This window comes from Globicephala melas, chromosome X (genome assembly GCF_963455315.2).
Source record: "Globicephala melas chromosome X, mGloMel1.2, whole genome shotgun sequence".
In the NCBI taxonomy this organism is placed as follows: Eukaryota; Metazoa; Chordata; class Mammalia; order Artiodactyla; family Delphinidae; genus Globicephala; species Globicephala melas.
Genome location: NC_083335.1, coordinates 73,224,606 through 73,368,784, shown reverse-complemented (window position 1 = coordinate 73,368,784; position 144,179 = coordinate 73,224,606).

The following is a 144,179-nucleotide window of genomic DNA, read 5'->3' as shown; positions in this document are numbered from 1 at the left end:
TGTGTGCACATGAGTTTGTATATGTGGGTGGTGGTGGCTGAAAGAAGGAGGTCTATGTACAGGGAAAAATAGAGAAGAGGAACGCTGAAGTAAGATTACATGTAGCTCAACACCAAAAAGGCAGTTAATGCTCAGGAGGTAAGCAGGGGACAATGAATTTAAAAAAAGAAAGGGGGCAGGACAGGAATAAAGACGCACATGTAGAGAATGGACTTGAGGACATGGGGAGGGGGAAGGGTAAGCTGAAAAGAAGTGAGAGAGTGGCATGGACATATATACACTACCAAATGTAAAATAGATAGCTAGTGGGAAGCAGCCGCATAGCACAGGGAGATCAGCTCGGTGCTTTGTGACCACCTAGAGGGGTAGGATAGGGAGGCTGGGAGGGAGACCGAAGAGGGAGGAAATATGGGGATATATTTATATGTATAGTGATTCACTTTGTTATACAGCAGAAACTAACACACCATTGTAAAGCAATTATACTCCAATAAAGATTTTTAAAAAAAAGGAAACAAAAAAAAAGCATACAAAACAGAAAACAAAAGGGAAAGAACCTAAAGAGTAGACCAAAGCACCAGAAATGAGGAGACCTTGATTACTGAGGAAATGACAAGGTTCAGCCCAGGAGATTGTGAACCTCTGGTTAAGTCAGTAACTAAAACCCAAGCTTTAGTAGCCAGGAGCAAACATGTATGGAAATGTGAGCACCTGAGTAAAATGTTGAAAGGAGAGATAAGTAGTTATTTATGGCATATCTGGGGCATGTGTGACAGCAGTGGTGCAAAATGAGGAGATGAAGCTGGAAAAATTCAAGAAATGTGTGACAGGGTATTTAGGGTCTGAATTGAAGTGAGTTGAGTTGAAGAGGATGTGAGAAAAAGGTAAAAATATTAGAAATATTATAGACAAATTAGAGTGGAGCTATATACATTTAATATAGAGATAACTGGGGTGGAAACAGAATTAGCACAGGAAGAAAATTAGCACAGAAGAGCACAGGAGTTTGGGTTACAGATTAATAGAATTGTCATAGGGAAGTACGCAATATCATGAAAAGTAAAGCCAAGAGAAGAGAAAGTGAATCACCAGCAGTAAAGAAACCCTGATTCCTGGGGTAAGAATTTGCCACAATCTGAGAGCTTCCAAGACTTCATTTTAAGGCCTGAAATCATATCCAGGCTCAGTTAGCACGGAAATTACAGTTGGAAATAAGTGCAAAGAATAGGCAGCAGGATAACAAGAGAGGCCACAAGAGGCTTGTACCTGTGTGAATATAAGTGTGTATGAGTGTGCGTGCATACATGCACCTGATTGTGTCAAAGTTCCCATTTAGGATGCAACAAATTACAGTCGATAGGGAGTGGTTAGGGTTGGGAGGCTGATTTAATTTTCATGCAAGTATTGAGAGAAAAGTGTTACTGTGAGTCACTACAACAGACAACTGGGATCAGGGATTTCAGATGGGAAAAAATCAATATAATTCACGAGCAAAAAGATGTGCAAGTATACACACTAGTAAAATACAATTGCCAGTGTGTTCCTCCAGGTGAGAGAACCCATAGTCTGGATAATAAGGTGGGAAATGTGAAACCTAGGAAATAATTCAGCAACCAGAAGAACTGCAAAAACTTTAAGATGGGGGTAATAGAAGTCCAGGGCCATTCACAAGTAGGTCTTTCTCCTTGAGATGACCTTTTGCTTTTTGAGATGACCAGGCTAGGTTGACGCAGAAAGCAAATACATGAGAGTACCAAGCTGGTGCTCAGGGGTACAGTGAAGAAAAAGAAGGTGTTCTTGGGCTTCCCTGGTGGTGCAGTGGTTGAGAGTCCGCCTGCCGATGCAGGTGATATGGGTTCGAGCCCCGGTCCAGGAAGATCCCACATGCCGTGGAGCGGCTGGGCCCATGAGCCATGGCCGCTGAGCCTGCGCGTCCGGAGCGTGTGCTCTGCAACGGGAGAGGCCACAACAGCGAGAGGCCCGCGTACCACAAAAAATAAAAAATTAAAAAAAATAAAAATTAATAAAAATTAAAAAAAAAAAGAGAAGGTGTTCCTATTGGGGAGGAGGAGCTGTTAAAGTCTTCCCTGTGATGCTTCACTCATGCCCTCCCTCACCCACTGTTCTTCCACCTTACTAATAAAAACTATTAATGGTAATCACAGATCAAAACTGGAGTCACGGGCTTCCCTGGTGGCACAGTGGTTGAGAGTCTGCCAGCCATGGCCGCTGAGCCTGCGCATCCGGAGCCTGTGCTCTGCAACGGGAGAGGCCACAACAGTGAGAGGCCCGCGTACCGCAAAAACAACAACAACAACAACAACAACAACAAAAAACTGGAGTCACAGTAGGTCTCAATCAGGGAATCCAGTTCTCACCCCTCCTATTTCTGAAGCAAGGTAGGTGAGAGTCGACAGACTCCTGCAGGACATCTCATGGTGCCAGTTGCTCCATCAGATATAGTGTGATCACCTCTCAGGTTCCAGGACTCAGAGCCATCAACCAGAGAGGGGACTGGGGCTGTACCTGCTGGGATGTCCATGATTGGAGAACATTGGCTTAAGGGCTATACCATCTGGCTGATTTGTTGTTATCATGCTGAGTATGAACATCTAACCTGTGCCAAGGAGGTAGGCCAAATTTCCTTGGGAGGAGAATGGAATGGTCATGGTCTGAGCCATGGAGATGTGGAGGGAGTTGAATTGGCTGACATGACACATGATTCTGCCAAATATCCACTGCCTGCTCAGGAATTGGGCCTGGGGCAGGGGAGCAAAGGGGCGGTTGGCTTGTCACTCAAATAATCCCTTCAGGCCTTGCAGGAAGGCAAGTTTAAGAATGGGGGATTGAGGTGGGTTTATATCCCATCTTCCTCCTAGTCCCATCACCCATCCCTGGACTGGAGCAGCATTTACCCTATGTGCTAGAACCAACCTTATATAGTCACTCACCAGGGCAAATGGACTGTTGAGCAGAATTATCAAAATGTTAGATATTGCCAGATTAAAGATAAGAAGGTCTGCTGATTTGTTGATTTTCTTGTGCTTGATGAAAACTTGGCAAACGAGGGAGTTGCTGAAGAGAGATATTATGATGATGACTGAATATGTCAAGGACAACACTATTTTCGCTGTGGTGTGGGGTTTGCTACCCAGCCATTACCTGGTTATTTCTGTCAGCCCTTTCCATTCTGGACTGTGGATACTGTTTCCATTTAGACTTGTGAGGTTCCAGCTGTGAACCTCAATTGGTGGAACTCAAGTGAAATTTTGGAGGAGCCGATCAATAGTATGTTCCACTTGTAATAGAAAAGGGAATACTCCATTAATGTAAGAGTTCATTTTTTTGGACTGACAAATTAAGCAGGCCTGAAGGGGCTACAGAAGAGATAGATATGGGAGCTCTTCTCCACAGTCTTAACAAACAGAAACTCCTGAATCTGCCTTAGATGTGAAGAATCACGACTTAACTGCTTCACAGAAGAGTGGATCAGCTTTTCAAAGCTTGTTATAAAGTGGGATCCTGAGGAGCCAAAAACCAAATCTTTACCTCTCCTGTAGGAGAAGGGAAGCCAGGGGTCCTGCTGATTAGCTCACTTTTACTGGGATGATGGAATCCTATGGGGCCAATTAGAGCAACCATTTACCCATGGGACTGAATCATCCTTCCCCTTTCCTCATCTCCTTCAATAAGTATGAACTTCTTTCCAATCATTTGCAGGCAAAAGCTATCAAGCATATTTGAAGTATATTTAATTCATTCCCAATTATCACTGTGGGAGGGAGCAAATGATACCCTTAGTACATTATACCAAACCTCTCTCAAATAGGTTTAAAGGAACTAAAGAATAAGTCTTTCATACTGTCATTAGGGGTTCAAATCTGACTGAGAGTGAAGTCACTTTGTCGTCCTTTAGTCAGAAAAGAGCTATAGTCCAGGTTCAGGGCCAGAGACCCTGCACTCTCCCTAGGTCCCCTAATTCAGTCTCCATATCAGGGCTGTAGAGTGGGAGAGGAGTGGTGTACCCTGTTAAATTCAACACACTGGTAGATTAAGATTCTGGCTGCACTTCACATTTATTAATTTGAATACTATTTAATTCCATTTTCATCTTTGAGATATATTTTATCTTCATTTCTGACTAATCTCCAATTAGCAGTGACTAGGGAATTGCTAAAGGAACCCTTTAGTGAATTATTTTTATAAGCAAATAATCACCTGTCTAATTTAATTGGTCTGTTTTTTCTTTCCTATATTTTTAACGAGATTTTTAAAGAAAGGTACACCTATATAAAATATTTAAAAATTTTCCTTGCTCCAGGTAGAGCCAGGGATGATCCTTCATTAGTAAATGTGAATGATGCCCAGACAAACACCATGTTAACAACCAGTCTGAACATATAGTCTCAATGAATATTGCCACTAAGTTTAATCTTGTGAGAGGGAGGAAGCGCACATTAATTCATTTCCAAGGCTCTTGGGTTAAAACCATTTTAGTTCACACCTCCCCCTTCTACTAGAGACTTAGTTCCAAACAGCAGGTTGTGATTTTGAAATACTTTGCATTAGACATCATAAGTACCATCCACTATGTGTTACTTCCTGGCCTTGGGTTAAAACTATTTTAGTTCACACCTCCCCCTTCTACTAGAGACTTAGTTCCAGACAGCAGGTTGTGATTTTGAAATACTTTGCATTAGACATCATAAGTACCATCCACTATGTGTTACTTCCTGGCCAGGTGATACCTAGCAAATGCATTCAGGTAATTCCTACATACTGCCTCTTTTCTGACTAACTTAATAGTTTTGAGGTATTACTCATCTCATTCCATTAAGATTTATCTGTACAGGTTTACAATCAATCAATCCATCAGCAATATTTACCAAAAACCTCTGAAACTCAGTAGGCCAGCTACCTTTAAGGATGACCAAAGAAGTTGCTCACTGACAAGCCTAACAAACACAAATAATTAGAGAATGATTCAAGTTGGAAAACTAATATAGTGCAAAATGCAGATGATGTAAGTGTCTAGGTGTTGAGGAAAGAAAGCTTTTGATGAGAGCTGAAATAGAGGAGGTTTGAGAGAGGGTAGATAGAATCAGATCTAGATTTTGATGTACACTTACAGACAGACACACAAGCCTGGATTCTCACCATCATATTGTTCATCAAACCATGCCCCAGGGCTGCCCTAGAGGTACCACTGCCTTCTAATGCATATTGCATTAATTAATTAGTTAATTAGTAAATAAATGAACCCCTAATAAGAGCTGGTATCAAGGCCTATCAGGCTAGATACCTCTGGTTTCTGGCCTTGGAGCCATCCTGGGTGCTCCAGGGTGGGATGAGGGGATTGGGGTCTTTCTACATTATCTTAATAAAGTAAAGGCCAGTTCTGGGTTGCGCTTCCTTGTGCTAGGTGACATAAATAAAAAGATCAAGCCAGAAGAATAGGGTCTCTGAATAGCTGACTAGTCTCTAATCCTAGGGGATGACAGCTAGTTAATAAAGTGGAGTAAGTAATGTGTATGCATGTGGTAGGGTGGAGTGATGTCAGAGTATTGTAGGCTTAAGGCCTTTGGTTTCCATTCCTATTCCACGCTCCTGTTCTGTCACCAACTCGCAGTATGACTTCAGGCAAATCAATTTTCTGTACCTTGTTTTCCTCAACTATCAGATGGAGATGATATATACCTCACAAAGTGGTGCTGAAGATTAAATGAGATCATGATGGGGTGTGCATGAAAATGTATGCTATTCAAAAGAAAGGCTTTATCATAATTTTATTGATTATTTTTCTTTCTTGACATCCCCACCTTACCTCCTTCACTGTGATAAACATCTTTATTGTGGAAAATCCTTCAGTCCTTCTCTAAGACTACCTACTTTTTTTGTTTTTAAACCAATGAGCTCAGGTTGAAAGGGAGCAAAGGTGGGAATATGTGTGGGTATGTATATATGGATTGTGTATGTGGTGGGTATGAGTTTCTGGTGCATACTTTGTGTGTGATGTGTGTTTGAGAGGTGTGTATTTTTTGTTGTATGTATCTGTGTGGAGGATGCTTGTTGTGTTTGCATGGTGTAAGTTTGTGTGGTGTATATTTGTCTCCTAAACAGCAGATGTATGATGTATGTTTGTGTGTGATATGTTTCCATGGCATGTGTTTATGTGTAGGTTTGTGTACTGTACATTTGCATGGTACATGCTTATGTGGCATGTGTTTATGTTGCATATGTTGGGCAGAGTTGCGGACTTTCCTCATTTCCTTTTTATTCTCCATCTCTTCCTCCCAGTTCTACCTACCCCCCCCCCACACACACCTCAGAAATAAATTTGCCAAGGGGCAAACAAGAATGGTCAGATCCTGGGCTAAGATCCAGGATCCCTAAGGGCCAATGAAGTCACCATTTTTCCTAGCTTTTCATATCCCCCTGTCTCGGGTGACTCCTCTTATGTTGCAAAATGCCATCATTTTTGATTGAAACACCTCACAGTAGCTGCCCATGCTACAGGAGAGTATGTGTGATTGGGAGAGGGTGGGGTTGCTGTCTAGTCCCAGGAATTGACCTTGATTCTTTGTTTGGTCCAGGGGAGGCTATGTTGTTTCCTCATCTAATCTGGATGGGGGAGGATTTGGAGGCTCACCCCAATGATCCAGTTACAGATCTGGCCTCAGTGTTCCCCAGCTGGAGCACTGGAAAGATCCCTTCACTGCCTGCAGAGGAGTGGGCAGATAAAGGAATGCAAACCAAATTTCCAGCTAATACACCTTCCCAAATGTCCAAGTCCGGGTGAGGCTGGGGGTAACGTTAGAATTTGAGACTCCTTCACTAGTATGCTGGGGCAGAATAGTAATATACAGTGTGGAGGGGTACATCCTCTTTTCCTGATCTTACCCTTGTCCCAATTCCCCTGTCCCAGGCTGGGGGCGGAGTGGGGGGTGGTTCCTTTGAGAGAGGACCACCTACCCTCAGAGGGGAGGCGGGACACAAGAGGGCGGTGAAGGTATGAGCCTCCGCCCCTCCCCCTATTGCTACGTGGTTTGCTAAGGAGAAGCGGCACAGTGCCGTTTCTGGTGTTTCCGTAGAGCTGGAGATGGGGAAGGGGCTCGAGAACTTAAGTTTAGCCAGTTTGTAAAAACCCGCTCCTCATCAATAGGACTTCGGTTCCAGCCAAACAGGCAGTAGGGAGCAGTAAGCTCCTTCCCCCAAATTTCGGGAGGGTGAGGCTTTAAAGAAGCAAAGTCACGGTAAGACCTCCTAGCATCGCGCAGGCGAGGGTTGCAGCGTCTTGTGCCCGTACCCCAACCTCCAGCTATGCTTGGGAGCTGGGCACGATAGGAGGAAGCTCTAATTGCCGAGATTCGCTTTTTTACACTTCGCGGCCAAGAGCCTCTCCCCCAATTCCTGAGTTGATGATTCCGGTGGCGGCGGCTCCCTTGAAAGAAACCTTACCTTGGATAAGTGCCCTTTTCTACCCGGCGTGACTGAAGACAGAGTTGGGGAGAAGACTGAGAAGACTCGGGCATGGAAGGAGGTAAGGAAAGGGTGTGGAGGCGGCAGCTCCAGAGCTGGCTGCAGGCTTTCCAAGACCAGGGGGTGGGGTCAATCTAATAGTTTGTGTGTACTTTGATGAAAAACAAGCAAACAAGCAAACCAGAAAAACAGTTTTCGAGCTTGGAAACATCTAGGGAAGGGGAAGGGGGCCAAAGCAGCCGACGCTGGTAGGATACAGGTAATGGGATAGTGGGCTTTCCGGGGGCCTTTGGGACATTCTAAATTTTCAGGAGTGCCACCATCGATATGGACCATGAGTGGACAAAAACAGGAAGGAACTCACCTTGGAGTGCTTTAGCCCACGCACGATCAGGAAGCCAGGCACCTTTAGCCCCAGTTTGTCAGTTGGGGAAAAAAAGGGAGGTGAAGACTCGCTATCCTCTTCCTCTCTGGGCACCGCCCTTCAACGGTGAGGGCCGGGCACCGGGCGGGCGGGCTGGCCCGCAGAGCTTGGCAGAAGACTTGGGCTTCTGCCTCTGCGAGGAGGTGCTGTTGTGTGGATCTGCAACTCAGGGGGACACAGATGGCTCATGCGGGAGGGAGGGCGAGCCGATTTTCCAGACGCCATCTGGAGTTCCTTTCACCCCTATCAAAGGCGCAGGCATTTGCGGGCCAAATCAGAGTATTTGAATGGGGGAGGGGGAGTGTTTGTCGCCAGCAGGGCGCATTCTTCACTTTTTAACCTCTTTCATCTAAATGTAACCCATTCAGTTTAACAATCAGCAGGCAATTAACATGTATCCCCCGCGGATCCCTTTTATCCTGGATCTCCAACTCCCTCTTCCCAGGCATCTGGCTTCCAGATTTGTTTTTCTAAGACAGCAGCCCCTCGGGCGCCCTGCCTGCTCTTTGGAGCCTCTGGGTGGCCGGAGCTTGGAGAGGAGAGATTGGGAGTGCCACGTGGAGGGAAAGAGGCAGTTTGTGAAAGAGGCTTTTTTGAAAAGCTGCAAACGACCAACTTTCCAATGATGCAAAACAGCTGATGTGGAATCACAAGAGCATGGGTCAACTTTTGCAAAAACAATGAGGTCAGTACTTAATCTTTGTAAGAAAGTTGGGGTGGGGGGGCAACCTAACAAAACATGAGGAAGGAAGAGAGGAAAGAAAAAACCAGGAAAGCAGGCGATTTCCTACTTTAAAAGGCACAGCAAAGAGTTTTATTTCTTGAAACTCCTGAGGTTTGGTTATTTTATTACTTTTTTTCCTTTTTTAGTCCCCCCCCCCCCCGGTGCGTGTGAGTGTGTGAGTGTATGTGTCCTTCTGGAGAAAATAATCTCCCAATGTGTCTTTTATTTTCTAGAAAGATTTCCTTATTTTCCCTACACCCCAATTCTTCTCAAAAGGAAACATAAACACTCCAAAAACTCCTATGCGCACTAACTCACTAATTTCCGCCGGGGCAGTGTGGGGCACCGTCAGTCTTTGTTGGCACATCTAATTTTCCCCAATAATAGGAGAGCATTGTGGATATCTTCCATAAATCCCCTTCCATAAACTTCCCCTGCACAGTGTGAGAACCTGATTTTCCACTTGTACCCCACATCTCTCACCAGAGTGTGTGTTAACACCTCACCTCTGCCACAGTAACCAGATTTCCCCCTCCCCCGTCCCCGTTGAAGGACAACTGATTTATTTCCCATACACCCTGTATTTCCTTTGGAGAGTGCAGGGTCCTGCACCCCAGATTGTTCTGGGTTTGTGATAGTTCCCACGTTATCTCCTGCGTACCTCAAAATTATTTCTATTTGGAGTGAGAATACCATAACTTTACCTAACTTCAACGTTTTTTCTGGACCATTTGGAAATATTTTAAAATCTCCATTGGGACTTACCTGGTCTTCCAGTTGTTAAGACTCCGCGCTTCCAATGCAGGGGGCGGAGGTTCCATCCCTGATTGGGGAACTAAGATCCCACATGCCCCGCGGCGCAGCCAAAACAAATTAAATAAATAAAATAAACATGTAAAAAAAACTCTATTGAACATGAAATTTTGCGGCATCACCATGTATTTACCTCAGTGTAAGTTAGAGCATGCAAATCTTTTCAGCACCCGGTGTCCCCGTCTACTCTCCCTCCCGCCGCACCCCGCAAAGGAGCAACATTGCGCTGTCTGCCAGACACATTAAATTTACCACAGACAGGGCCGGGGGAATGCTGTGTCTTCCACGGGCATCAAAATTTTCTCGACAGCCAGAGGACATCCCGTATCTCTCCTACACCAAAATTTACTCGCAGGCATATTTCCCCCTTTCCCCTTTCTACCACGTTCCTTAACCCCCAATCTCTCTCTTTTTTTTTTTTTTTTGCGGTACGCGGGCCTCTCACTGTTGTGGCCTCTCCCGTTGCGGAGCACAGGCTCCGGACACGCAGGCCCAGCGGCCATGGCTCATGGGCCCAGCCGCTCCGCGGCATGTGGGATCCTCCCGGACCGGGGCACGAACCCATGTCCCCTGCATCGGCAGGCGGACTCTCAACCACTGCGCCACCAGGGAAGCCCCCCCACAATCTCCTCTTTAAAAGAGCCCAGAGAGTCTGCTCCACACCCAAAGGGTGGCCAAGAGATCTGGAGACATTGTCAATTGTCTCTCCATTTTGCTAGATCCCAATATCACCTCCTCTGCCAGACCTGACAGCCATTGTCAGATGCTCACAGGCACACAGCTCCTCTGGTAGTCAGCGAGTTCCCCAACAGACAATGCAAAATCCTTGCTCTGTCAACAGAAGTGCATCAGCTGACCCTCAGCAGCTTAACACATCTGCAGAATGAAATGTTATGATATATTACGAGTGTCAGGGGGCAAAAAAAATTCCAGTTCCATACCTGAGAATGCAGAGTTTTGGATAAGCACAGCGAACAGCACAATAACCTAGAAGCAAGTGCCTTCATGCAGTCTTCCCTGAGTTCCCGAAGTTCATCTCAATCTAGCCAGTGTGCCACCAGTAAGACCTTTCCCTCCTCTCTCACCCGCTCACCTTTACCCCCCACCCCCCCGCCGCCCTCCCTAATCTAAGGGCGATCTGTTCTGGCTCTGGGACTAGACTATCTGTAGCACTTGGAATTCTTCCAAAGTCGCCTTCTCTCCCCAGAGTCACAGTCCCTGGAGAGTTAGCCCAGGCCAGGCAATCGGGGCCAGGCAAGGTAGCAGCAGCTTTTGACCAAAGGTCAAAGCCTCCTGATAGCCAATTTATAGGATTCCACAGTAAGGGAGGGACAGGGTGGCACTGTAGCTGAATTGGTGTAGAGGGCAGCGAGAGTTCTGGGCTGTGGGTTCTGTATCCCCTCGTCCTTGAGCTGTCACTTAGGTTTCCAATCCATTTTTTCCCAAAGTATAGCTTCTAAGCATGTCAAAGTTTCTGTGTCCCTGCAACCAACCCCAGCCTATTGAAAGAGATATAAAGTGGTTGTCTTGGTCGCCCAGGAGGGCACTCTAACCACCTAATCTCATGATGATTGAGACCTAAAGGAAAATTCAGCTGGTGACCATGATAAGAAAAAAAGGGAATGAGAAGGATGTGTGTATGTATAGACTTGTTTTTTCATGGTGAAGACGTTCCTTTGAATAAACTCCCTCCCTCCCTCCCTGCCTCCCTCCCTCCTTCCTTTTCTTTATCTTTGAGTCCTACAACACCAGTTTGAATTCGTTTTTAGATGGTCAGGTATTTTCTTTTTCAGGTGGGAAAACAGAGGCAAGTCACTTGTTTGAGATAGAAATATTAGTGTCAGAGCCAGGTCTTCATTCCAATCTTCTGACTCCAGGTATTTCCATGGTGCCTCAACATAACTTCTCAGACATGAGACTGTGCAGTTAGGTGTGCTCATTTTGTTTTTGTGCTGTTATGCTAATCACACAGAGCTGTGAATTTGGAGACTCGGATGCAATGTGTTCAAGACAATTTTGTAAGTTGTGTTTTGGTCAAGAAATAAATAATATATAGGTTACTGAAGAGATAATATGGCAAGTTGACATCTCTGATGATCTCTTTTTGGTCATTGTCCAATAGCTTTGGTCTTGTTGTTGCCTTATCAATCACCCTGTCAGTTTTTTCCTCCACAAATGTCTCTTCCTTTGTATTTATGATAGCACCTTCTCAAACTCTTCAGACTGTTATTTTAAGTGCCTCCTAACTCACCTCTCTGACGACCCCTCCCTGTGTCCCCAGATGTCCATGACTCTGGTTTACCCAGGGCATATTAATCTAAATGAAAGTTTTATCATGTTATGATCACTAATAAGAAGCTGAAATGATTGCCTAGATCACAAACTCCTCTATCTATTGAGAATCTGCTGAAATTTGCCCCCACACCTCCCCAACCAGTTTCCTCATCCTCTTGCCAAATTATACCTATTTTCAATTTCCAGCTCTAATTCCACTTCCCATTAAAGTGTTCTTTGACTTCTTTTTTAACAACTTGTTGAGCTATAGTTCATAGATCATACAATTTATTTATTTAAACTGTACAATTCAGTGGTTGTATACTATTCACAGAATTGTGCACCCATCACTGGTTGCACAATTTTAAAACATTTTTATCACTATGAAAAGAAATTTTGTATATCAAACTTTCAGTAGTAAGACCAAGTTCTGGAGATCTAATGTACAGCATGGTGATTATAGTTAATAATGCCGTATTATATGTCTGAACATTGCTAACAGTAAATTTTAAATGTTCTCACCACACACACACACACACACACACACACACAAATGGTAAGTATGTGACATGATGGAGGTATTAGCTAATGCTATGGTGATAATCATTTTGTAACATGTAGGTATATCAAATCAATATGTTGTGCACTTTAAACTTACACAGTGTTATATGTTAATTATATCTCAATAAATCTGGAAAAAAAAACTGTACTCATTTGCAGTTTTTCCCATTTCTCCCCCAAGTACTCTGTTCCCCCATATCCCTTTCCCCAGCCCTAGGAAGCCACTAATGCACCTCTGTATCTATGGATTTTTCTATTCTGGTAATTTTTTATAAATGGAAACATACATATATAGTTTTTGTGACTGGCTTCTTTCATGTAGTATAATATTTTCAGGTAGATCCATATTGCACTGTGTATATGCTTCATTCCTTTCTATTCCAAATATTGCATATATGTATACAGATAAACCACATATTGTTCATCCATTTATCAGTTTATGGAAATCTGGATTGTTTCCACATTTTGGCTATCATGGGTGATGCTGCTATAAACATTCATGTATATTTTTTGTATGGAATATGTTTTAATTTATTTTAGGTAATTCAACTGAGAGTTGAATTAGTGGGTACAATTGTAATTCTATGTTAAACTTTTGCGAGGAACTGCCAAAGTGTTTTCCAAAGTTGTTATACCATTTCACCCTTCTTCACATGCTCGTTAACAACTGTTATTCATGTATAGCCATCCTAGTGGGTGTGAAGTGATATCTAGTTGTGGTTTTGATCTGCATTTCCCTACTAAATAATGGTGTTGAGCATCTGTTCATGTCCTTATTTGGCTGTTTGTATATCTCCTTTGGAGAAGTGTCTATTCAATGATATTGCCCATTTTAATTGATTAGTTTGAATTTTTTATTATTCAGTAGTTACAAATGTTATTTATATATGCTGAGTACCAGTTCCTCATTGGATATGAGATTAAAGAATATTTTATCACATTCTTTGGAATGGCTTTTCACTTTTTTTCTTTTAATTTAACTATAGTTGATTTATAATATTGTGCTAGTTTCAGGTGTACAGCTTCAGATTCTTTTTCATTATAGGTTATTACAAGATATTGAATATATTTCCCTGTGCTATACAGTAAATTATTGTTTATCTATTTTATATATAGTGGTGTGTATCTGTTAATCCCATATTCCTAATTTATCTCTCCCCCTTCCCTTTCCCCTTTGGGAAGCATAAGTTTGTTTTCTGTATCTGTGAGTCTGTTTCTGTTTTGTAATTAAGTTGAGTTGTATTTTCTTTAGATTCCACAAATAAGTGGTATCATATAATGTGTCTTTCTCTGCCTGACTTACTTTACTTAGTATGATAATCTCTAGGTCCATCCATGTTGCTACAAATGACATTTTTTCTTTCATTTCTATGGCTCAGTAATATTCCATTGTATATATACCACATCTTCTTTGCCCATTCATCTGTTGATGGAAATTTAGGTTGCTTCCATGTCTTGGCTATTATGAATAGTGATGCTATGAACATTGGTGTGCATGTATCATTTTGAATTAGAGTTTTCCCTTTTTTTTTGGATATATGCCCAGGAGTGGGATCATATGGTAACTCTAGTTTTAGTTTTTTAAGGAACCTCCATACTGTTCTTCATAGTGGCTGCACCAATGTACAGTCCCACCAACAATGTAGGAGGGTTCCCTTTTTCTCCACACCTTTTCCAGCATTTATTATTTGTAGACATTTGGTGATGGACATTCTTACTGGTGTGAGGTGATACCTCATTGTAGTTTTTATTTGCATTTCTCTAATAATTAGTGATGTTGAGCATCTTTTCATGTACCTGTTGGCCATCTGTATATCTTCTTAGGAAAAATGTCTGTTTAGGTTTTCTGCCCATTTTTTTGATTTTTTTTTCATATTGAGTTGTATGAACTGTCTGTATGTTTTTGAAATTAAGCCCTTGTTGGTCGCATTGTTTGCAAATATTTTCTCCCATTCTTTAGGTTGTCTTTTCATTTTGTTTATGGTTTCCTTTGCAGTGCAAAAGCTTTTAAGTTTGATTAGGTCCCATTTGTTTATTTTCACATTTATTTCTTTTGTCTTGGCCGACTGAATCTAAGAAAATATTACTAAGATTTGTATCAGAGAATGTTTTACCTATGTTCTCTTCTAGGAATTTTATGGTATCTGGTATTATATTTAGGTCTTTAATGAATTTTGAGTTTATTTTTGTGTATGGTGTGAACAAGTGTTCTAACTTCATTGATTTACATGTGGCTGTCCAGCTTTCCCAACACTACTTGATGAAGAGACTGTCTTCTCTCCATTGTATATTCTTGCCTCCTTTGTGGAAGATTAATTGACCATAGGTGCATAGGTTTATTTCTGGGCTCTATTCTGTTCCATTGCTCCAAATGTCTGTTTCTGTGCCAACACCATGCTGTTTTGATTACCATAGCTTTGTAGTATTGTCTGAAATCTGGGAGGGTTATGCTTCCAGCTTTGTTCTTTTTCCTCAGAATTGCTTTAGCAATTCTGGGTTTTTTGTGATTCCATATAAATTTTAGGAGTATTTTTTCTAGCTCTGTGAAAAATATCATGGATAATTTGATAGAGATCACATTAAATCTGTAGATTGCTTTGGGTGGTAGTGCCATTTTTTTACAGTATTAATTATTCCAATCCAAGAGTATGGGACAACTTTCCATTTCTTTGTATCATCATGAATTTCCTTTATCAATGTTTTATAGTTCTCAGTGTATAGGTCTTTCACCTCCTTGGTTAGATTTATTATTAGTTTTTTTTTTCTGATTTTAAAGGGGATTTTTTTTTTACTTTCTCTTTCTGATATTTCATTGTTAGTGTAAAGGAATGCAACAGATTTCTGTATATTGATCTTGTATCCTATCCTGCTAGCTTTTTTAGTTCTAATATTTTTTGTGGAGTCTTTAGGATTTTTCTATAATCATCTGCATACAATGACAATTTTACCTCTTCCCTTCCAATTTGGATATCTTTTATTTCTTTTTCTTGTCTGATTGCTGTGGCTAGGACTTCTGATATTATGTTGAATAGAAGTGGCAAGAGTGGGCATCCTTATCATGTTCCAGAATTTATCGGGAAGGTGTTTAGCTTTTCACCATAGTGTATGATGTTGGTTGTAGGTTCATCATAAAAGGCTTTTATTATGTTGAGATATGTTCCTTTTATACCCTCTTTGGTGAGAGCTTTTATCATGAATGAATGTTAAATTTTATTAAATGCTTTTTCTGCATCTATTGAGGGATATGCGGTTTTTGTCTTTTCCTTTGTTGATATGGTGTATCACATTGATTGATTTGCATATGTTGAACCATCTTTGTGACCCTGGAATGAATCCAACTCGATCATGGTGTATGATCTTTTTATGTGTTGTATTCTGTATGCTAATAATTTGTTGAAGAGTTTTACATTTATATTCATCAAAGATATTGGCCTGCACTTTTCTTTTTTTTGTATAGTAAGTCCCCTACATACGAACCTTCAAGTTGAGAACTTTGGAAGATGTGAATGTGCATTTGCACATCCAGTCACATAAGTTAGTTCATGTGTCTGGCATACATTGTCACGTGGGTGCATTCTCTACAAGTGGTTGTGCTTTTGTGTATTTTACAGTACAGTACTGTATAGAGTACAGTAGCACAGTATTGTTATTTGAAGCCCAGGATGTCCAGAAGGAAGCATAAAAGCAGAGGTGATGTAGCTGGTACTGCTAAGAAGTGCCAACTCTTGTGCTGTACTACTGTACTTTTCAAGGTACTGTACTGTAACATTAAAATGTTTACTTTTTGTGTTTGTTTTTTATGTATTATTTGTGTGAAAAATGTTATGAACCTAATACAGTACAGTACTATATAGCCAATTGTGTTAGTTGGGTATTTAGGCTAAATTTGTTGGACTTACGAACAAATTGGACTTACGAATGCACTCTCATAATGGAACTCATTCGCATGTAGGGGACTTACTGTAGTGTCCTTTTTTGTTTTTGGTATAAGGGTGATGGTGGCTTCATAGAATGACTTTGGGAGTGTTCCCTCCTCCTCAATCTTTTGGAATAGTTTATGAAAAATAGGTATGAGTTTTTCTTTGTATGTTTGGTAGAATTCCCCAGTGAAGCCATCTGGTCCTGGACTTTGGTTTGCAGGGAGTTTTTTTTTTTTTTTTTTGATTACAGATTCTATTTCACTACTAGTGATTGGTCTGTTCCAATTATCTGTTTCTTCTTGATTTAGTTTTGGCAGGGTGTATGTTTCTAGAAACTTGTCCATATATTCAAGGTTGTCCATTTGGTTCGCATACAACTTTTCATAGTATTTCTTATGATTTTTTTGTATTTTTGCAGTATTGGTTGTTATTTCCCCTCTTTCATTTCTTATTTTCTTTATTGGGGTCCTCTCTCTTTTCTTGCTGAGCCTGGCCAGAGGTTTGTTGATTTTGTTTATCCTGTCAAAAAACAACTCTTGGTTTTATTGATTTTTTTTCTATATATTTTTTGAAATCTCTATTTCCTCTCTGATCTTTATTATTTCCTTCTTTCTCCTGACTTTAAGCTTTGTTTGTTCTTTTCTAATTATTTTAGGTGGTAGTTTAGGTTGCTTATTTGAGATTTTTCTTGCTTTTGGAGGAAGGAATGTATAACGATGAACTTCCCTCTCAGGATTGCTTTGGCTGCATCCCATAGATTTTGTATGGTTATGTTTTCGTTATCATTTGTCTCAAGGTATTTTTTGATTTCCTCTTTGATTTAATTATTCACCCATTGGTTTTTTAGTAGCATGGTTTTTAGTCTCCATATAGTTGTTTTCTTCTCATTTTTCTTTCCGTGATTGATTTCTAGTTTTATGCTGTTGTGGTCAGAGAAGATGCTTAAAATAATTTCTATCCTCCTCAATTTACTGAGGCATTTTTTATGTCCTAGTATGTGGTCTACTGTAGAGAATGTTCCCTGTGTATTTGAAAAGAATGTATATTCTGGGTTTTTTTTGTTGTTGTTGTTGTTTGTTTGTTTTGTTTTTGGATGTAGTGTCCTATAGATGTCAGTTAAGTCTTAACTTTTTTATTATGTCATTTAGTGTCTCTGTTGCTTTATTGATTTTCTGTCTGGAAGATCTGTCCATCGATGTCAGTGAGGTGTTAAAATTCTCCTACTATTATTCTATTCCTATCAATTTCTCCTTTTATATCTATTAGTATTTGTTTTATGTATTTAGGTGCTCCTATTTGGGGTGCATATATGTTAACGAGTGTAATATCCTCTTGTAATGATTCCTTTATCACTATATAGTGTCTTTCTTTGTACTTCTTAATGGCCTTTGTTTTAAAGTCTATTTTGTTTGGTATGAGTATTGCTACCCTGGCTTTCTTGTTATTTCCATTTGCATGAAATATCTTTTTCCATCCCCTAACTTTCAATCTATGTGTGTCTTTTGCCCTAAAGTGAATCTCTTGTAGACAGCATATTGTAGGTTCTTCTTTTATTATACAACCTGTCACTCACTCTGTCTTTTGATCAAAGCATTTAATCCATTGACATTTAAAGTAATTATTGTTAAGCATGTATTTATTGCCATTTTAAACCTTGTTTTCAAGTTGATTTGTATTTCTTTGTTGTTCCTTTCTTTTTGTTTTTCCTTTTGTGGTTTGGTGGTTTTCTTTTGTGTTATGCTTGAGTTCCTTTCTTTCTGGTTTTTGTGAGTCTTTTGTATGTTTTTTGATTTGTAGTTATCCTGGTTTTCAAGTATGTTAACCCATAACTATATCTACTTGCTTTAGACTGATAGTCATATAAGCACAAACACATTCTAAAAGATCTACATTTTCTTCTTCCCCTCCCCCACATTTTGATGATTTTGATATCCTATTTTACATCTTTATCTCTATGTTTATCCTTTTGCTGTTCTTTGTAGTTATAATTGTTTTCACAATTTTTTAATCTATGTGCTGCCTTATTTAAATGATTTTCAATTCTTTTATATATCTGCCTTTCCTATTGTGATTTTCCCTTTCCTATAGATTCTTGCTTCTATAGAATCAAGAAGACGTTAGAGAAGGCCTTAGAGAAGACCTTTCACTATTTCTTTTAGTATAGATTTAGTATTGCTGTATTCTTTTAGTTTTTGCTAGTCTAAGAAATTATTTACTTCTTCTATTTTTAAATGATAATCCTGTTGGGTTAGAGTATCCTAGGTTATAGGTTTTTACCTTTCAGGATGTTGAATATATCTCGCCACTCCCTTTTTTCTTGCAAAGTTTCTGTAGAGAAAACAGCTTATAGCCTTATTGGGTTCCTTTGTAGCTGACTTTTGTTTTTCCTTTTTTTCCCTTTCCTTTTGTTTTTCTTTTGCTGCCTTTAGAATTCTCAGTTTATTTTTAACTCTTACCATTTTAATCATGATATGTCTTGGTGTGGGTCTGTTTGTGTTCATCTTGTTTGGAACCCTCTGTGCTGCCTGTACCTGGGTATATATTTCCTTCTTTTGCTTTGGGAAGTCTTCTGCCATAATTTCTTCAAATACATTTTTGACACCCTTTCTTTCTCTTCTCCTTTTGGAATCCCTATTATGCATAGGTTGGCACACTTTATATTATCCCATAGATCTCATATTTTGCTTTCATTTTTTTCACTTGTCTCTTTGTCTGCTGCTCTGATTGGGTCATTTCTATTATACTATCTTCCAGATCACTTATTTGTTCTGCATTATTTAGTCTGCTACTTATTTCCTTTAGCTCAGTTTTTATCTTGGCAGTTCAGTTGTCTAATTTTGATTGACTCCTCTTTATGGTTTCTAGTTCCTTGTTGCAGTGATCTGGATTTCTATTAATAGTCTTTCTTAGTTCCTTTAACATTTTTATTCCCTCTTTTTTGAACTCAGGGTCTAGTAGAATGGTGTGGTTTGTTTCATTGTTCCTTTAGGGGTTTTCTTTTGTTCTTTTATTTGGGAGTAGTTCCCCTGCTTTTTTATTTTAATTATATTTCTCTGACTATGAATTCAGGAGAAACAGTTATCTACTGCAGTCTGGAAGGGCTGTTTTTAATGTGGGAGCATCCCTGTGTAGACTGTGTAAGTCCAACATTTTTGTTGCAAGGGCTGTATTTGTTACGGTTGCCTCCTTGGTCTTTCTTCAGAGTGTGTTGGCTATTGTCCCCTTGATAAGGGATGTGTTTGGTGTTGTAGTGACCAGAGCCTCCACTGGATGTTGGGTGCGGGCTTCTCTTTGCTCTGTGGTTGTCACAGCCTTGTCAGGGGCAGAGTCTGCTCCCCAATTGTTGGAGTAGAAGGCTCCAGATCTGGTTCTAAGGTGAGGTGTGAGGTAGGTGGAGCTGGAGTGCTCCCTCTGTGAAAGGAGCCACTGCATGTTCCTCCCCAGGAGATGTCAGCCAGGATGTATGACACTGTGACACCATCCACCACCCATTGTGTGCTCCCAAAAAATCCACTGCTGCTGGTACTACCCCTGGACCTGCCTCCACTGCAGGAGTGCTGATAATCAGGTCAGTCGTCATCCTGCCTTCAGCATGTGTGCTCTCACAAAGCACAAGCTCCCAAAGCCTGCTGAATCCATGCCCTGGTGTGGGAGTGCTGATAATCACTCAGACTTCAGTGTTAATTTCCATGTGTGTTTGCTCACAAAGCACAAGCTCTCAAATCCCACTGAAGTCATGCTCCACTGTGGGAGGGCCAATAATCGGCTTGGACTTCAGTCCCTGTGCATGTGTTCTCCCAAATTCTTCCATGGCCAGAGCTGTACCCTGCTGTGAGCATGCTGGCAATGAGGCTTCTATGTCAGACCCACACCCCACCATCAGGGCATTGATAATGGGACTTCTATGGCAGACCCACACTCCGTTCTGCATACACTCCCAATTGCAGCCTGGACCACATTCCAGGACATATGGGCTGTTTCCGTGCAGCCAAACCAAGCCTTCTCCCCGAGTCTGTCCACTGAACCCTGAGTTTCAGCACCCAGACACTGTGCACATCTGCAGGTATGTGTCTCAGCCTAGGAAGTGTGGCAACATGGCAGCCATCAGTGCTGGTCCCTCTCTGTCCTGCTTGGCAGCAGGCCAGCAGGGGAACATTCCTCTCAGGAAAGTGTGTTTGAAGTTGTCAAATATATTTTCTGCATCTGTTGAGATAATCACATGATATTTGCCTTTTATTCTACCAGTGTGGTGTATTACATTAATTAATATTCAGATGCTAAACCAACCTTGCATTTCGGGAATGAATCACATTTGGTTGTGGTGTTTAGTCCTTTACATCTGTTTCTGGACTCTGACATAATTTGGTTCAGATTTTTCCATGTGTATTCCAATAGCATATTGTTCTATAGTTTTCTTGTGATGTCATTTTCTGGTTTTAGTATCAGGATAATAATGACTTCAGAGTGATTTGAGAAGTTTTCCCTCTTTACCTAGTTTTTGGAAGAATTTGTGAACAGTTGAAATTAATTATTATATAATTGGTAGAATTCAAAAGTGAAGCTATATGGGCCTCATGTTTTTCTTTGTTGGAAGAAAACATAAATTAAATCTATTTACTTATGTAAATTAGTAATGTTATGTTATGTATCTGTTCAGATTTTCTATTCTTCTTGAGTCATTGTTCATAATTTGTGTCTTTTAAAGAATATTCCCATTTCATCTAAGTTACATAGTTTGTTGCATACAGTTGTCCATAGTATTTTCTTATAGTCTTTTTACTTAGGAAATGTCAGTAGTCACGACCCCTCTTTCATTACTGATTTTAGTACTTTGGGTTATTTTCTTAATGATTGTTCTAAGCTTTGCAATATACATCTTAACTTATAAAAATATTCTTAAGATTTATACTAACTTATTTCCAGTGAGATATAGAAATGTTTACTTCTATATAGCTCTATTTCCTCTTTCTCTTTTATGTGTTGTTGTTTTTCATATTACATCTTATATGTTACAGACCTAAGATTACATTGTCATAGTTATCAATTTATAGAATTATATGTCTTTTAAGGAAGCTGAGTGAAAAAAGGAAAGCAAGTATATTTTATAGAGTTGGTTATATTAATCTTCTTAATTACCATTTCTGGTTCTCTTTATTTGTTCTCAAGACTTTGATTCACCACCTACTGTCATTTCCTTACTCTTATGGCTTTTTTCTCCCCACCTCCTTCTATTGTAAAATATGTTACATTAGTATATGTTAGGGGACCAAAATAAAGTCACACTCACACACACATACACAATTGGCTTTTAAATTGGATAACAGAAGAAAGGAGAAGAAAGACACAATTATATTTTCTTTTTTACATAATCACTTTTATATGTGTTCTTTGTTTTTTAATGTGTATTTGAATTACTGCCTTGGGTCACTTGCTTTCAACCTAAATAACTTCCTTTACTATCTCTTGTAAAATGGGTCTGCTAGCAATGAATCCTCTCAATTTTTGTTTATATGGGAATGTCTTTATTTCACCTTTAGTTTTGAAATATTGTTTTTCTGTATGTAAGATTCTTGGTTGGCAAGTTTTAGCACTTTAAATATATTTGCCTTCAGTCTTCTGGCTTCCATTTTTTCTGATGAACTATCAACTGTTAATCTCTTTGGGGGCCCCCTTGTACATAGAGAACAGTTTTTCTCTTGCAGCTTTCAAGATATTCTCTTTTTCTTTGGCTCTCAACATTTTGACTATGATGTGTTTGGGTATGGATCTCTTTAAGTTTATTTTACTTTGAATTTATCAATGGTGTCTCACATTTCTATAAAACTCTTTTTATTTTTCTTCATTTTTTCCCCTCTCTTCTTCAGATTGCATAATCTCTATCAATCTGTCTTCATGTATATTTATTCTTCTGCTAGTTCAAATTTACTGTTGATCCCCTCTAGTGAAAATTTCATTTCCCTGGGGAGGGAAAGATGGACTATATGTCTAATGTACAAACTTTATAAGGGGATACCCAAAGGAATGGCTTCTGTATTACCAGCATATTCTAGCTACCTGGGGTTCAATGGAAACAAAGATAGTGGTATAATATAGCACACAACTAGTTGCCACAGCCCCTCCCTCTCAGCTCAGTAAAGAGTAAACAGGTGAAAAATCCAGGATACCAGGTTCTCACTGGGGAGTGAAAGAGTTAGAGCATCCAATGATCTAACTTTTCTGTAGGTTGTCCAAGGAACTGACTTTATTTAGTCTTTATTGCCTTGGAACAGTGATGTGACTGTCATTCTGTAGATGCATGAGGACTGCTACAAACAAATAAGATTAGATTAGCACAAAGGTTGAGAGGCCCGAGAATTTCTCTCCAGGCTGATTGGTGAATATTTTTGTCTGTACAAGGCCAGTTAATAAAGACTGGGAGAAATGAGTTTTGTCTAATGCACAGACACCAGAGAGGCACAGAAAATGAAGAGACACAGAAATATGTTCCAAAGAGAGGAACAAGACAAATCTGTAGAAATTGATTCTAATAAAACCAAGATATATATTTTACCTGAGAGAGAATTTAAAATGAGCATCATAGAGATGTTTACTGAGGCCAGGAGAAGAATGCATAGAGAAACTGAGAATTTCAACAAACAGAAAATATTAAAAAGTTCCAAACAAATCATGGGGGATAAAAAATAAAATAACTGAACAGAAAAATAAATAAATAAAAGTAAAACACTAGAGGCATTCAACAACAGACAAGTTAAAGCAGAAGATAGGATCAGTGAACCTGAAGATAGATCATTGGAAATGTTTCAGTAAGAGAAGGATACTGAATAAGAATCTAAAAAATGAATAAAGGACAACTGTCAGTCGAGTGAGTGGGACACATTGGGCATGCTGCATGCTAAGGACTCATTGCTGAACTCGATCCTCCTGGTGAGCATTTCTCTGTTTGGGGCCACAGACAATGAACAGGGGACCAGGGACCAGAGACCAGGGACTGGGGACCAGTGACCTGGTAACATTTTTCTTGAATGTCCCTGGGGAAGGTACAACTGTTGGTAAGGAGACAAATTCCTCCCTCCCCATGCTGGGCTGGTTTCAGGCACTGGAATTCACTTCCAAGGTCCACTGCAGGCCAGCCTCAGTTGGTGCAAGCATGTTGAGAAATTTTCACCATCATCTTTGGTCAACATCACAACCTATGTGTATGCATGAAGAAAGTTTATTTTTTCCTTTTTTTCCACTCACTGCTGCCACAATGAAGGAACATTCATAAACATAACAAAAAACAATATGGTAATACTTAAAATAATAAAAAAGCAAAGTAAAAAGTGAATAAAGCTTAAGTAACTAATGCAACACTATCAGGTAGAACAATATACACATCATGAGAGCCTCAAAAGAAAAGGGAAAGAAAGGATCAGAAAGTTAATTAAAAGAAACAATAGCTAAACCCTTCACAAATCTGGGGAAGAAAATGAATATCCAGATCCTGAAAGCTCCAAGCTTGCCAGTTAAAATAAATGAAAAAAGAAGTCCACACTGAAATAAATTATAAAAAAATTGTTAAAAGACCAGGCAAGAATTTTGAAAGTAACAAAAGAAAAGTGACTTGTGATGTACAAGAGGATCTCTATAAGACTGTCAATGGATATTTTAGCAGAAACATTGCTGGCTAGAAGGTACTGGGATGGCGTATTCAAAGTTCTGAAAGAAAAGCAAAACTGCCAATCCAACAATATTATATCTGACAAAACTATCCTTCTAATATGAAGGAGAGATAAAAGATAAGAAGTTCTGACAAAATCAGAGAAAAGGGGAAGAGTTTTAGAGTAAAGGGGAAGTTTGGCAAGGTAATTAGTATGTGGGAATTGAGGGTAAAGAGGAGGTGTATTCACTGGAGAAAAGAAGGAGGAAGATAGTGCTGGAGGCAGTCTGATAACAAAAATGCTGAAGGAGAGAGATAAGATGGTGCTGGAGGCAGAGCTTGAGAAGCAGAAGTCAAGTAGGAAGAGCCTGAGGCTTTGGTATCCTATCTTTTTTTTTTAACATCTTTATTGGAGTATAATTGCTTTACAATGGTGTGTTAGTTTCTGATGTATAACACAGTGAATCACTATACATATAGATACATCCTCATATTTCCTCCTCCTACTGTCTCCCTCCCAGCCTCCCTATCCCACCCGTCTAGGATGTGACAAAGCACCAAGCTGATCTCCCTGTGCTATGCAGCTGCTTTCCACTAGCTATATGTTTTACATTAGGTAGTATATCTAAGTCCATGCCACTCTCTCACTTTGTCCCAGGTTACCGTTCCCCCTCCCCATGTCCTCAAGTCCATTCTCTACATCTGCGTCTTTATTCCTGTCCTGCCCCTAGGTTCTTCAGAACAATTTTTTTGATTCCATATATATGTGTTAGCATAACGTATTTGTTTTTCTCTTTCTGACTTACTTCACTCGGTATGACAGACTCTGTGTCCAACCACCTCACTACAAATAAATCAGTTTTGTTTCTTTTTATGGCTGAGTAATATTCCATTGTATATATGTGCCACATCTTCTTTATCCATTCATCTGTTGATGGACATTTAGGTAGCTTCCATGTCCTGGCTATTGTAAATAGAGCTGCAGTGAACATTGTGGTCCATGATTCTTTTTGAATTATGGTTTTCTCAGGGTATATACCCAGTACTGGGATTGCTGGGTTGTATGGTAGTTTTATTTTTAGTTTTTTTAAGGAACCTCCATTCTGTTATCCATAGTGGCTGTATCAATTTATATTCTCACCAATAGTGCAAGAGGGTTCCCTTTTCTCCACACCCTCTCCAGCATTTATTGTTTGTAGATTTTTAATGATGTCCATTCTGACTGGTGTGAGATGATACCTCACTGTAGATTTGATTTGCATTTCTCTAAGAATTAGTGATACTTTTGCATTTCTCTAAGAATTAGTGATACTTTTGCATTTCTCTAAGAATTAGTGATACTTTTGTGTATGGTGTTAAGGAGTGCTCTAATTTCATTCTTTTACATGTAGCTGTCCACTTTTCCCAGCACCATTTATTGAAGAGGCTGTCTTTTCTCCATTGTGTATTCTTGACTCCTTTATCAAAAATAAGGTGACCATATGTGTGCGATTTTATCTCTGGTCTTTCTAACCTGTTCCATTGATCTATATTTCTGTTTTTGTGCCAGTACCATACTGTCTTGATGACTGTAGCTTTGTAGTATAGTCTGAAGTCAGGGAGCCTGATTCCTCCAGCTCCATTTTTCGTTCTCAAGATTGCTTTGGCTATTCGGGGTCTTTGTGTTTCCATACAAATTGTGTAATTTTTTGTTCTAGTTCTGTGAAAAATGCCATTGGTAGTTTGATAGGGATTGCATTGAATCTGTAGATTGCTTTGGCTAATATAGTCATTTTCACAATGTTGATGCTTCCAATCCAAGAATATGGTATAACTCTCCATCTGTTTGTATCCTCTTTAGTTTCTTTTACCAGTGTCTTATAGTTTTCTGCATACAGGCCTTTTGCCTCCTTAGGTACGTTTATTCCTAGGTATTTTATTCTTTTTGTTGCAATGGTAAATGGGAGTGTTCCTTAATTTCTCTTTCAGATATTTCATCATTAGTGTAGAGGAAAGCAAGAGATTTCTGTGCATTAATTGTGTATCCTACTACTTTAACAGATTCATTGATTAGCTCTACTAGTTTTCAGGTAGCATCTTTAGGATTCTCTATGTATATTGTCAAGTCATCTGCAAACAGTGACACCTTTACGTCTTCTTTTCCAACATGGATTTCTTTTCTTTTTCGTCTCCGATTGCTGTCACTAAAACTTCTCAAACTATGTTGAATAATAGTGCTTAGAATGGACATCCTTGTCTTTTTCCTGACCTTAGAGGAAATAGTTTCAATTTTTCACCATTGAGAACATTGTTGGCTAAGGTTTGTCATATATGGCCTTTATTATGTTGAGGTAAGTTCCCTCTATGCCTAATTTGGTGGGATTTTATCATAAATTGGTGTTGAATTTTGTCGAAAGTTTTTTCTGCATCTATTGAGATGGTCATGTGTTTTTTTTCCTGCAGTTTATTAATATGGTGTATCACAATGATTTACATTTATTGAAGGATGCTTTCATGCCTGGGATAAATCCCACTTGATCATGGTGTATGATGCTTATAATGTGTTTTTGGATCCAGGTTGCCAGTGTCTGGTTGAGGATTTTTGTGTCTATGTTCATCAGCACTATGGGCCTACAATTTCCTTTTTTTGTGATATTTTGTCTGGTTTTGGTATCAGGCTGATGATGGACTCATAAAATGAGTTTGGGAGTGCTCCTCTCTCTGCAGTTCTTTGGAAGAGTTTGAGAAGGATAGGTGTTAACTCTTCTTTAAATATTTAATAGAATTCCCCTGTAAAGCCATCTGGTCATGTACTTTTTTTTTTAGGAACATTTTGAATCATATTTTCAACTTCATTACTTGTGATTGGTCAGTTTATGTTTTCTATTTCTTCCTGGCTGAGTCTTGGAAGGTTGTGCTTTCCTAAGAATTTCTCCATTTCTTCCAGGTTGTCCATTTTATTGGCATAGAGTTGCTTGTAGTAACCTCTCACCATCCTTTGTATTTCTGCAGTGTCAGTTGTTACTTCTCCTTTTTCATTTATAATTCTATAGATTTGAGTATTCTCCCTGTTTTTCTTGATGAGTATGAGTAATGGTTTATCAATTTTGTTTATTTTCTCAAATAACCAACTTTTAGTTTTACTGATCTTTAGTATTGTTTCCTTCATTTCCTTTTTATTTATTTCTGATCTGATCTCTATCATTTCTTTCCTTCTGCTAACTTTTTTTTTCTTTTATCTCTAATTGCTTTAGCTGTAAGTTTAGGTTATTTATTTGAGATGCTTCTTGTTTCTTTAGGTAAGATTGCATTGCTATAAACTTCCCTCTTAGAACTGTTTTTGTTGCATTCCATAGGTTTTGGGTCATCGTGTTTTCATTGTCATTTGTTTCTAGGTATTTTTTTGATTTCCTCTTTTATTTCTTCAGATATATCTTGGTTATTAAGTAGTGTACTGTTTAGCTTCCATGTGTTTGTATTTTGTACAGATTTTTTCCTTTAATTGATATCTAGTCCCATAGTGTTGTGGTCAGAAAAGATACTTGATACGACATCAACTTTCTTAAATGTACCAAGGTTTGATTTGTGGCACAAGATATGGTCTATCCTGGAGAATGTTCCATGAGCACTGGAGAAGAAAGTGTATTCTGTTGTTTTTGGATAGAATGTCCTATAAATATCAATGAAGTTCATCTTTTTAATGTATCATTTAAAGCTTATGTTTCCTTGTTTATTTTCATTTTGGATGATCTGTCCATTGGTGAAAGTGGGGTGTTAAATTCCCCTACTATGATTGTGTTACTGTTGATTACCCCTTTTATGCCTGTTAACATTTGCCTTATGTATGGAGGTGCTCCTATGTTGGGTGCGTAAATATTTACCAATGCTCTATCTTCTTCTTGGATTGATCCCTTGATCATTATGTAGTGTCCTTCTTTGTCTCTCGTTATACTCTTTATTTTAAAGTCTATTTTGTCTGATATGAGAATTGCTACTCCAGCTTTCTTTTGATTTCCATTTGCATGGAATATCTTTTTCCATCAACTCACTTTCCATCTTTATGTGTCCCTAGGTCTCAAGTGCGTCTCTTGTACACAGCTTATATATGGGTCTCATTTTTGTATCCATTCAGCCAGTCTATGTCTTTTGGTGGGATCATTTAATCCATTTACATTTAAGGTTATTATCAATATGTATGTTCGTATTACCATTTTCTTAATTGTTTTGGGTTTGTTATTGTAGGTCTTTTCCTTCTCTTGTGTTTCCTGTCTAGAGAAGTTCCTTTAGCTTTTGCTGTAAATCTGGTTTGGTGATGCTGAATTCTCTTAGCCTTTGCTTGTCTGTAAAAGTTTTAAATTCTCTGTTGAATCTGAATGAGATGCTTGCTGGGTCAAGTAATTTTGGTTGTAGGTTTTACCCTTTCATCACTTTAAATATGTCTTGTCACTCCCTTCTAGCTTGCAGAGTTTCTGCTGAAAGATCAGCTGTTAACATTATCGGGATTCCCTTGTATGTTATTTGCTGTTTTTCCCTTGCTGCTTCTAATATTTTTTCTTTGTATTTAATTTTTGACAGTTTGATTAATATGCGTCTTGGCGTATTTCTCCTTGGATTTATCCTGTATGGAAGTCTCTGCGCTTCCTGGACTTGATTGACTATTTCCTTTCCTATATTAGGGAAGTTTTGAACTATAATCTCTTCAAATACTTTCTCAGTCCCTTTCTTTTTCTCTTCTTCTTCTGGGACCCTTATAATTTGAATGTTGGTGCGTTTAATGTCCCAGAGGGCTTTATGACTGTCCTCAATTCGTTTTATTCTTTTTTCTTTATTCTGCTCTGTAATAGTTATTTCTAATATTTTATCTTCCAGGTCACTTATCCATTCTTCTGCTTCAGTTATTCTGCTCTTGATTCCTTCTAGAGAATTTTTAATTTCACTTATTGTGTTGATCATAGTTGTCTGTTTGCTCTTTAGTTCTTCTAGGTCCTTGTTAAACATTTCTTGTAGTTTATCCATTCTATTTCCAAGATTTTGGATCATCTTTACTATCATTTCTGTGAATTCTTTCTCAGGTAGACTGCCTATTTCCTCTTCATTTGTTACGTCTGGTGGGTTTCTATGTTGCTCCTTCATCTGCTGTGTGTTTTTCTGTCTTCTCATTCTGCTTAACTCTGTGTTTGGGTCTCCTTTTCACAGGCTGCAGTTTCATAGTTCCTTTTGTTTTTGGTGTAAGCCCCCAGTGGCTAAGGTTGGCTTAGTGGGTTGTGTAGGCTTCCTGGTGGAGGGGACTAGTGCCCATGTTCTGGTGGATAAGGCTGGATCTTGTCTTTCTGGTGGGCAAGTACCATGGCTGGTGGTGTGTTTTGGGGTTTCTGTGACCTTATTATGATTTTAGGCAGCCTCTCTGCTAATGTGTTTGGTTGTGTTCCTGTCTTGCTAGTTGTTTAGCATAGGGTGTCCTGCACTGTAGCTTGCTGGTCATTGAGTGGAGCTGGATATTAGCATTGAGATGGAGATTTCTGGGAGGTTTTCACTGTTTGATATTACGTGTAGCCAGGCAGTCTCTGGTGGACCAAATTCATGAAATTGGCTCTCCCACTTCAGAGGCACAGGCCTGACATGCGGTCAGAGCACCAAGACCAGGTCAGCCACCTGACTCAGAAGGAAAGAGAGATAAAAGAAATAAAAAAGAAAAAAATATATAACAAGAAATAAAGTTATTTAAGTAAAAAAATATTAAAGAAGAAATTAAAGGTAATACAAAAAAAAAAAAAAGAAAGAAAGAAGAGAGCAACCACACCAAAAAACAAATCCACCAATGATAAAAAGGAGTAAAAACTATATTAAAAAAAAATGGAGAGACAGAACCCTAGGACAAATGGTACAAGCAAAGCTATACAGACAAAATCACACAAAGTAGCAAACTCACTCACAAAAAGAAAAAAAGGAAAAGTGTATATACCTATATATATCTAAAAAAAAGGAAGAGAGCAATGAAATAAATAAAAAATCTACCAGTGATAATTAACTCTAATCACTAAAGTATGATAAAAATAAAACCCGAAACTGGTCAGTCACATACAGCAAACCCCACGTCTACAGTTGCTTCCAATGTCTACCCCATCAATTTTGGGATGATTTGTTGGCTATTCAGGTAGTACACCAATGCAGGGTACATCAACTTGATTATGGAGATTTAATCTACTGCTCCTGAGGCTCCTGGGAGAAATTTCCCTTTCTCTTCTTTGTTCACACAGCTCCTGGGATTCAGCTTTGGATTTGGCCCCACCTCTGCATGTAGGTCACCTAAGGGCATCTGTTCCTACCTAGGCAGAACAGGGTTAAAGAGTAGCTGATTAGGGAGCTCTGGCTTACTTAGACCAAGTAGAGGGAGGGGTATGGAATGTGGGGCGAGTTTGTGGCTGATTAGGCCGGTGTGACATTGCAACAGACTGAGGCGTGCCATGTGTTCTCCCAAGGATGTTGTCCCTGGATCACGGGACCCTGTCATTGGCGGACTGCACAGTCTCCTGTGAGGAAATGTGTGGATTGTGACCTGTGCTTTCACATAGACTTCTTCGTGGCTGCGGAAGCAGCCTCAGAATTTCATGCCTGTCTCTGATGTCTGGCTGATAGCCGCAGCCTGCACCCATCTCTGGAGCTTGTTTAGGCAGTGCTCTGTATCCCCTCACCTCGCACGCCCCGAAACAGTGGTCTCTTGCCTCTTTGGCAGGTCCATACTTTTTCCTGGACTCCTTCCTTGCTAGCTGTGGTGCACTAGCTGCCTTCAGGCTGTGTTCATGCGGCCAACGCCAGTCCCCTCCCTGGGATCTGACCTCCAAAGCGCAAGCCTCCACTCTTATCCCCCACCCGCCCCAGTGGGTGAGCAGACAAGCCTCTCAGGCTGGTGAATCCTGGTAGGTACTGATCCTCAGTGTGGGAATCTGTCTGCTTTGCCCTCTGCACCCCTGTTGCTGCACTCTCCTCCATGGCTCCAAAGCTTCCCCCTCCCCCCTGCCACCACCCCCCATCTCTGCCAGTGAGGCTGCTTCCTAGTGTGTGGAAACTCTTCTTCCTTCACAGCTCCGTCCTCTAGTGGCCAGTCCTGTCCATATTCTTTTGTCTCTGTTTTTTCTTTTGTCCTACCCAGTTACATGTGGAGTTTCTTGCCTTTTGGGAAGTCTGAGGTCTTCTGCCAGCATTCAGTAGGTTTTCTTTAGGAGTTGTTCCACATGTAGATGTATTTCTTTTTTTTTCTTTCTTTCTTTTTTTTTGCGGTACACGGGCCTCTCTGTTCCAGTTGGGCTCTGCTATCATTGCAGGGCATGAAAGCTCCTCTCTCTGGTGTCCCAGTTTTATTTAATTGATGTTTCTTTTTGTTAATTTTATAAAATCAATACAATAGAATTGAGTGTTCGTAAATAGACCCTCACATTTATGTCAGTTGATTTATACCAGAGTACTGTGAAAGAATAGTCTTTTTGAGCAACATGGATGAGCAAAAAGCTACCTTTGTCTCCCCCCTTCAATCTACAACCTATAAAACAGCCATAGTACAAAAAAGAAGCCTGTGCCTAGCACACAAGGACACTGGAGAATTCCCCATATCTATACATCTAAAGGTGGTTTGACTGGAACATGTAGAAAGTGCAGAACCTGAGGACCAGTGGAAGTAGTGTTGACAATCTGAGATTTCTGGCCAAGACTGCTGAGTTCACAGCCCCAGAGATCCCGGTAGTAGCAGGCAAGCAGTGCACAGGACTCCAGCATCCTGGCTATAGCAGTGCCTAAGGCCACAGGTAAGTGGGCAACAGTGGCAGTAGGACCTGAGACACCATCTCTCTAGCTGCTGAGGTGCCATAACTCTGGCTCCTGTTCCCCCTTGCACAGCAGCAGAACCCATGAATGTTACAACACTGGGCAAGGTAGGGGTGCCTGCACCACCAGGGCTCCCACTCTTCCCCAGCCCCTCCCCTTGCAGCAGCAGAGTTTGAAACTCAGGGATCCCAGATGTGGCAGAAGAGCCCAACATTCCAGTGCACAAGGCATCACTGCCGGCAACACTGGCAGACAAAGGCACCAATGATTTGAAGGCACAAGAAGCAATAACAAGGGCATAGAGCCACAACTATGAGAGAGACTGTGGGGGGTGAAAATTGAAGACTCTCCAGTGTAACCAGAGGCAGATCAGGTAAGAAAATCTGAAAACTTATGCTATAGCTCTATCTAGGAAAACAAAAGAAAGACCTTTAATTTCTAACTTGTTGATACTTCAGATGCAATGACAGAGTAACAACTTAATAAGTAGCATGAAGAACCTCAGTAACACTGTACCACAAAAGGAAAATGATAATTCTCCAGAAACCAAACTTAAATTCACAGATGATTGTGATCTATCTGATAAAGAATTTAAAATAGCTGTCATAAAGGAACACATTGAAATACAAGAAAACCCAGAAAGGTAATTCAATGAACTCAGGAATAAAATTAACAGAAGGAATACTATCAAAGAGATTTGAACTCTAAAAAATATCCAAACAGAAATTCTGGAGCTGAAGAAAACAATAAATGAGATGAAGAATGCATTAGAAAACATTGGAAATAGAACATATCACATGGAGGAGAGAATTAGTGAGCTTGAGATAGAAATCTATAAATGATACAAGTAGAAGATGATAGAGAAATAAGGTATAAAATAATAAGGAAATACTATGAGACCTATCTGACTCTTTTAGGAAGATCAATGTTAGGGGAATTGGTATTCCAGAAGGAGAAGAGAGGGAGAAGGGAGCTGAAAGTTTATTTAAAGAAATAATAGCTTAGACCTTCCCAAACCTGGAGAAGGAACTGGATATAGAAGTCCACGAAGCTAAGAGAACACTTAGATTTGCATTACAAGAAATGTTGAATGGAGCTCTTCTACCAGAATATATACTACAAAATGTAAAATAGATAGCTAGTGGGAAGCAGCCACATAGCACAGGGAGATCAGCTCGGTGCTTTGTGACCACCTAGAGGGATGGGATAGGGAGGGTGGGAGGGAGAGGCAAGAGGTAGGAGATATGGGGATGTGTGTATATGTATAGCTGATTCACTTTGTTATAAAGGAGAAACTGACACACCATTGTAGAGCAATTATACTCCAATAAAGATGTTAAAAAAGGAGAAATTACACAAAAGTTTGAGTAACATGATATATAGACAGAATAAGAAAATTGCAGCTATTAATCAGAATAGATTTTAAAACACTTTATTAGGACTTCCCTGGTGGCACAGTGGTTAAGAATCTGCCTGCCAATGCAGGGGACACCGGTTCGATCCCTGGACTGGGAAGATCCCACATGCCATGGAGCAACTAAGCCCATGTGCCACAACTACTTAGCCTGCACTCCAGAGCCCATGAGCCACAACTACTGAGGCTGTGTGCCACAACTACTGAAGCCTGTGCGCTTAGAGCCTGTGCTCTGCAACGAGAAGCTACCACAATAATAAGCCTGCACTCTACAACGAAGAGTAGCCCCAACTCACTGCAACTAGAGAAAGCCTGCATGCAGCAACAAAGACCCAACACAACCAAAACTAAATAAATTATTTAATTTTTAAAAATAATAAAATAACTATTATAGCATGAATGTTAAATGGGATAGAAGTAGATGAAAAACAGCTATATGTACTTAACTTGGTAACAAATTCAAAACATAAAAAAGGTATAATTTGAAACAAGACAAACAAGAGGAAGAAGAAAAGGATGGTACCCATATAAGTAAATGAAGATAAGAGATGATCAGAAAAAGGACTATGTTATCTATGAAACATTTCATACAAACCCCATGGTAAACACAAAATATAAATCTAGAGCAGAGATATGAAACAATAAAAAGAGGAAACTCAGAAAACCAGCATAGAAAGTTACTAAACCACAATGGCAGGCCGAAACATAAAGAGAAAAAAGATATACAAAGCAACCAGAAAACAGAGGATAAAATGGCAATACTAAGTCCTCATCTATCAGTAATGAATATCAGTGTGGATTGATTCAATTCACCAATCAAAAGACACACAGTGGATGGTTGGATTAAAAATAAGGTCCAATTATATGGTGCCTCAAAGAGACTAACCTCATTTCTAAAGACAAACATAGGCTAAAAATTCAGGGAGGGAAATGATAGAAAAAAAAAAAGGCAGCCCAAAGAAAGAGGGTGTAGCCATACTCATATAGGACAAAATAGACTTTAAGCCAAAAATGGTAACAAAAGAAAAAAATGGAGTGTATATAATGATGAAGGGGACAATTCATCAAAAAATTAAGTTATTAATATATATGCACCTAACATAGGAGCAAAGTAAGTATAAAAAATTACTAACAAACCTAAACAGTAAAATTTCATACTGTTTTGAAACAGTATGAAATGTCATAATAGCAGGAGACTTGAACACTCCAAATACATCAGTGGATAGATCATCCAGAGAGAAAGTCAACAAGCAAACAGTTGTTTGGAATCAAATGAAACATTAGATAACATGGATTTGATAGATTTGTGCTGACCATTCCATCCACATGTAGCAGAATACACATTCCTCTCAAGTTCATTTGGAATTTTCTCAAGGATTGACCATATATTGAGAGACAAAAGATGTCTCAATAAATTTATGGAGATAGAAAACATATCAAATAACTTTTCTGATCACAGTGTTGTGAAACTAGAAATTGATTACTGAAGCTGGAATAGTCACATATATGTGGAGACTAAACAACATGCTGCTGAACAACTATTGGGAGATGAAACCAAAGGAGATGAAACCAAAGGAGAAATCAAAAATGACATGAAGACATGTGAAAATAAATATATGACATACCAAAATCTATGGATGCAGCAAAAGTGATATCGAGGGAAATTTATAACAATATATGTCTATATCAAAAAACAATAAAAATCTCAAATAAGAAATCTATCCTTACACCTAAAGAAACTAAAAGAGAAAAACAAACAAAGCTCAAAATTAAAGGAAGGAAGGTTGTACCTTTGTAAGAATTTGTCCATTTCTTCTAGGTTGTCCATTTCTTTGGCATATAGTTGCTTGTAGTAGTCTCTTATGAGCCTTTGTATTTCTGTGTTGTCCATTGTAACTTCTCCTTTTTCATTTCTAATTTTATCGATTTGAGCTCTCTCCTTTTTTTTCTTGATGAGTGTGGTTAAAGTTTTATCAATTTTGTTTATCTTCTCAAAGAACCAGATTTATTGATAGTTTCATTTATCTTTGCTATTGTTTTCTTTGTCTCTATTTCATTTATTTCTGCTCTGATCTTTATGATTTCTTTCTCTCTACTAACTTTGGGTTTTGTTTGTTCTTGTTTCTCTAGTTGCTTTAGGTGTAAAGTTAGGTTGTTTATTTGAGATTTTTCTTGTTTCCTGAGGTAAGATTGTATTGCTATAAACTTCCCTTGTACAACAGCTTTTGCTGCATCCCATAGGTTTTGGATCATCGTGTTTTTGTTGTCATTTGTCTCTAGGTATTTTTCGATTTCTTCTGTTCATTGAAGCACTATTTACAGTAGCCAGGACATGGAAGCAACCTAAATATCCATCGACAGAGGAATGGATAAAGTAGATATAGGACCTATGTACAATGAAATATTACTGAGCCATAAGTAAAAATGAAATAATGCCATTTTCAGAAACGTGGATGGACCTAGAGATTGTCATACTGAGTGAAGAAAGTCAGAGAAAGACAAATATATGATATTGCTTATATGTGGAATCTATTAAAATGATGCAAATGAACTTATTTAGAAAACAGAGGGTCACAGATGTTAAAAACAAACTAATGGTTAAAAGGGGGAAGGGGGAATGGATAAATTAGGAGATTGGGATTGACATATACACTATTATATATAAAACAGATAACTAATAAGGACCTACTGTATAGCACAGGGAACTCTACCTATATGGGAAAATAATCTAAAAAAGAGTATATGTGTGTGTGTGTGTGTGTGTGTGTGTGTATATAACTGATTCACTTTGCTGTACAGCAGAAACTAACACAACATTGTAAATCAAGTATACTCGGATAATTTTTTTTAAAAAAATAGAAAATAAAAAAATAAAGGAAGGAAATAATAAAGACAAGATCTGAAATGAATAAAATAGACACTACAAAAACAATAGAAAATGTCAGTGAAACTAAGAGCTGACTTGTAAAAGATAAACAAAACTAAGAAACTGTTAGCTGGACTCACTAAGAAAAAAAGGGAGAAGTCTCTGATTAAATGCAATCAGAAACAAAGGAGAAGAAATAGCCATGGTTGTCACATAAATACAAAAGAGTGTAAGAGAATATTATGAACAGCTCTATGTAAACAAATTGGCCAATCTAGAAAAGATGGGCAAATTCTAAGAATCATACAACCTTCCAAGACTGAATCGTGAAGAAATAGAAAATCTGAATAGACCAATAGCTAGGACAGAGATTGATAGAGTAATCACAATGCTCCCAATAAAAAATTCCAGTACCAGATGGCTTCACATGTAATTTCTCCCAAACATTCAAAGTGGATTTAATACCTATTCTTCTCAAACTTTTCCAAAAATCTGAAGGGGATGGAACACATCCTAACTCATTTTGCAAGGCCAACATCACACTAGTATCAAACCCAGACAAAAACAACACAGACACACACACACATACACCGAAAATTACAGGCCAATAATTCTGATGAATGTAGACCTCCAAATCACCAACAACACATTAGTTAACCAAATACAACAACGCAGCAAAAAGGTCATACACCATGATAAAGTGCAGTTATTCTAGGGATGCAAGAATAGTTCCCACAAATCAAGCAACATGATATACCATACTAACAAAATGAAGGATAAAAACGATTTGATTATCTCAGTAGGTCCAGAAATAGAATTTTACAAATTTCAACATCCATTTATGACAAAAAACGCTCAATAAAGTGGGAGTAGTAAGAGAGTATCTAAAGATAATAAAAGCCATATATGAAAAACCCACAGCTAACATCATACTCAGCAGTGAAATGTGAAAGCTATCCCTCTAAAATCAGGAACAAAGCAAGGATGACCACCTTTCTACTCTTGTTCACCATAATATTGGAAGTTGTAGTTGGAGGAACTAGACAAGAAAAGAAAGAAAAAGTATCCAAATAAGAAAGCAAGAAATATAAATATATAGAGAAAACACTAAAGATGCCACCAAGAAAACTGTTAGATACAATAAATGATACATTAAAATTTGCAAGGTATAAAATCAATATATAAAGATCTGCTGGGTTTTTATATCCTAACCGTGAGTTAGCAGAAAGAAAAGTTAAGAAAACAATGCTATTTTTAATCTCAACAAGAAGATTAAATACCTAAGGATAAATTTAACGAAAGAGTTGAAAGACCTGATCTCTGAAAATTATAAGACATTATTAAAAGAACTTGAAGAAGACACAAACAGATGCAAAATATTCCATGCTCATGGTTTAGAAGAATTAGAATTGTTAAAATATCCATATTACCTACAGAAATCTACAGAATCAGTGAAATCCCTAACAAATACCCAAGGTTAATTTTCAGAGAAATAGAACAAAAAATGCTAAAATTTATGTGGAACCACAAAAGAACACAAATAAAGTAATCCTGACCAAAAAACAAACAAACAAACAAAAAACCTGGAGGTATCACACCTGGATTTCAAACTATATTACAAAGCCATGGTAATCAAAACAGCATGGTCCTCTCAGAAAAACAAATACATAGATAAATGGATTAGAATTGAGACCCCAGATAAAAACCACAGATGTATGGACAACTATTTGTCACAAGAGCAAAGAACATACAATGGAGAAAGGATAGCCTCTTCAATCAATGGTGTTGGAAAAATTGTACAGCCACATGAAAAACAAAAGCACAAAAAATAAGTAACATTTTACCACTATCTCACACCATACACAAAAATAAACTCAAAAATGATTAAAGACAAATTTAAGTTTCATTAGGCTCCAGTTGTTTATTTGTGTTATTTCCATTTATCTAGGAGGTGGGTCAAAAAGATCTTGCTGTGATTTATGTCATAGAGTGTTCTGCCTATGTTTTCCTCTAAGAGTTGTATAGTGTCTGGCCTTACATTTTGGTCTTTAATCCATTTTGAGTTTATTTTTGTGTATGGTTTTTGTCAGGGAGTGTTCTAATTTCATTCTCTTACATGTAGCTATCCAGTTTTTCCAGCACCACATATTGAAGAGGCTGTCTTTTCTCCATTGTATACTCTTGCCTCATTTATCAAAGACAAGGTGACCATATGTGCATGGTTTTAACTCTTGGCTTTCTATCCTGTTCCATTGATCTATATTTCTGTTTTTGTGCCAGTGCCATACTGTCTTGATGAAACTTAAAAGCTTTTGCACAGCAACGGAAACAATAAACAAAATGAAAAGACAACACTCAGAATGGGAGAAAATATTTGCAAATGAAGCAACTGACAAAGGATTAACCTCCAAAATATACAAGCAGCTCATGCAGCTGAATATCAAAAAAACAAATAACCCAATCCAGAAATGGGCAGAAAACCTAAATAGACATTTCTCCAAAGATGATATACAGATTTCTAACAAACAGATGCAAGGATCCTCAACATCACTAATCATTACAGGAATGCAAATCAAAAACTACACTGAGGTATCATCTCACACCAGTCAGAATGGCCATCATCAAAAAATCTAGAAACAATAAATGTTGGAGAGGGGTTGGAGAAAAGGGAAGCATCTTGCACTGTTCGTGGGAATGTAAATTGATACAGCCACTATGGAGAACAGTATGGAGGTTCCTTAAAAACTAAAAATAGAACTACCATATGACCAAGCAATCCCACTACTGGGCATATACCCTGAGAAAACCGTGATTCAAAAAGAGTCATGCACCACAATGTTCATTGCAGCTTTATTTACAATAGCCAGGATGTGGAATCAACCTAAGTGTCCATTGACAAATGAATGGATAAAGAAGATGTGGCACATATATACAATGGAATATTACTCAGCCATAAAAAGAAACAAAAATGAGTTATTTGCAGTGAGGTGGATGGACTTAGAATCTGCCATGCCAAGTGAAGTAGCTCAGAAAGAGAGAAACAAATACTGCTTGCTAACACATATATATGGAATCTAAAAAAAAAAACAGGTTCTGTAAAACCTAGGGGCAGGACAGGAATAAAGATGCAGACATAGAGAATAGACATAAGGACACGGGGAGGGAAAAGTTAAGTTGGGACGAAGTGAGAGTGTGGCCTTGACTTATATACACTACCTAATGTAAAATAGATAGCTAGTGGGAAGCAGCCATATAGCACAGGGAGATCAGCTCAGTGCTTTGTGACCACCTAGAGGGGTAGGATATGGAGGGTGGGAGGGAGATGCAAGAGGGGGAGGATGTAGTGGCATAAGTATACATATAGCTGATTCACCTTGTTATACAGCAGAAACTAACACAACAATGTAAAGCAATTATACTGCAATAAAGGTGTTAAAAAAAGTCTTGAATGTAAAGCCTATAACCATAAAACTGCTAGAAGAAAATATAGGCTGTTTACTCTTTGGCATGAATGTTAGCAATAGTTTTCTGGATATGCCTCCTCAGGCAAGGACAACAGAAGCCAAATAAAACAAATGGGACTGCAGTGAAATTAAAACCTTTTTTTTCAGTGAATGAAACCTACAAAAAAATTAAAATACAAGCTACAGAATGGGTGAAGGTAATTGCAAATGATATATCCAGCAAAAGGTTGATATCCGAAGTATATAAAGAACTCATAAAACTCAATATCAAAACTACAAACAACCCAATTAAAAATAGGCAGAGGACATTTTTCCAAAGAAAAATTTTTTCAAAGGAGCCACGGAGAAGGTCATGAAACAGATGTTAATATCACTAATCATCAGGGAAATGCAAATCAAAACAATAATAAAATATCACCTCACACCCGTCAGTATTGCTATTATCAAAAATACAGCAGGGCTTCCCTGGTGGCGCAGTTGTTGAGAGTCTGCCTGCCGATGCAGGGGACACGGATTCGTGCCTCGGTCCGGGAAGATCCCACATGCCGCGGAGCGGCTGGGCCCGTGAGCCATGGCCGCTGAGCCTGCACGTCTGGAGCCTGTGCTCCGCAACGGGAGAGGCCACAGCAGTGAGAGGCCCACGTACTGCAAAAAAAAAAAAAAAGAAAAGAAAACAAAACAGATATCAGTTTTTGGTAAGGATGTGGAGAAAAAGGAGTACTTATACGTTGTTGATGGGAATGTAAATTGGTGCAGACACTTTGGACAAGGGTATGGAGATTCCGCAATGAATTGTGAATGTAAAAACAGAAATATAGATCAATGGAACAGGATAGAAAGCCCAGAGATAAAGCTATGCACATATAGTCACCTTATTTTTGATAAAGGAGGCAAGAATATGCAATGAAGGAAAGGCAGCCTCTTCAATAAGTGGTGCTGGGAAAACTGGACAGCTTCATGTAAAAGAATGAAATCAGAACACTCCTTAACACCATACACACAAAAAACCCACAAAATGGATTAACGACCTAAATGTAAGGCCAGACACTATAAAACTCTCAGAGGAAAACATAGGCAGAACAGTCTATGACATAAATCACAGCAAGATCCTTTTTGACCCACCTCCTAGAGAAATGGAAATAAAAACCAAAATAAACAAATTGGAACCAATGAAACTTAAAAGCTTTTGCACAGCAAAGTAAAACATAAACAGGATGAAAAGTCAACCCTCAGATTGGGAGAAAATATTTGCAAATGAAGCAACTGATGAAGGAATTAATCTCCAAAATTTACAAGCAGCTCATGCTGCTCAGTATCAAAAAACACAAAAAAACAAATCCAAAAATGGGCAGAAGACGTAAATAGACATTTCTCCAAAGAAGATACACAGATTTCCAACAAACTCGGGAAAGCATGCTCAACATTGGTAATCATTAGAGAAATGCAAATCAAAACTACAATGAGGTATTACCTCACACCAGTCAGAATGGCCATCATCAAAAATCTACAAACAGTAAATGCTGGAGAGGGTGTGGAGAAAAGGGAAGCCTCTTGCACTGTTGGTGGGAATGTAAATTGATACAGCAACTATGGAGAACAGTATGGAGGTTCCTTAGAAAACTAAATATAGAACTACAATATGACCCAGCAGACCCACTACTTGGCATATACCCTGAGAAAACCATAATTCAAAAAGAGTCGTGTGCCACAATGTTCATTGCAGCTCTATTTACAATAGCGAGGACATTGAAGCAACCTAAGTGTCCATCAACAGATGAATGGATAAAGAAGATGTGACACATATATACAATGGAATATTACTCAGCCACAAAAAGAAACAAAATTGAATTTTTTGTAGTGAGGTGGATGGACCTAGAGTCTTTCATACAGAGTGAAGTAAGTCAGAAAGAGAAAAACAAATCCCGTATCCTAACACATATTTATGGAATCTAAAAAAATATGGTTCTGAAGAACCTCAAGGCACAACAGGAATAAAGATGCAGACATAAGGAATGGACTTGAGGACACGGGGAGAAGGTAGGGTAAGCTGGGGTGAAGTGAGGGAGTGGCATGGACATATATACACTACCAAATGTTAGATAGTGGGAAGCAGATGCATAGCACAGGGAGATCAGCTCGGTGCTTTTTGACCACCTAGAGGGATGGGATAGGGAGAGTGGGAGGGAGACACAAGAGGGAGGAGATATGGGGATATATGTATAGGTATAGCTGATTCACTTTGTCATATAGCAGGAACTAATACATCATTGTAAAGCAATTATACTCCAATAGGATGTTAAAAAATAATAAAATAAAAAAATAAAAAGTGAATAGTACTACTGTATCATCCAGCTCTCCCACTTCTGGGTATTTACTTCCTACGTGCAGAAACACGAGTTCTAAATGATATATGCACCCCACTGTTCATAGCAGCATAATTTACAATATCCAAGATATGGAAGCAACTTAAGTACCCAACAGTGGATGAATGTATAAAGAAGAAACAATATATATATATACTAGAATTCTACTCAGCCAATAAAACAAAAGAAAACAAAACATGAAGTCTTGGTATTTGTGAAAACATGGATGAAACTTAAAGGTATTATGCTAATTGAAGTAGGTCAGAAGTAGAAAGACAAATAACATATCATTTCACTCATATATGAATATAAAAAAACAAGCAGAGAACAAGAAGAAACAAAATAAATGAACAAATGAAAGAAAAACAAGCACATAGGCACAGAGAACAATGTAGTGGTTACCAAAGAGCAATGTGCGTGGAGCAATATGGGTAAAGGCGATCAAATCTATGGTGATGAATTGAAACTAAATTTTTGATTTTGAGCACACTGCAGGGTATATAGATAGAAATATAATTTTGTACACATGAAAATTATGTTTTAAACCAGTGTTACCTCAATCAAAAAATTTGTCCTTTCAACAAATGGTGCTAGGGCAACTGAATATCTATATGCAAAAGAATGAAATTGGACTCCTAACTTACATTACATAAAGAAATTAATTCAAAGTGCACATAGATCAAAGACATCAATGTAAGAGCTACAACTATAAAACTATTGGAAGATAGCATAGCATTAAATTGTTGTGACCTTGTGTTCAGCAAAATTTTTTTAACTGAAATTTTTTTTAAGATATGACACCAAAAGCATAATTTAGAAAAGATAATTGGGACTCATTAAAAAAAAACTTATGTGCATGAAACTATACTGTCAAGAAAGTGAAAAGATATCCCATAGAATTAGAGACAATAATTATATATCTTACATCCAATAAAGAATTTACACCCAGAATATTTTAAAAACTCAAAAATTAAGAATAAGTCAAATAATCAAATATTTAAATAGAAAAATATTTTAATAGACATGTCTAAAGAAATTATATGGATAATTAGCACATGAAAAGTTGCTCAACATCATTGGTCATCAGCATGTACTTATATTTGGCTATGTGACTTGCCTTGGCTAAGAGAATGTGGTCAGAAGGTGACAGTATACTAATTTTGAATTTAAGCCTTTACAAGTTTTGCATGCCTCTGTGTCTCTCTGTACTTTGTCAACTCCAAAAAGAGAGCATGTCTTGGCTATCACTGGGGTAAATGAGAGGCTCATAGACCAGACTCGAACCTAACCTATATCACAGAATTGCCTACCTGAATTCAGTTGTGTTCAGTAGTGCCACCACAGCCAAACTACAGATGCATGAGAAATAATTACTGTTGTATGTCACTGAAATATATTTGTTACAGCATGCCTGATTCAGTTTCCTGGCCCCTCAACACTGCCCAGTGCCTCTCAGTGTGGTACATTTTAAAGTTTTTCCTCAGCAGCCATGCACCATGGGAGGCATTTCTACCTATCGCACTTGCCATTGAAATATAAATATTCTCAAGTAGGTAAAACCTAGGCCAGCAAGCTCAGTTTAATTCCTGGTTAGGTCTTAATAACTCAAAAAGGCTTTTTGGAGTAACAGTCAGTTTTTTGTCATTAGAGGTCTGAAAGCTGATGATGACAAAACATTCGTCCAAGAATCCCTTTTTTATTATTATTATTTTTTTACATCTTTACTGGAGTATAATCGCTTTACAATGGTGTGTTAGTTTCTGCTTTATAACAAAGTGAATCAGTTATACATATACATATGTTCCCATATCTCTTCCCTCTTGTGTCTCCCTCCCTCCCACCCTCCCTATCCCACCCCTCTAGCTGGTCTCCTTAGGTAGGTTTATTCCTAGATATTTTATTCTTTTGGTTGCAATGGTAAATGGGAGTGTTTTCTTGATTTCACTTTCAGATTTTTCATCATTAGTGTATAGGAATGCCAGAGATTTCTAGGCATTAATTTTGTATCCTGCTACTTTACCAAATTCATTGATTAGCTCTGGTAGTTTTCTGGTACCATCTTTAGGATTCTCTATGTATAGTATCATGTCATCTGCAAACAGTGACAGCTTTACTTCTTCTTTTCCGATTTGGATTCCTTTTATTTCCCTTTCTTCTCTGATTGCTGTGGCTAAAACTTCCAAAACTATGTTGAATAAGAGTGGTGAGAGTGGGCAACCTGGTCTTGTTCCTGATCTTAGTGGAAATGCTTTCAGTTTTTCACCATTGAGGATGATGTTGGCTGTGGGTTTGTCATATATGGCCTTTATTATGTTGAGGAAAGTTCCCTCTATGCTTACTTTCTGCAGGGTTTTTATCATAAATGGTGTTGAATTTTGTCAAAAGCTTTCTCTGCATCTATTGAGATGATCATATGGTTTTTCTCCTTCAATTTGTTAATATGGTTTATCACATTGATTGATTTGCGTATATTGAAGAATCCTTGCATTCCTGGAAAAAACCCCACTTGATCATGGTGTATGATCCTTTTAATGTGCTGTTGGATTCTGTTTACTAGTATTTTGTTGAGGATTTTTGCATCAATGTTCATCAGTGATATTGACCTGTAGTTTTCTTTCTTAGTGACATCCTTCTCTGGTTTTGGTATCAGGGTGATGGTGGCCTTGTAGAATGAGTTTGGGAGTGTTCATCCCTCTGCTATATTTTGGAAGAGTTTGAGAAGGATAGGTGTTAGCTATTCTCTAAATGTTTGATAGAATTCGCCTGTGAAGCCATCTGGTCCTTGTCTTTTGTTTGTTGGAATATTTTAATTACAGTTTCAATTTCAGTGCTTGTGATTGGTCTGTTCGTATCTTCTATTTCTTCCTGGTTCAGTCTTGGCAGGTTGTGCATTTCTAAGAATTTGTCCATTTCTTCCAGGTTGTCTATTTTATTGGCATAGAGATGCTTATAGTAAGCTCTCATGATCCTTTGTATTTCTGCAGTGTCAGTTGTTCCTTCTTTTCCATTTCTAATTCTATTGATTTGTGTCATCACCCTTTTTTTCATGATGAGTCTGGCTAATGCTTTATCAATTTTGTTTATCGTCTCATAGAACCAGCTTTTAGTTTTATTGATCTTTGCTATCGTTTCCTTCATTTCTTTTTCATTTATTTCTGATCTGATCTTTATGATTTCTTTCCTTCTGCTAACTTTGGAGTTTTTTTGTTCTTCTTTCTCTAATTGCTTTAGATGCAAGGTTAGGTTGTTTATTCGAGATGTTTCCTGTTTCTTAAGGTAGGATTGTATTGCTATAAACTTCCCTCTTAGAACTGCTTTTGCAGCATCCCATAGGTTTGGGTCGTTGTGTCTCCATTGTCATTTGTTTCTAGGTATTTTTTAATTTCCTCTTTGATTTCTTCAGTGATCACTTGGTTATTAAGTAGTGTATGGTTTAGCCTCTATGTGTTTGTATTTTTTACAGATATTTTCCTGATATCTAGTCTCATAGTGTTGTGGTCGGAAAAGATACTTGATACGATTTCAATTTTCTTAAATTTACCAAGGCTTGATTTGTGACCCAAGATATGATCTATCCTGGAGAATGTTCCATGAGCACTTGCGAAGAATGTGTATTCTGTTGTTTTCGGATGGAAAGTCCTATAAATATCAATTAAGTCCATCTTGTTTAATGTATCACTTAAAGCTTGTGTTTCCTTATTTATTTTCATTTTGGATGATCTGTCCATTGGTGAAAGTGGGGTGTTAAAGTCCCCTACTATGATTGTGTTACTGTCGATTTCCCCTTTTATGGCTGTTAGTATTTGCCTCATGTATTGAGGTGCTCCTATGTTGGGCGCATAAATATTTACAATTGTGCTATCTTCTTCTTGGATTGATCCCTTGATCATTATGTAGTCTCCTTCTTTGCCTTTTTAATAGTCTTTGTTTTAAAATCTCTTTTTTCTGTTATGAGAATTGCTACTCCAGCTTTCTTTTGATTTCCATTTGCATGGAATATCTTTTTCTGTCCCCTCACTTTCAGTCTCTATGTGTCCCTAGGTCTCAAGTGGGTCTCTTTTAGACAGCATATATACAGGTCTTTTTTTTTTTTTTCTTTTTGTGTTACATGGGCCTCTCACTGTTGTGGCCTCTCCCGTTGCGGAGCATAGGCTCCAGACGCGAGGCTCAGTGGCCATGCCTCACGGGCCCAGCTGCTCCGCGGCATGTGGGATCTTCCCAGACCGGGGCACGAACTCATGTCCCCTGCATTGGCAGGCAGACTCTCAACCACTGTGTCACCAGGGAAGCCCTCAGGTCTTGTTTTTGTATCCATTCAGCCAGTCTGTGTCTTTTGGTTGGAGCATTTAATCCATTTACATTTAAGGTAATTATCGATATGTATGTTCCTATTACCATTCTTAATTGTTTTGGGTTTGTTATGGTAGGTCTTTTCCTTCTCTTGTGTTTCCTGCCTAGAGAAGTTCCTTCTCATTTTTTGTAGAGCTGGTTTCATGGTGCTGAATTATCTTAGCTTTTGTTTGTCTGTAAAGTTTTTAATTTCTCTGTCAAATCTGAATGAGATCCTTGCTGGGTAGAGTAATTTGGTTGTAGGTTTTTTCTCCTTCATCACTTTAAGTATGTCCTGCCACTGCCTTCTGACTTGTAGAGTTTCTGTTGAAAGATCAGCTGTTAACCTTATGGGGATTCCCTTGTGTGTTATTTGTTGCTTTTCCCTTGCTGCTTTTAATATTTTTTCTCTGTATTTAATTTTTGATAGTTTGATTAATATGTGTCTTGGTGTGTTTCTCCTTGGATTTATCCTGTATGGGACTCTCTGTGCTCCCTGGACTTGATTAACTATTTGCTTTCCCATATTAGGGAATTTTTCAACTATAATCTCTTCAAATATTTTCTCAGTCCCTTTCTTTTTCTGTTTCTCTTCTGGGACCCCTATAATTTGAATGTTGGTGTGTTTAATGTTGTCCCAATGGTTTCTGAGACTGTCCACAATTCTTTTCATTTTTTTTCTTTATTTTGCTCTGCAGTAATTATTTCCACTATTTTATCTTCCAGGTCACTTATCCATTCTTCTGCCTCAGTTATTCTGTTATTGATCCCTTCCAGAGAATTTTTAATTTCATTTATTGTGTTGTTCATCACTGTTTGTTTGCTCTTTACTTCTTCTAGGTCCTTGTTTAATGTTTCTTGTATTTTGTCCCTTTTATTTCCAAGATTTTGGTCATCTTTACTATCATTATTCTGAATTCTTTTTCAGGTAGACTGCCTATTTCCTCTTCATTTGTTAGGTCTGCTGGGTTTTTACCTTGCTCCTTCATCTGCTGTGTGCTTCTCTGTCTTCTCATTTTGCTTAAGTTACTGTGTTTGGGGTCTCCTTTTTGCAGGCTGCAGGTTCATTGTTCCCGTTGTTTTTGGTGTCTGTCCCCAGTGGCTAAGGTTGGTTCGGTGTGTTGTGTAGGCTTCCTGGTGGAGGGGACTAGTGCCTGTGTTCTGGTGGATGAGGCTGGATCTTGTCTTTCTCGTGGGTTGGTCCACGTCAGGTGGTGTGTTTTGGTGTGTCTGTGGCTCTATTATGATTTTAGGCAGCCTCTGTGCTAATGGATGGGGTTGTGTTCCTGTCTTTCTAGTTGTTTGGTATAGGGTGTCCAGCACTGTAGCTTGCTTGTTATTGAGTGGAGCTGAGTCTAGGTGTTGAGATGGAGATCTCTGGGAGATTTTCGACATTTGATATTATGTGGAGCTGGGAGGTCTCTTGTGGACCAATGTCCTGAACTTGGCTCTCCCACCTCAGAGGCACAGACGTGACGTCTGGCTGGAGCACCAAGAGCCTGTCATCCACACAGCTCAGAATAAAAGGGAGAAAAAAAAGAAAGCAAGCAAGTAGAAAATAAAAGTTATTAAATAAAAAATAATATTAAAAAAAATTTAAAAAGTTATAAAAAAAGAAAGAAAAAAGAGAGTAACCAAACCAAAAAACAAATCCGCCAATGATAGCAAGCAATGAAAACTATACTAAAAAAAAAACAAAAAAAAACCCTGGCAGAACCCTAGGACCAATGGTAAGAGCAAAGCTATACAGACAAAATCAGACACAGAAGCATACACATACACACTCACGAAAAGAGAAAAAAATATATATATCGTTGCTCCCAAAGCCTGCCTCCTCAATTTGGGATGATTCGTTGTCTATTCATGTATTCCACAGATGCAGGGTACATCAAGTTGCTTGTGGAGCTTTAATCCACTGCTTCTGAGGCTGCTGGGAGAGATTTCCCTTTCTCTTCTTTGTTCGCACAGCTCCCGGGGTTCAGCTTTGGATTTGGCCCTGCCTCTGCGTGTAGGTCTCCTGAGGCGTCTGTTCCCGCCCAGACAGGACGGGGTTAAAGGAGCTGCTGATTCGGGGGCTTTGGTTCACTGAGGCCGGGGGGAGGGAGGGGCACAGAGTGCGGGGTGGGAGCCTGCGGCGGCAGAGGCCAGCGTGACATTGCACCAGCCTGAGGCGCGCCATGCGTTCTGCCGGGGAAGTTGTCCCTAGATCCCGGGACCCTGGCAGTGGCGGGCTGAACAAGCTCCCGGGAGGGGAGGTGGGGAGAGTGATCTGTGCTTGCACACGGGCTTCGTGGTGGCTGCAGTAGTAGCCTTAGCGTCTCATGCCTGGCTCTGGGGTCCGTGCTGATAGCTGCAGCTCGCGCCTGTCTCTGGAGCTACTTTAAGTGGCGCTCTGAATCTCCTCTCCTGATGCAGCAGGAAACAAAGAGGCAAGAAAAAGTCTCTTTCCTTCGGCAGGTCCAGACCTTTTCCCGGACTCCCTCCTGGCCAGCCGTGGCACACTAGCGCCCCTCAGGCTGTGTTCACTCCGCCAACCCCAGTCCTTTCCCTGCGCTCCGACCGAAGCCCGAGCCTCCGCTCCTAGCCCCCACCCGTCCCGGCGGGTGAGCAGACAAGCCTCTCAGGCTGGTGAGTTCCAGTCGGCACCAATCCTCTGTGCGGGAATCTCTCCGCTTCGCCCTCCACACCCCTGTTGCTGTGCTCTCCTCCATGGCTTCGAAGCTCCCCCACTCCACCACCTGCAGTCTCCGCCCGCGAAGGAGCCTCCTACTGTGTGGAAACCTTTCCTCCTTCACAGCTCCCTCCCTCTGTTTCAGGTCCCGTCCCTATTCTTTTGTCTCTGTTTTTTTCTTTTGCCCTACCCAGGTACATGGGGACTTTCTTGCCTTTTGGGAGGTTTGAGGTCTTCTGCCAGCATTCAGTAGGTGTTCTGTAGGCGTTGTTCCACATGTAGATGTATTTCTTATGTATTTGTGGGGAGAAAGGTGATCTCCACGTCTTACTCTTCCACCATCTTGAAGCTCCTCTCTATTTATTTTTGGCTGCATTGGGTCTTCGTTGCGTGCAGGCTTCATCTAGTTGTGGCGAGTGGGGGCTACTCTTTGTTGCAGTGCATGGGCTTCTCACTGCGGTGGCTTCTCTTGTTGTGTAGCACGGGCTCTAGAGCCCAGGCTTAGTAGCTGTGGCACACGGGCTTAGTTGCTCCGCGGCATGTGGAATCTTCCCGGACCAGGGCGTGAACCCATGTCCCCTGCACTGGCAGGTGGATTCTTAACCATTGCACCACCAGGGAAGTCCCTGAACCAATCTTAAATTTGCTCGTTTGTTCATTCACTCAGCAAATATGTCTGCGTATGTATTATGTACAAGATATTATAGGAGGTACTATGGAGAATACAGTGGAGAACCAAGCATAGATCTCATCTTCAGTGAGCACATGATCTAGTAGGGGAAATGAGACCTATGTAGACATTTATAACACAAGATAGAAAGTAGTAGTTACCAAGAAAATGGCGCTATGTGATGTCAGAGAAGAGCGAGTTATTACTTCAGCTGGTGGAGGGACAAGTGGCTGGGAATTAGGTAAGGGTTCCAGGAGGAGATGGTGTTTGTGTGAGGCCTTAAAGGGCAGGGTAGAGTTTGATAATGCAGTTTTGGTAGGAAGGTAGAGGATTCCAAGGTGAAGGAACGGCTGGTACAGAGGCAGAGTATTGAGGGGTCTGAACAGGGAACCACAAGTAATTCAATAGGATCAAAGCACAGGGTACTGGGGAGGGAATCATAGGATGCCAGGTTGGAAAGGAAGCATCAGATGGTGGAAAGCCCTGAATGCCAGATTGTGGGTTTGATTTTATTCTGTTACTAATAAGGAAATACTGGGGGGTTGTAAACACTAGTAAGAGCTGTTTTGCAGGAAATCTGATCAGGTGGCAATATAATGGGTGAGGTGATTTGGAGCAGGAAGAAGGAAGGAAAGAGGAAATACCAGGTAGGGGGCTATTTCTGAAGTCCAGGAGAGAAAGGGGGCCGCACTATGGCTGTAACGGGGGTGGGTGGGTGGAGGAAAAGAGAATTGCAGAGGAATATACTGAACCTGGCAAGTGATTGGCTACTAGAGAGGTAATTCAAAGTTAGCACTAAAGTTTCAAAACTGGAAAGAAGGTATTGCCAGGTAGCAGAATTGTGGGTAGGGATGGTAGGTTTTGACTGATGTTGAGTTTGAGGTGCTAGTGAGACATCTGAGTGATGCCCGGCCCACAGCAGGACTGAATATTAGGAAGTTTCCTTTGTGGATAGGGTGGTCCTCTTCTAGATCCCCATAGAAATTGCAGTTCATTCAGGGTAGGGACCTTGCAGGTTGAGAAGAAATCTGGCAGAATGATGAGAACCTATGACAGTGCACCTCCTGAGCAACAAATGACTATTTCCTTATCCAAATCCTAGACAGATTGGGCAAGATGCTTAGTGGAGTGTGAGATGGTTGTTCTATGTGCCACTCATCACTTTTTAAAAAAATATATTAAAAATTTTTTTGAAGTATAGTTGATTTACAATGTTTCAGGTGTACAGCAAAGTGATTCAGTATATACACCTATATATATATATATATATATATTCTTTTTCAGATTCTTTTCCATTATAGGTTATTATAAGATATTGAATATAGTTCCCTGTGCTATACAGTAGGTCCTAGTTGTTTATCTATATTATATAGAGTAGTGTGTATCTGTTAATCCCAAACTCCTAATTTATCCCTCCCTCCCCACCACTCATCACTTTTAACTGTCCATCCTTTAAGTGGCTTCACATCTTTGAGCCAGATGGCTTGTGCTTGACATTGTACCTTGATAGCTTCCAAGTGTGCTAGATGAGTTTTGACTGCAAGACACCCTTGGCCATGCCCTGATTGATTCACAGTGCAAAATGTTGCCTAAGCAATTCCACAGAGACAGAAAGGAGATCAGTGGTTGGCCAGGACTGGAAGAAGGGGAAATAGGGTGTGACTTCTAAGGGGATATGGAGTTCCTTTTTGGGGTGATGAAAAAGTTCTGGAATTAGATAGTGGCAATAGATGCACAGCTCTGTGAATATACTAAGAACCATTGAATTGTATACTTTAAATATTCAGTAGATAAATTGTATGGCATCTGAATTATATCTCAGTAAGAATTTCTATAAGGAAAAAAAAATGTTGCCTAAGAAGAAGAAGAAATATATTTTCCTTTTCTTACTTTCTGGACTGGAAACCTTTTGTCATTTTTCTAATTTTCAGTTTAACTACTTTGACAGAGTCCTTTTGCATGGTTTTTCTGCTCATGTTACTTTCCTCTGCTTTTTCTAAAAGAAGATCTCTGGGTAGAGCATTTCTGAAGTTGTACTAGTAAGATGCCCTTCAAGCATGTTTCAGCATCTAAGAAAGCCTTTCAATCTGCTTAGAGAAAGCAACATATTAATCTCTTTAAGAATTAAAGCATTTGCCAAATTAAACACGTGAATGAAAACATTCTAACCAGATTTGTGTTGACTTCTGTGCTCACAGTGTAAACACACGCACGTGTGCACACACAGACACACATACACACACGCACTCACGCAAAGTATTTCAAAACATCAGAAAGCAATGGCTTTCAAAAGTACTCTCCAGCCAACACCCTCTCTCATATGCCAGAACTCAGTCCAGAGCAAGCTTTTTTATAGCTGAGTTATATAAACACTTGAAGCCCAGAGTAATCTCTAAAATGGAAATACTGACATCGCTTGACTTGAGCAACACAGATGGCTCTGGCTTTTTTAGCTAGAACATGATGAGTTTTCTAATAGGAAGCCAAGAGGCTCTTTGGGGTAGAACTGTTAAGAAATGTAGAGACTGGGAGGAAAATCTCTCAGTGGATTGCAGTTGTAAGCACTGTGCCCTGGCTGCATTCTCCTACTACCCCTCTTCCTTCTGTAATCAGGAAAACTGCCCAGATAGATACTGCCTTGTATAAGTATAGAATGTAACCTTGACTTGTGACCTTAATTTTCTGCAGTCCCTTGCTTACCCTAGGGTTGCTGGAAGCAACAATGGTGATTGTTGTCTCAGATATGAGACTCTGTAAGGATGGACAAGAGACATCTGAATCGTTTAAAAAATAAGTCTACCAAAAATTCTCCCCCAATGTGTCAAGAGAATGAAATTGATGCACTTTAAAAGTTTTCAAGTGTTTTGGTGTATTAGCTCACTTTGGTCTCTCAATCACTCTGTTTGATAGAAGAGCTGTGTGTTGTTGTTTCCATCATTATAGTCAAGGAGGTAGCATGAATAACCTGTTAGTGGTCAGGCTAGGATTAGGAAGCGATACAGACTCATTGTTCCTTCCCCAGTACTCGGATGCCCAGTACCAGGACTCCCACATACAGACCTGCCCTGCTCCCCAGTGACCAGACATTGGTGTAGCTAATTGCATTTGCGATTTCATTTCTCATGGTTGTTTATTGTCTTGGCAGTTGGCTTTGCCTGGGTACCTTTGCTGAAGGATGGTAGAATCATCACATTTGAGCAGCAGCTGCCAGTTTCCGCTAATCTTCCCCCAGGCTACTTGAATCTGAATGATGTTGAATCAACAAGGGTAGGAAAATATCTGTATTTGTTGAAGGAATCATGATGAAATGTTTTTTTCCTCTCTTTTTAAAAAACTGTATTGAAGTATAGTTGATTTACAGCATCGTGTTAATTTCTGCTGTCCAGCAAAGTGATTCAGTTATACATATATGATGAAATGTTTAAAAGGTAGAATACCATTGGCATAGTCGATAGTTTGGTCTGGTTGATAGCTACTCAGAGTGTGGTTTGAGGGCCGGTGCTGGTCCACGACAAATAAGTATAGAAAATGAGTGTTGAGAAGCTTGTTTAATAGTTTGACAAAGTAACCTCATGTCTGTTGATTCTGATAACGATTTTTAAAATGGGACTTTGATTTTGTGCATAATGAAAAGAATTCATTTATTTAGTAATTTTTATTGTCATTTGGAAAAGTATCAGCCTGAAAGGATTGGAAATTCAAAATGGTTTAGTGTACATTTATTCTAAAGACATGTTATTTTCTCCAATAATTCCCTATGTGCAAAACTAACACATTTGTTTCTGAAAGAAAATGTTGAAATGCATAAAGGCATTATATGTTGCTCATCTATCCATTGCTATGGTACAGAAACTCATGTGTGTATTTTCTCTTCACAGCAGTCTAATGTGGATATTAAGTGGGTAGATGGTACAAAGCCTTTGTTGAAGATTAAAAGTCACTTGGAGTCTACCATTTATACTCAAGTAAGTTTCATCACCTGAATTTTGTCAATTTTAATACTTGAGTATATTTCTGGACTAAAATAGACTATATTCGATTCTACAGCCTTAGAGAAGTTGTGGCCTGAAAGACTTTCTCATTAGTAATAACATCATTCTTAATAATAGCTCAAATTTAAAAATTCTTCTCAAATTACCAAATCCTTTTACCTATTAATGCCCCTTTTTTGTTTCAGGATTCTATCCAGCATAGCGTGTTACATTTAGTTGTCATATCTCCTTAGGCTCTTCTTGGCAGTGACAAGTTCCGAGACTTTCATTGTTTTTGGTCACCTTGTCAGGACTACTAGTATTTTGTAGGATGGCCCTCTGTTGGGATTTCTCTGACATTTTTCTCATGGTTAGACTAGAGTTGAACACAGAAATTTGCAGTCAGTGGATCATGGCTGGCTACTACAGTTTGCTCTTAGCCTCGGCATCCATGAAATTAGGATCAAGTATCTGTGAGATGCCTCAAGCACAGTTTGAAAAATCACGGATGGAGAAGGTGAAGTCCACGCTCTTTGGTGTGGCCTACAAGGTCCCTCTCAATTTCCCCTGCCCACTTCATCATTTTAGAGGAAAAGAAACCGAGGCTTGCTCAGGTTAGATGATTTACCCGAGGTCACACAGCTAATAATTAGAGAAAGCAGGTCAAAATCCGAATTTCATGATTCTGGTTCCTGATACAGTCCATGCCGTCCACAAATTCAATATCTGTAGATTCCATACAGGACAGCTGGACACTGACCGGTGCAGGGCCAGGGTACACTGGGCACTGAATGCCTGGGACTTGTTCTGGTGACTCCCTGCTGCTATGTTTTCTTCACCCGTGAATTCAGACCTCTCTTCCTGCTCGTTTCATTAAAATATAGAAGCAGCCCAACTTCAGAGGCTACACTAGCCAAAAAAGAGATTAAACAAATGTGTGACTACTTGGGCATAAATGGTGACCCTACCCAGTGTGCTTAGGTACATGCTGAATGTGCCTGGTTTTGCTGCTTTGTGTGATGGTCGAGAGGACTATGGGACTCATTTAGGAACATGCATGTTGGTAGCTGCAGATGCTGAGTCTGGCCATTAGAAGACCCAGGGAAACAGGTTTCCAAGATTCCGGGGTGGTGTGGGGGCGGAGACTGTGCTTTGCAGGTGGGAGGGAGGGAGATGCAAGAGGGAGGAGATACGGGGATGTATGTATATGTACAGCTGATTCACTTTGTTGTACAGCAGAAACTAACACACCATTGTAGAGCAATTATACTCCAATAAAGATGTTAAAAAATAAAAAGAAATGGAGCGGAGGGGAAGATGGCGGAGGAGTAAGACGCGGAGATCACCTTCCTCCCCACAGATACACCAGAAATACATCTACACGTGGAGCAACTCCTACAGAACACCTACTGAATGCTGGCAGAAGACCTCAGACCTCCCAAAAGGCAAGAAACTCCCCATGTACCTGGGTAGGGCAAAAGAAAAAAAGAAAAAACAGAGACAAAAGAATAGGAACAGGACCTGCACCAGTGGGAGGGAGCTGTGAAGGAGGAAAGGTTTCCACACACTAGGAAGCCCCTTCACGGGCAGAGACTGCGGGTGGTGGAGGGGGGAGCTTTGAAGCCGCGGAGGAGAGCACAGCAACAGGGGTGCGGAGGGCAAAGCGGGGAGATTCCTGCACAGAGGATCGGTGCCGACCGGCACTCACCAGCCCGAGAGGCTTGTCTGCTCACCCACTGGGGCAGGCAGGGCTGCGAGCTGAGGCTCGGGCTTTGGTCGGAGCGCAGGGAGAGGACTGGGGTTGGCTGCGTGAACACAGCCTGAAGGGGTTAGTGCACCACAGCTAGCCGGGAGGGAGTCCGGGAAAAGGTCTGGAGCTGCCGAAGAGGCAAGAGACATTTTCTTCCCTCTTTGTTTCCTGGTGCGCGAGGAGAGGGGATTAAGAACGCTGCTTAAAGGAACTCCAGAGACGGGTGCGAGCCACGGCTAAAAACGCGGACCCCAGAGACAGGCGTGAACCGCGGCTAAAAGCGCGGACCCCAGAGATGGGTGCGAGTCGTGGCTAAAAGCACGGCCCCAGAGATGGGCGTGAGCCGTGGCTAAAAGCACAGACCCCAGAGACGGGCGGGAGACGCTAAGGCTGCTGCTGCCGCAACCAAGGGGTCTGTGTGCGAGCTGAGGTCACTATCCACACCCCTCTTCCGGGGAACCTGTGCAGCCTCCCACTGCCAGGTTCCCGGGATCCAGGGACAACTTCCCTGGGAGAACACATGGCGCACCTCAGGCTGGTGCAACGTCATGCTGGCCTCTGCCGCCGCAGGCTCGCCCCTTACTCTGCACCCCTCCCTCCTCCTGGCCTGAGTGAGCCAGAGGCCCCGAATCAGCAGCTCCTTTAACCCTGTCCAGTCTGAGCAAGAAAGAGATGCCCTCCAGTGACCTACATGCAGAGGCGGTGCCAAATCCAAAGCTGAGCCCCTGGGAGCTGTGAGAACAAAGAAGAGAAAGGGAAATCTCTCCCAGCAGCCTCAGGAGCAGTGGATTAAAGCTCCAAAATCAACTTGATGTACCCTGCATCTGTGGAATACATGAATAGACAACGAATAATCCCAAATTGAGGAGGCGGGCTTTGGGAGCAAGATTTATGATTTTTCCCCTTTTGCTCTTTCTGTGAGTGTGTATGTGTATGCTTCTGTGTGAGATTTTGTCTGTATAGCTTTGTTTACACCATTTGTCCTAGGGTTCTATCTGTTTTTTTTTTTAAATTTTTTTTCTTAATAATTTAATTTTAATAACTTTATTTTATTTTACTTTATCTCCTTCCTTCCTTCCTTCCTTCCTCCCTCCCTCCCTCCCTCCCTCCCTCCCTCCCTTCCTTCCTTTCCTTCCTTCCCTCCTTTAGACAACGAAACAACCCAAATTGAGGAGGTGGACTTTGAGAGCATGATTTATGATTTTTTCCCCTTTTTCTATTTTTGTGAGTGTGTATGTGTATGCTTCTGTGTGAGATTTTGTCTCTATAGCGTTGCTTCCACCATTTGTCCTAAGGATCTATCCATCCGTTTTTTTTCTAATAATTATTTTTTAATTTAATAACTTTATTATATTTTATTTTACTTTATTTTCTTTCTTTTTTCCTTCCTTCCCTCCTTCCTTCCTTCCTTCTTTCCTCCCACCGTCCCTCCCTCCCTCCCTCCCTTTTTTCTTTCCTTCTTTCCTTCTGTCCTTCTTTTCTTCTTTCTTTCTTCCTTCCTTCCTTCCTTCCCTCCTTTCTTTCTTTCTTTCTTCCTATTTCTACTAATTCTTTCTCTCTACTTATTCTCCCTTTAATTCTGAGCTGTGTGGATGAAAGGCTCTTGGTGCTCCAGCCAGGAGTCAGTGCTGTACCTCTGAGGTGGGAGAGCCAACTTCAGGACACTGGTCCAGAAGAGACCTCCCAGCTCCACACAATATCAAACGGTGAAAATCTCCCAGATCTCCATCTCAACACCAGAACCCAGCTTCACTCAATGACCAGAAAGCTACAGTGCTGGACACCCTATGCCAAAAAACTAGCAAAACAGGAACACAACCCCACCCATTAGCAGAGAGGTTTCCTAAAATCATAATAGAGCCACAGACACCCCAAAACACACCACCATACGTGGACCTGCCCACCAGAGAGACAAGATCCAGCCTCATCCACCAGAACACAGGCACTAGTCCCCTCCACCAGGAAGCCTACACAACACACTGAACCAACCTTAGCCACTGGGGACAGACATCAAAAACAATGGGAACTACGAACCTGCAGCCTGCAAAAAGGAGAACCCAAACACAGTAAGATAAGCAAAATGAGAAGACAGAAAAACACACAGCAGATGAAGGAGAAAGATAAAAACGCATCAGACCTAACAAATGAAGAGGAAATAGGCAGTCTACCTGAAAAAGAATTCAGAATAATGATAGTAAAGATTATCCAAAGTCTTGGAAATAGAATAGACAAAATGCAACAAACATTTAACAAGGAACTAGAAGAACTAAAAATGAAACAAACAATGATGAACAACAAAATAAATGAAATGAAAAAGACTCTAGATGGGATCAATAGAAGAATAACGGAGGCAGAAGAACAGATAAGTGACCTAGAAGATAAAATAGTGGAAATAACTAGTTCAGAGCAGAAAAAAGAAAAAGGAATGAAAAGAACTGAGGACAGTCTCAGAGACTTCTGGGACAACATTAAACACACCAACATTCGAATTATAGGGGTTCCAGAAGAAGAAGAGAAAAAGAAAGGGACTGAGAAAATATTTGAAGAGAATATAGTTGAAAACTTCCCTAATATGGGAAAGAAAATAGTTAATCAAGTTCAGGAAGCACAGAGAGTCCCATTCTGGATAAATCCAAGGAGAAATATGCCAAGACACATATTAATCAAACTGTCAAAGATTAAATACAAAGAAAGCATATTAAAAGCAGCAAGGGAAAAGCAACAAATAACCGACAAGGGAATCCCCATAAGGTTAAAAACTGATCTCTCAGCAGAAACTCTGCAAGCCAGAAGGGAGTGGCAGGACATACTGAAAGTGAAGAATGAGAAAAACCTGCAACCAAGATTACTCTACCCAGCAGGGATCTAATTCAGATTTGATGCAGAAATTAAAATCTTTACAGACAAGCAAAAGCTGAGAGAGTTCAGTACCACCCAACCAGCTTTACAACAAATGCTAAAGGAACTTCTCTAGACAAGAAACACAAGAGAAGGAAAAGACATACAATAATGAACCCAAAACAATTTAGAAAATGAGAATAGGAATATGCATATCGATAATTACCTTAAATGTAAATGGACTAAATGCTCCCACCAAAAGACACAGATTGGCTGAATGGATACAAAAACAAGACCCATATATATGCTGTCTACAAGAGACCCACTTCAGACCTAGAGACACATACAGACTGAAAGTAAGGGGATGGAAAAAGTTATTCCATGCAAATGGAAACCAAAAGTAAGCTGAAGTAGAAATTCTCATATCAGACAAAATAGACTTTAAAATAAAGACTATTACAAGAGAAAAAGAAGGATACTACATAATGATCAAGGGATCGATCCAAGAAGAAGATAAAACATTTGTAATTATTTATTCACCCAACATAGGAGCACCTGAATACATAAGGCAAATACTAACAGACATAAAAGGGGAAATCGACAGTAACACATTCATAGTAGGGGACTTTAACACCCCACTTTCACCAATGGACAGATCATCCAAAATGAAAATAAATAAGGAAACAAGCTTTAAATGATACATTAAACAAGATGGACTTCATTGACATTTATAGGACACTCCATCTAAAAACAACAGAATACACATTTTTCTCAAGTGCTCATGGAACATTCTCCAGGATAGATCATATCTTTGGTCACAAATCAAGCCTTGGTAAATTAAAGAAAATTGAAATTGTATCAAGTATCTTTTCCGACCACAACGCCATGAGACTAGATATCAGTTACAGGAAAAGATCTGTAAAAAAATACAAACACATAGAGGCTAAACAACACACTACTTAATAACGAAGTGATCACTGAAGGAATCAAAGAGGAAATAAGAAAATACCTAGAAACAAATGACAGTGGAGACACGGCGAACCAAAACCTATGGGATGCAGCAAAAGCAGTGCTAAGAGGGAAGTTTATAGCAATACAAGCCCACCTTAAGAAACAGGGAATATCTCTAATAAACAGCCTAACCTTGCACCTCAAGCAATTAGAGAAAGTAGAACAAAAAGACCCCCAAAGTTAGCAGAAGGAAAGAAATCATAAACATCAGATCAGAAATAAATGAAAACGAAATGAAGAAAACAATAGCAAAGATCAATAAAACTAAAAGCTGTTTCTTTAGAAGATAAACAAAATAGATAAACCATTAGCCAGACTCATCCAGAAAAAAAGGGAGAAGACTCAAATCAATAGAATTAGAAATGAAAAAGGGGAAGTAAAAACTGACACTTCAGAAATACAAAAGATCATGAGAGATTACTATAAGCATCTCTATGCCAATAAAATAGACAACCTGGAAGAAATGGAAAATTCTTAGAAATGCACAACCTGCCAAGACTGAATCAGGAAAAAATAGAAAATATGAACAGACCAATCACAAGCACTGAAATTGAAACTGTGATTAAAAATCTTCCAACAAACAAAAGCCCAGGACCAGATGGCTTCACAGGTGGATTCTATCAAACATTTAGAGAAGAGCTAACACCTATCCTTCTCAAACTCTTCCAAAATATAGCAGAGGGAGGAGCACTCCCAATTTCATTCTACGAGGCCACCATCACCTTGATACCAAAACCAGAGGTGGATGTCACAAAGAAAGAAAACTACAGGCCAATATCACTGATGAACATAGATGCAAAAATCCTCAACAAAATACTAGCAAACAGAATTCAACTGCACATCAAAAGGATCATACACCATGATCAAGTGGGGTTTATCCCAGGAATGCAAGGATTCTTCAACATACGCAAACCGATCACTGTGATACACCATATTAACAAGTTGAAGGAGAAAAACCATATGATCATCTCAATAGATGCAGAGAAAGCTTTTGACAAAATTCAACACCCATATTTGATAAAAACCCTCCAAAAAGTAGGCATAGAGGGAACTTTCCTCAACATAATAAAGGCCATATATGACAAACCCACAGCCGACATCATCCTCAATGGTGAAAAACTGAAAGCATTTCCACTAAGATCAGGAACAAGACCAGGTTGCCCACTCTCACCACTCTTATTCAACATAGTTTTGGAAGTATTAGCCACAGCAATCAGAGAAGAAAAGGAAATAAAAGGAATCCAAATCAGAAAAGAAGAAGTAAGGCTGTCACTGTTTGCAGATGACATGATACTATACATAGAGAATCCTAAAGATGCTACCAGAAAACCACTAGAGCTAATCAATGAATTTGGTAAAGTAGCAGGATACAAAATTAATGCCCAGAAATCTCTGTCATTCCTATACACTAATCATGAAAAATCTGAAAGTGAAATCAAGAAAACACTCCCATTTACCATTGCAACAAAAAGAATAAAATATCTAGGAATAAACCTACTTAAGGAGACAAAAGACCTGTATGCAGAAAATTATAAGATACTAATGAAAGAAATTAAAGATGATACAAATAGATGGAGAGATATACCATGTTCTTGGATTGGAAGAATCAACATGCTGAAAATGACTCTACTACCCAAAGTAATCTACAGATTCAATGCAATCCCAATCAAACTATTGCTGGCATTTTTCAGAGAACTAGAACAAAAAATTTCACAATTTGTATGGAAACACAAAAGACCACGAATAGCCAAAGCAATGTTGAGAACGAAAAACAGCTGAAGGAATCAGGCTCCCTGACTTCAGCTTATACTACAAAGCTACAGTAATGAAGAGAGTATGGTACTGGCACAAAAACAGAAAGATAGATCAATGGAACAGGATAGAAAGCCCAGAGATAAACCCACGCACATATGGTCACCTTATCTTTGATAAAGGAGGCAGGAAACTACAGTGGAGAAAGGACAGCCTCTTCAATACGTGGTGCTGGGAAAACTGGACAGGTACATGTAGAAGTTTGAGATTAGATCACTCACTATCACCATACAGAAAAATAAGGTCAAAATGGATTAAAGATCTAAATGTAAGGCCAGAAACTATCAAACTCTTAGAGGAAAACCTAGGCAGAACACTATGACATAAATCACAGCAAGATCCTTTTTGACCCACTTCCTAGAGAAATAGAAATAAAAACAAAAATAAACAAATGAGACCTAATGAAACTTCAAAGCTTTTGCACAGCAAACGAGACCATAAACAAGACCAAAAGACAACACTCAGAATGGGAGAAAATATTTGCAAATGAAGCAACTGACAAAGGATTAGTTTCCAAAATTTACAAGCAGCTCATGCATCTCAATAACAAAAAAACAAACAACCCAATCCAAAAGTGGGCAGAAGACCTAAATAGACATTTGTGCAAAGAAAATATACAGACTGCCAACAAACACATGAAAGAATGCTCAACATCATTAATCATTAAGGAAATGCAAATCAAAACTACAATGAGATATCATCTCACACCAGTCAGAATGGCCATCACCAGAAATCTAGAAACAGTAAATGCTGGAGAGGGTGTGGAGAAATGGGAACACTCCTGCACTGCTGGTGGGAATGTGAATTGGTACAGCCACTATGGAGAACAGAATGGAGGTTCCTTAAAAAACTACAAATAGAACTACCATATGACCCAGCAATCCTACTACTGGGCATATACCCTGAGAAAACCATAATTCAAAAAGAGTCATGTACCAAAATGTTCATTGCAGCTCTATTTACAATAGCCCGGAGATGGAAACAACGTAAGTGCCCATCATCGGATGAATGGATAAAGAAGATGTGGCACATATATAAGATGGAATATTACTCAGCCATAAAAAGAAATGAAATTGAGCTAATTGTAATGAGGTGGATAGACCTAGAGTCTGTCATACAGAGTGAAGTAAGTCAGAAAGAGAAAGACAAATAGTGTATGCTAACACATATATATGGAATTTAAGAGAAAGGAATGTCATGAAGAACCTAGGGGTAAGACAGGAATAAAGACACAGACCTACTGGAGAACGGACTTGAGGATATGGGGAGGGGGAAGGTTGAACTGTGACAAAGCGAGAGAGAGGCATGGACATATATACACTACCAAACATGAGGTAGATAGCTAGTGGGAAGTAGGTGCATAGCACAGGGATATCAGCTCGGTTCTTTGTGACCGCCTGGAGGGGTGGAATAGGGAGGGTGGGAGGGAGGGAGATGCAAGAGGGGAGAGATATGGGAACATATGTATATGTATAACTGATTCACTTTGTTATAAAGCAGAAACTAACACACCATTGTGAAGTAATTATACCCCAATAAAGATGTTAAAAAAATTAAAAAAATAAAATTAAAAAGAAATGAATCAAATTTCATATGGCTGTGTCCATATGTTTTTCAGGATCTACATGTGTACAAGTTCTTGCATCATTGCCAGCTGATTCAGTCAGGCTCGAATGAAGTTCCAGGGGAGCTCATTAAATATTTAAAGGTAAATGAACAGTAGCTTTCTGTGAAAGGTTTGTTTTTCATGTCGTTCGGTTGCCACATTTTTTGACGTGGGGGAAAAAATATCAAACGTTCCCTTTAAAAATACTTTTGGCTGTGTATCCTCAAGAGAACACTTTCTATTATGTGCTTTTCCATCAAAGGGCTGTTTAGAAGCAGACCGCAGAATTGCTACATTAGGAAGAAATTGTTTTAGCCAGAATTCGTTGACATATTTTTGAAAATCTCATGAAAATGTTTATTTCAGTTCCGTAAATTGATTTTTCCAGGCCTTTTCTCATCTTGCCGATGGCCTGGTAAAGGTGGAAAAAATTTGGGGAAAAGGGCCAGGAGAAATGGAGTCACTTTTGCTTGGAATGAAATGTGAAATGATTCCTGTGTTCATAGGTGAAAGATTATCAGAAGGGTCAGCTAAAAAGAGAGAACCTAGTTTCTGCATGTTGCATAGGAGGGAGTCATAAGTAACGCCATATTTTATCAAATGTATTGAGAATCCAAGACTCCATTTATTCCTAATGGGGTGGGACAGGGTGCACGTCATGGGACCCAGCTAACAGTGACTTTTCTTTTCAGTAGATCAGCCATGGCCAGTCAAGCATTTTTATTTTAAATGAAGCCTCTACAGGATTTCCCTTTAGGCATATGTTAATAGTGAATGATATTCTCAGGAAATGAAAAGGTTCATTTCTTTCAGAGAGGTAGTGTGACATGAGGTAATACACGTATGGGTTCTGGAATCACAAACTGAATTTGTGTCCCAGGTATGTCACTTATTAGCTCTTTGATTGACCTTGACCAACTTACTTAACTTCTCCAAGCCTTTGTTTCTTCTTCTCTCACATAAAGATAAAAACCTACTTGTAGTTACGAGAGAAATGCAAATCAAAACTACAATGAGGTATCACCTAACACCAGTCAGAATGGCCATCATCAAAAACTCTACAAACAATAAATGCTGGAGAGGGTGTTGAGAAAAGAGAACCCTCTTGCACTGTTGGTGGGAACGTAAATTGATACAGCCACTATGGAGAACAGTATGGAGGTTCCTCAAACAACTACAAATAGAACTACCATACAACCCAGCAGTCCCACTACTGGGCATATGCCCTGAGAAAACCATAATTCAAAAAGAGTCATGGACCACAATGTTCATTGCAGCTCTATTTACAATAGCCAGGACATGGAAGCAACCTAAGTGTCCATTGACAGATGAATGGATAAAGAAGATGTGGCACATATATACAGTGGAATATTACTCAGCCATAAAAAGAAACGAAATTGTTTTATTTTTAGTGAGCTTGATGGACCTAGAGACTGTCATACAGAGTGAAGTAAGTCAGAAAGAGAAGAACAAATACCATATGCTAAGACATATATATGCAATCTAAAAAAAAAAAAAGAAAAATTGGTCATGAAGAACCTAGGGGCAAGACGGGAATAAAGACGCAGACCTACTAGAGAATGGACTTGAGGACACGGGGAGGGGGAAGGGTAAGCTGGGATGAAGTGAGAGAGTGCCATGGACATATATACACTACCAAATATAAAATAGATAGCTAGTGGGAAGCAGCCGCATAGCAAAGGTAGATCAGCTCGGTGCTTTGTGACCACCTAGAGGGGTGGGATAGGGAGGGTGAGAGGGAGACGCAAGAGGGAAGAGATATGGGGATAGATGTGTATGTATAGCTGATACCCTTTGTTATACAGCAGAAACTAACACACCATTGTAAAGCAATTATACTCCAATAAAGATGTTAAAAAACAAAACAAAAAAAACAACCCACTTGTAGGGTGGTTACGAGGCCTCAGTGAGATAAAGCATCTGCTATATAGTATTCATTCATTCCACACTTTTTTCTTGAGTGCATCCTATGGGCCAGGCTTTATTCTAAACATTGGGAGGATAAATGAAAAAAACAAACAGTATCCCTGCTTTCAAGGAGCTTACTTTGTTGTGGAGACAGATGGACGATAAACACATAAACAAATGCGCACACACACACACACACACACACACACACACACACAGTGGTCCCTCTGTATCCTCGGAGGATTGGTTCCAGGACCCTCCATAGATATCAAAGTCCAAAGATGCTCAAGTCCCTTGCAGTCAGCTCTCCGTATCCACAGATGCAGAACGTGTGGATACGGAGGGCCGACTGTGTTTGTCATGTCAGGTGGTAATAAGTGCTATAAAGAAAACCAAAACATAGTGCAGGGGAGTAGGAGTGATGAGTCCCTCTTTTAGATAAAGTGTCAGAGAAGAGCTCTCCAGTAAAGTGATGTTTGACAGAGACCTAAAGGAAAGGAGGGTGCCAACTATGTGGAATTCTGGGGGAGAGCTGGGAATAGCAAGGGCAAAGGCCCTGAGGAGCTTGCTTGGTGTGCTCAAGGAACAGCCGGAGTTCCAGTGTGTCTGGCACACAGAATGATTTGCCCTCACATTGGAAAGGTGGCTGGGTTGCTGGTCAGGTCAGGCCTCCTAAGCCATGATGAGAGTTGGAATTGTACCCTGAATGAGATGGAAAGCGTTGAACAGAGGAGTGACATGATGTGACTTTGGTTGTAAAGTATCATTCTGCCTACCATACAGAAAATATATTGTTGGAAGGGTAGAATCAGGGAGGTAGCCGATAAATGGTGGCTACGATTCTTAATTATCATTAAGAAGTATAGTAGTCATCTAACTTCAAATCCTTTTCTTGGGTAATGTCTAGAACTCCCACTCTACGTATGAATGCATTGTCTGTTGAGATCATTGTCTTTTTCTTCCAGTGGGGAAGCTTTGTAAAAGTTTTAACAGAATTGAACAGAACACTATTTTCCTATACTGGTATTCTTAGAATGGAGGAAAAAGAAAGTACTCATATTTGCGTTATTAAGGGTGTGGAATTTCTGATATTTATGTGACCTATGCTTGCCCTCTAGTGGCAGTGAATGAAATGTCATGTGATTATAGAAAGAGCCAAACTCCTGTATGGAATGTTAGCGCTGAAAGGGATCTTTAGCGATTTTGTTTTACAGATGAGGAAACTGAGGCCCGAGGAGAGTGATTTGCCTGTGGTCATTCTGGTTACTAGCAGAGCTGAGCCAAGCCTGTCTCTTGATGTGTCTCTTGACTCCTAGTCCTGTTTTCTTTCTATCAAACCTTGCTACCTGTTGTCCTTGTAAATGACAGTGTTTCATCACTTCATTTTACCATCTACATGTTGAGCCCTTATTATGTGTTCAGTATTTTCCTAGATGCTGTGGGGCTTGCAGAGAAGAATAACTTAGGCTCATTGTCTATAGGAATCTTACAACCAGTCAGAGAGACAGGATCCACTTAAGTCAAATGACAATATAAGTCAGTAGTACAAATGATAGTCCAAAGCAATATGTAGTTAAATGTCAAATGCGTGATACAGGGTATAAATGCTAAGAGTTCACAAAACCGAGGAACCACTGAGACTAGAGGGTTCCCATCTTTATCCCTTTGGTTCCTTATTTTATTCATTTATTCAGTCATCCCTCAAATATTTATTGAGAACCTACTATGGGTCACATATTGTACTGGATGCTGGGACTATAATGGGAACGAGTTAGACAACATACCTACTCTAGTTGGGGTAGAGAGATTATATATAAGCAAGTCACATTACATCGGGATGAGTGCTGTGAAGAAAATAGAACAGGTTAATGGGCTCTAGCATGACCAGGAGTGCAGTCAAGATGGACTTTTCAGGGAAGGCCTGTCTAGGAGATGACACCATTTCAAGCTGAAAAGAAGCTGATGGGAGGAAGACAGCCATAGGTGATAAAGCTGTGTAAAAGGATGACAGAATATTGCAGCAGGTGTAAACACTTTGCAGTGGGATGTGTGGAAAGAAGAAAAACAAAGACAACGTAGCTAGAGCACATTGAGCAGCAAAGCAGGAGGATGGCCTCAGATGAGTGGGGAGTGATAGGCAGGGTACATGTAGGACGGGGAGCCCTTCACAACTTTTTGTTCATGGTGGTTGATTTTGTTTGTAACAGAGGGAAATGACATTGTGGAATTTGCCTTTCCAAAAGAACCCTCTGGCTGCTGTGTGGAGAATAAATTCCAGAGGAACAGTACTGGTGCAGGGAGATCACTTCTGCATGGAAGGTCCGTCTCTCTTTTCTACTTGATGTGATCCTACTTACGATCCTTGAACCTTCCTCCTTTCTGAAGCCTCATATGACATTCCCTCCTCACTGGCAGACTCGGCTGCTTCTTCCTCTGTACGCCTTGTATATACCGCTGTTGTACTGTTTAGTGTTTGTATCGCAGTGATTTAGTTCCATGTGTTTTCCCCACACAGTCTGTGAACTTCTTGATGGTAGGAACCATGTTTTTTTGATGTGCTTGGCAATTGAAAGTTCATTCAGTATGCCTTTGTTGAATGAGTGAATGAATGGCTTCACTGAACTGGGGGTTTGAACTTGACTGGGAAGGGTGGCGAGGATTTGGCTACAAAGTGTGAACAAAGGTAGCAGTGCATTGATATATTCAAGGAGCAGTCAAGACACCAGTGTGGCCTCGTGAAGAATGATGAGTGTTAAGGTTAAGAGTGTAAGCTGGGTCTTAAGTAACTTAGACTTAATACCTGGGTCAGAGTTTCTCAAACTTGGCACTATTGACATTTGGGGCAGGATAAGTCTTTGTTGTAAAGGGCTGTCCTGTTCACTGGAGGGTGTTTAGAAGCATCTCTGGCCTATCCACTAGATGTCAGTAGCACCCCCACCAATTGTGACAGCTCAAAAACGTCTCCGGACATTGGGGTTGGGTTGTGGCACATGGTCTCTGGTTGAGAACCACTGCCCTAGGTCATGGGGAAGCATCAAAAGATTCTTGTTGGTGGCACAAGGTGGCCTGATGTAACCCCTATTTGAGGAGGATTAAGTTTTGGAAATGAGAGACATATTGGGAGTGAGGAGAAAGTGTACATAGACCTACTAGAAAATTATTAGACTATTTTGGTTATAGGTTAGAGTTCTGAAAAAGGGCGATGGCTGTAAGGATAGAAGAGAGAGGGCAAAAGGAAGGAAAAACCTGAAGGATAGACCATGGGTTCCCTGAGCTCAGTTTCTTGCCTTATGCATCCGATTGAAGAGAGGCTGCCCGGAAATCTCAGAGGTCACTGTTGAGATGATTCAAATATAGATGAGAAAAGCCTGAAAAGGGATGCTGAGAGTAAGGATGGCAACATAGAGCAAGAGTAAGGGAGCCTATGAAAGATAAATGCTGAGTTCCTTAGTACAGAGACTTGTTTTACCCGTGTCTGTATTTCCCAGGGCGCTAAATATTGAATTGGTGTAGAAGGTGCTCAGTGAGGTTTTTTTGGTTGGCCAGTTGACTAAATGAGTGAGTGAATGAATGAGTGAATAAATGAATGTGGAGAGAAGGGAAGTAAGAAGAAAGACATTTTACATATTTAGCTGCTTGTATCATTTCTATATATACACGGACATATTTCTTCTTTTTGATGTCAAGATACTGATCAGTAGAGATGAGTGTTAGCACTTTGAAAAAATGTATTGTGAGATGTTAGAATGCAGAACTGCCTCAGCTTGTGGATGGTGCTAGTGTAAAGCCAATTATATATAGAAACACACTTTATTGAATCCCATGTAGCTTCTCGCCACAAAGTAATGGCCCACTTGCCCCTGTAAAACACACGAACTTGAGGGCTGGTAGGCCCGTCTCCATTACCTCCAAACATGCCTGCTCCTCGCCCCGATTAAGTGTTGGTTTACCAAGAGTCTGTTGTCTTTATTCCAAAACCTGTTGATCCCAGTTATACTTATCTTCAATAGAGCATTTAATATTAAATGAACTAACAGAATCTGAGTGCCAAAATAGAGATGTGGCTAAAGTAACTGACAAAGTCCCCTATCCCCTGAAGCTCATGTTTAAAGTGAGCTTATATTCTAGTGAATGTAGTTTTCATTACTTAATTTTTTGTTGTTTCACCTTTGCAAGTTATATCATATTTTGGTTTATTTTCATAACTAATAATGACTTATTTTAGTGTTTGCATGCCATGGAGATCCAAGTCATGATACAGTTTCTACCTGTAATTCTTATGCAACTCTTCCGAGTCCTCACAAATATGACCCATGAAGATGACGTGCCTATCAACTGCACCATGTGAGTTTCAGTGTCATAATACCAAGAAGCAACTTTTGTTTCCTTTTGCATTTCTTCATTTGAAATATAAATTTATCTTCCAAATGAGAACCCCAAAGTCAGAAATCTAATATCAGTTTTCTCTAGTTTCATACTTCTCATACCAGGGGACTTATATCCCCAGGGACAGGTGATACCAGAAACCATAGGATAAACTTCCTCAACCAGAGGTTCTAAAGCTGCTGCATGTTAGAAACTTTTAAAAATGTCTGTTCCCGGACCATACTTCATACCAATTAAACCAGAATCTCTGAAGGTGGAACTCAGCATCAGTATTTTTTTTTTAAGTTTCCCTGATGATTCCCTAATGCAAGGGAGTTTGAGAACCATTGCCCTTGACCAGTCTTGTCCAATACAACTTTCTCCAGTCGTGGAAATGTTCTATACCTGTGCTTTCCAATATGGTGGCCATTAGCCACATTTAGCTGTTGAGCACTTGAAATGTGGCTAGTGTAACTGAGGAACTGAAGTTTTTGTTTTGTTTTGTTTTGTTTTTCCTTGTGGTACGCGGGCCTCTCACCGCTGTGGCCTCTCCTGTTGCGGAGCACAGGCTCCGGACGCGCAGGCCCAGCGGCCATGGCTCACGGGCCCAGCCGCTCCGCGGCATGTGGGATCCTCCCAGACCGGGGCACGAACCCGTGTCCCCTGCATCGGCAGGCGGACTCTCAACCACTGCGCCACCAGGGAAGCCCAGGAACTGAAGTGTTAATCGTAGTTAATTTTAATTCATTTAATCGCCACTTGTGACGAGCGGCTCTCACATTGGACAGAGTTGCCCTAGGCCATCAAATTGTACTCGAAAGAATAATGGAGTGTTCTTTTTATATGAAAACAAACAAGGATATATTGTAGAGTAGGATGCAAAATGCACCTGTATTTTGAAATTAAAACAGGAGTTTTCCAAAAAATTGTGAGCTCAGTGCTGGCTCTTTCTGGCTTTGCTGCTTCTGCTGTTGCCACTTCTGTTGAGCCTCTCTGGAGCCTCAGGGCTGAAGCGCCACACACCTCCATACTGTTTGCTCTTCTCTGCTGCTGGGCATAGTCTGGTTGCAAATTTAAAAAGCATTATTCTAGTCCAGTTGTTCTCAAAATGTGGTTCCCAGACCAGCAGCATCAATATCACCTAGGAGCTTATTAAAAATGCTAATCATTGAACTTCACCCCAGACCTAAAAAATCAGAAACTCTGGGAGAGGGGTGAGCACTTTACCCTCCAGGTGTTTCTGAGGCACACTAAAGTTGGAGAACCACTGCTGGTCTCATAATTTTAAAACTTTCTATGAATCTTAGGTTTACTTCCAATTTTAGTTCATATCATTATACCTGCTCTGTCTCTCCCTTCCCTTTTCCCCCATCTGTTGTCATGCTTAACATTTTTTTCTATTCTTTTCCTTTTATTCTCACTAGAGGGGATTTCAATATTTACCTTACTGAAGGTTTTTTTTTTTTTTTTTTTTTACTATATGGTAGTTATGACCATACTTCAAATGTGGTTTAGAAAGGAGATGAAATATCTGGGTTGCCAAAATAAAATATCCGTCTTTTGAACCAGGAAACATATTTTACAAGACCCTGAGCATGTTAGATGCTGAAATCTCTGTTAGACCCAAACTAAGATGACATTTAATGCAGTCATCTCACCTTTAATTATTTAGGCAGTATTAGGTATTTTTAGGGTTAAGTATGATGGTTTTATCGAACAATCAAACTATAGTGGTTAATTGTAGCCTGACATGCTGACTTTTGTGAATGTTGTTTCAGGGTTCTCTTACATATTGTATCAAAGTGCCATGAAGAAGGCTTGGATAATTATTTAAGATCCTTCATAAAGGTTTGTGGAGTAAAGCTTTCTTTCTGAGCAGGTTGTCTTCTGAGAGAATTTTGTCTCACAGCTCGTTTTCTTTGATTGTAGTATAGCTTCCGACCTGAAAAACCCAGTACTCCTCAGGCCCAGCTGATACATGAAACTCTGGCTACTACAATGATAGCAGTATTGAAACAGTCTGCAGACTTTTTAGCAATAAACAAACTGCTAAAGGTAAGGGCACAGGACACGGCAGGCAAGAAAAGCAGCCAGAGATATGCTTGTTTGATACCCTCCCATTTCACTTCTAGTCTTTCATCGTTTCCTCATGTGACTTTCCTTTTCCTCACCACTTTACCTACACATCCTTTTCCCCCAAGTTCTCCACAGAACCTCCTTCATTCCCTTCACCCTTCCCACCCCATCCTGCCCACAGTCGAATGTGTAATAGAAAGAATTTTGGAGGAGATAGACCTGGGCTAGAATCCTCTATTCACTGCATAATAGTTCTGTGACCTGGAGCCTGTTATTTAGCAGTCCTGAGCCTCCACTTCCTCATTTCTAAAATATAAGCAAAGCATTTAACATGTTGTTTCTGGCACATAGTAGGCACTCAAATGGTGGCTCTTATTATTGTCATGTTTTTACTATTCCTGTTAATAATGGTAGAATTTCAATTTTGGGTATTTTGGGATGTATCTGCTTGAGGCTTCTCTGTACCCTTCAAATTACATTTACACAAACACCTCTGCTACTTGGGCTGGCCCCAGTGTTGTACCAAGGGCAGGGTTGGGTCCCCCACTGGGTGCAGGCCATAATACAATTCATTGTCTATAGAGAATTTAAAAGCAATACTAAAGTAGACTAAAAGTTGGTTTGCTCTTATCACCACATGCAGGCAAATGAAAGCAGTGTCATTGATAAAACACCCCTCCCCACTGAGTTAAACATTCCCACCAAACAGCCTTTGTACATCACCAGCCAGCCCTAAGGTATACTACTACCTTTTTGCCAACACAATTTGAAGGTATCCTGTGGGACTTGGACAATTGCGATCACTTTAAAATGTTACTAAAGTTCAGAGACAAAATCCATAGTGATTTGTCAACCTCTGCTAAGCTTCAAGGATTTGGGTAACTGTTAATGATTGATTTGTTTATTTTAGTACTCATGGTTTTTCTTTGAAATTATTGCAAAGTCTATGGCCACATACTTGTTGGAAGAGAATAAAATTAAGGTAAGTAGGCTCAAGAATAATATTTAACATAGACAAAGAAGGCTAATCTTATTCACAGGTAGCCATGACATGCAAATCCTCTTTTATATTTTAAGGGCTCTTAGCCCTTAGCTTTTCAATTTTGCTGAAAACAAGCAAACAAACAATGGATGTATTGCAAAAATCTGACAGTTCATTTGTTTTCAAAGTCTAATCGTCAGAGACTCTTCCACATAGATTGTTTCCTGTGAGGTATTTGCCATGTTAAATGTATTATCTTTGAAGCTTTCCCTTTATCTTGTGGTTTTAAAATGTCTATGTCAGAACATTCATTTGGAAGAAGAACAAGTACCAAATAAGAAAGAACCATTCTCTTAGAAAGGTCGAAGGCATGTACAAAGTTAAAAACACTTTATTTAATAATACATGTGTTCCTGGCATGTGCTGTATACATTTAGTCATATTTTTAAACTCTTTCGAAAGTACAAAGAAATTTTCTTAGCTATAGGAATTGAAAGCTAAGATTTGTGAAGTAAAAAATATTCACCTCATACTTATCATGTTTATCAGAATCTTCACAGAGCAGGTTTACTAAAATTGAGATGCATGGATACATGTATACTTTGTGTGTCAGGAAAAACATGGAATGAAAAATGGATGTGTCTGTATCTCAGGAGCACGATTCCAAAGTCGCGTCAGAATGACCTACTCTTGTTCATGATTTCAGTCAGTTATGGTATTAGATGTCCAGATAGTTCCTATAATGATCTAAAGTATACACTGAACTAGCCATGTAATTTTTAAGTTGGGAGAAAAATTAAACTCCAGTTAAAAACACATTTTTGTACAGAATGTGTCTGAAAATAAAAACAGCAATTGATTTAGATCTTTTGCAACTCTTTTTTCTATGCCTATTTAATTTAAGCTTCCCATAGGCCAGAGATTTTCTGAGGCGTATCATCATGTCTTACATTCATTGTTTCTTGCAGTAATTCCTCACGTGACTATTCACTATGCAGAGATTCCTGATGAGTCCAGAAACGTCAATTATAGTTTGGCTAGCTTCCTGAAGGTGAGTTAAAGGCAGCCAGAACATGGTAAGGAATTATTCTTCACCAATATGGTCTTTAAAGCCAAAGAAAAAAAATTACCTACTTTCTAGAGACTCAGCTAGGCTGCTGGAGAAACTTTTGACTGAGTTAATCCATCAATTCAGTTAAACAGCCATGTTTGATCCCCCACCCCCAATGGTTAATTATTTAAACCAGAGGTCCCACATAGGTGGCTTAACCAGAAGGCACGTCTTGCTGGTTTTACATGGTGTTTCTCAGAAATATTAATTTGAATGCCTTTAGGTGGGGCATGTACTTTCTATGTTGCCACAAACCCCACCACTCCTTAATATACGCCGACACTCTTTATACATTTAAATAGCTTCTCTGACCCTGTTGGCCTCTGAGTTTGTAACTCTTGAACTAAAGGCACAGTCTACACATTGCTAATATAATCACCATCTACTTGTTGCTAATACATGTAAATGAAAATGGTTGAGTTTGGTCAATGAGACTATCTTGAGAGATATCAGAAACTCCTATATTTATGAAAGATAGCACATTTCTCGTTGTTGTATTTTTATTCTCCATATGTAAGGGGCAATGCTGGAATGCGATTGTTCTAGAAAGTGGGTAATAATAATATTTGATTTGCTGCAGAGAAGGGGCATGGATTTGTAAGGCACTTAGTTTTTACTTCTCTCCACTCCCCATCTTCTCACAGCCTTTCAGCATGTCTCAACCTTATCTTAAGAACCTCATAGTCAATAATCGACCCAAGCAGTTTTAGTATCTCACATACCCTTGTTTTCTTATTAAAAATTCACAACTAGGTTTCAGATCTCCAGAGCATGATTTTCTGATGTAAGACCTCTGTTTACCAGAATTAAAACAAAGTTTTAACACTATTACATGAGCCCTTTTGTGTATTAAAAACCAAACATACACATATCTTTTTTTTTTTTTCACATATCTTTTTAAAGTAAAGATGAGACTATTTGAAATATAAAATCTCCGTTTCTTCCATGGAGTTTAAACTTAAAGTTTGCTATGTAAACGGAATAGAACATAGTCGATTTAGTAGCAGTATTTACCTCATTCAAGTCAACAAACATTTGTCTGTCTTCTATGTGAGAATTCAAAGATGTGAGAGGCTATCTCTGTAATTATATTCAAATACATGTACAAGATCAAGTGTGATGACTGCTATACTGAAAATACAAACAAAATACAATCAGAAAACAAGAAAGGGAGGGATTAGGACCAGGTAGTATGAACAGAGACTAGAAGAATAGTTCCCCAAAACAGGGTTGAGCGTGTTTCAGGTAGAGGATTCATGAGCAAAGATGAGATATATGCATTCAAGAATTGTTCGGGGAGGAGCAAGAAAGTCATTGTGCAGAGTTTAGGATGTGTGGAGGTAGAGCTGGAAAGACCATCTGATGCCAGATGATGAAAGGCCTTGAATGTCAGGCTAAGGGATTTAGATTCGGAGCTATGTGCCATGGAGCTATCTATATACCAAAGATTTTGGAAGAGGTGAGGAAAAAGCCAGAGTCAAGGCAACCAGTTAGAAGACCAGTCTTTCCCCCTTGTCTGCCTGGCAGAGTCCATTCATCTTTTAGGCTCAACTCTTTCCTAACCTTCCCACACAGGGCTGATCACCCCTTCTGTTGTTTACCCGTCCTTTACATACTTGTATAACTTTTTATTGTGCTGTATTTTAATTATTTGTTTGTTTATTTGTCTTTACCATTAGACAAGACTAAAGACCATATCTTATTCACCTTTGTATTTCTCTAGAATGTAATGCTTTGTTTCAAACACAGTAGATCCTCAAAATGTTTTTGGATGAACAGATAAATATAAGCCTACCTCATTAATCCAGGTGAGAGGTGATGAGGCAGTGGAAGTTGAAAGGAGAGATGAGAAGTGAGATGCAAATGGCTGATTAATCAAATATTGAGTTCCTTCTATTTCACAGGGTTACTGTAGGTACCATGGAGAACATAAGAAAAAGAGATCATTCCTATTGTCCTCTCTAGGTGAAAACAGGAAAATAATAAGGAAAATACAAGCTAGTATAAAGTGTTTAAAGGGCCCTGTAGACCAAGGTGGTTAATGAAAATGGGCTTCATCATTGAAGAATGGGCAGGATTATGTAGAAGCAGTGATAGAATTGCTAGCTAGACCTGGCATGAGCAGAGACCCAGAGGTGGGAATGCACAGTGCATCTTCAGTGGGTAATAAGTAGATGAGCTGTATTGGGAAATAAAACTGGAAAAGTAGGTTGGGACAAGATTGTGAGTGCCCTTGAATGCCAAGCTAAGGAGTTTGAAATTATATTAGAGGCAATAGGAAACTGTTGAAAGCTTTTGGGAAGAAAGGTGACATGATTAGGGCTAGGACTTAGAGATTAATCTGGAAGCAGTTGGATAGAAAGATTAGTGGCAGGAAGACAGGTTTGGAGGATAACTGCAGTTGTGCAGTTGCAAGGTAATGAAAGCCTTAACCAGGAGAGCGATAGCAGGAACATATGAACAACTAGTAGGGTTGTCACAGAGGAAGAATGTTTTGTAGGCCAAGACTTCACAGGACCCAAAGAAAAACTTCACTTTTGGCCTGAAATGTTCACATAGGTAAGCCCCACTAACCACCCTCCAGTTCACTTTGAGCTTTGAGAGTTAACCAAAATGAGGCAGTATAGCTAATAGATTACATATCAATATATATGCGTATATGTTTATATACATATATGTGTATATATATGTATACATGTATTTGTGTGTGTATATATATATGTATATATATCTTAGTTTGAAAATTATACAGTTGAGTCCCAATTCCAATGATAAGTCATTTGCCCTTTATCTCTCTCTTTTTTAAAAAAATAAATTTATTTTTGGCTGCATTGGGTCTTCATTGCTGTGCTCAGGCTCTCTCTAGTTGCGGTGTGCATGCTTCTCATTGTGGTGGCTTCTTGTTGTGGAGCACGGGCTCTAGGCGTGCAGGCTTCAGTAGTTGTGGCACGCTGGCTCAGTAATTGTGACTTGCAGGCTCTATAGTGCAGGCTCAGTAGTTGTGGCACACGGGCTTAGTTGCTCCGCAGCATGTGGGATCTTCCCAGACCAGGGATCGAACCCGTGTCCCCTGCATTGGCAGGCAGATTCTTAACCATTGTGCCACCAGGGAAGTCCCATTTTATCTCTTTAAGATCACCTAAATCTCTGAAAGTTTTTCTATTATCTGTAAAAGTGAGAATGTCATCCCCTTAATGTGGAAAAAATTTAAAACTTTTTGAATTTTAAAAACTTGACAGACCTTTAGAATTATGTAACTAACTGTTCATTTTGATTTGGTTTCTATAGCGCTGTCTGACACTAATGGATAGAGGATTTGTTTTCAATTTGATAAATGACTATATATCTGGATTCAGCCCCAAAGATCCTAAGGTAAGTTATAAGGACATAACTGCAGTGGGTGTCAGACATTAGAGTGTGAGAACAATGGTGACATTCTCCTCTGGAGGATTTGGAACTGCTGTTTTCATTTAGGTGCTTTGACTAGAGTTATACCTCAAAGCAGGGAATAATGGATAGTGTTTTGGGGGTCCCCAATACTACTCCGTGTTTGATGGTTCACTAGAATGACTCACAGGACGTACTCATGGCTAAGATTCATTACAGTGACACAAAAAGGATGCTCAGTTGGATCAATAAGGGGAAAAGACATCAAGTGGGGTCCTTGGCAATCTACATGTAGGCTTCCTGAGTGCCCTCCCTCCTGTGAAGGGTCACATAGAGCACATCCTCTCTCCTGCAGTGAAAATTGAGCCACGTGCGTGCAACATTTCTCTTTAGGGAAGCCCATTTGAGACTCAGGGCTTAGGGGTTTTGTTGGGGGCTAGTTATGTATTTGAGGCTGGTCAAAATTTCCAGAGTCTTGGAAAGGATAGGAAGGCAGATGTTCACCATAAATCACATGGTTTGCACACTGCTGAACAGGTTGGCACAGAAGGCACAGTCTTATCATGTAGGAAATGTTTGTTTCAAGATCTAATTTCCCACACCACAAAACAGAAAATCACAGGCCAATATCTTTGATGAACATAGACTCAAAAATCCTCAACAAAATATTAGCAAACTGAATTCAACAATACATTAAAAGTGTCATACAACATGATCAAGTGGGATTTAATCCAGGGATACAAGGATGGGTCAACATCCACAAATCAGTCAACCCGATTCATCACATTAATAAAATGAAGGATAAAAATCATATGGTCATCTCAATAGATGCAGAAGAAGCATTTGCTAAAATTCGACATCCATTTATGATAAAAACTCTCAACAGTGAGTATAGAGGGAACATAACTTAACATAATAAAGTCCATATATGACAAACCCATAGCTAACATCATACTCAACAGTGAAAAACTGAAAGCTTTTCCTCTAAGATCAGGAACAAGGGGCTTCCCTGGTGGCACAGTAGTTAAGAATCTGCCTGCCAATGCAGGGGACATGGGTTCGATCCCTGGCCCAGGAAGATTCCACATGCCGTGGAGCAACTAAGCCCATGTGCCACGACTACTGAGCCTGTACTCTAGAGCCCGTGAGCCACAACTACTGAGCCCACGTGCCACAACTACTGAAGCCCATGTGCCTAGAGCCTGTGCTCCGCAACAAGAGAAGCCACTGCAATGAGAAGCCCGTGCACCACAACGAAGAGTAGCGCCTGCTTGCTGCAACTAGAGAAAGCCCGCACGCAGCAACAAAGATCCAACGCAGCCAAAAAAAAAAAAAAAAAAAAATCAGGAACAAGACAAGGATGCCCACAGAAATTAGGCGACAAAAAGAAATAAAAGGCATCCAGATTGGAAAAGAAGTAAAACTGTCGCTATTTGCAGATGACATGATAATACATACAGAAAACCCTAAAGACTACACCAAAACTCTGTTAGAACTAATAAATGAATTCAGTAATGTTGTATGATACAAAATCAGCATACAGAAATCTGTGGTATTTCTATACACTAATAACAAACTATCAGCGAAATTAAGAAAACAATCCCACTTACAATTGCATCAAAAAGAATAAAATACCTAGGAATAAGTTTAACCAAGGAGGTGAAAGACCTGTACACAGAAAACTATAAGACACTGATGAAAGAAAATGAAGAAGCCACAAATAAATGGAAATATTCCATAATCATGGATTGGAAGAATTAATATTGTTAAAATGTTCATACAACCCAAAGCAATCTACAGATTCAGTGTATTCCCTATCAAAATTCCAGTGGTATATTTCACAGAACTAGAACAAATAATTCTAAAATTTTGTATAAAACCACAAAAGATCCTGAATAGCCAAAACAGTCTGAGAAAGAACAGAACTGGAGGTATCATGCTCCCTGATTCCAAACTATACTACAAAGCTATCATAATCAAAACAGTATGGGACTGGCATAAAAACAGATACACAGATGAGCAGAACAAAACTGAGAGCCCAGAAATAAACCCATACATATATGAACAATTAAGTTACAACAAAGGAGCAAAGCACATACAATGGAGAAAAGACAGTCTCTTCAATGAAAGGTGTTGGGAAAACTAGACAGCCACATGTAAAAGAATGACACTAGACCGCTCTCTTACATCATAACACAAAAATTAACTCAAAATGGAGTAAAGACTTGAATGTAAGACCTGAAATCATAAAATTCCTAGAAGAAGACGTAGGCAGTAACCTTATTGACATCCATCTTAGTGATATTTTTGTGGATCTGACTCCAAAGGCAAAGGAAACAAAAGCAAAAATAAGCAAATGGGACTGCATCAAACTAAAAAGCTTTTACACAGTGATGGAAACCATCATCAAAATGAAAAGGCAGCCTACTAAATGGGAGAAGATATTTGCAAATCATATATCCATCAAGGGGTTAATATCCAAAATATATAATGAACTAATACAATTCAACAACAACAAAAACAATCTGATTTAAGAATGGGCAGAGGATCTGAATAGACATTTTTCTAAAGAAGACATACAGATGGCCAACAGCACATGGAAAGATGTTCAGCATCACTAATTGGGAAACACAGATCAAAACCACAATGAGACATCACCTCGTAATCTGTTAGAATGGCTATTATTGAAAAGACAAGAAATAACAAATGTTAGAGAGGATGTGGAGAAATGGGAACCCTCGTACACTGTTTGTGGGACTGTGAATTGGTGTAGCCACTGTGGAAAACAGAATGGAGATTCCTCAAAAAATTAGGAATAGAACTACCATAATATGACCCAACTTTTCCACTTCTGGGTATCTATCCAAAGAACATTAAAACGCTAATTCAAAATGATATGCACCCCTATGTTCACTGTGGCATCACTTACAGTCGCCAAGATATGGAAATAACCTAAATGTCCATTGATGGATGAATGGATAAAGAAGATGTGGTATATATGTGTGTAAGTGTGTGTGTGTCTTTGTATGTGTATATATATAAAATGGAATACTACTCAAACAAAAAAGAATGAAATCCTGCCATTTTACAATGTGGATGGACCTTAAAAGTATTATGCTAAGTGAAATAAGTCAGATGGAAAGACAAATACCATATGATTTCGCTCACATGTGGAATCTAAAAAGAGAAATGAACAAAAAAAACCCAAAACAAACTCATAGATACAGAGAACAGATTAATGATTACCAGACGGGAAGAGGTTGGGGGGTGGGCAGAATGGTGAAGGGGGTGTAAACTGTATGCTGATGGATGGCAACTAGACTTGTGGTGATGATCACTTTGTAGTGTATACAGATGTCAAATTATAATGTTGTATACCTGAAACGTATAGAATTAAAAAAAATCCAATTTCCCAAATGCCAGCCAATGACCAACCATGCAAGCAGGTCTTTTTAAGGTGAGCAGTCTTAGACCTGCTATGTTAACTCTTTATTGCACAGGTCACATTTTAAGGTATGCCTAAAATACTAAACACTTCTGTTTTGAAAATTAATGCACTGTATTTAATTACTAAAATAGTAAATGACTACTAAGTAGGAGTTCTTGTATAATTTCTTTGTGTTTAGGTCCTGGCTGAATACAAGTTTGAATTTCTGCAAACAGTTTGCAATCACGAACATTACATTCCTCTGAATTTGCCAATGGCATTTGCAAAACCTAAACTTCAGCGAGTTCAAGGTATGTATTTGTGTTTTCCATCATTAGGGATTGTGTTTTCCTGTTTTTGGCTAGCGCTAGTATAGTATAACGTTTTCTAGTTAAACCAGTCAATCTAAAGGTAATGTCAGAATTGTTACTATCTGAAGATAGGTTCGTTAATGGTACTCGGCATTTCCTTCATAGTGTCAGTGGTAGTATTCATAGAATGAAGAAATTAGGTGTGTTACATAGATTGCTGCTTAAACACAGATGTCAGATACCAGTTAAATTGCTCTCTGTAGTACTGTTTGGACTCTTATGTGAGACTGAATTAAGAAAAAAAACATATAAATACATTTCTGCTGAGTGGAACATCAAAAGAGAAGTATAAAGACAGAGTAAAATAGTGATATGTATGTATTAAATTGATGAAATGCCTTCAGTTATCTCCATTGCTAGTTTTATTGAATGCTTTGTTGTGTAGCACTATTCTTATGTTACTATGTTTTTTATTTGTCCCTTTTCTTTTCATATATTAATTAGATTTTTTTTCATTTGCGGTGGACCGTTTGACTTCAGTAGGTAGGTTTAACTCGGTTCACTCTAAAGTAGTTTGCTGTCTTTAAAAACAATTGATTTCATGAATGGCTAAGATGGATGGGGGCTTTCTTTGCTTTTTAAATCCTCCCTAGCCAAGATGAGGCTTTAGTTAATGTACCCAGAAAACCTAGGAGGTGGTGTATTTGTTAACTCTTAAAATCAGCTTGAGTGTTGATTGCTAGAAGAATCAACTTTAAAACACCATCCTCAGAAAACAAGTTTTGGCTCAAGCTAGCATGGGGGCTAGAGGGTAGCTGTTCTTTAAGTGTGTCTCATCTCTGCCAGGCTTGCCTCCCTTCTCTCTGACCCTGCTTAATGACTGCTTGGCCATAGTTTTGAAGGTTGGCTGAAACTACCTGATTCGATTTATTCAAACCCCTGAAGCAAAAAACCTTACTACCATTGTAAAGTCGACCCAGATAAGGCCACCTGGGTTAGTCCGTACTGGTTCTTGTGCATAGAAAGTGGTTGGGATTCACAAAAGAGCATGACCAATGGCAGAAAGAATATCAGCTACCTTGGTCTCTAGGAAGGTAGCTGCTGAGCACCAGTTTCAGTGCTTGAATGCCAGCCAGTGAAAATGGAGAAAAAATATTTAAAAACCCAAGCACCCCTATTCAGCTGCTCCCTTATTAGCTTCTGAGCATGTATAGCTCTGATACTTCCCCCAGTATTTATTGATGGCTTGAGGAATTCAGGGAAAAGAAGGGATGAGGATTTAGGATTAAATCTGATTTAGCATTTATTAAGTCCTAACTGAATATATATCATTATATTAAGTGCTGAAGAGGCCAGAAAAGAAATGGAAAACATATCCTTCAGCTTTATGGCCTAACTAAAATTAAAGGGTACGGTAGAGGAGATAAAGATAGTAGAAATTTACCATAGAAATTACTAAACTTGGTCACAGTGTCTTCTGATTGTGACCCAATCAGTTTATAAGGCAAGTCCCAACCAGGATATTAGCAGCTGGGATTTAAAATGGACTGAGGATCTAAAAGGAAGTGAAAGAAATAGTTTGAAGCGGTAATTTTATGAAATAAAAGGTTTGTATTCATGTGATGAATTTGAGTGAGATGAGGCTGTTTTTCTTATTGTTCTTGTACCCCATTGTATTGGGGCCAATATATAACATTTACTAAAACAGTCAATAGTTAATACTGTTACAGTGATTCAGTTGTCTAGTTTCTCTTCCTTTTCCTACTTTACAAATATAAACAGATAAGTGAATCAAGTATTGCTGTAGAGAGTTACTCCAATTTGTAGTTGTAACTAAATCTCTTCAGATATGAAGAAATGTGTTAAAACATTGCCAAATACAGTATTCTTTCATTCTAGATTTTACCCTAAGATTTCTAAGATTTGAAAAGCATCTCGAAAAAGAAAGAATTCTAGGAACTATCTTACCAACTGAAATTATCATTAAGGCTATCATCTAGCCCCAATGATGAGTGCTCGTATCTTGTAAAATTTTGCATGCTTATTCTATATGATAAAAGAATTGTTCATATTTGTTAATAATAACAATATAGTTCTTGCTAGCATGGTCACATATGACTAAGTAATAAATATAGTGCTTTAATGTTAAAGTAATTTTTGAATATTTTTATAAATGGGTTTTAAATTTCATTATACTGCAGATTCAAATCTTGAATACAGTTTATCAGATGAGTATTGCAAGCATCACTTCTTGGTTGGTCTACTTCTGAGGGAAACCTCCATTGCTCTTCAAGACAATTATGATATCAGATATACAGCTATCTCTGTCATAAAGAATCTTTTGATAAAACATGCATTTGACACTCGATACCAACAAAAGGTAAGGATGTTCGTATCATCATCAGTATCACATTAGTTAGTTTCTAAGAAGATTTTATGTTCAAGGTGAAGTTTTCAGTAAGGAACATAACAGGAGGATTGATGAAGTTATTTTTACAAATACGTTTTGTTTCCGTTTCAAATGATTAGGTTTTAAAAATACTGTTCAGATAACTGTTGAAGAACAACACTGGTTTTTCAAATCATGTCTAAAGAACAGCACAACTGCTTCATGATTTGTTACATAAACTAGAATTTTTTAAAAAAATTCTTATACGATTATAGCCATGTGCACTCTTTCAAATACACACCTTAATATATATCCTTAAATATATCTGTTATTGAGTTAAAGGCTATAGGAAGCTACAGTACCAATACTGTTTCACAAAAGTCCTATCTTTGTATTACAGACTCGGCAGAGTTCTGCAAGGAGTAGTGTATCTCAGTATAACCAATTAGATCAGTATGAAATCAGAAGCCTCTTGATGTGCTATTTGTATATAGTAAAAATGATTTCTGAAGGTGAGTTACCAGCATATTAGTCGTGGACTGTACTCCACCCTCACAGGTTTACAAGTTCATGCAACAAATATTTGACCATCATCTGCATGTAGAACACATGCACATTAGAAACAGAACTTCGAAGACTCTGACCTTAGAATGTTCCTATATTTTAACTTAAAATAGGTTCATTTTGGTCATACAAGTTTGATTCTTTGAAATAACTTTTTTTTGATTTAAAAATTAGTTTCTAAAGTGAGGCAATAGTTTTAGAAGTGCTAAACATTTTTTTCATGCAGAGCATATAATGCATTAAATGACCAACGTAAACAGAAAAAAATAACAATAACCAGTGTCATAGTTAACACTTTAGCTTTTATTTGACCCAGGATTTGGAAAATCAGAAGCAAACAAAAAGACAGGAAGGGTTCTTTGAGGGTAAGGAATGTCGTTGTTATCTTTTGCAGTACCATTATACAGTTTTGCATGGTGTCAGGTTCTTTTCCAGGCTCTGTTCTTTTTTCCTTGGTGTATAATTGTATTATTAACTAGTATTACCATTTCCTCTTTACCTTATATGATAAACTATAACCAAAGGATTTTCATAAACTGCATGTCCTCTGGAAGTAAAATCAGAAGGTTATCTTATTCCCAATACCACATTTGTTTACACAATTCCCTCCCCTTTCTTCCTTTTCTGTTTTTGCTCAAAAAAAAAAAAGTAAGCAGGAATGAAGAACATAAAAGCACCTGGGTTCTGATCATCATAATATAGTAGTTAAATTTTACTTATTTTCTATTTTTTATTTCATTTTTAGTAAATATTAAATCTTTTTTTGTAATAATGCAGCATCTAAAAACATAAAATAAGTTGATAGTTAACTCACTAGAAACATTGAAACAAATCAAAAGCTAGATATGAGTGGTTAATTCTAAAGTATATTAATAAAACAGGTTTAAATAACTAGAATCTTCAAGTTCTAAGAATGTATGATTTAGAGTAAACATCAAAGATTATTGAGGCTATGTGATAAGCCTCCATGTTTGGGGAAAGAAAACAGTAAAGGGAAATCATTTTCAACCCTGGTGGTATTTCATTCCAGGAGATAATGGATCAGTTAATAACTACAGCCACAGCTCACTGTTTTTGTCTCCCCACAAGGTGAAAAATGGGGGAGTATAGAAAGTGACTGCTAATATGTATGGGTTTTTTTTTTTAGGGTGATGAAAATATTCTAAAACTGTGGTGGTTTTATAAGTTTTTAAATGTACCATAAACTACTGTATTGGGCACTATTTAAATGGGTGAGTTTTATGGCACATGAATTCACTCAATAAATTTGTCTTTTTTTTTTTTAAGGCCCAAGAGGCAACATGGAAAACAAAAAACTGGAAAGAAAAAGAAAAAAGTAGTTGAATACCACCACAGCCCAGGGAAAGTAAGAAGGAGGGTGGTAGGGGGAGAGAGAGAAGGAAGGAGGAGAGGGAGATGCATCGTTGACTAGTTCTCCTCTCCTCCACCCCAGTACACATGTGCACACACACCCACATGCCACATACAGTGTTAACCAGTGACAAGCCACTGGCTGCTTTTTTCATGTCATGGGTAAAACCATAACTGCGTTGTTTCTTGAGAACTTCATAGTTCCCCCTCGTCTTGTAAATGTTGATCTTGCTTGCTAAATATTTGATCTTTGTTAATTAGGTTTTTCCTTCTTCTGTTCTTGCTTTTTGATTTTTAAAAGCAAATTTTTAACGACTAGCATACAGTCACATCTCCTCTTTATCTTTTGTAAATGTAATGTCATGCTGCATGGTATCTGTAAAGTCATATTCATTTTATTCCAAAAAATATCTGCTTCTTGGTCCTTCTCAATGAATGTATTCTAGTTACCTTGTCAAGTCCAGTAAATATTTCACTTTTGTTACTCTATATGCATTTAAATGTTGAACTCTTACAGTCCACGCCCTTTAGGTCTTCTCTTGGCTTTCAGTTTTTTGGGCTTTTTGTTGACTCATAAACAGTAGCAACTTAATTTCAGCAAAAAGATGGTAGACCCTACACTTTCATATCAAAGTACAGGGATTCTGAATAATGAGTTTCCTTCTCTGTAGCTTAAATTTATTAACTGGCAATAATTCACTGTTTCAAAGTCTTAGTCATTTGCCCAACTTTTGTGTAGGTCTTATTGCTTCGTATATTATATTCTGAGAAGCGTATCAGAGTCAGGGGTTATCAATTACACAGTCTGAATTGACAGCAAGACTGTTCTCTTGGAAAAGAAAAGCAGTCTCCTTAAGAGAGAGGAAGAGGGAAAGCTACTTCCTTCTTCCTGGCTGTACCCTGGCTTTTCTCTTTATTGTAGACCCCAAAATGAAACTCTGGGTCTCACCTTGTGGCTTATCAGCACCAGCTGCACCTGCAGATTCAGTAGTATTCTTCCTCACAGTCACCTCTTCATTGGAAGGTGTCTGGTTACAGCTATCTCTCACCGAAAATCCAGTTTTGTGATGAGCAACACAAATCACTGATCTTTTCCCACGAGATGTATAGTCAAAAGGAAATACATATGAAGGGGGCTTTACCTTTCTCTGTGTAAAATGAGGAAATAAGCTAGTATCACCAAGCATATATTCCTCTGTAGTTGCAGGTACTAATGGAGTAGGTGAGTTTTCTCCCGCAGAAACACTGCAAGGGCTCCAAGAGAAGTAACTCTGAGCTCTACGTTTTTGTGTGGAGTTCTTCTGTGTGAAGATCGGTTTCTTTTGTGTACTGCCAAGCCTGTCTTCAGGACGGCTGAAGTCACCTTGAAATCCATGCCCCCTTTGAGCGCCAGGTGTAGATGTTAAAGGAAGACTTGCAGGTGACTTCTGGTTGGCACTCCTTCCTGTGGCAGGCTTGCTGCTGTTAGAGGAACTCTCCAGAGGGGTCTCTGGCACCGCAGAGAGGTCCTTACTATAAAATGGAATTGGAAACTTGGAACTCTGTTGCTGTTCCTTTTTGCCTCCAGATTTCATCTGTTCAGTATTTGATTGCTTTACCAGTCTGACAGGCAGATGCATCTGAGATCCGGGTGGAGGGTCCCTGACTGAAAAATCTAGCCCCCTCTTTTGAGTGCAAGGAATGAAGTCGTCATCACTATCAGAACTAGAAGGATGAAGCTGTTGCTCCTTCAGTTTTAGTCTTGCAGAAAGCTGTTTATTTTCTTTTAATTTATTCCTTTCTTCTGTGAGCTCAGCAATAAGCTTCATATTTTGTTGTTGGACATGGTCAAATACTTTCTGTAGCGTCTTCCTGTACATTTCGTTCACTGAACAGCAGTCACATACTTTGGAGCTTAACTTATGTTGCAGGTCATCGATGGTGACATTCAGGATATTCTGTTGCTCCATCAACTCTTTAATTTTGACTCTGGAGCCCGTCCGCCTTCTGTCTGTCAATCGCTCTTTCCTCAGACTGGTTAGTTTCCCCTAGAGACAGCGTAGCTCCCTGTCATGGAGCTCTTTTACTGTTAGCCAGGCTTTTTAAAAAGCGTCAGAAGACAAATCACAGACGCTAACCTGCATTTTATCTTTTGCGGGAGATCTCTGGCCACTTCCCTTGTCTCCTCCACCCACGTTGCCTGCCTGCATCTCGTCTCCCTGACTGGGACTGGGAAACAGTGGAGACAAACCGCCGCTGGCAAAATGGCGGAAGGGCTGCTGACTAGAGCTGGGCCTCGAACGGGACGAGAGTTTCACCCCTTCTACAGACCTGCGAAGAGGCTTCAGAGCACAAGGCGGGTGCGAGGATGGCTCGGGGGTAGACAGAAGGGCCCGGTTTGGCGGCGGAAAGGAGACCCGAGCCTCCTTTTGGCGGGAAGAGCCAGTGTGCAGAAGTAAGGTGGTGCCTGCAAGCCGGCCTGTGATGAGAGGCTGGAGAGACCGGAAACGCAGTGACTTCTGGGAGAGCCATGCTGCGCTGAGCCGGAAGGGTGCCCGAAGGTGGACGGGGGTGGTGGGGGTGGACCGGAAGTCAGCGCTCACTTTATTTTTGAAACAAATCCAATTTGACCTTATGTTAGCATCTTATTCCTGATGATCAGTATTTTATAAACATTGAAAACTATCAATACTCATGGTCTTGAGTAAATTGGGGAAATAAAGTCAAAACCCACACACTCTTCCCTCCCTGTCACCCCTCCGTTTAGCCAACATTACCTAGTCGTCCATCCCTATCTTCAGAGGCTCTGGCGGGGCAGGCCATTACGTCATTGCCTACTTTTGCGATCCCTACCAGGTTTTTAAATTTAGAAGTGGACCTGCTGACACCATTAGCTATATCTGAGCAGGATAAAAAAGGAATGGAAGGTTAAGTGAGGGCAATATTTTTCTTTTTAAAAAAGTCTCCATGAGTGTGTTGAAAGTAAAAAAAAAAAAAGGGAAGAGCTCAAAAGAGAAGTGTATGTGATAGGTTTAAGGGACTTTTATATCTGAAATAGTTGTTCCATTAATGTGTGTGTATGTTTGTATATTGCCAGGACTTCAAGGTTGATAATCCGAAGGCAAAGAGGAAAAAGAAAGTTATCAGTCTCTTCCTCTAAAGTTTAGAGTTCTCAGACTGTTTGGTTCGCAGAGCCCTTTGAGTAGCAGGCGAAGGTGCTTGACCCTATCTTCCGAAAAATGTACTTAAATGCACCATCTTGCATAAAATTTTAGGAAGCTTATTAAAAACCCCAGGTCTACTTCCCTTCCTCTGTCGTCAGGGATGGTAAGCCATCCAAAAGAACATTTATGAAATACATAAAAATAATTGTTGAAGTTGAAATAATTACAGATTAAAAGGTATATTTGGAATTAATTCAAAAGAATACAGTGTGGGTATTGGGCAGTGAGATGAGATAGGAGGAGAGGATATAGATGAGACAGAATTGGCTGTGAGTTAATGGTTGCTGAAACTAAGTTATTGGTACTTTGGAGTTCACTGCACTATTTGCTGTAAGATCTATGCTATCTCAAGATGTAACACTTTATTCATTCCATTTTCAGATACACTCTTAACTTACTGGAATAAAGTATCTCCTCAGGAGCTCATAAACATTCTTATACTTCTAGAGTAAGTTATATTAACTTATTTTCATAAAATTTCCTCTTATTTTTGGGAGCTTAATTTTTATACATAATAAAATATTACCCCTTTTCTGCTTTCAACAGCATATTTGTTAATAATGTAGGAGATGTTAAACTATTTTGATAGTTTAGAGGCTGATGTACAGGTTCTTCACACATAGATAGAAGAAAAACATGGAGATGAAATACTTGTGATATTATAGAAAACTCTAGCTAATAATAGTGCATCCTTGCAGACCATCAGGAGTCTTTCTGTGATCTGGAAAACTGGAAGTGGCATCAGCTGTCCTAAATCATTCATTTAGAGCAGTTGCTGTCTTAATGGAGCAGCTTAAATGTTGGAATTTAGAATTTGTACTCTTATGTAGAGCTGAGTAATTCTACTCACTTCAGAAATGCGTATATATATATATTTCCATATATATATATCTCCATTGCAAGGTCCTTAGGGAAAAAAATCTAGCCTTTTTCCTAGGTGGAGGTTGGAAATTGTCCTATATTGTATGCTGAGCTATTTTTATGTCATTATTGAAAGCTAAAAGAAAAATTAGAATGAAATGTAAGAAATTTCTAAATAAATAGTACACATATATGATATCGTGTGTGTCTACCAAAACACAGAGGGTAATCTATGCATAAAAACTTAGTAAAGTCTTTCAAAATTTTGCAGAAAATGTCAGCAAATAAAAGTTATGATTAGAAAAACTACTCTAATTATATTGAAATGTTTACTAATGAAAATATATGATGTTGGGGATTTACTTAAAAAAAATAAAGGCGGTAGGGAGTGTGGAGGGAGAGCATGGGACCTGTTTGGGGTATAAGTTAAGAATGGCCATGAGTTGATAATTGTTGAAGCTGGTGGGTGCTGGGTATGTGGGATTTAGTTTGCTGTCCTCTTTACTTTTGTGTTTGAGATTTTCCATACTAGAAAGTGTTTTAATGCCATTATAAAAAATATAGCAATTGCCCCAATTTTTAGGGCTTAAGAACCTTTTTAGGTGTTACTGACTGTGCTAGAGACCTTTGCTGTGATACACACTATAAAGCACAAAGGATGATTTGCATTGACGGTTTTCTAAAAAATATGTCATTAGAATTGTATATGAAGACATGGAGCTTTTTGGTGTTGATGTAATTGTAGCAAATAAATGTAGAAAGATATAATATGGCAAGTAGTTATTTGTATATTTATTTTTGTATACCAAAACATATTATTGTAATATGATTTTAAATGGGTCGTTCTTTGTGACACATGAATTTTCAAATATTACTTGTTAAAATGCAAAGTATGGTAATATCTTACTAACATGCTATTGTTTTTCTTTCTAGAGTATGTTTGTTTCACTTTAGATATATGGGGAAAAGAAACATAGCAAGGTAATTCCCATAGCACTGCAATTTCCACCTTTTTTCTTCTCTTCCAACAGAGGGCAGTCTTAATTATGCCATGTATAACCTAGATGATTCATTTTGAGTTGACATTAAGATACCCATGATTTATTTAATGCATCTCAACTCACAGTTGAAATTAATCTGATGTGAACATTTTTTAAGTTTTCCAGAGGGTAATCATTAGACTGATATGCAGAGTTTCTGTTCTAATCCTAGAACAGATGCTTGTCTCTTCTGAAGGATGTGAGAAAGGGCTAGATCAAGGGGAAGGCAGGAAATCGTAAAGTGAGGACAACTGTAAGATCTGTACTTTTATCTACAACCTGTCAATACTCACCTCAGTTACTAACGTGAATAGAAATCCCCAGCAGCAATCGGGACATGCACTATATATTATTTATTTCTTCTTTTTGCTGTGTAAGTCTTAGTGAAATAAATACTTAAGAAAATGTTTGAGAAACTGTAAGGAAAAGATTACTTATTTCAATAAGATATATTTCAGGGGTAGAGTTAGTCATTAAAGGAATTCAAATAGAATTCTTTTTTTAAGTAAATTCCATGGCACTTCCAAAAACTAAAGAGGCTGTTTGGATGGGGTTTATTGCTGAGTCTCTGGAACATCCTAATAATTCAAGGGATGATTTCCACTGTCTTCCCAGCACTGGGAACTGGTTTAGAACTAGTATGGTAACTACCACCATGAACCTTAACCTCTAAGATTCTGCTGATCCACCCTCTATGTTTATTAGAGGATAGAGAAACTCTTTTTCTTCCTTAGTTCCTGTATTACCCGGTTGTAATTTTTTTTAATGGAATCTTAAAATTAAAGGAAAACAAAGAAAAATGTGCAAATAGACATGTTTATAGAGTAAAAATTTCTGCTCCAAGTTTAACTTGGGTCCAGAAACAGATTAGATAGGCACTCATTCTTAAACATCTAACTCCAGGAATTCTTCCACCTTATGTCAACTCCTAGTATCCCTCTCACTGTTTTCTCTGACTCTTGCCTTTCCTTACCTCCTGAGAAAAGACTGGACCTTATTGGAGTGTTGTCCACTTTACTCTGATATTTTTGAGAAGAAGAAGGGAAGTAAGAAACTCTCTCTAAATTCCTTACTTGTATTCGTATAGTATAAGCTATTTTAAATATACATTAAGCTTCATACAATTTCCAATGATGCCTCATTTAAGCCAAGTAAATACTGAGCATAACACAGTGTTTATGTGGAAACCTAGTCATTTATTAGTTTAAAAAATCTAACGTTGAGATGTATTCTTAGAGTGCTCCATTTCCTAACTTTAACATTTATTTTAGGGTGCATGATGCCTGGATGTCAAAACACTTTGGAATAGACCGAAAATCGCAAACCATGCCAGCTCTTTGAAACAGATCAGGAATAATGCAGGCCCGGCTTCAGCATCTTAGTAGCCTGGAAAGTTCATTTACACTTAATCACAGTAAGTGAAAAATGTGTGTAGGGTACCCATTTGAAACAGATATTAGTACTGTTTAATCTTAAAGAAGTACTGGCTTAAATCTCCAATACAATTGGTAATCATTTCCCATACATAGATACAATTGCATATCTCTGTTTATGAACAGTCATTTCATCATATGTGAATATATGATAAAATATGCATGGATTTTTCAGCAATTTTAGGTAATGATGGGTTTTTTCTTAGTTCAATATCAAGGAAGTTAATTTTCCCTTTGAATTATTGTTCTTATATTATTTTACATTCGATATCCTTTATTCCTACTTTAATGCAAATAACAGCATCTTAATATAATAGTATGTATAATATTTGTTTAGAGTTACTATTGTTCATTCAGTGATCTTAAGGGATTATCCATGCTGAGCTGACTGCAGAAATCAAAGAACTGTAAATAGTATTTTGACAAAGATGTATTTCACACAGGTGAAGTACTGACAAGTTGAATAGGACAAGGAGGAAGCTACAGGGTTATATAAATGGATGCTATCCTCTGAAAAACAAATATTAATAAAAAAGTCAGAGAGTGAGATAAACGTTCATTTCCACACAGTCCTTTGGGGATTGCATAAAAGGAAGCCAGCAGAACTGGCTTTGCCATAGGGCTAATAATAAAAACAAATGTCTTGAGCAGATGGACCTGAGCTAATAGTCAAGACCTTTAAAAAAATGCAAGTCTTACAGCCTTCAGCTTTGCTCTTTGTCACTTGTAAAAATATCAGTATAATGAACCTATGTATTTCAGTTAGCCCAGATGCTTTGTTTTCCTTCTGATTTAGAAACGTCTCATACCATTGGCATCATTGAAAACATCTGGCCATAGGGTGCCACTGTATGTAATGTAGCTGCATTTCTATGAGTTTCTCATTTTTGCACACATAATTAACAGCACAGCCTAAAATGCCTCCTGCGTTATTTCCTGGTTACATCACCATAGTTCATCACTGAAATCTCGTCTCCAAAGAAGGGGGCACCTAATTATTTGTTGCAGAGCTGTTGATAACAGAGCTGAAGTAAAAATTAGTGGAATTGATTAACCCAGAGCATATTTGATTAAGGAGTAAATACAGTGAAACTCATTAAGTCTGCAGGTATTGAAAGCCTGCTTTCTTTGTGTTTGTCTCTCTCTCTGAGTCTTTGGAGGAGAAAATCATTCAAAACTGTTATGTGAATCTCTGTGTTGGGCAGTTTTAATTTTCTTTTTTTTTAAATCCCAGGTTCTGCAACAACTGAAGCAGACATTTTCCATCAGGCACTTCTTGAAGGCAATACTGCTACTGAAGTTTCCCTAACAGTACTAGATACCATATCATTTTTCACCCAGTGCTTCAAGGTAAACATGAAGAGTTAGAACTCAGTCGGTATCATTGCAAAGAAAATATTATGCAAAAACTAATTAGTCAGACGAAGCTTAGTATAGTATAAAAACCCCCAGTGAGCAGTCAGGAAACTTGGATGGCAGACCTAGTTTGGCTCCTGTGTGACCTTGGGAAATCACTGAGACTCGTGTGCCACATCCATAAAATGAGAGGATTGGACTAATTTGCCCTGAATTTCCCTTCTCTTTTATTTTCCTGTTTAAAAACAGTTTTCTTTCACACTTTTATGAAAATATCCAGTAATTTTTAGCCCAAATTATGAATGAGTCAGTTTATCCAAGCACCCGTTGTGATGAGGTATCTTGTCAAGCCAGATGATGTCCAGGCAGGCCGGCTGGCTGGCTTCCCTCGTCAGGTGCCTGGTGGTTTTTCTCAGCTGCTTGCCTCTCAATACAAATCATCATTGCTAGGATTAAAAAAAAATAAGAAGAAATTAAAAGCAATTATCTTGCAGGGTTGTTGAAGGTGTAAAATGAGATAATGGATGTGAGAGTGCTTTGAAAAGTAAAGACTGTATAACTATAATGAAGGGTAACAGTAGTGGGAGAACTCAAAAGTGAAAACTCTTGCTGGCTTTTCATCTGAGTTATACAGATTTTTTTTCTTTTCTTCCCCCCTTCTCTAAGTAATTCAGTTAATTGCTTCAGCCCTCTGGATTTACTATGGAAACCTGGTCTGTGCTTTTCAAAGAGGCTTATCAGGGAAAACTGAATTAGATACTAATAAGAAATAGGCTGCAAAATCCCTTTATGAAGTATTAAGTTCTGATTAAAATGCAGCCAAAATTCATTTTTTATTGTGCCAGTAAGTAAGACATTTGGTCTCAAGGTTTGCATTGTATTCTTTCCTCCTATCCAAATACTTCTTATTTGTTTAACATACATCTCTTGGTAGATGTCAGGCACTATCCGAAGTGCTTTAGAAATATTAACTCACTTTTTTGTCATGGGTCTGGAGGTGGAAAAGAGAACTGCAAATGGGCACCAAGGATCTTTTTGAGATGATGGGAATGATTGGGTTGTAATGGTTGCAAAACTCTGGAAATTTACCAAAAATAATTGAATCATGTACTTAAAATAGGTAAATTTTGTGGTATGTAAATTACACCTTAATAAACTTAAAAGTATAAATGTGAACTCACCTTTAATCCTCATACTAGCTCCGTGATATAGATACTGTTATTTTTCCCATTTTAAAATGAGGAAACTGAGGCTCACAGGGAAGTTAATATCACATAGGTGGTTAGTTAGCAGAATCAGGATTCTGATCTAGGCCAGTTATCACAAGAGTCCATGCTTCTAACCACTACCCCATGCTTCTTAGAAGTAGACTTACAGAAATATCAAACACCATTCAGGGATTCTGGCTATCAAGGTTACTATTAAATCTGTTACAGGTTTGCATATTGTTTTGGTTTGTTGTTGTTATTTTTGGCCAAGTTGTAACCTGGTAATTAGTTGCTTGAGGGATAGGAGAGCAGGGCTGGAGGTGTTAACCAATGCATTTTTTTTTAAAGGTTCACAAACCAATAGATATTTCTCTATAATTTGTTGTTTCTCTTATATCTCTATTTGCAAGGAACATTTAAACAATTTACGTAGTCTGTTCAATTGTGATCCCTGTTATTATCTACTCATAGAGGGTTTAATTTGTCACCAGTGGCTAAAGATGTCTTATACTAAACATACATTTAAAAGCAAATTAGATAATAGACTTTTAAAATGGAATTGATGTTTTCCTTAATTCTTACATTACTTTGTCAGAGAAATACAAAGGCTGGTTACCTTGTATCCATTTTTAATTTACTGATTTCTGAATTGAGGAGCAATATGGTTAGGTTAATAGAAAATACTCTTCCCATACTAGTTCTGTATTTGCTGTGTTATACTGGAAAAAGATTTTTTTTCATCTATTTAAAATTATAGAATTAAGTATAGATGTAGTTTATATAGTATTTTGAGATTTCCAAGTTGAAAGATGGCACAGATGATTTTAGATTATGTTAAACTTTTTATTGTTACTTTTCAAGCAGTGGTTTGATAAACAGGATGTTGGTAAAGCCTGTTCTCTCATTCTAGGGGGAGCAGCATAAACTATTTCTGCAAATTTTTTTTTCATGTTTTGTAGAGCCAACTTTTAAATAATGATGGCCACAACCCGTTAATGAAAAAAGTATTTGATATTCATCTTGCTTTTCTTAAAAATGGGCAATCTGAAGTGTCGCTGAAACATGTCTTTGCCTCACTGCGAGCTTTCATTAGTAAGGTAAGAGCAGAGCTTTGTGGCTGCGAGTGGCCTTGCTTCATAGCAAGAAGGAAAGGTGAACAGGGATCATTGCGAAGACCTCTTCAAACCTCAGATAAGGAAGCCATTAAATCCTACCCTTGTAAATATTAGAACAGCAAAATACGTAAAGGGAGCCTGACCAGGCATTCCCTAAAATCAGCACGTGCTTTTTATTTTGTCCTGTCATTCCTTTCTGAAGAGTATCATTTTAAAATTACCAACTGCCAGTTTTTCTTCTCTTTTGCTTCTTTTTAAAGTATTGTCATGCTGAAGATATATAAGCTGTGAGGGTACTCGTGTATAAGCACTTTGAAAGCAGAGACCAAGTCTTATAACCCCAGGGCCTTGTATGATATCTTGCAAATTGTAGGCACTCAGTACATGTTCAGATGAATGAATCCTTCCTTTCAGTGCAAATTGTATCGGTGGCCTCTAAATGTTCAGGCCACTTACCTCATCTAAACTAAAACTTCAGACTAGGCTTTTAGGATAAGTGTGACTGAAACAGATAGCAAGATTTATTTCTGATCTGGTTTTGATAGCTTTTAAACATAATTAAAAGCATTAGGAAGCAAGATGGAGTTAAAATTATGGAAAGGCACAGTCTAGGCCTCCACTCTAGTATGTGTAACTCCAACAAGACAAATTCAGTTAACCGATTTGTGTAATAGGATAGCTGAGCATGGAAAACTTTTTTGTCATTATTTGTATGGCAACTTACAGGGTTTAACTGATATAAAAATTAGGTGATCTTGAAGGTTTATTTTTAAATTGACGTTCTTTTTTTTTAAAATTTTTTAATTTTTGGCTGCGTTGGGTCTTTGTTGCTGCTCGCGGGCTGTCCCTAGTTGCGGCAAGCAGGGGCTATTCTTTGTTGTGGTGCGCGGGCTACTCATTGTGGTGGCTTCTCTTGTTGCGGAACATGGGCTCCATGCGTGCGGGCTTCAGTAGTTGTGGCACGTGGGCTCAGTAGTTGTGGATCGCAGGCTCTAGAACGCAGGTTCAGTAGTTGTGGCGCAGGGGCTTAGTTGCTCCGCGGCATGTGGGGTCTTCCCGGATGAGGGCTTGAAACCATGTCCCTGCATTGGGAGGCAGATTCTTAACCACTACGCCACCAGGGAAGCCCTAAATTGCCATTCTTTAATATATATATATTTTTACATCTTTATTGGAGTATAATTGCTTTACAATGGTGTATTAGTTTCTGCTTTATAACAAAGAGAATCAGTTATACATATACATATGTTCCCATATCTCTTCCCTCTTGCGTCTCCCTCCCTCCCACCCTCGCTATCCCACCCCTCTAGGTGGTCACAAAGCACCGAGCTGATCTCCCTGTGCTATGCGGCTGCTTCCTACTAGCTATCTACCTTATGTTTAGTACGGTATGTATGTCCATGCCTCTCTCTCGCTTTGTCACAGCTTACCTTTCCCCCTCTCCATATCCTCAACTTCATTCTCCAGTAGGTCTGTGTCTTTATTCCTGTCTTACCCCTAGGTTCTTCATGACATTTTTTCCCTTAAATTCCATATATATGTGTTAGCATACGGTATTTGTCTTTCTCTTTCAGACTTACTTCACTCTGTATGACAGACTCTAGGTCCATCCACCTCATTACAAATAGTTCAATTTCATTTCATTTTATGGCTGAGTAATATTGCATTGTATGTATGTGCCACATCTTCTTTATCCATTCATCCGATGATGGACACTTAGGTTGTTTCCATCTCCGGGCTATTGTAAATAGAGCTGTAATGAGCATTTTGGTACATGACTCTTTTTTTTTTTTTTAACATCTTTATTGGGGTATAATTGCTTTACAATGGTGTGTTAGTTTCTGCTTTATAACAAAGTGAATCAGTCATACATAAACATATGTTCCCATATGTCTTCCCTGTTGCGTCTCCCTCCCTCCCACCCTCCCCATCCCACCCCTCCAGGCTGTCACAAAGCACCGAGCCAATATCCCTGTGCCATGCGGCTGCTTCCCACTAGCTATCTACCTTACTGCGTTTGTTAGTGTGTATATGCCCATAACTCTCTCTCGCCCTGTCACAGCTCACCCTTCCCCCTCCCCATAACCTCAAGTCCGTTCTCTAAGAGGTCTGCGTCTTTATTCCTGCTTTACCCCTAGGTTCTTCATGACATTTTTTTCTTAAATTCCATATATATGTGTTAGCATACGGTATTTGTCTTTTTCTTTCTGACTTACTTCACTCTGTATGACAGACTCTAGGTCTATCCACCTCATTACAAATAGCTCAATTTCGTTTCTTTTTATGGCTGAGTAATATTCCATTGTATATATGTGCCACATCTTCTTTATCCATTCATCCGATGACGGGCACTTAGGTTGTTTCCATCTCCGGGCTATTGTAAATAGAGCTGCAATGAACATTTTGGTACATGACTCTTTTTGAATTTTGGTTTTCTCAGGGTATATGCCCAGTAGTGGGATTGCTGGGTCATATGGTAGTTCTATTTGTAGTTTTTTAAGGAACCTCCGTACTGTTCTCCATAGTGGCTGAACCAATTCACATTCCCACCAGCAGTGCAAGAGTGTTCCCTTTTCTCCACACCCTCTCCAGCATTTATTGTTTCTAGATTTTTTGATGATGGCCATTCTGACTGGTGTGAGATGATATCTCATTGTAGTTTTGATTTGCATTTCTCTAATGATTAATGATGTTGAGCATTCTTTCATGTGTTTGTTGGCAGTCTGTATATCTTCTTTGGAGAAATGTCTATTTAGGTCTTCTGCCCATTTTTGGATTGGGTTGTTTGTTTTTTTGTTATTGAGCTGCATGAGCTGCTTATACATTTTGGAGATTAATACTTTGTCAGTTGCTTCATTTGCAAATATTTTCTCCCATTCTGAGGGTTGTCTTTTGGTCTTGTTTATGGTTTCCTCTGCTGTGCAAAAGCTTTGAAGTTTCATTAGGTCTCATTTGTTTATTTTTGTTTTCATTTCCATTTCTCTAGGAGGTGGGTCAAAAAGGATCTTGCTGTGATTTATGTCATAGAGTGTTCTTCCTATGTTTTCCTCTAAGAGTTTGATAGTTTGTGGCCTTACATTTAGGTCTTTAATCCATTTTGAGTTTATTTTTGTGTATGGTTTAGGGAGTGATCTAATCTCATACTTTTACATGTACCTGTCTAGTTTTCCCAGCACCACTTATTGAAGAGGCTGTCTTTTCTCCACTGTACATTCCTGCCTCCTTTATCAAAGATAAGGTGACCATATGTGCGTGGGTTTATCTCTGGGCTTTCTATCCTGTTCCATTGATCTGTCTTTCTGTTTTTGTGCCAGTACCATGCTGTCTTGATTACTGTAGCTTTGTAGTATAAGCTGAAGTCAGGGAGCCTGATTCCTCCAGCTTCGTTTTTCGTTCTCAGGATTGCTTTGGCTATTCAGGGTCTTTTGTGTTTCCATACAAATTGTGATTTTTTTTGTTCTAGTTCTGTGAAAAATGCCAGTGGTAGTTTGATAGGGATTGCATTGAATCTATAGATTGCTTTGGGTACTAGAGTCATTTTCACAATGTTGATTCTTCCAATCCAGGAACATGGTATATCTCTCCATCTATTTGTATCATCTTTAATTTCTTTCATCAGTGTCTTATAATTTTCTGCATACAGGTCTTTTGTCTCCATATGTAGGTTTATTCCTAGATATTTTAGTCTTTTTGTTGCAATGGTAAATGGGAGTGTTTTCTTGATTTCACCTTCAGATTTTTCATCATTATTGTATAGGAATGCCAGAGGTTTCTGTGCATTGATTTTGTATCCTGCTACTTTACCAAATTCATTGATTAGCTCTAGTAGTTTTCTGGTAGCATCTTTAGGATTCTCTATGTATAGTATCATGTCATCTGCAAACAGTGACAGCTTTACTTCTTCTTTTCTGATTTGGATTCCTTTTATTTCCTTTTCTTCTCTGATTGCTGTGGCTAAAACTTCCAAAACTATGTTGAATAAGAGTGGTGAGAGTGGGCAACCTTGTCTTGTTCCTGATCTTAGTGGAAATGCTTTCAGTTTTTCACCATTGAGGATGATGTTGGCTGTGGTTTTGTCATATATGGCCTTTATTATGTTGAGGAAAGTTCCCTCTATGCCTACCTTCTGCTGGGATTTAATCATAAATGAGTGTTGAATTTTGTCGAAAGCTTTCTCTGAATCTATTGAGATGATCATATGGTTTTTCTCCTTCAATTTGTTAATATGGTGTATCACGTTGATTGATTTGTGTATATGGAAGAATGCTTGCATTCCTGGAATAAACCCCACTTGATCATGGTGTATGATCCTTTTAATGTGCTGTTGGATTCTGTTTGCTAGTATTTTGTTGAGGATTTTTGCATCAATGTTCATCAGTGATATTGGCCTGTAGTTTTCTTTCTTTGTGACATCCTTGTCTGGTTTTGGTATCTAGGTGATGGTGGCCTCATAGAATGAGTTTGGGAGTGTTCCTCCCTCTGCTCTATTTGGAAGAGTTCAAGAAGGATAGGTGTTAGCTCTTCTCTAAATGTTTGATAGAATTCGCCTGTGAAGCCATCTGGTCCTGGGCTTTTGTTTGTTGGAAGATTTTTAATCACAGTTTCAATTTCAGTGCTTGTGATTGGTCTGTTCATATTTTCTGTTTCTTCCTGATTCAGCCTTGGCAGGTTGTGCATTTCTAAGAATTTGTCCATTTCTTCCAGGTTGTCCATTTTATTGGCATAGAGTTGCTTTTAGTAATCTCTCATGATCTTTTGTATTTCTGCAGTGTCAGTTGTTACTTCTCCTTTTTCATTTCTTAATTCTATTGATTTGAGTCTTCTCCCTTTTTTTCTTGATGAATCTGGCTAATGGTTTATCTATTTTGTTTATCTTCTCAAAGAACCAGCTTTTAGTTTTATTGATCTTTGCTAGCGTTTCCTTCCTTTCTTTTTCATTTATTTCTGATCTGATCTTTATGATTTATTTCCTTCTGCTAGCTTTGGGGTTTTTTTGCTCTTCTTTCTCTAATTGCTTTAGGTGCATGGTTAGTTTGTTTATTCGAGATGTTTCCTGTTTCTTAAGGTAGGATTGTAGTGCTATAAACTTCCCTCCTAGAACTGCTTTTCCTGCATCCCATAGGTTTTGCGTCATCGTGTCTCCATTGTCATTTGTTTCTAGGTATTTTTTGATTTTGTCTTTGATTTCTTCAGTGATCACTTCATTATTAAGTAGTGTATTGCTTAGCTTCCATGTGTTTATATTTTTTACAGATCTTTTCCTGTAATTGATATCTAGTCTCATAGTGTTGTGGTCGGAAAAGATACTTGATACAATTTCAATTTTCTTAAATTTACCAAGGCTTGATTTGTGACTGAAGATATGATCTGTCTTGGAGAATGTTCCATGAGCACTTGAGAAAAATGTGTATTCTGTTGTTTTTGGATGGAATGTCCTATAAATATCAATGAAGTCCATCTTGTTTAAAGTATGATTTAAAGTTTGTGTTTCCTTATTTATTTTCATTTTGGATGATCTGTCCATGGGTGAAAGTGGGGTGTTAAAGTCCCCTACTATGAATGTGTTACTGTCGATTTCCCCTTTTATGGCTCTTAGTTTTTGCCATATGTATTGAGGTGCTCCTATGTTGGGTACATATATATTTATAATTGTTATATCTTCTTCTTGGATTGATCACTTGATCATTATGTAGTGTCCTTCTTTGTCTCCTCTAATAGTCTTTATTTTAAAGTCAATTTTGTCTGATATGAGAATTGCTACTAGAGCTTACTTTTGGTTTCCATTTGCATGGAATATCTTTTTCCATCCCCTCACTTTCACTCTGTATGTTTCCCTAGGTTCGAAGTGGGTCTCTTGTAGATAGCATATATATGGGTCATGTTTTGGTATCCATTCAGCCAGTCTTGTGTTTTTTGGTGGGAGCATTTAGTCCATTTACATTTAAGGCAATTATCAATATGTATGTTCCTATTCCCATTTTCTTAATTGTTTTGGTTTTGTTATTGTAGGTCTTTTCCTTTTCCTGTGTTTCTTGCCTAGAGAAGTTCCTTTAGCATTTGTTTTAATGCTGGTTTGGTGGTGCTAACCTCTCTCAGCTTTTGTTTGTCTGTAAATGTTTTAATTTCTCCATCAAATCTCAATGAGATCCTTGCTTGGTAGAGTAATCTTGGTTGTAGCTTTTTCTCCTTCATCTCTTTAAATATATCTGCCACTCCTTTCTGGCTTGCAGATTTTCTGCTGAAAGATCAGCTGTTATCCTTATGGAGATTCCCTTGTGTGTTATTTGTTGTTTTTCCCTTGCTGCTTTTAATATGTTTTCTTTGTATTTAATTTTTGATAGTTTGATTAATATGTGTCTTGGCATGTTTCTCCTTGGATTTATCCTGTATGGGACTCTCTGTGCTTCCTGGACTTGATTAACTATTTCCTTTCCCATATTAGGGAAGTTTTCAACTCTAATCTCCTCAAATATTTTCTCAGTCCCTTTTTTTTTCTCTTATTCTACTGGGACCCCTGTAATTCTTATGTTGGTGCATTTAATGTTGTCCCAGAGGTCTCTGAGACTGTCCTCAGTTCTTTTCATTCTTTTTTCTTTATTCTGTTCTGCAGTAGTTTTTTCCACTATTTTAGCTCCCAGGGCACTTATCCGTTCTTCTGCCTCAGTTATTCTGCTCTTGATCCCTTCTAGAGTATTTTTAATTTCATTTTTTGTGTTGTTCATGGTTGCTTGTTTCCTCTTTAGTTCTTCTAGGTCCTTCTTAAATGTCTCTTGCATTTTCTCTATTCTATTTCCAAGATTTTGGATCATCTTTACTATCATTATTCTGAATTCTTTCTCAGGTCGACTGCCTATTTCCTCGTCCTTTGTTAGGTCTTGTGGGTTTTTACCTTGCTCCTTCATCTGCTGTGTATTTTTCTGTCTTCTCATTTTGCTTATCTTACTCTGCTTGGGGTCTCCTTTTTGAAGGCTGCAGGTTTGTAGTTCCCGTTGTTTTTGGTGTCTGTCCCCAGTGGCTAAAGTTGGTTCAGTGGGTTGTGTAGGCCTCCTGGTGGAAGGGACTAGTTTCTGTCTTCTTTTGGATGAGCCTGGATCTTGTCTTTCTGGTGGGCAGTTCCACGTCTGGTGGTGTGTTTTGAGGTGTCTGTGGCCTTATTATGATTTTAGGCAGCCTCTCTGCTAATGGGTGGTGTTGTGTTCCTGTCTTGCTAGTTGTCTGGCATAGGGTGTCCAGCACTCTAGCTTGCTGGTCTTTGAGTGAAGCTGGGTTTTGGTGTTGAGATGGAGATCTCTGGGTGATTTTCGCCGTTTGATATTTTGTGGAGCTGGGAGGTCTTTTGTGGAACAGTGTCCTGAAGCTGCCTCTCCCACGTCAGAGGCACAACACTAACTCCTGGCTGCAGCACCAAGAGCCTTTCATCCACTCGGCTCAGAATAAAAGGGAGAAAAAGTAGACAGAAAAAAGAAAGAAAGAGGATGAAATAAAATAAAATAAAGATAAAATAAAGTTATTAAAATAAAAAATAATTATTTTTTAAAAATTAAAGAAAACGGACAAACAGAACCCTAGGACAAATGGTGAAAGCAAAGCTATACAGACAAAATCTCACACAGAAACATACACACTCACAAAAAGAAGAAAAGAGGAAAATATAATGAATTTTGCTCTCAAAGTCCACCTCCTCAATTTGGGATGATTTGTTGTCTATTCAGGTACTCCACTGATGCAGGGTTCATCAAGTTGTTTGTGAAGATTTAATCCGCTGCTCCTGAGGCTGCTGGGAGAAATTTCCCTTTCTCTTCTATGTTCGCACAGCTCCTGGGGCTCAGCTTTGGATTTGGCCCAGCCTCTGCATGTAGGTCGCCGGAGGGCATCTTTTCTTAGCTCAGACAGGACGGGGTTAAAGGAGCAGCTGATTCAGGGTCTCTGGCTCAGTCAGGCCAGGGGGAGGGAGGGAGGGACATGGAGTGCGGGGCGACCTGCAGTGGCAGAGGCCAGCGGGACGTTGCACCAGCCTCAGGCGCGCCGTTCGTTCTCCCGGGGAAGTTGTCCCTGGATCCCATGAAGCTGGCAGTGGCGGGCTGTACAGGCTCCCTGGAAGGGTGGTGTGGTTAGTGACCTGTGCTCACAAAGAGGCTTCTTGGTGGTGGCAACAGCAGCCTTAGCGTCTCATGCCCGTCTCTCGGGTCTGCGCTGTTAGCCGCAGCTCGCACCTGTCTGTGGAGCTCCTTTAAGCAGCGCTCTTAATCCCCTCTCCTCGTGCACCAGCAAACCAAGAGGGAAGATATGTCTCTTGCCTCTTCGGCAGGTCCAGAGTTTTCCCTGGACTCCCTCCCGGCTAGCCGTGGTGCACAGCCCCTTCAGGCTGTGTTCAAGTCGCCGGTCCTCTACCAGCATCTGACCAAAGCCCGAGCCTCAGCTCCCAGCCCCCGCCCGCCCTGGCGGGTGAGCAGGCAAGCCTCTCAGGCTGGTGAGTGCTGGTTGGCACTGATCTTCTGTGCGGGAATCTCTCCACTTTGCCCTGCGCACCCCTGTTGATGTGCTCTCCTCCACAGCTCCAAAGCTTCCCCCCTCTGCCACCCGCAGTCTCCACCTGTGAAGGGGCTTCCTAGTGTGTGGAAACCTTTCCTCCTTCACAGCTCCCTCCCACTGGTGTAGGTCCTGTCCCTATTCTTTTGTCTTTTCTTTTTTCTTTTGGCCTACCCAGGTACCTGGGGAGTTTCTTGTCTTTTGGGAGGTCTGAGGTCTTCTGCCAGCATTCAGTGGGTGTTCTGTAGGAGTTTTTCCATGTGTAGATGTATTTCTGGTGTATCTGTGGGGAGGAAGTGATCTCCATGTCTTACTCTTCCGCCAGCTTCCCTGTCTCTCCCAATACTGTTAAATAAAAGTGGTGAGAATGGGCATCCTGAACTTATAGGAAGTTCTTTCAGCTTTTCAACATAGGGTATGATGTTAGCTGTTGATTTGTCATATATGGCCTTTATTGTGTTGAAATATGTTCCCTCTGTACATATTATATTGAGAGCTCTTATCATAAATGGATATTAAATTTTCTCAACAGTTTTCTGCATCTTTCGAGATGCTCATAATTTTTTTTCTTTACTTTATTACTGTGGTGTATCAAATTGACTGATTTGTGGTTTGATCCATACTTGCATCTCTGGGATAAATCCCACTTGATCATGGTGATGGACCTTTTAATGTGTTGTTGAATTTGGATTGCTAGTATTTTGTTGAGGATTTTGCACCTATGTTCCTCAGTAATACTGGTCAGTAATTTTCTTTCTGTTTTTTATTTATATTTTTGTTTTGTTTTGTTATCAAGGGAATGCTGGCTACATAGAATGAGTTTGGAAGTGTTCATTCCTCTGCAAGTATTTGGAACATTTTGAGGACAGGCATTAACTCTTCTCTAAATGTTTGGTAGTATTTACCTGTGAAGCTGTCTGCTCCTAGGGTTTTGTTTGTTGGAAGTTTTCTTTATTACTGTTTCAATTTCTTTACTGATACTTGGTCTGTGGATATTTTCCATTTCTTCCTGGTCCTATCTTGTGAGATTGTACATTTCTAGGAATTTCTCTGTATCTTCTAGATTTTCTATTTAATTTTTGCATAATTATTTGTAGTAATCTCTTATGATCCTTTCTATTTCTATAATGTCAGTTTTGACTTCTTCTGTTTCATTTCTGATTATACTTGGTCTCTCTTTTCTTATTGATCGTTTGACTAATGGTTTATCAATCTTCTTTATCTTTTCATAAATAAAGTTCTTAGTTTCATTGTTCTTTCTTATTTTTATTTAGTTTTTTATTTAGTCTTCATTTCACTTATTTCTTCTCTCATCTCTCATTTCTTCTACCAACACTGGCTTTTGTTTGTTCTTTTTCTACTTCATTTAAGTGTAAGCTTAGGTTGCTTTTTTGGGATTTTTGTTTTATTGTTTCCTGTGGTAATCTTTTATTGCTATAAACTTTCCTCTTAGAACTGCTTTTTTTTTTAATCTTTGTTGGAGTATAATTGCTTTACAATGTTGTGTTAGTTTCTGCTGTATAACAAAGTGAATCAGCTATATGTATACATATATCCCCATATCTCCTCCCTCTTGTGTTTCCCTCCCACCCTCCCTATCCCACCGCTCTATGTGCTCAGAAAGCACCGAGCTTATCTCCCTGTGCTATGCGGCTGCTTCCTACTAGCTATCTATTTTACATTTGGTAGTGTATATTGGCCATGCCACTCACGCACTTTGTTCCAGCTTACCCTTCCCCCTCCCCGTGTCTTCAAGTTCATTCTCTAGTAGGTCTGTGTCTATTCCCTTGCCCTTAGTCTTGCCCTTAGGTTCTTCATGACCGGTTTTTTTTTTTTTTTTTTTTTTTTTAGATTCCATATATATGTATTAGCACATGGTATTTCTTTTTCTTTTTCTGACTAACTTCACTCTGTATGACAGATTCTAGGTCCATCCACTTCACTACAAATAACTTAATTTCTTTTCTTTCTATGGCTGAATAATATTCGATTGTATACATGGGCCACATCTTCTTTATACATTCATCTGTCAATGGACACTTAGGTTGCTTCCATGTCCTGGCTATTGTAAATAGAGCTGCAATGAACATTGTGGTACATGACTCTTTTTGAATTATGGTTTTCTCAGGGTATATGCCCAGTAGTGGTATTGCTGTGTCATATGGTAGTTCTATTTTTGTTTTTATAAGGAACCTCCATACTGTTCTCCATAGTGGCTGTATCAATTTACATTCCCACCAACCATGCAAGAGTGTTCCCTTTTCTCCACACCCTCTCCAGCATTTATTGTTTGTAGAGTTTTTTGATGATGGCCATTCTGACCGGTTTGAGATGATATCTCATTGTAGTTTTGATTTCCATTTCTCTGATGTTTAGTGATGTTGAGCCTCCTTTCATGTGCCTGTTGGGCATTTGTATGTCTTCTTTGGAGAAATATCTAGGTCTTCTGCTCATTTAAAAATTTTGTTTTATATTAAGCTATATGTGCTGTTTGGATATTTGGGAAATTAAGCACTTGTCGGTTTCATCATTTGCAAAAATTTTCTCCCATTCTGTAGGTTGTCATTTCCTTTTGTCTATGGTTTCCTTTGCTGTGCAAAGGCTTTGAAGTTTAATTAGGTTCATTTGTTTATTTTTGCTTTTGTTTCCTTTGTTTTAGGAGACAGATCCAAGAAATATTGCTGTGATTTTTGTCAAAGAGAGATCTGCTTATGTTTTCCTCTAGGAGTTTTATAGTATTGGGTCTTATGTTTAGGTCTTTAATCCATTTTCATCTTATTTTTGTATATGGTGTTAGAGAATGTTATAATTTCATTCTTTTACATACAGCTGTCCAGATTTCCTAGCACCACTTACTGAAGAGACTGTCTTTTCTCCATTGTATATTCTTGCCTCCTTTGTTGTGGATTTTATGACATAAGTGCGTGGGTTTTCTTCTGGACTCTCTATCTTGTTCCACTGATCTATGTGTCTCTTTTTGTGCCAGTCCCATGGTGTTTTGATTACCATAGCTTTGCGGGATGGTCTGAAGTCAAGGAGCCAGATTTCTTTAGCTCCATTCTTCTTTCTCAAGATTGTTTTGCATATTTGGGGTCTTTTGTATTTCCATATAACTTAAAAAAAATTTTGTTCTAATTGTGTTGTAAAATGCCATTGGTAATTTAATAGGAATTGCACTGAATTTGTAGATTGCCTTGGATAGTATTTCTATTTTGACAATGTTGTTTCTTCCAATCCAGGAATACAGTGTATGTTTCCATCTGTGTCATCTTCAATTTCTTTCATCAACATCTTATACTTTTTGGAGTACAGGTCTTTTGCCACCTTAGGTAGGTTTATTCTTAGATATTTTATTCTTTTTAATTCAATGGTAAATGGGATTATTTCCTTAATTTCTCTTTCTGATCTTTCATTGTTAGTTTATAGGAATGCAACAGATTTCTGTGTGTTAATTTTGTGTCTTGACACTTTACCAAATTTGTTGATAAACTCTAGTAGTTTTTTGGTAGCATCTTTACTGTTTTGTATGTATAGTATCATGTCATCTGCAAATAGTGAATGTTTTACTTCTTTTACAACTTGGATTCCTTTTTTTTTCTTTTTCTTCTCTGGTTTCTGTGGCTAGGTATTCCAAAACTATGTTGAATAAAAACGGTGAGAGTGGGCATCCTAGTCTTGTTCCTGATCTTAGAGACAATGCTTTCAGCTTTTCACTGTTGAGTATAATCTTAGCTGTGGATTTGTCATATATGGCGTTATGTAAAATTTACTTTTGAATGAGAGTGTTAAGCTTATTTTTTGAGGAGGGGTCATTTGGAAAAGACCTTGAATGATCAGTAGAAGTTAATCAATTAGGATTGGATGGGAAGCACATTAAGGTGGGAGCAAACTTCCAAATGCAGTGAAATGTGAAGAAATCTGAGCTAATAAAAGTATGATTTGAACCAAAATTTAAAAAAATAATAATGTTAGAGCACCAGCTAAATTAACCAAAATGAAAAAAAATACAGTATAAAATTAAATAAAATAAGAAGTTAAACAAAAATATTTTAAAAGAGTATAAATTATTAGACCCTCTCCTGAAGGCAGAGATGAAGAAGTTAAGAATAAAATTTCTAAAGACTTTTGAGTTTTTTAAAATAAGTGAATGGAATTACATGAAAAGAATTAAATATCCCTGCATAGACTGGGGGAAAAACAAGAAAATAATTAAAGAAACTTTAAAAATAGATCACCAGTTCCAGATATTCCTATAATTTAATTTTATGAAGCTCATCAAGACCTGATAAGTTTAGTAGGTATGAGTATTTAATAATTTTTGATCATAAGATGTCACTGCCCATTAGAATATAGGGGTTCTGATATTAGTCAAGAAGCTGAATCATAAAGAAAGTTATCAGGTAGTGCCCTTAAAGGAGTTACTGTTGAAAATATTGAGTAAAATCTTAAAAAACTATATAAAGTGTGCTTACGACCGAAACTTGAAGATGGCTTAATAGTAGTATAAGTGATGATAATAATATGTAACCTGGCTTTTCTATGGTACTTTTGGCTTTACAAATCAGTTTTGATGGTTACCATATTTTCTTGGGGGATCACAGGTTCCAAGAGAAGACAACAGTTGAAGTGGACCCTAGAAGGGAAGTAGGCAGAGAAAGGAGAGGCATCTTGGTACCATAAACTATATTATGCACTTTTGAGCAAGAGCTTAGTGGGTACTCAGTAAAAAGTGTCATTAAATGTACATATAAGTCATTCCAGGCAGAGTGAGTGACATGAACAAGGAGAAAGGCATGAAAGGATACAGCGTGTTTGAAAGATGTCTGGTAAATCCTACTGTGTACAAGGAATTTAACAAGGTAGTTTTATAGACATGATATTTTTTTCTCAGTATTCCTGTGATTGTAGGCAATAAACTCTGTTTCACAGATGAGGGGACTGTAGCCCCAAAAGGCTAAGTAATTTGACCAAGGTCACAAAAAAAGTTAGTAGCAGGATAGCAATTCATTCCCAAATCTATCTGATGAGAAAACCAGTATTTTGTTTCCCTCACTTTACCTCCAGAATATCACATTGTGTAGGAAGGAGTTGTGGTAAGAATCAGAATATAGAGCACCTTGAATATTATGACCATGATTTAGGGCATGATTCTGTAAATGGTTTTTGAGTCAGTATGGGGTATGAGAGAGGAATGGATATTGTAATGAGAACTATGGTTACAAAGGATAGTCTGAAAGAAGATGGATTGAGAGGGTGGTAAAGAGATAGGTAGACTACAGAAGGAAAAATGTTAGTGGGCTGTTGGCAATTTTCCAAAAGAAGATAAGTGCCTGATTCAAGGCAGTGGAGGTGGGAAATCTACCTTGTGGTGCTCTTATTTTTAGAACAGTATTAATTTCTTCTGTTGTGTTGTTTGCTGTGCACTATAATATGATTGAGATATATATTGCTTCATAAAGAGATGTAACCCTGGAAACTTTGAAAAATAAAAATGAACATGAAGAGCATTGGAAACCAAGGATGGCTGGCTTTAAAAAAATTTATTGGGGACTTCCCTGGTGGTCCAGTGGTTAAGACTCTGCACTTCCAATTCAGGGAACGTGGATTCGATCCCTGGTCGGGGAACTAAGATCCCACATGCCGTGTGGTGCAGCCAAAAGATTAAAAAATATATATTGATGTAATGATAGCATAAGGATACTTATTGTTTGAGAAATTAGTTTATTCTGAGAGGGGATACATATCCAATGAGTTTCTTACAGATCCAAACGTGAATAACCTACATCATATAAAGAATCAGAATGACTTTGCAGTGCAGTTTGAAACCAGGGAATGTGATACCTCTGGCCTTGTTCTTTTTTCTCAGGAAAGACATTATGAAACTGGCATAAAAAATACACACATAGACCAATGGAACAGAATATATAGCCCAGAATTAAACCTCCACATATACATTAACTAATAGTCAACTATGGAGACAAGAACACCCAATGAGAAAAGTATAGTCTCTTCAACAAACGGTGCCAGGAAAACTGGATAAACACATGCAGAACAATGAAATTGGACCCATATATTATACCGCTCACAAAAATTAACTGGAAATGGATCAAAGAGTTAGCCATAAGACCCAATACCATAAAATTCCTACAATAAAACTTAGGGGAGAAGACCCTTGTCATTGGTTTTGGCAATTATTTTCTGGATATGACATTGAAAACACAAACAACAAAAGCAAACCACAGCAAGTGGGACATCAAACTAAAAAGTATCTGCACGCAAAAGAAACAACAAAATTGAAAAGCAACCTATGGAATGGGAGAAAACATTTGCAAACCATGTAATGATAATGGGTTAATAACCAAAGTATATAAAGTACTCATTTAATTCAATAACAAAAATTAAATTAAAATGGGCAAAATAACTAAATAGATATTTTTCCAAAGACATACAAATGGTTAACAGGTAAAACAAAAGATGCTCAACATCACTAATCATCATGAAAATGCAAATCAAAACTACAGTGAGATATCACCTCTTACCTTTTAGAATGGCTATCAACAAGAAGACAAGAGAAAACAAGTATTGGTGAGGATGTGGCAAAAAGTGAACCCTTGTACATTGTTCATGGAAATGTAAACTTGTTCAACCACTATGGAAAATAATGTGGAGGCTTCTCAATAAATTAAACATATATCTAACATATTATATAATAATTCCACTTCTGACCATATACCCAAATTAAATAAAAGGAGGATATTGAAGAGGTATATGCACTCTCATCTTTATTGCAGCCTTATTCTCAACAGCCAAGATACAGAGAAAAACAGAAGTACCCATCCCATGCTCCATCAGTACTGAATAGCTTGGAATTTTCAGAACCTATTAGGCAATTCCTTATCTCTCTGGTAAATACTTTATAAGATTGTAATGTCTAGCTCACACATAGTTACCACCTTCCTGAGGCTATGATCAGAATCAACCACTCCTTTCTATGTGTATCAATATATATTTTTTGTCATACCATGTGTAATTTGTATTATTTCCCTACTAGGTTGTGAGCTCCATAAAGACAGGAACTGAAGCAGTTTTAGTTCTGAATCTCCAGCTGCCAGCCTAATGTTTGATATGTAGTAGCTACCTAGTAAATGTTTTTGAAATGAATTAGTTGGAGTAGGTGTAATTGTGCTGATTTTAGAAATAACAAAAGAGAAACACGGAAAAATAAGTGATTTCTTCAAAGTAACAAAGCTATTAGGTAGGAATGTGAGGAACTGAATGGAAGTACACTTGATAATAAAATTAGTCATTTTGTTACCAGATTTTGTAATCTTTGGAGCAGAGGAAAGTCAGAGTGACTTGAATGCAAGTAGAGAAGACTCCAATGGCAATCACCTCTGAATCAGGAAGTGGTAATTCCAGAGTTAGACCCAAATAAGCATGTAGTAGAGAGAATAATGGTCCACCAAAGATGTGCATATTCTTAATCCCCAGAACTTGTGATTTATTAGGTTACATGGCAAAGTGTAATTAAGGTTACAGATGGAATTAAGGTTGCTAATTTACTGACCTTAAAATAAGGAGATTATTCTGGATTGTACAGGTGCACCCAACATAATCACAGGAGTCTTTAAAAGTGGAAGAGGGAGGGAAGACAGAAGTAGAAAGATGTCAGCATGGAAATTAGTTGATTTGATGTTGCTGGTTTTGAAGATGGAAGAGTAAGGCCACAAATCAAAGAATGTAGGAGGCTTCTAGAAACTGGAAAAGGCAAGAAACAGATACTCCCCAAGGACAGTTGTAAGGAAAGCAGCCCTGCTAAAACTTTCATTTTAGTGCAGGAAGATTTATTTTTGACTTCTGACCCCCAGAATTGTTAGATAATAAATTTGTGTTATTTTAAGTTTCTAAGTTTGAGGTAATTTATTACAGTAGAAAGACAGGAGACAGTGGTAAGAAAAATGGATAATGGAACTGCAAGCCTGAGTCAGAAGTAAAGGACAATACTCAGTGATTTACTGGGAGAAGTTTCAACTTCCTAGGAAACACAAAGTAATTAAGAAAGTCCTATGTAAAAGACAAAAATGAGTTTTAATAATATGTGTAATTTTTTATTTAGACTAGCTTTTTATGATTGAAAAATTAATAGATGGACATAGTAAGACATCTAAACAGTATATGGGGGTACACAGTATAAAATCTTCATTCCACCTCTGCCCTTCAGCTACCAGTTACCCTCTCCAGAGGAATCAATTTGCTGTTATGAAAACACAAGAGTGTATGTTCTAGACCTTGTCTATGCATAGGCAAGCACATTTGTGGATAAAACCCACATTTTCAAACAAATGGAGACACACTCTACACGCTGTTCTGCACCTTGCTATTTTGTTACTTAAAATACTATATTTAATCAATTCTAAGTCATGCTTTTAAACATTTTGAAATATGTGAAATCAGCATTTATGTCATGATTGATGGCATCTTATAATCACTGTTGGTCAGGCGTGGTCATGATATAGCAGTTTTCATTGCCTGAGTCTCTTAAATATTTTGGCATGAGTGGACAACTGCAATTCCTTTATATCAATTAATAAATCATTTAAGGATTATTGAAAGAAGTAGTATAAGGGCCGACAGTTTCTGAAAATCTTCTGTTGACACTCTCTAGTAAGAACAAGAAAGCATCAGCATCTAAACTTGCAGAGTGGGTGTTGGCACGTAGGAAGAAGATTCTAGAGAAGATAATGTAGTATTCTTTTTAAAAATTCTGCATCATAAATACTTTTGATGCCCCATGGAATGATGCTCTGTGCAAGATCATGAACATCATTGACATTGAACTCAAAAACATTTCAGAAGAGCCAAACTCTTAATGTAAGAAAGCTTTAGGAATACCTTAGTAAATTACTTTTTAAAATATTTTCTTATGTATGTACAAGCAAGTGTGATTTAAGATAAAAGTCTCAGTATTAAAAAAATCTAAATTAGATAATTCAATAAGTCTAAAGTAATAACCTATGTGGCAGGAAAGGAGTTATGCTTGTAGCTTTTCCAACATGGTCTCTGGACTCCTAAGGAATCCACAAGGAGGTCCCTGATATCGAAAATATCTTCATCATAATACTAATTTATTTGCCTTTTTCATTGTGTTGAATCATCTTTTCATTCCAGGAATAAGTCTTACATAGTCATGATGCATAATCCTTTTAATATGTTGATGAATTCAGTTTTCTAGAATATTTTTGAGGATTTTTTCAACAATATACATAAGTGGTATTGGTCTATAGTTTTCTTTTCTTGTAGTGTTTTAGTCTGGCTCTGATATCAGTGTAATACTAGCATCATGGAATGAGTTAGGAAATGTTCCCCCATATTCAATATTTTGAAAGAGTTTGAGAAGAATAGGTGTTAACTTTTTAAAATGTCTGATAGAATTCACCACTTGAGCATTTTGACACCAACTTTTGCTTTGTTGAAAGTTTTTCTTTGATTATGGATTAAATCTCCTTACTTGTATAGGTCTGTTCAGATTTTCTATTCCTTATTAAGTGAAATATTATAGATTGTGTGTTTCTTAGAATTTTTCCATTTTATCTAGGTTTTCCAATTTGTTGGTGAACAATAGTTCATGGTGCTCTTTTATAATCCTTTTTATTTCTATAAAACCATTAGTATTGTCCCCATTTTCATTTCTAATTATATTAATTATGAAAATTTCACAACTAACATCTCACTCAATGATAAAAGATAAAAAAGTATTTCCCCCAAAGATAAGAACAAGGGTGCCCATTTTTACCACTGTTGTTCAACATTATACTGGAAGTTCTAGCCAGAACAAATGGGCAAAAAGGAGAAATAAAATGTATCCAAGTTGAAAAGAAGTAAAACTATCTCTATTAACAGATGACATAATTCTATAGATAGAAAATTCTAAATAATACACACAAAAGCACTATCAGAACTAATAAACAAATTCAGCAAAATTGAAGGATACAAGGTGAGCATGCAAAAATCAGTTGTATTTCTGTACCTTGAAACTACTGTGTGATCTTGGGCAATTTATGTAACCTCTCTGTGCCTTTGTCTCCTTATCTGTAAAATGGAGAAAATAATAGTGTCATAAAGTTGTGAAAAGTAAATGAGTTAATGCATATATTGTAAAACATTTAGAAAAGTTACTAAACACTCAAAAATATTACATTATTTAAATTCTGTTTACATGTTTTTGTTCAACTAGCTTTAATTATCAGTTTATCTCCAGTGCTTAACTTGGTATCTGTCCCAGAGTAGACACTTACAAAATAAGTTTGTTAAATGAATTGATGAATGTGGATGGGTAAACAGTTGTAATGTAATAGATGCTGCAGCAGATACTGAGTACAAGGCACTTTATTTTATTTTCATTGAATATAGTTCCCTGTGCTATACAGTAGGTCTTTTTGTTTATCTGTCTTATATACAGTAGTGTGTATATGTTAATCCCAAACTCTTAATTTATCTCTGCCCCCCCCCATACACACTATCCCCTTTGGTAACCATAGGTTTGTTTTCTATGTCTGTGAGTCTATTTCTAAATAAGTTCATTTATATAATTTTTCTAGCTTTCTCTTTATCTTTCTGACTTACTTCACTAAATATGGTAACCTCTAAGTCCATCCATGTTGTTGCAGATAGACATTTAATTCTTTTCTATAGCTGAGTAATAGTGCATTGTATATGTATATACCACATTTTCTTTATCCATTCATCTATCAATGGACATTTAGGTTGCTTCCATATCTTGGCTATTGTAAATAGTGCTGCTATGAACATTGGGGTCATGTATAATTTCTTTTCTTCTTTTCTTAAATTTTTATTGGAGTATAGTTTATTTACAGTATTGTGTTAATTTCAGGTGTACAGCAAAGTTAATCAGTTATACATATATATATAGCCACTCTTTATGAGACTCTTTTCCCATATAGGCCACTACAGAGTATTGAGTAGAGTTCCCTGTGCTATACAGTAGGTCCTAATTACTTATCTATTTTATATATAGTAGTGTGTATATGTCAATCCCAATATTCCAATTTATCTCTCCCGCTCTTACTCGCTGGTAATCATAAGTTTGTATTCTACATTTGTAACTTTATTTCTGTTTTGTAGATAATTTCATTTGTACACTTTTTAAAGATTCCACAGATAAGCTATATCATATGATATTTATCTTGCTTAGCCTGGCTTACTTCACTCAGTATGACAATCTGTAGGTCCATCCATGTTGCTGCAAATGGCTTTATTTTGTTCTTCTTTAAGGCTAATAGTCCATTGTATATATGTACCACATCTTCTTTATCCATTCCTCTGTCGATGGACACTTAGGTTGCTTCCACGTCCTGACTACTGTAAATAGTGCTGCAATGAACATTGGGGTGCATTTATCTTTTCAATTAGAGTTTTCTCCATATATATGTCCACAAGTAGGATTGCTGGATCATATAGTAACTGTTTTTAGTTTTTAAAGAATCTCCATACTGTTCTCCATAGTGGCTGCACCAATTTACATTCCCACCAACAGTGTAGGAGGATTCCTTTTTCTCCACACCATCTCCAGCATTTATTATTTGTAGACTTTTTAATGATGGCCATTCTGACTGGTGTGAGATGATAACTCATTGTTGTTTTGATTTGCATTTCTCTGACAATTAGTGATGTTAAGCATCTTTTCATGTGCCTCTCAGCCATCTGTGTGTCTTCTTTGAAGAAATGTCTATTTAGATTTTCCACCCATTTTTTTGATTGGGTTGGTTTTTTTTTTTTGATATTGAGCTATATGAGCTGTTTTTATATTTTGGAAATTAAGCCCTTGCCAATTGCATAATTTGCAAAATTTTTCTCCCATTCTGTAGGTTGTCTTTTCATTTTGTCTATGGTTTCCTTTGCTGTGCAAAAGTTTTGAGGTTTAATTAGGTCCCATTTTGGTTTTGTTTGTTTGTTTACTTTGTTTTAGGAGATGGATCTAAAAAATAATGTTGCAATTTAAGTCAAAGAGGGATCTTCCTATGTTTTCCTCTAGTAGTTTATAGTATCAGGTCTTACATTTAGGTCTTTAATACATTTTTATTTTATTTTATTTTTATGTATGGTGTTAGAGAATGTTCTAATTTCATTCTTGTACACGTAGCTGTTCAGTTTTTCCAGCCCAAGTACAAGACACTTTAAAGGGTAAGAGGGAGGATATGAATATTGTTTGAAGGAATCAGGAAACTTTTCACTGACAGAGGGCATTTACTTTCAGAAATTTTATAGAACAGTCAGAGCTTTCAGAGCAAGCTTTGCATCCAGAAACAGGTAATGTGACGCTGATAGCCACAAGGTGGCAATATTGCAGAAGAGAGTCACCAGCAGAGGAAAACACTAGAATATGCCAGCTTCTTTCAGCCCAGAGAATGTTTATAAGATTTCTCTCTCTTCTCCCTAGAGCTTTAAGTCATGACTTTTTCCTTTTCTTTCCTTTGTTGTTGGAAATTGACATTCCTGCTTCAGGCTGCTCAGGAAGCTGTCTGGCACTCCAGCCACTCTGTCATAATCAGACAGAAGAGAGAAATGTGCTCAATATGTTTACAGTTCACCAGATAATGAACATCTAATTCCAATTCCACTGACTTCCTGTTAACTTTGATATGCCCCACCACGAGTAGAGGGAAAAAAGGATAGGGGAGAAGCAAAACTAACATTTTTTGAAGAGGTAGGCACTATATCAAGCATTTTATATAAAATCATTTCATGCAATTACCCCCAACAAATCCATCATCCAGCTTCAGTGATTATTAACAAATGCATGGCTGATCTTGTTTCATCTGTACCGTCACTCCCTACACCCCACCACCACTGAAATATTTTGAGGCAAATTTCAGACATTATATCATTTAATTTGTAAATGCTTCTCTAAGAGAGAAGAGATAAGAACTTAAAACAAACAAACAGAAAAACATAACCACAGTATCATTTTCACATCTTAAAAACATAACAACACTCCTTAAATCATTAAATGTTCCATTACTATGTAGATTTCTCTGTGTTTTTTTTTTTTGTTTTTTTTTTTTGCGGTATGCGGGCCTCTCACTGTTGTGGCTTCTCCTGCTGCAGAGCACAGGCTCTGGATGCACAGGCTCAGCGGCCATGGCTCACGGGCCCAGCCCCTCCACGGCATGTGGGATCTTCCCGGACTGGGGCATGAACCCATGTCCCCTGCATCGGCAGGCAGACTCTCAACCACTGCATCACCAGGGAAGCCCTGGTTTTCTTATAAAAATAATTTATAATTGGTCGATTCAAATTAAGATTTGAGCAAAGTCCATTCATTGCATTTACTTGGTATGTGATGAAGAAGTTTTCATCCCCATTTTACAAACAAAATCAGAGAGGATTGTCTGTTCAGTATTTTTTAAATGTATATTGCATCAGACATTGAAGCAGGATTTGGGGATACAAAGATTAAGAAGTCAAAGCCCCTGCTCTCTGTGGACTCAACTTTTCACTCCTGAAGTTCTGTATTTCTATCACAGAACTTATTACATTATATCATAATTATGTGTTTATGTGTTCTCCTTCTAAACTATATAGTAAATTCCTTAAAGGCAGTTGTCATCTCATGTTCAACACTTTATCCTTAATACCTAACATAGTCTCTGGCACATAGCAAGTATTTAACAACTACGGGAAACAATAATTTTGTCTGACTGGGCAATGGGAAACAGTGAATAGTTTCAAGCATGTCAGTAATAATATAAGATTTTTCAAGGTAGGTAGGTACTCAAGTTGCCAAATGGATTGGAGGCATTATTGACTGTAGGCAGGGAGAATTGGAAGGAAGTTACTTCAGGAATTCAAGATAGAGAGGATGGGGACGAGAACCAGATCAGAGGCAGTGAGGATAGAGAGGAAACAGATTGGAGTTATTGAGAAGGTGATTTTGATAGCACTTGTAAGTAATTCCTTAGATATGCAGGGTGAGAGTGAAAAGTTCCAGGATTCAAGTTTGGATAATGATAGTACCACTAACAGAGATTCAGAATGAAAAGAAGAGGCAGGTTTGGAGTGTGGAAAGCAAAGTCAATTTGAAGTGTGTGTGATGTTCATGTGGCATTATCCAGTGGGATGTGTGAGATCAATGATCAGGAAAGAGATTATAAGTGAAAGTATAGATCTAGGAGTCATGAGCATTTAGGTGGTTGTTAAAAGCTAGATAGCAGATATCATCTCTCAGGGAGAGGACATGCAGTGCAAATGGAAGTGACCTGAGGATGAGATCCAGGGGAACTCTGAAACTTATAGAGAGGGTAGAAAATGAGAATCCTGTAAAAACAATGGAGAGGGAAAAGCCAGAGGTATTGAAAGAAAAGTAAGAAAGTGTGGAGCCACAAAAGCCAAGGGAGGAGAGTTTCAAGAGAGTGGGAATAGGAGAGGTTGGTACTTGTGTGTGTGTGTGTGTGTCTGTATGTGTGTGTGTGTGTGTGTGTGTGTGTGTGTAGCAGTTGTGATAGTGGCAACTAGTTAAGTGTCGCTAGGATGTGGGATGTGGTGAGGCCAGTATGGCCAGTTGAGCACTCATCCCAAAGAGCCTTGAACACCAGACTAAGCCACCAGGGCTTCATTATGTAGGTGATGAGGAGCACTTGAGGGACTTCAAAGACCAGTTGATCTAGTCTTTGAGGTGGTTTAGAAAGGTTAGCCTTAGACAGTGAAGAGGATGCTATGGGGGAGTGGGACTGGAGAAAAGAGCTCATTGGAGTGGAGTGGAGTAGCAGTTGAGTTGTTGAGGAAAGCAAAGACTTCCAATCTATTTAGTGGGTAAAACTGGGAAGCATCAAAAGTAGCTAATACTTAATTGAACATTTACTACATGCTTACAGGTATTACCTCATTTAATCCTCATAACCACTCAATGAAATAGATAAGAGTATAGCCTTCATTTTAAGCATCAGGAAATTAATGCACAGAAAGAAGATGAGGGTCAAAAACTAGTACATGGAATAGCCTAGATTAAATTCCATGTGTTTTGGTTCAACACACTCTCAATCTTTATTTGCTTTGCCTTGGTTAGGTATGGGGACTGAAGGGAGTTTTAGTTGGAATTAAGTCCAAATTTGAGTTAGCAGAGATCCAAGTAACAATACATAAATATATTCCTCTTTTATCCTAAAGCTTATGGGTGGGCTCCTACTAGCTCTATCATCTCCAGGGTGTATACCTCAACATGATGGTACAAGACAGAACTCCAGCCATCATATTCATGTTTCAAGCAGCAAAATAAGAAGTAAAAGGAGAAGAATGGTGCACATACTGGGGAACAATGAGCAATCTCGACTGTAAGAGAAACCCCATGATCCTGATATAGGTGTCACCAACTGGAATAGAGTAGAGGAAATCTGTTGGAATGAACATTTTTTTGAGGGGGTATATTTCTCTCTTCTTCTGGTAATAATACCTTTTGTTTTTGAGGAGAGCTGTTTTTCCCTCCTCCAATCATGGAGTTCTAGTAGAGACTTCCAATCATAGTATCCCTCTCCCTGGTCACCATTGATTTGATTGGTTGAGGTTAAGTGTATGTCACCTAGGTCAGGAAATCAGAATTCTTCCCTAGAGTATTTCTAACTGAATCTGGGTAAAAATATTCTGTCCTACTTTTCTGGCAAAACTTGGAGATGTATAGCTCAGGAACATGTGGTAGTTCTTTTATAGCCACGGGGAGGAAATTGGTCTAAGAGAATAAAATGAACAGGTAAGGATGAGAGACAGAAAGAAAGAAATCTATTTGTGTTTAAGTCTCTGGTCTTACTTGAACTTGAGGCTCGCTTACATTCTTCCCCTTCCTGTAATTATGTCACCTTTTAAAAAATTCCTCTTTTTGCCTGAATTAAAGTTGTGTTTTAGTTCACTTGCAATCAATAATATTCTAAATAATACTGTGTTCTTAAAGGTAATTCTGGAATCAATGTTGAAGTTGCATTTAGGGCTTGTGTGTGGGGGAAGTAGGGTACAGTCAGTAGTGGCCAAAAACAGGAACATTATTTTTGACACTGTATAGTCTATGCGAGAAACAATAAGGCCTTGAACTAACAGTGTCAGTAGGTACTTTAATTCCTAGCTATGATTGTCATGCTCAGTCTTTCTTAGACCTGGAGTTCATTTCCCACCTATCAGCTGGTCATTTTTACATAGTTGCAATGTATTTGTGCATATAAGTTTCCTGGTCACTATTCAATTTAAACATTTTTATTTAAATCTTTGGGCATAGCTGTTTTAAAATGTTACTAGTTCCAACATCTGTGTCATCTCAGGGTCCATTTTTAGCAACTTTTTTTGATTATGGGTCATATTTTCTCCTTTCTTCATATATATGTTAGTTTGAAATGGACTTTGTATAAGATGTGTTGTAGAGAATTTGGACTACATTTTGTTCCTTTGAAAAATATTGTTTTGTTTTGTTTTCATAAGCAGTTAACTTGGCTGAACTCAAATATAAACTGTCTCTTCTGAGGTGGGCAGCACTTACAATATTTATTCAGTTCTTTCAGCTTTACCTAGACTGCCTGGAGCATGCTTCCTGCATTTATAGTTGGCCAGAGATTTGGACAAAGTTTATACACAAAATTTAGGGCTCTCACTCTTTGGATCCTTTTCAGGATTTTACACCCATACTTTCCAGCTGCTGTAGGTGAACTGAAACTCTGTCCTCTGGTTCTTCATGCCAGTAAGACTGAAGGTTTTCTATACCAGATTTAGACACTCAGTAAGGAACTTATTGTGACTTGCCCTCTGGCTAAAAGCTCTAAAAAATTGAAATATCACCTAATTTTGTTCCTTTCTTTCAAGTTCAGAATTTCCTTTAGTTTATGCCTGCTTTATGTTGCTTGATAGTGCCTTTAGGTAGTTGTTTGTTTATTTTTTGTTTTTTATATTTTACCCAAAATACATAGCTGTTGTCTGAGGGAAGGAGATACTTAGCCTTTACCAGAAACCAGAACCTTCCTGGTCATGGTTATTTAACTTATAACCAATGTAGCAAATAGTTCCAGTGATGTTGTAAGAAAACATACTCAGTACCTAGGTGTTAGATCCAGAATATATGGCTTGCCAATGGATATTTTTACAAATACACAAGGTCAGTGTGATAGTGTTTCAGGATGACATGTTTGGGAGTGTAAGAAGGTGGGTAAGCAGGAACTTGGGACTTCTTGTGAGCTAACAGCTTCACTCTTGACAGACCTGATCCCACTGCCACCTACTTGATTGTCTCATTGAGTATATCCTATTTTGATATCTCCTAGAAACCTCTACTAAAAGTATTTGAGCTTACTGTAGTAAACTATAAATTCTTTACAACTTACAAGCCAGAATGCCAGGGTAATTTCCCCACTGAGTCCTTTATCACATCTACTATCTAGGTTGGAGAAAAGTAGACAAATTAAAAATATTTTTAGCAAATTGAATGTTCAGAGATTAAGGACATATGAAAGGGAATAATAAAGAAGGTAAAAGTATGAATTTCAGTTTTTTGTCTTGGGCAGTTGAATAGATGGTGAATACAGGATAAATACAAGGAATACAGGAAAAATTCAAGAAAGATTTGGTTGTCAGTAGGGTATAATTCAGCAGAAAAACAAGCCAAAAAAAAAAAGTACTTAAAAACATCTATTGGATTTAACAACTAGGAGGAAGACTTTGTTTACCTTGAATATTGCAATTTCAGTAGAGTGGTAGACCATGTAGGCCAGGTTGCGGTGGGTTGAGGAGTTGTATGGGTGTGGTAGACTAAAACATGTGACTTCAGTTAACCATACCTCCCAGTAATTATGCCCTTGTGAAATTTCCTCTCCTTGCATCAGGGTTGGCCTTGTGAGTCAGTTTAACAAATAGAATGCAGTATAATTGGATGCTGCCTAATTTCGAAGCATAGGTCATAGAAAGCCATGAAGTTTCTTTCTTCCTCAGTCTGTCTTTTGGAATGCTAAGCCACCATGGAAAAAGGCTGATCTCTCTTTGGGATGTACCACATGCAGAGGGCCTGAGACAACATGAAAAGTGATAGAAATCCACTGAGGCCAACTTTTCAGATATCCCCACCAAGACAGCAGGCATGTGTGTGAACCTGTCTTGGATCCTCCACACCAGACCAACCACCAGCTGAATGCCACCTAGTGACCCCAGTAAATGCTTTCTGGAGTAGAATTGTCCAGTGGACCTTAGCTTAATTGCTGAAATGCACAATAATGAGTATAATAAAATTACTATTTTTTAACTCACTAAGTTCTGGGACATTTTATTATACAGCAATATATAAATTTGACATTAGGATTGAGATAATAGAACATAGAGCAATGAGGTAGTGGAAGGTGTAAATGTAATAACTCTGGAAAAGGAAAATCAGATGATAGCTGAAGATGCTCATGAGATTGAGGGAGGCCTTTTTTTTTTTTTTTAATGGAAGAGTCTTGGGAAAGTTTATATTCTTTAAAACAGCCAAGAGAAAAATGAAGTTGAAGATACAGGAGAGAATATGATTAATCCACTGAGTTTTCCAAGGAGAAAGGAAAGGATGACATCCAAACTTCTAGTGGATGGGCTGGCCTTGAACACAACAATGGGACAATTTCAGCCACTAAAATAGGTGTCCGACCTCCTTAAAATCTTTAGAAATCATCTAACTTTCCCACATGCTGCATTCCAGATGTGGAATATCCAGACCTTGCTGGGCAGTAATGTCTCCCCCAAGAAAGAGATGGAGAGATGGTAGTAGATTAAATTTTATTGTTTCAAGGGTAAAGAATTTCAGCTTATAACAAAGTTCAAGGTAGGACCATGAGAAAAGATAATTGGAAATAAGGAGAAGGAACAGGGGGTACAGGATTGAGGATGAATATGAAAATTGAAGGGAGTTAAGATAATGACAAAACTTGGAACAGAAAATAAGCTAGTCCAGAAGCCAAATTCCTCAATGAATGCAAGATAGTAAATAGGAGGTTGGTAAATGACACAGTTCTATAACAGTATTATAAGATAAGGGCGTGAGCTTCAGAAGAAGATTCTGTGTATGAGAGAAGAAAACAGCAATTGGGAGCAAGCAGAACATGGATTCTGTTTCTCTGGTTTGTGAGTGAAAAGCATCATCTACCACAGAGAGGAGGAGAGCATGTGATATCCTCAGGGAACAGCAAGCTTTCACCATGGAGGAAGAAAGGATATAACCTGGTTTTTGTGTTATTTTTAAACGTCTTTATTGGAGTATAATTGCTTTACAATGGTGTGCTAGTTTCTGCTTTATAACAAAGTGAATCAGTTATACATATACATATGTCCCCATATCTCTCACTCCTGCATCTCCCTCCCTCCCACCCTCCCTATCCCACCCCTCTAGGTGGTCACAAAGCACCGAGCTGATCTCCCTGTGCTATGTAGCTGCTTCCCACTAGCTATCTATTGTACGTTTGGTAGTGTATATATGTCCATGGCACTCTCTCACTTTGTCACAGCTTACCTTCCCCTCCCCGTACCCTCAAGTCCATTCTCCAGTACGTCTGTGTCTTTATTCCCATCTTGCCCCTAGTTTTTCATGACCATATATATATGTATTAGATTCCATATATACGTGTTAGCATACAGTATTTGTTTTTCCCTTTCTGACTTTCGTCACTCTGTATGACAGACTCTAAGTCTATCCACCTAACTACAAAAACTCAATTTCGTTTCTTTTTAGGGCTGAATAATATTCCATTGTATATATGTGCCACATCTTCTTCATCCATTCACCTGTTGATGGACACTTAGATTGCTTCCGTGTCCTTCCTGGCTATTGTAAATAGAGCTGCAATGAACATTTTGGTACATGACAATTTTGAGTTATAGTTTTCTCAGGGTATATACCCAGTAGTGGGATTGCTGGGTCGTATGGTAGTTCTAGTTTTAGATTTTTAAGGAACATTCATACTGTTCTCCGTAGTGGCTGTATCAATTTACATTCCCACCAACAGCGCAAGAAGGTTCCCTTTTCTCCAAACCCTCTCCAGCATTGGTTGTTTATAGATTTTTTAATGGTGGTCATTCTGACCAGTGTGAGATGATATCTCATTGTAGTTTTGATTTGCATTTCTCTAATGATTAATGATGTTGAGCATTCTTTCATGTGTTTGTTGGCAATCTGTATATCTCTTTGGAGAAATGTCTATTTAGGTCGTCTGCCCATTTTTGGATTGGGTTGTTCATTTTTTTGACATTGACCTGCATGAGCTGCTTGTAAATTTTGGAGATTAATCCTTTGTCAGTTGCTTCATTTGCAAATATTCTCTCCCATTCTGAGGGTTGTCTTTTCGTCTTGTGGATTCCTTTGCTGTGCAGACGCTTTTAAGTTTCATTAGGTCCCATTTGTTTATTTTTGTTTTCATTTCCATTTCTCTAGGAGGTGGGTCAAAAAGGATCTTGCTGTGATTTATGTCATAGAGTGTTTGCCCATGTTTTCTTCTAAGCGTGTGTACTGTCTGGCCTTAAATTTAGGTCTTTAATCCATTATGAGTTTTATTTTCTGTGTGTGTACGGTGGTAGTAGGGAGTGGTCTAATTTCATTATTTTACATGTAGCTGTCTAGTTTTCACAGCAGCACTTATTGAAGAGGCTGTCTTTTCTCCACTGTGTATTCTTGCCTCCTTTATCAAAGATAAGGTGACCACATGTGTGTGGGTTTATCTCTGGGCTTTCTATCCTGTTCCATTGATCTATATTTCTGTTTTTGTGCCAGTACCATACTGTCTTCATTACTTTAGCTTTGTGGTATTCTCTGAAGTCAGGGAGCCTGATTCCTACAGCTCCGTTTTTCTTTCTGAAGACTGCTTTTGGGTATTTGGGGTCTTTTGTGTTCTCATACAAATTGTGAAATTTTTTGTTCTGCTTTTGTGAAAAATGCCAGTGGTACTTTGATAGGAATTGCATTGAATCTGTAGATTGCTTTGGATAGTATAGTCATTTTCACAATGTTGATTCTTCCAATCCAAGAACATGGTATATCTCTCCATCTATTTGTATCATCTTTAATTTATTTCATCAGTGTCTTATACTTTTCTGCATACAGGTCTTTTTTCTCCTTACATAGTTTATTCCTAGGTATATAATTCTTTTTGTGGCAGTGGTAAATGGGAGTGTTTTCTTAATTTCACTCTCCGATTTTTCATCATTAGTGTATAGGAATGCAAGAGATTTCTGTGCATTAATTTTGTATACTGCTATTTATCAATTCATTCATTAGCTCTAGTAGTTTTCTGGTAGCATTTTTAGGATTCTCCATGTATATAGTATCATGTCATGTGCAAACAGTGACATCTTTACTTCTTCTTTTCCGAGCTGGATTCCTTTTATTTCCTTTTCTTCTCAGATTGCTGTGGGTAAAACTTCCAAAACTATGTTGAATAAGAGTGATGAGAGTGGGCAACCTTGTCTTGTTCCTGATCCTAGTGGAAATGCTTTCAGTTTTTCACCATTGAGGACGATGTTGGCTGTGGGTTTGTCATATATGGCCTTTATTATTTTGAGGAAAGTTTCCTCTATGCCTATTTTCTGTAGGATTTTTATCATAAATCTGTGTTGACTTTTGTCGAAAGCTTTCTCTGCACCTATTGAGATGATCATATGGTTTTTCTCCTTCAATTTGTTAATATTGTGTGTCACATTGATTGATTTGCATATATTGAAGATTCCTTGCACTCATGGGGTAAACCACAACTGATCACGGTGTATGATCCTTTTAATGTGTTTTGGATTCTGTTTGCTAGTATTTTGTTGATGATTTTTGCATCTATGTACATCAGTGATATTGGCCTGTAGTTTTCTTTCTTTGTGACATCTTTTTCTGGTTTTGCTATCAGGGTGATGGTGGCCTCGTGGAATGAGTTTGGGAGTGTTTCTCCCTCTGCTATATTTTGGAAGAGTTTGAGAAGGATAGTTGTTAGTTCTCTAAATGTTTGATAGAATTTGCCTGTGAATACGTCTTGTCCTGGGATTTGTTTTTTGGAAGATTTTTATTCAGAGTTTCAATTTCAGTGCTTGTGATTGATTTGTTCATATTTTCTCTTTCTTCCTGATTCAGTTTTGGAAGGTTGTGCACTTCTAAGAATCTGTCCATTTCTTCCAGGTTGTCCATTTTATTGGCATAGAATTGCTTGTAGTAATGTCTCATGCTCCTTTGTATTTCTGCAGTGTCAGTTGTTACTTCTCCTTTTTCATTTCTAATTCTAGTGATTTGAGTCTTCTCCCATTTTTTCTTGATGAGTTTGTCTAATGGTTTATCAATTTTGTTTATCTTCTTAATGAAACAGCTTTTAGTTTTGTTGATCTTTGATATCGTTTCCTTCGTTTCTTTTTCATTTATTTCTCATCTCATCTTTATGATTCCTTTCCTTCAGTTAACTTTGGGGATTTTTTGTTCTTCTTCCTCTAATTGATTTAGGTGTAAAGTTAGGTTGTTTATTTGAAATCTTTCTTGTTAATTAAGGTAAGTTTTTATAGCTATAAAATTTCGACTTCGAACTGCTTTTGCTGCATCCCACAGGATTGGTTCTTCGTGTTTTCATTGTCATTTGTTTCTAGTTACTTTTTGATTTGCGCTTTGATTTCTGCAGGGATCTCTTGATTATTAAGTATTTTATTTTTCCACCTCCGTATGTTTGTTTTTTTAAGATTTTTACCTGTTATTGATACCTATTCTCATAGTCTTGTGGTCGAAAAAGATACTTGATACGATTTCAGTTTTCTTAAGTTTACCAAAACTTGATTTGTGACTCAAGATATGATCTATCCTGGAGAATGCTCCATGAGCAATTGAGAAGAAAGTGTATTCTGCTGTTTTTGGATGGAATGTCCTATAAATATCAATGAAATCTATCTTGTTTAATCTATCATTTAAAGCTTGTGTTTCCTTATTTATTTTCATTTTTGGATGATCTGTCCATTGGTGAAAGTGGTGTGTTAAAGTCGCCTACTATGATTGTGTTACTGTCGATTTCCCCTTTTATGGCTGTTAGTATTTGCTTATGTATTGATGTGCTCCTATGTTGGGTGCATAAATATTTACAATTGTTTTATCTTCTTTTTGGATTGATCCCTTGATCACTATGTAGTGTCCTTCTTTGTCTCTTGTAATAGTCTTTGTTTTAAAGTCTTTTTTTTTCTGATATGAGAATTGCTTCTCCAGCGTTCTTTTGATTTCCATTTGCATGGATATATAATTTTCCATCCCCTCACTTTCAGTGTGTATGTGTCCCTAGATCTGAAGTGTGTCTCTTGTACACAGCATGTATAGGGGTCTTGCTTTTGTTTCCATTCAGCCAGTCTATCGTTTTGGTTGGTGCATTTAATCCATTTACATTTAAGGCAATAATCAATATGCATGTGCGTATTACCATTTTCTTAATTGTTTTGGGTTTGTTATTGTAAGTCTTTTCCTTCTCTTGTGTTTCCTGCCTAGAGAAGTTCCTTTAGCACTTGTTGTAAAACTGGTTTGGTGGTGCTGAATTCTCTTAGCTTTTGCTTGCTGGGAAGGGTTTTAGTTCCTCCATCAAATCTGAATGAGATCCTTGCTGGGTAGAGTAATCTTGGTTGTAGATTTTTCTCCTTCATCACTTTAAATATGTCCTGCCACTCCCTTCTGGCTTGCAGAGTTTCTGCTGAAAGACCAGCTGCTAACCTTATGGGGGTTCCCTTGTGTGTTATTTTTCCCTTGCTGCTTTTAATATTTTTCTTGGTATTTAATTTTTGATAGTTTGATTAATAAGTGTCTTGGCGTATTTCTCCTTGGATTCATCCTGTATGGGAGTCTCTGCACTTCCTGTACTTGATTTACTATTTCCTTTCCCATATTAGGGAAGTTTTCAACTATAATCTCTTCAAATATTTTCTCAGTCCCTTTTTCCCTTCTTCTTCTGGGACCCCTGTAATTCGCATGTTGGTGCATTTAATGTTTTCCCAGAGATCTCTGAGACTGTCTTCAATTCTTTTCATTCTTTTTTCTTTATTCTGATCTGCAATAGTTATTTCCACTATTTTATCTTCCAGGTCACTTATCCATTCTTCTGCCTCGTTTATTCTGCTATTGAATCCTTCTAGAGAATTTTTAATTTCAATTATTATGGTGTTCATCACTGTTTGTTTGCTCTTTAGTTCTTCTAGGTCCTTGTTAAACGTTTCTTGTATTCTCTCCATTCTATTTCCAAGGTTTTGGATCTTCTTTACTATGATTATTCTGAATTCTTTTTCAGGTAGACTGCCTATTTTCTCTTCATTTTTTATGTCCCATGGGTTTTTGCCTTCATCTGCTTTGCGTTTCCCTGTCTTCTCATTTTGTTTAACTTACTGTTTTGGGGGTCTCCTTTTCACAGACTACAGGTTCATAGTTCTCGTTATTTTTGGTGTCTGTCCCCAGTGGCTAAGTTTGTTTCAGTGGGTTTTGTAGGCTTTCTGGTGGAGGGGATTAGTGCCTGTGTTCTGGTGGATAAGGCTGGATCTTGTCTTTCTGGTAGGTAGGTCAACATCTGCTGGTGTGTTTTGGGGTGTTTGTCACCTTATTATGATTTTAGGCAGCCTCTCTGCTAACCCATGGGGTTGTGTTCCTGTCTTGCTTGTTGTTTGGCATAGGGTGTCCAGCACTGTAGCTTGCTGGCCATTGAGTGGAGCTGGGACTTGTCATTGAGATGGAGATCTCTGGGAGATTTTCACCATTTGATATTACATGGAGCTGGGAGGTCTCTTGTGGACCAGTGTCCTGAACTTTGCTCTCCCACCTCAGAGGCACAGCCTTGACACCTCGCTGGAGCACCAAGAGCCTGTCATCCCCACAGCTCAGAATAAAAGGGAGAAAAAAGAAAGAAAGAAAGAAGAAGATAAACTAAAACAATATTATTTAAATAAAAATTAAAAAATAATTATTAAAAAATTTTAAGTATTAAAAAAAAGAAACAAACAAAAATGGACAGACAGAACCCTAGGAGAAATGGTAAAAGCAAAGCTGTACAGACAAAATCACACACAGAAGCATCCACATACACACTGACAAAAAGAGAAAAAGAGAAAAAAATACATATGTCCTTTCTCCCAAAGTCCACCTCTTCAATTTGGGATGATTTGTTGTCTATTCAGGAACTCCACAGATGCAGGGTACATCAAGTTGATTGTGGAGATTTAATCCGCTGCTGCTGAAGCGGCCGGGAGAGATTCCCCTTTTTCTTCTTTGTTCTCACAGCTCCTGTGCTTCAGCTTTGGATTTGGCCCCGCCTCTGCTTGCAGGTCGCTTGAGGGCGTCTCTTCTTCCCTCAGACAGGGCGAGGTTAAAGGAGCAGCTGATTAGGTGGTTCTGGCTCACTCAGGACGCCGCGAGGGAGGAGTACGGAATGCAGGGTGAGCCTGCGGTTGCAGAGGCCGTGACGTTGCAACAGCCTGAGGCACACCATGTATTTTTCCGGGGAATTTGTCCCTGGATCTCGGGACCCTGGCAGTGGTGGGCTGCTCAGGCTCTCAGGAGGGGAGGTGTGGATATGACTTGTGCTTGCACATAGCCTCCGTGGTGACTGCAGCAGCAGCCTTAGCGTCTCTGGGGTCCATGTTGATAGCCGCGGCTCACGCCCGTCTCTGGAGCTCCTTTACGCAGCGCTCTTAATCCCTTCTCCCCATGCACCTCAAAGCAAAGAGGCAAGACGAAGTCTTTTGCGTCTTCAGCAGCTCCAGACTTTTTCCTGGACTCCCTCCCAGCTAGATTTGGCGCACTAGCCCCATTCAGACTGTGTTCACGCAGCCTACCCCAGTCCTCTCCCAGGGATCCGACCTCCGAAGCCCGAGCCTCAACTCCCAGCCCCCACCCCTCCCGGCGGATTAGCAGACAAGCCTCTCAGGCTGGTGAGTGCTCGTTGGCTCCAATCCTCTGTGTGGGAATCTCTCCGCTTTGCCCTCTGCACCCCTGTTGCTACACTCTCCTCCATGGCTCTGAAGCTTCTCCCCTCCACCACCAGCAGTCTCCGCCCACGAAGCGGCTTCCTAGTGTGTGGAAACCTTTCCTTCTTCACTGCTCCCTCCCACTGGTGCAGTCCCATCCCTATTCTTTTGTCTCTCTTTTTTCTTTTGCCCTACCCAGGTGCATGGGGAGTTTCTTGCCTTTTGGGAGGTCTGAGGTCTTCTGCCAGTGTTCAGTAGGTGTTCTGCAGGAGTTGTTCCACATTTAGATGTATTTTTGATGTATTTGTGTGGAGGAAGGTGGTCTCCACGTCTTACTCTTCCACCATCTTGAAGCTCCTCGCAGTTTTATTATATGTTTTTATATGTTACAAATTATTGAAGTAAAATCCACATAAATTAAAATTAATATTTCTGTTGCATTTAGTCCGTTGTCTGTAAAACCACCACTTTTATCTAGTTCCAAAGTATTTCCATCACTCCAAGGTAAAATTCTACACAATTTAAACAGTTTCTTCCTGTCTCCCCTTTACCCTGGTCCCCAGAAAACGCCAGTCTGTGTTCTACTTTTATAGAAGTACCTATCTGGATATCCCATATAAGCAGAATCATACAATATGTAACCTTTTATATTTGTCTTTCACTTCACATCATGTTTTTGGAGATTCATTCATATTGTAGCATGTATTAGTGCTATATTATTTTAATGAGTAAATAATTTTCCATTATACACACATACCACAATTTATCCATTTATCCTTTAATAGACATTTGAGCTGTTTCCAGACTTTGACTATTGTGTATAGTGCTGCTTATGAACAAGAGCGTACATGTACTTGTTTTAGTACTTCTTTCCCATTATTTTGGGTATATACATACGTAAGGAGTGGAATTTCTGGGTCTTATGATAATTTTATGTTTATCTTTTTGAGGAAATGCAAAACTGTTTCCCACAGAATCTGAACCATTTTACATTCCCACCAACAATGTATGAGGCTTCCAATTCCTCCATCCTTTCCAATACTTATTATTTTCCATTTTTAAAAATTATAGCCATCCTAATGTGTGAAAAGTGGCACTTCATTGCGGTTTGGATTTGGATTTCCCAAATAACCAATGATATTGAGTATGTTTTCAGGTTTGGGGGTTTTTTTTTTGGCCATTGTATATGTAATTTGGACAAATTACATTGTATATGTAATTTTGGCCATTGTATATGTAATTTGGACAAATTACAAATATGTAATTTTGGCCATTGTATATGTAATTTGGACAAGTCCAAATATGTAATTTGGACTTGCTCATTTTTAATTGGGTTGTCTTTTTGTTTTTGTGTTGTTAAGAGTTCTTTATATATTCTGAATATTAGACTCATTACATATATGGTTTACAAACTTTTTCTCACATTCTGTATGTTGTCTTTTCACATTCTTGATCATGTACTTTGATGCACAAAATTTTCTAATGTTGACAAGATCCAATTTATATAAATTTTTTTTCTTTTGTTGTTCATGCTTTTGGTGTCATAGCTAAGAAACTGTTGAAAAATCCAAGGTCATGTTGATTTGACTTATGCTTTCTTCTAGGAGTTTTATGATTTTTGTTCCTATATTTGTGTCCTTGATCCATTTTGAGTTATTTTTTATATGGTGTAAAGAAGTGGTCCAACTTCATTTTGGTTTGCAGGTTGATATCCAGTCATCCCATTTACCATTTGTTGAAGAGACTATTCTTTTTCTGGTGAGTGGAATTGGCACATTTTTCAAAAATCAACTGGCCATAAATGTATGAATTTATTTCTGGACTCTCAATTATATTCCATTGTTCTATATGTCTATCCTCATGTTGGTACTGCTTTGTTTTGATTACAGTGTCTTTGCATTAAGTTTCAAAATTGGGAAATGTGAGTCCTCCAGTTTTGTTCTTCTTTTTCAAAATTGTCACATAAATTTGAGGATCGACTTTTCCATTTCTCAATATAATGTCTAGCCCTCTTGGGAGAGCACTGGAATCACAACTAACTGCTGAACAATCATCAACAGGAAGACATTGGAACTCACGAAAAAAACCACCCCACATCCAAAGACAAAGGAGAAGCCACAATGAGATGGTAGGAGGCACACAATCACAAAAAATCAAATCCCATAACTGCTGAGTGGGTGACTCACAAAGTGGAGAACAATTATACCACAGAAGTCCACCCACTGGAGTAAAGGTTCTGAGCACCATATCAGGCTTCGCCACCTGGGGGTCTGGCAATGGGAGGAGGAATTCCCAGAGAATCAGGCCTTGAAGGCTAACAGGATTTGATTACAGGACTTCAACAGGACTGATGGAAACAGAGACTCCACACTTGGAGGGGACACACAAATTAGGGTGTGCATCAGGAACCAAGGGGAAGGAGAAGTGACCCCATAGGAGACTGAATCAGACATACCTGCTAGTGTTGGAGGGTCTCCTGCAGAGGCAGGTGTCTGTGGCTCACCATGGGAAAAAAGACACTGGCAGCAGAAGTTCTGGGAAGTACTCCTTGGCCTGAGCCCTCCCAGATGCCACCATTAGCCCCACCAAAGAGCCAGTAGTCTCCAGTGCTGGGTCACATCAGGCCAAACAACCAACAGGGAGGGAACTCAGACCCACCCATCAGCAGACAAGTGGATTAAAGTTTTACTGAGCTCTGCCCACCAGAGCAACAACCAGCTCTACACACCACCAGATCCTCCCATCAGGAAGCTTGTACAAGTCTCTTAGATAGCTTCATCCACAAGATAGCAGACAGCAGAAACAAGAAGAACTACAATCTTGCAGCCTGTGGAATGAAAACCACATTCACAGAAAGCTAGAAAAATGAAAAGGCAGAGAAGGATGAAGGAAGAATATAAAACACCAGAAAAACAATTAAAGGAAGTGGAGATAGGCAACCTTCCAGAAAAATAATTCATAGTAATGATAGTGAAGATGATACAGGATGTTGGAAAAAGAATGGAGGCAAAGATCAAGAAGATGCAAGAAATGTTTAACAAAGACCTAGAAGAATTAAAGAACAAACACCTAGAAGAATTAATGAACAAACAAACAGAGATAAACAATACAATAACTGAAATGAAAAATACACTGGAAGTAATCAATACCAGAATAACTGAGGCAGAAGAACAGATAAGTGCCCTGGAAGACAGTATGGTGGAATTCACTGCCATGGAACAGAATAAAGAAAAAAATAAGCAAAAGAAAAGAAGGTAGTGTAAGAGACCTCTGGGACAACATTAAATGCACCAACATTCACATAATAGGGGTCCCAGAAGGAGAAGAGAGAGAGAAAGGACCTGAGGAAATATTAGAAGTGATTATAGTGGAAAATTTCCCTAACATGGGAAAGGAAATAATGACCTAAGTCCAGGAAGTTCAGAGAGTCTCAGGCAGGCTAAACCCAAGGGTAAACTTGCCGAGACACACAGTAATCAAATTGACAAAAATTGAAAACAAAGAATAATTATTAAAAGCAACAAGGGGAAAATGACAAAAAACATACAAGGGAACTCCCATAAGGTTAACAGTTGATTTCTCAGCTGAAACTCTACAAGCCAGAAGGGAGTGGCATGATATATTTAAAGTGATGAAGGAGAAGAACCTACAACCAAGATTACCCAGCAAGGATCTCATTCAGATTCAGTGGTGAAATACAAAGCTTTGCAGACAAGCAAAAGATAGAGAATTCAGCACCACCAAACCAGCTCTACAACAAATGCTAAAGGAACTTCTCTAAGTGGGAAACACAAGCGAAGAAAAAGGACCTACAAAAACGAACGCAAAACAGTTAACAAAATGGTAATAAGAACATACATATTGATAATTACCTTAAATGTGAATGGATTAACTGCTCCAACCAAAAGACAGAGGGTCGCTGAATGGATACAAAAACAAGATCCATATATATTCTGTCTACAAGAGACCCACTTCAGACCTAGGGACACATGCAGCCTGAAAGTGAGGGGATGGAAAAAGATAGTCCATGTAAATGGAAATCAAAAGAAAGCTGGAGTAGCAATACTCATCAGATAAAATAGACTTTAAAATAAAGAAGGTTACACGAGACAAGGAAGGACACTACATAATGATCAAGTGATCAATCCAAGAAGAAGATATAACAATTATAAATATATATGTACCCAACATAGGAGCACCTCAATATATAAGGTAAATGCTAACAGCTATAATAGATGAAAGTGACAGTAACACAATAATAGTGGGAAACCTTAACACCTCATTTACACCAATGGACAGATCATCCAGACAGAAAATTAATAAGGAAACACAGGCTTTAAATGACACATTGGACCAGATAGATTTACAGCACATTCCATCTGAAAACTGCAGATTATACATTGTTCTCAAGTGCACACAGAATATTCTCTAGGATAGATCACATCTTGGGTCACAAATCAAGCCTCAGTAATTTTAAGAAAAGTGAAGTCATACCAAGCATCTTTTCCAAATCAACACTATAATATTAGAAATAAATTACAGAGGAAAAAACCGTAAAAAACACAAACACATGGAGGCTAAACGATACTTTACTAAATAACCAAGAGATCACTGAAGAAGTCAAAGTAGAAATAAAAAAATAAACCCTAGAGACAAATGACAATGAAAACATGATGATACAAAACTTATGGGCTGCAGAAAAAATGGTTCTAAGTGGGAAGTTTACAGCAATACAATCCTACCCCCGAAAAAGAAAAATCTCAGATAAACAATCTCACGTTACACCTAAGGGAACTAGTGAAAGAAGAACAAACAAAACCCAAAGTTAGTAGAAGGAAAGAAATCATAAAGATCAGAGCAAAAATAAATGAAATAGAAACAAAGAAAACCATAGCAAATATCAGTAAAACTAAAAGCAGGTTCTTTGAGAACATAAACAAAATTGATAAACCTTTAGCAAGACTCAACAAGAAAAAGAGGGAGAGGAGTCAAATCAAAAAAACCAGAATTGAAAAAGGAGAAGTTACAATGGACACCGTGGAAATATACAGCATCATAAGAGACTACTACACGCAACTCTATTCCAATAAAATGTACAACCTGGAAAAAATGGACAAATTCTTAGAAAGGTATAACCTTCAATGACTGAACCAGGGAGAAATAAAAAATATGAACAGACCAATCACAAGTAATGAAATTGAAACTGTGATTAAAAAATCTTCCAACTAAGAAAAGTCCAGGACCAGATGGCTTCACAGGTGAATTCTATTAAACATTTAGAGAAGAGCTAACACCTTTCCTTCTCAAACTCTTCCAAAAAACTGAAGAAGAAGGAACACTCCCAAACTCATTCTATGAGGCCACCATCACACAGATACGAAAACCAGACAGAGATAATACAATAAAAGAAAAATACAGACCAACATCCCTGTTGAATATAGATGCAAAAATCCTGAACAAAATACTAGCAAAGAGGATCCAGCAATATATTACAAGGGTCAAACACTGGGAATAAGTGGGATTTATCCCAGGGTTGCAAGGATTCTTCAGTATAGGGAAATCAATCAATGTGATACACCACATTAGCAAATTGAAAAATAAAAACCATATGATCATATCAAAAGATGCAGAAAAAGCTTTTTGCAAAATTCAACACTTATTTATGATAAAAACTCTCCAGAAAGTGGTCATAGAGGGAATCTACCTCAACATAATAAAGGCCATATACAACAAACCCACAGCAAACATCATTTTCAATGGTGAAAAACTGAATACATTTCCTCTAAGATCAGGAAGAAGACAAGGATGTTCACTCTCACAACTATTATTCAACATAATTTTGGAAGTCCTAGCCACAGCAATCAGAGAAGAAAAAGAAATAAAAGGAATACAAACCGGAAAAGAAGAAGTAAAACTATCACTGTTTGTCGACGACATGTTACTATACATAGATTCCTAAAGATGTCACCAGAAAACTATTAGAGCTAATCAAAGAATTTGGTAAAGTTGCAGGATACAAAATTCATGCACAGAAATCTCTTGCATTCCTATACACTAATGATGAAAAATCTGAAAGTGAAATTAAGAAAACACTCCCATTCACCATTGCAACAAAAGGAATTAAATAACTACGAATAAACCTACCTAAGGAGACAAAAGATCTATACTCAGGAAACTATAAAACACTAATGAAAGAAATCAAAGACGACACAAACAGATGGAGATATATACCATGTTCTTGGATTAGAAGAACTAATATTGTGAAAATGACTATACTTCCCAAAGCAATCTACAGATTCAATGCAATCTCTATCAAATTAACAATGGCATTTTTTACAGAAGTAGAACAAAAAATCTTAAAATTTGTATGAAGACACAAAAGACCCAAAAGAGCTAAAGCAAACTTGAGGGAAAAAAAAAAAAAACAGAGATGGAGGAATCAGACTCCTTGACTTCAGACTATACTACAAAGCTACAGTTATAAAGACAATGTGATACTGGCACAAAAACAGAAATATAGGTCAATGAAACAAGATAGAAAGCCCAGAGATAAAGCCACGCACCTATGATCAACTAATCTATCTATGACAGAGGAGGCAAGGATCTACAGTGGAGAATGGACAGTCTCTTCATTAACTGCTGCTGGGATAACTGGGCAGCTACATATAAAAGAATGATATTAGAACACTCCTTAACACCATACACAGAAATAAACTCAAAATGGATTAAAGACTTAAATGTAAGACCGAACAGTAGAAAACTCTTAGAGGAAAACATAAGAAGAACACTCTGACAAAAATCACAGCAAGATCTTTTTGATCCACCTCCTAGAGCAATGGAAATAACAACAAAAATAAAGAGACAGGACGTAATGAAACTTAAACATTTTTTCACAGCAAAGGAAACTATAAACAAAACGAAAAGACAACCCTTAGAATGGGAGCAAATATTTGTAAACAAATCAACAGACAAAGGATTAATCTCCACAATATATAACAGCTCATGCAGCTTACTATTAAAAAAACAAACAACCCAATCAAAAAATGTACAGAAGTCCTAAATAGACATTTCTACAAAGAAGACATAGAGATGGCCAAGAGGCACATTAAAATCTGCTCAACATCACTAATTATTAGAGAAATGCAAATCAAAACTATAATGAGGTATCACCTCACACCCATTAGAATGGGCGTCATCAGAAAATCTACAAACAACAAATGCTGGAGAGGATGTGGCGAAAAGGGAACTCTCTTGCCCTGTTGGTGGGAATGTAAACTGATACAGCCACTATGGAGAACAGTATTGAGGTTCCTTAAAAAACTACAAATAAAAAAAATAAATAAATAAAATTTTAAAAAAATTAAAAAAAACTACAAATAGAACTACCATATGACCCAGCAATCCCACTACTGGGCATATACCCTAAGAAAACCATAATTCAAAAAGAGTCATTTACCAAAATGTTCATTGCAGCTCTATTTACAATAGCCAGGACATGGAAGCAACCTAAGTGTCCATCAACAGATGAATGCATAAAGAAGTTGTGGCATACATATACAATGGAATATTACTCAGCCATAAAAATGAATGAAACTGAATTTGTAGTGAGGTGGATGGACTTAGAGACTGTCATACAGAGTGAAGCAAGTCAGAAAGAGAAAAACAAATATCGTATGCTAACACAGATATATGGAATCTAAAAAAAAAAAAAGAAAATGGTCAGAAGAACCTAGGGGCCAGATGGGAATAAAGATGCAGACCTACTAGAGAATGGACTTGAGGATATGGGGAGGAGGATGGGTAAGCTGAGACAAAGTGAGAGAGTGTCATCGACATACATACACTACCAAATGTAAAATAGATAGCTAGTGGGAAGCAGCTGCATAGCACAGGGAGATCAGCTCGGTGCTTTGTGACCACCTAGAGGGGTGGGATAGGGAGGGTGGGAGGGAGGGAGATGCAAGAGGGAAGAGATATGGGGACATATGTATATGTATAACTAATTCACTTTGTTATAAAGCAGTAACTGACACACCATTGTAAAGCAATTATACTCTAATTAAGATGTTTAAAAAAAAAACTAAAAACAGAACTACCATATGACCCAACAATCCCACTAATGGGCATATACCCACAGAAAACCATAATTCAAAAAGACACATACACCCCAGTGTTCATCTCAGCACTATTTACAATAGCTAGGTCATTGAAGCAACCTAAATGCACATCAACAGATTAATGGATAAAGAAGATGTGATATATGAGGTGGATGGACCTAGAGTCTGTCATACAGAGTGAAGTAAGACAGAAAGAGAAAGGCAAATACCATATGCTAACACATATATATGGAATTTAAGAAAAAAATGTCATGAAGAACCTAGGGGTAAGACAGGAATAAAGACACAGACCTATAGAGAATGGACTTGAGGATATAGGGAGGGGGAAGGGTAAGCTGTGACAAAGCGAGAGAGTGCCATGGACATATATACACTACCAAACATAAAATAGATAGCTAGTGGGAAGCAGCCGCATAGCACAGGGAGATCAGCTCAGTGCTTTGTGACCACCTAGAGGGATGGGATAGGGAGGGTGGGAGAGAGGGAGATGCAAGAGGGAAGAGATATGGGAACATATGTATATGTATAACTGATTCACTTTGTTATAAAGCAGAAACTAGCACACCATTGTAAAGCAATTATACTCCAATAAGGATGTAAAAAAAAAAAGATGTGATACATTTATACAATGGAATATTACTTAGCCATAAATAGGAATGAAACTTGGTCATTTGTAGAGACATGGATGGACTTAGAGACTGGTAGGTCAGAAAGATAAAAACAAATATTGTATAATAACACATATGTGTGGAATCCAGAGAAATGGTACAGATGAACCAGTTTGCAAGGCAGAAATTGAGACACAGATGTAGCGAACAAACGTATGGATACCAAGGGGTGAAAGTGGCCGGGTGGTGGTGTTGTGATGAATTGGGAGATTGGGATTGACATATATACACTAATATGTATAAAATAGATAACTAATAAAACCTGCTGTATAAAAAATAAATTAAATTTAAAAAAAGAAAAAGTTTTCCATTTCTCCAAAAGGCCATTGGAATTTTTTTTTAACATCTTTATTGGAGTATATTTGCTTTGCCATGGTGTGTTAGTTTCTGCTTCATAACAAAGTGAATCAACTGTACATATACATATATCCCCATATCTCCTCCCTCTTGCCTCTCCCTCCCACCCTTCCTATTCCACCCCTCCAGGTGGTTACAAAGTACCAAGGTGACCTCCCTGTGCTATGCATCTCCTTCCCACTAGCTGTCTATTTTACATTTGATAGTATATATAAGTCCATACCACTCTCTCACTTATTCCCAGCTTACCCTTCCTCCTCCCTGTGTCCTCAAGTCCATCCTCTACCTCTGCGTCCTTATTCCTATCCTGCTCCTAGGTTCTTCAGAACCTTTTTTTTTTTTCAGATTCCATATATATGTGTTAGCATACGGTACTTGTTTTACTCTTTCTGACGTACTTCACTCTGTATGACAGACTCTAGGTCCATCCACCTCACTACAAATAACTCAATTTCATTTCTTTTTATGGCTGAGTAATATTCCATTGTATATATGTTCCACATCTTTTTTATCCATTCATTTGTCAATGGACACTTAGGTTGCTTCCATTTCCTGGCTATTGTAAATAGTGTTTTAGTGAACATTGTGGTACATGACTCTTTTTGAATTATGGTTTTCTCAGGGTATATGCCCAGTAGTGGGGTTGCTGGGTCATATGGTGGTTCTATTTTTGGTTTTTTAAGGAACTTCCATATTGTTCTCCATAGTGGCTGTATCAATTTACATTCCCACCAACAGTGCAAGAGGGTTCCCTTTTCTCCACACCCTCTCCAGCATATATTGTTTGTAGATTTTTTGATGATAACCATTCTGACTGGTGTGAGGTGGTACCATATTGTAGTTTTGATTTGCATTTCACTAATGATTAGTGATGTTGAGCATCCTTTCATTTGTTAAGCCATTGGAATTTTTATTGCACTGAATTAGTACCAATTGCACTGAATCTGTCGATCACTTTGGATATTATTGCCATCTTAAGAATATTAAATATTTTAATCCAAGAACCAAAATGTGTTTCCATTTCTGTAAGTCTTCGTTTTTTTCAGCATCATTTTGTAGTTTTTCAGTGTATACATCTTTCAGCTTCTTGATTAAATGTATTCCTATGTATTTTATTATTTTGAATGCTATTGTAAATGGAATTGTTTTCTTAATTTCTTTTCTAGATTTTCATTGCTGGTGTATTGAAGAACAACTTACTTTTGTGTGTGAATCTTTTACCCTTCAACTTTGATGAATTCATATATTAGGTCTAGTATTATTTGTGGATTCTTTATTAATATATATATATGTGATTATGTCATCTGTGAGTTGAGATATTGCTACTTCTTTCTTTTCAATTTGGAAACCTTTTCTTCTTCTTGCCTAGTTTCCCTGATAGAGCTTCTAATACAATGTAGGATAGCAGAGGTGAAAGTGGATATATTTTTCTTATTCTTGATTTTACAGTTGAAACTTCCAGTTTTTCGACAGTGAGTATGTAATGTTAGCTGTGAGTTTTTCATAATTGTCCTTTGTCATGTTGAGGAAGTTCCCTCCTTTCCCTAGTTTGCTGAGTGCTTTACTTTTTTCCATAAAAGGACTTTGGATCTTGTTAAATGCCTTTTCTGCAACAATTGAGCTGATCCTGTGGGCCTTTTTTTCTCCATTCTCTTATTGTGATGTGTTCCGTTGATTGATTTTATGATGTTGAACCACCCTCACATTCCCAGGATAAACCTCACTTGATCATGGTAGCCATGGTCAGCATCCTTTAAATATGTTACTGGATTTCCTTTTCTATTATTTTGTTGAAGATTTGATATGGGTAATTTTTAATCCCTTTAAATGGGTGCTCTGGAGAGCACATGGAAGTACTCAGAGAAAGGGCAATATTGGGAGAGTGTGTCACTGCAGAACAGTATGGAGCTGAAATATTGGTGGACAAATGATCAGAGTGACTTTCAATTTGGGTAGTGTCCCAGAATAAGTCAGTTGCCCAGTATCATACTGTTGGTAAGTGGCAGGACTTAGACTAGAACTTAGGTTGCCTTCCATCAATATCATGCATGCTTCATTACACCAAGCTGCCCAGAAGAGCTGGCCTGACCGTAATAGACCCTCCAAATAATACATGGTTTAATTATATTTATCGGGATAATTACCTAGAAACTCTCCAGGAGAAAGTTATGACTCTTCCTGACACTAATCTCCTTCCATCTGGAAATAAAGACAGAATAGAGGGAGATGGTGGATGGCCATATGAACAGGGTCTTTGGTTTCACCTCTGAAAGCTTCATATCTAAATGCTTCTCAGGAAAAGCTGAATTACAGGGAGAGTGAAAATTCAATCCAATTGAAAACAATAAACTTTGATTTTTTGAACATTTTATTTGAAAAATCACAAACATACACAAAATAAGAGAGATTGGTATAATGAGCCCCTACGGATCTACCATCTAGCTTCAATATATAACAACTCTCTGTCCACCATGCCTCATCTGCCATATACATAATTTCAGACATTATAACATTTTGTCAGTAAATATTTGACTATGTGTCTCTTAACACAATGATTTACAAAGTGTGGTCTCAGGACACCTGGGAATGCTTGAGAGACTTGCAAGGCTAATGTATCAAAGGTTGTAGAAGACATGGTGACTAATGATTGATTCATTAGTTAGAACTCAAAGTTTTAGACAAATGGAGGTATTTTCCTGGGAGCTTGGACTAATTCAGTAAGAGAATTGAACAGTGAGTCAACAAGCTTGGTTTGGGGACTTCCACTTCCAACCATGAGCAATGGTGGCTGGACTTACCATCTTACTTTACACAGCTAGAATAATATATTAAACAGCTGTTCTAAGATATTGAACAAGAAGCAGCATAGAACTATGATCTCTGAGACCTGAGAATGAAGTGATGTCTATGATTTCCCTAGCTTACTGCCTGCAGACAGGGACTAGGCTAAAGCACCACAAGGTAAAACCCAATCAGCCCAGTGGTCTCGCTGAATTGAGGAGACAGGGAATAGAATTCAGAGAGAGTAAGGCAGCTAGAATTTTAGGGACGGTTACCAGAGAGGAGTTAGCTGATTGGAGAGGGTACTTACTGACTGCAGAAAATGCCCCTTGAGATGTTAGCTAAGTAATGAATAGTGAACATATGTGAAAAAACTTCCCAAAGTCAGTGAAAGGACCAAAATGTTTAGAGGAAACAATCCTTAGATAAAACATGGACCAGAAGAACTCTCCTGTTCCTATAAGCCAGACCTATAATTAATGGTTTATTAGGTAGAGAACTCAGAAGGAATTTGTCTCAGCAGCATCGAAAAACTAGCCTTAGACTAAATGCTGCTATATTCCTGTTTAACAAAGTTTACAAACAATACCTGAAAGAATCAAACTGTTTCCAAGTAATTTAACTATGCCTCAAAACAAAGCTCACAAATACTTATAAAAATATAAAAATATACAGCATGAACCGTTAAAACTAATCAATCAAACTTCATCAAACAATGACATTTGCTTCTCCAGAACCACGGTCTAGGAGCAAATATTTGCAAGTCACATGTCTGATAAATGTTACGTATTCAGAATATATAAAGTAATCGTGTAACTGAATAATAGTAAGATAAACAACCCAGTAAAATAGGCAAATGACTAGGACACTTTACTGAAGAATATATATGAATGAATAGTAAATTAGTACATGAAAAATTATTCTAAAACATTAGTCATTAAGGAAATACAAGTTGAAACCACATTGAGATACCACTATAGAATTATTACAATAGCTAAAAATAAGAAGACTAACAAACACTAAGTGTTTATGATGATGTGGTAAATTGCATGGTATGGTCACTTTGGAAACCAGTTTGGCACTTTATTATAAAGTTGAACATGCACTTGCCATAGACCTAGCAATTCCACTCCTAGGTATTCTCTCCATCTTCACTTCCACAGCTTTAGAGAAAACCCTCATAATGTCTTACTTGAACCGCTGTAATAACGTTTAAACTTCTCTTCTTCCTTCCACTGTTAGCTACCTCTCTTTTCTCCAAAATGCTGCTAGCTTCACTTTTTAAAAACATGATTCTAGTCTTGCTAGAAGGGTAGAGTACAAACTTCTTGTCTTGACTACACTTTCCTTTCTCTCCTCCTACTATCTTAATTGGACAATTCCACCCACTTTCAGGTTCCATTTTGTTCTACCACCTGAAACAAATATAAATGTCAATGGTCCCTCGTAGTTCATATTGAACCCCTCTATGTCAACCACTTGTCTGAAGTGCAACTTATTGTTTTTTGTCATGGTTTCATTATGGCATGTCAGGCTGTTGGACTGTTGAAGAAATGGTAGCAGGTGGTGAAGTTGAAAAACCATGTAGATTTGGATAGGAAATTTAGCCATGTACAAGAGGAATATGTAGAGACAACTAATAAGTTGATTAAAAGGAAAGAAGAGGAGAAACTTTTAGAAAGAAGCCAAGATGAAATAGACCATATAGCCCTGACAGACAAAAAAGTCATCATAGTTTCTTACTCTAATTTTTAGTTCCAATTCAAATTAATGCTGGTTTCCCTTGCTTTCTCTGTTCTCTTGCTAGTTTGAGTGGGATTTTGTTTCTTGCTACCAAAAACACCTAGCAAGTTATCTCCCTTCCCTTGAAAACAGCCAAGAAGCCCCATTAACACCACTGTCTTCAGAGTTCCACATGCCTTGTGACCCTCCAGAGTCCATCATTGTATTATAAACCCCAATCTCTTGATCATTTATTGTAATTTATCCCACATATTTCTTCCCCCTATTCATCAAGCTAGAATTGTGACATTCAAGTATTCCTGATACAAGTCTTTTCGAAGGTGCATTCCTATATAATGCAAAAGCCCTAACTTTTATTGAATAATTCCCCCTAGACAATGGGGCATGAACACCCTATATATATATATCATCAAATTAAGGATACAGCATGTATGATGCCACTACCCCTTTCTGTAACCATGACAAACATTAATAAATTGTCATGACACTTTTTCCTGCTAAGGCCTAGTGTAGCCTCCAAATCCTTTTCAACAGGGCATCCAGGTAGTCATAAGTAATCAGTCATAATTTGAACATGGAATAAAATATATTTAACATCCGTGAACTACTCTGTTCTTCAGAAGTGAATCTATGTTTGGATTTCCAAAGTCCATTCCTGTTTGGAAGTGGTAGGAAGTTAGGGGAGAACTCATGGCTTAGGTCCATCAAGCTCTGGGGACACCTAACTGGAAGGATCTACTCTTTCAGGCCCTGAAATCCAAGATCAGCCCTGTCTATGCATTCCAGTTAAACCAGTGTCGCTCTTCTCTTAAGCCTGACAAACCTACCCAGTTCTGACACCAGAAGTTCCTAGGAAGTTTTTACCTTTACTGAAGACTACTGCAGTAGTCTTGATATCTCCAGAACCACAGAACCACACTATAAGAGCCCATTTTGTGACCATAGGACAAGCATCATCTCACTCTAAACACCAGTACCTTGCTTTGGTTAGATCCACTTTACACACCCTATCTTCCTGCTTCTCTAGGGCTGATATCAGTTGTCTTCTGGGACCCCAGGGGATAGGCCCAGATAGGTCCCCTGGACCAGGGAAGATGAAGCTTGTGTTCTTTAAAAACTCCTTTCCCACGTTATAAGAATCCTGGGACTTGCTATGAGGGCCCTAGATCTGGATAATTTTGACCTTGGGCTTACTACCCCATGAAGCTTACTATACTCCACCTGTGACTGGATCTGTCTCCAGACCTGCTGAATATGAAGTCTGTTTGCTTCAAACTGGAATTCATAACTCCATGGTGAAGTCCTAGGTAAGTTCTTAGATACCTCTTGGGGGAAAACTGAGCCTCACTTGTTCCCTGAAATACATGCTCCTTGATCTGAGACAACAAAAGTGAGAGAGAAGAATTTTTTGTCTCTTTGACCTACCCTCCTAGGCACAGCTGATCACCATCCTTAAAACTTCTGTTTTGACCAGTGGATCAACTCATTACTGTGTATTAGTTTGTCTACTGGGCTA